Source organism: Glycine soja, chromosome 13 (assembly GCF_004193775.1).
Source record: "Glycine soja cultivar W05 chromosome 13, ASM419377v2, whole genome shotgun sequence".
NCBI classification, from domain to species: Eukaryota; Viridiplantae; Streptophyta; class Magnoliopsida; order Fabales; family Fabaceae; genus Glycine; species Glycine soja.
This window is the reverse complement of record NC_041014.1, coordinates 17007504-17151682: the sequence shown is the minus strand read 5'-3', so window position 1 is coordinate 17151682 and position 144179 is coordinate 17007504. Positions and strand designations below refer to the sequence as shown.

At 32.7% G+C, this 144179-nt stretch overlaps 10 protein-coding genes, 1 long non-coding RNA gene and 1 pseudogene across 20 annotated transcripts; 7 read left to right on the top strand and 5 right to left on the bottom strand.

The window, feature by feature from the left end:
* Positions 1–18271: 18271 nt before the first annotated feature.
* LOC114382554 (RING-H2 finger protein ATL46-like) lies at positions 18272–20271 on the bottom strand. Its single transcript, XM_028342060.1, has one exon. It carries the CDS (start codon positions 19735–19737, stop codon positions 18505–18507), a length of 1233 nt encoding a protein of 410 aa, XP_028197861.1. The 5' UTR covers positions 19738–20271; the 3' UTR covers positions 18272–18504.
* A 7810-nt stretch (positions 20272–28081) lies between these two features.
* Positions 28082–29087, top strand: LOC114382036 (17.6 kDa class I heat shock protein-like). Its single transcript, XM_028341268.1, has one exon. The coding sequence runs from the start codon at positions 28331–28333 to the stop codon at positions 28925–28927; it is 597 nt and encodes a 198-aa protein (XP_028197069.1). The 5' UTR covers positions 28082–28330; the 3' UTR covers positions 28928–29087.
* A 5454-nt stretch (positions 29088–34541) lies between these two features.
* LOC114381251 (WAT1-related protein At3g28050-like) lies at positions 34542–39060 on the top strand. Of its 3 annotated transcripts, XM_028340466.1 has the most exons (7): positions 34542–34785; positions 34871–34936; positions 35015–35128; positions 36046–36292; positions 36875–37033; positions 37130–37281; positions 37941–39060. In XM_028340466.1, the coding sequence occupies exons 1-7, from the start codon at positions 34592–34594 to the stop codon at positions 38128–38130; spliced, it is 1122 nt and encodes a 373-aa protein (XP_028196267.1). In that variant the 5' UTR covers positions 34542–34591; the 3' UTR covers positions 38131–39060. The 3 variants fall into 3 exon arrangements, with proteins under 3 accessions (XP_028196267.1, XP_028196269.1, XP_028196270.1); XM_028340468.1 differs by lacking the exon at positions 34871–34936; XM_028340469.1 differs by lacking the exon at positions 34871–34936 and having other exon boundaries at positions 34570–34785; positions 35997–36292.
* A 4070-nt stretch (positions 39061–43130) lies between these two features.
* LOC114381649 lies at positions 43131–55570 on the top strand (annotated as a pseudogene).
* A 12095-nt stretch (positions 55571–67665) lies between these two features.
* LOC114381454 (alpha-dioxygenase 1-like) lies at positions 67666–74986 on the top strand. The gene is made up of 10 exons (XM_028340718.1): positions 67666–67843; positions 68168–68431; positions 69161–69310; positions 69866–69999; positions 71761–71974; positions 72290–72435; positions 73016–73243; positions 73393–73595; positions 73848–74091; positions 74513–74986. Exons 1-10 carry the CDS (start codon positions 67721–67723, stop codon positions 74736–74738), a joined length of 1932 nt encoding a protein of 643 aa, XP_028196519.1. The 5' UTR covers positions 67666–67720; the 3' UTR covers positions 74739–74986.
* Positions 74987–76469: 1483 nt separating this feature from the next.
* On the bottom strand, positions 76470–77596 carry LOC114381355. Its single transcript, XM_028340594.1, has one exon. The coding sequence runs from the start codon at positions 77330–77332 to the stop codon at positions 76784–76786; it is 549 nt and encodes a 182-aa protein (XP_028196395.1). The 5' UTR covers positions 77333–77596; the 3' UTR covers positions 76470–76783.
* Positions 77597–78733: 1137 nt separating this feature from the next.
* On the bottom strand, positions 78734–83475 carry LOC114382064 (protein ALTERED XYLOGLUCAN 4-like). 2 transcript variants are annotated; one of them, XM_028341296.1, is made up of 3 exons: positions 83115–83475; positions 82539–82828; positions 78734–79631 (listed from the first exon to the last, which is right to left on the bottom strand). In XM_028341296.1, the coding sequence occupies exons 1-3, from the start codon at positions 83404–83406 to the stop codon at positions 78840–78842; spliced, it is 1374 nt and encodes a 457-aa protein (XP_028197097.1). In that variant the 5' UTR covers positions 83407–83475; the 3' UTR covers positions 78734–78839. The 2 variants fall into 2 exon arrangements, with proteins under 2 accessions (XP_028197097.1, XP_028197098.1); XM_028341297.1 differs by having other exon boundaries at positions 82539–82823.
* Positions 83476–86948: 3473 nt separating this feature from the next.
* On the top strand, positions 86949–89735 carry LOC114381648 (18S rRNA (guanine-N(7))-methyltransferase RID2-like). Its single transcript, XM_028340895.1, has 10 exons — positions 86949–87024; positions 87104–87205; positions 87294–87365; positions 87446–87529; positions 87624–87675; positions 87917–87977; positions 88112–88161; positions 88376–88524; positions 89409–89545; positions 89682–89735. Exons 1-10 carry the CDS (start codon positions 86949–86951, stop codon positions 89733–89735), a joined length of 837 nt encoding a protein of 278 aa, XP_028196696.1.
* Positions 89736–94560: 4825 nt separating this feature from the next.
* LOC114382613 lies at positions 94561–101934 on the bottom strand. 3 transcript variants are annotated; one of them, XR_003660269.1, is made up of 5 exons: positions 101347–101933; positions 99904–100275; positions 95526–99820; positions 95012–95156; positions 94561–94937 (listed from the first exon to the last, which is right to left on the bottom strand). XR_003660269.1 is itself a non-coding variant. In XM_028342156.1 (4 exons), the coding sequence occupies exons 1-3, from the start codon at positions 101455–101457 to the stop codon at positions 95558–95560; spliced, it is 4737 nt and encodes a 1578-aa protein (XP_028197957.1). In that variant the 5' UTR covers positions 101458–101934; the 3' UTR covers positions 94561–95156; positions 95526–95557. The 3 variants fall into 3 exon arrangements, 2 of the variants coding, with proteins under 2 accessions (XP_028197957.1, XP_028197956.1); XM_028342156.1 differs by having other exon boundaries at positions 94561–95156; positions 95526–99811; positions 101347–101934; XM_028342155.1 differs by having other exon boundaries at positions 94561–95156.
* A 14649-nt stretch (positions 101935–116583) lies between these two features.
* On the top strand, positions 116584–118766 carry LOC114381116. The gene is made up of 2 exons (XR_003659943.1): positions 116584–116767; positions 118366–118766. It is a non-coding gene; the product is annotated as an uncharacterized LOC114381116 (long non-coding RNA).
* A 3506-nt stretch (positions 118767–122272) lies between these two features.
* LOC114381310 lies at positions 122273–127774 on the bottom strand. 5 transcript variants are annotated; one of them, XM_028340529.1, is made up of 7 exons: positions 127624–127758; positions 124216–124303; positions 123379–123468; positions 123207–123295; positions 122937–123085; positions 122692–122773; positions 122273–122559 (listed from the first exon to the last, which is right to left on the bottom strand). In XM_028340529.1, exons 3-7 carry the CDS (start codon positions 123413–123415, stop codon positions 122446–122448), a joined length of 471 nt encoding a protein of 156 aa, XP_028196330.1. In that variant the 5' UTR covers positions 123416–123468; positions 124216–124303; positions 127624–127758; the 3' UTR covers positions 122273–122445. The 5 variants fall into 5 exon arrangements, with proteins under 5 accessions (XP_028196330.1, XP_028196327.1, XP_028196328.1 ...); XM_028340526.1 differs by lacking the exon at positions 124216–124303 and having other exon boundaries at positions 127624–127774; XM_028340527.1 differs by lacking the exons at positions 124216–124303; positions 127624–127758 and adding an exon at positions 126532–126632.
* Positions 127775–129931: 2157 nt separating this feature from the next.
* Positions 129932–131590, top strand: LOC114381647 (uridine kinase-like protein 1, chloroplastic). The gene is made up of 5 exons (XM_028340894.1): positions 129932–129979; positions 130932–131016; positions 131114–131205; positions 131290–131357; positions 131431–131590. Exons 1-5 carry the CDS (start codon positions 129932–129934, stop codon positions 131537–131539), a joined length of 402 nt encoding a protein of 133 aa, XP_028196695.1. The 3' UTR covers positions 131540–131590.
* Positions 131591–144179: the final 12589 nt, after the last annotated feature.

Sequence of the window (144179 nt, the reverse complement as noted above, 5' to 3'; positions counted from 1 at the left end):
GAACGAAAACGCAATTCATGGGGCTCGGGAAAAAAGGGCGAACATGCTTTTTGCAAAGAAAAATAAATCATTCGCGAGAGCACCATATCTTAGAGAAACAATATAATTGTGCCAAGGGTAATCTTCCTTGTGACCGAAAATGAAAGGGCAGGATGTCAACATTTAGCTTCTAAATGAACATGCGGGGGAAACATCGGGCTAAGCTGAAAATAAATCACTCATAGTGTATAAAACTCACACAGGCAAGTGTTTCACCCTATTCCCAAATCATAACTGCACCATGACTTTATTTTGCACACGATTTCCTATCGAATCAAAGATCAAACGTACGATCACGGACCAATAGGATTTTCTCGAGGGTAGTGTTTTTTTGGAGAGGAAGCTGGGTGTTTCGGTCTTTTCCTCTTTGTTCATGTGAGGTGGGATATCGCTAGTCGAGAATGACTTTGAATGGCAATTCGAAAGGAAAAGACACCAAAAATGGGTTTTCCTTTGCCGACAGTCACTTATCTTGCCGAAAATTTATCTGGTCTGAAGATTTTCCATTCCCTTTCTTTCATTGATCGAGAATTACTCTATTTTCCTCCGATCTTTTCCATTTTCACTTTCTTTCGATCTTCGATCGGGAATCCTTCTTTTTCTTTCTTTTTTATTGTTCTTTTTCTTTCTTTTCTTTTCACTTCTTCCTTTCCTTTCTTTGGGAAATCGGGTTTTAGCATTCTATTTGCTCTCCCTTGAGGAGATTCCGCTGTCCTTTGCTTCGGGGGAAAGGATGAGGATTCTTTTGATAGGCCAAGGTTCAAAAAAGTCTAAGGTTGTGTTTCAATGGGATCTTTTATCGTGGGAACCCAATCTTGATATCTGGGGCAAAACAAATTTGGGTGTCAAGGTGTCGGTCTCGGGCCGAACTCCCATATTACTCCACAAGGCACGCGTGACAATGATGATTTGAAAACAACGTGCAAAATTAGTCATGGCTACAGCCAGGTGGGCACTCAAGCATCCTGTTTATGGCATTGTGATACTATGGTTGCGAATTTACACAAACAGACCCAACGTTTCCAAGTTATGTTCTTTCATCAGTTCAATGAATTCATCCATTCTTATCTCGGTTATTCCGGAAAATAAAATCTTAGCGTCTGTCCCTTGTTTCCAAAAGATACGTTTGCTCTTTACGAATGATTTATACTTCTTAACTATAACATGTCGACCTTCGCAGTCTTTCTCTATTTTTCCTTTTTGTTTCATTTTTATATATTCACAAAATTATACACCTATGGTCCTCTATGAAGAAATTTTTCTTTGTATATCTACACTCTTCTACATGACAAACGTTTTCTGTATACACATTGGAACTCTCTCTCTCTTTACGTCACATGGTCAAACCCTATTTACATTCAAAGATCTTTTACGTTTTTCTCCAACGCACACCTATGGTTCATACAAAAGTTTCTTTATATACACTCGTTGTTCACACACACAAGAATTTCTCTACACATATTTTTTTTTAAAAAAAAAAAAACCCTTCTATGACATTTTCCTTTTTCTTTATATACGCAGACATTTTATTCACAACACTTCTTTCTTTTTTATCATGATTTTGGTTCATTTTATTTTTAGGACGACGTTCCTAAATGAAAAATTCTACGTGATTCCGGAATTTCAACAGGCACTATTGACAACAACGAAACAAGTACTAACGTAACGACTCAAACGATATGTATGTACAAAACAAAAGTCAATCAAAACGAAACAAACGTTAGTCCCTTAGTTAAACAAAAATAAAATGATACGTAACAGGAAAAAATGGAAACATAACATAAAAAGAAATACGGATCTAGGGATCTCCCAATCATGTGGCTCCGCTCCCTCCCAAGAAATCAAGCAAATCGATCATCTCCTCATTCTCGCGGGCCTCATCTGCCTCGTCGGGAGCCTCTGCTGGTGCCTCCGGCCAATCTCCGGGCCAAGCGACCTCTGCCCTGAACTGATCCGAAGTAGGGCATGGAAAAGAAGTAAAACCCTGGCTCTGTAGGTTGAGGCTTAGCTGGTAAAGACAGTCATGAGTCTGCATGTACGCCCGATGGTTGGCCGCCTGCTGGCGAACCACATGTCGTAAATACTGCTCTGAATCAAATGGCCCATCTGGGCCAGCCTGATGAGGTGGCGGCATGTCCGTGGCCTGTGGTGCATCACCTTGGACCTGTCTCTGCGTGCAATACTTCTCAATAAAAGCCCGGGTCATGGGTGGCCGAATCACCTTGCTAGGTGCAACGGGGACTCCGAACGACTGGCAGAGTCCTGTGATCAGCGCGGGAAATCCCAAGGCCCTGTTGGACTTATCCGGGTCCAAAGGGTGCCGGGTAGGCGCCATACCTGCAAATAGATAGATGGCATCAGGAATCAACTGAGCCACGTGAATGCTCATCCGTGTCAGGATGGCGTACACCAGCTGACACTTCGGCAGGGGGAGGTCGGAATTATGGTTGCTGGGCTGGATGTTGCTGAGTAGCAAAGTCATTGGTGAGTATCAGAGCACCCCCAGAAAAAGCTTTTTTCACCACGAAAGGTCCTTTGTAATTCGGGGCCCACTTGCCTCGATTATCCTTAACAGCGTGGGACATCTTCTTCAGCACAAGTTCCCCCTCGTTGAACTTGTGCGGGCGTACCTTCTTGTCAAACGCGTTCTTTATCCTTCGTTGATATAGGCGTCCATGGCTCATGGCCGTCAAACACTTACCTTCAATAAGGTTGAGTTGGTCGTAGCGTGCTTGAGCCCATTCTAACTCTTCTAGGTCTGACTTTGCTATTATCCTCTGAGAAGGAACCTCTACCTCAAACGGGAGTACTGCTTCCATCCCATAAACCAAGGAATATGGTGTTTCCCCAGTAGAAGTTCGTACCGAGGTTCTATATCCGTGCAGGGCGAAAGGCAACATCTCATGCCAATATTTGTATGACACTGTCATCTTCTGAACAATCTTCTTAATATTTTTATTTGCAGCCTCTACAGCCCCATTCATCTTTGGCCGATAAGGGGTAGAGTTATGATGTTGGATTTTGAAATCCTCGCACATTCCCTGCATCATCTTGTTGTTCAGATTGGTGCCATTGTCAGTGATGATCTTCCTAGGGAGTCCGTATCGACAAATCAGCTCCTTCTTTATGAATCTGACTACCACACTTCTCGTGACATTAGTATAAGAAGCCGCTTCGACCCATTTGGTGAAGTAATCTATCACCACAAGAATGAAGCGGTGACCATTCGACGCTTTGGGTTCGATGGCCCCAATGACATCTATTCCCCACATGGAAAAAGGCCAAGGGGCGGACATAACATTCAGAGGATGTGGCGAAACATTGACATTGTCCGCGTATGCCTGACATTTATGACACTTCCTTACATGAGCGCAGCAATCGCTTTCCATAGTGAACCAGTAATAACCGGCCCTAAGGATCTTTCTGGCCATAGCATGCCCATTGGCATGTGTCCCAAATGAACCCTCGTGGATCTCCTCAATCATGAAGTTCGCCTCTTTGGCATCTACGCATTGTAGGAGGGTCATGTCGTGGTTTCGTTTGTACAGGATGGTACCACTTACAAAGAAACCAGTAGTCAATCTCCTCAACGTCCTTTTGTCATTGTCAGAAATCCTGGGTGGGTATTCTTTGTTCTCGACATATTGTTTGATGTCGAAGTACCACGGTTTCCCATCCCGCTCTTCCTCTATTGCATAACAATATGCCAGCCTGCCCTGAGATCTGAATTCGATGTACGGCAGATCCCCGTGTGGGGCAAGTTGAAACATGGATGTCAGGGTGGCTAATGTATCAGCCATTTGATTCTCTTCCCGAGGTATGTGGTGGAAAGAAATGTCGTCAAAGTACTTGGCTAACCTCAAGATGTGAGTTTGATAAGGTATCAACTTCGGATCCCTAGTTTCCCATTCTCCTTTCAACTGGCGTATCACCAAAGTTGAGTCTCCATACACTTTGAGTAGTTTTACATCAAAATCAATGGCCGCCTGAACCCTGAGGGCGTATGCTTCGTACTCGGCCATATTGTTGGTACAATCAAAACCTAACCTAGCCGTGAAAGGAATACACTGATCATCCGGGGATACAAGGACTGCCCCTACTCCATGGCCCAAAGCATTAGATGCCACATCTAAGCAAACAATACCTGCAACCTAGCGATTCGTCCCGTGAGGGCCAGTTTCTCAAAGATGTATTTCACGGGATCCATTTTGGAAATAAGCCACGTGGTATGGCTGAGCATGTACTGCCTAAGCCGATGTGATGCCCATACCAGAGCACAACACGTCCTTTCCAGCATTGAGTAATTCATCTCACATGCGGTAAACTTCTTGCTTAGATAGTAGATGGCTTGCTCCTTTTTCCCAGAATCATTGTGCTGACCCAACACGCACCCCATAAACTCGTCCAACACGGTCATGTACAGGAAAAGAGGTCTTCCTGTTACAGGTGGCATGAGCACCGGGGGGTTTGCGAGACTCTGTTTGATCTTCTCGAAGGCCTCTTGGCAGTCACTGTTCCACAGGACCGCCTGGTTCTTACGTAATAGCTTGAAAATGGGCTCACAGGTAGGGGTGAGTTGCGAGATAAATCTCGCGATATAATTCAACCTGCCCAAGAACCCCCAAACCTGCTTCTCCGTGCGTGGTTTCGGCATTTCAAGGATGACCTTCACTTTCTCGGGATCTATCTCTATCCCTTTCTGACTTACGATAAATCCCAGCAACTTCCCCGACTTTACCCCAAAGGTACATTTGGTTGGGTTTAGCTTCAGTTGGTATTTCTGCAACCTTCCGAACAGCTTACATAGATTGACGAGGTGTTCGCCCTCAGTCCGAGATTTGGCAATCATGTCATCTATGTAGACCTCTATTTCCTTATGCATCATGTCATGGAACAATGTCACCATGGCATGCTGATAGGTTGCCCCAGCATTCTTGAGCCCGAAGGCCATCACTTTATAGCAGAACGTCCCCCATAGGGTGACGAAAGTGCTCTTCTCTACATCTTCGGGTGCCATCTTTATTTGATTATATCCCGAGAACCCGTCCATAAACGAGAAAAGGGCGAACTTAGCTGTATTATCTACCAATACATCAATGTGTGGCAGAGGAAAATTGTCTTTAGGACTGGCTCAGTTTAAGTCTCGATAGTCTACACACATTCGCACCTTACCGTCCTTTTTCGGGACCGGGACAATGTTGGCCACCCACTCCGGGTATCACGCCACAGCTAAGAAACCTGCATCGAATTGCTTTCTTACTTCTTCTTTGATCTTCAAAGACATATCAGGTCTCATCCTTCTTAGCTTTTGTTTAACTGGGGAGGACCCAGGATTCAACGGCAACTTATGCTGCACAATGTCGGAGTCCAGACCGGGCATGTCTTGGTATGACCACGCAAAGACGTCTTGATATTCTTCAAGAAGGGTTATCAAGCCTTGGCGGATAGGTGCGGTCATACTGGTTCCCACTTTTACCTCTTTCTTCATTTCACATTCTTCCTGAGCGATCAACCTCTCCAACTCTGGTGAAAGGACGTCCTCCTCCTTTTCCTCGTTTATCGTTTGGCTTACATCTCGATCGAAATCGATCGTCAAACCCTCGTATCTATACCAAACAAAACAAGGAACGGACTTGGTTCCACAGAGGCGCAGCTCACCACCTCGAAGGATTGGAAAGCCGTTTCTAATGATTCTTCCACTGCTTCTACCTATGGTGCGAAGGAGGGGCAGCTCACCTACATATCCTCTTCACCCGATACTATCACCAAAAGTCCACCCACTGCGAACTTCAATTTCTGGTGAAGCGTTGAAGGGACCACTCCCAGCGCATGAATCCAAGGTCTCCCCAAGAGACAGTTATAGGCGGGATTTATGTCCATCACTTGAAACACCACATTGCAAGTAAGGGGGCCTATCTGAATGGGAATGTCGATTTCCCCCATCACTTCTCGCCAAGTACCATCAAAGGCTCGTACCACCATCGAGCTCGGTTTTAAACGTGATACACTAAAAGGAAGTTTTTCCAAAGTGGTCTTCGGCATCACATTCAAACTTGATCCATTGTCAATAAGTACCTTTGCGACAACATGGTCCATACATCTCACCAACACATGTAGAGCCTTGTTGTGTCCTCTCCCCTCAACGGGAATCTCTTTTTCCGCAAACGCGATATAATTATTGGTGGTTATATGATTAACGATGCCTTCGAAACCCTCCACTGAGATATCGTGGACTACATGGGCATCGTTGAGGACTTTTATCAACAGCGCACGATGAGGCTCGGAGTTTATGAGCAGTTCAAGCAACGAGATTCTTGCTGGAGTTTTACTTAGTTGCTCGACTACCTTAAACTCGCTTTGTTGGATGAGGCGGAGGAACTCATAGGCCTCTTCCAAAGTCACTGTTTTTCCTTGAAGACCCTCTTTCTTTTCAGCCCCTCTTACTACCGGAGGATCTACTTCTTTCGAGGGGGTAGCTACATCTGTGGGCTCTTGCACTATGGGCGCTTCCCCCTTGGAGGGCAACTCCACCGAGCGAGGGGAAGTGAACACCCGGCCACTGCGGGTCACGCCACTAAGGCCGGTGATGTTGGTCACCTTAATTGACAGGGAGTCAACTTCGGTTGCAACTCTTTCGCCGAACGCGGGAGGGGTATACTTCCACGAAACGACCTTATTGCTTTGATATGAAAAAGGCGTCGGCTTGGGCGCTGTCCGGGGGTATATGGGTGTGGAGCCGGTCTCTTTCCTAGTGAAACATATTACTAGGGCCTTGGGGGTTAGAGGAACCTTCTTTTCTTCTGACTGCATGCAAATCTGGGGTTCCTCCCTCCCTCCTTTGGACACTTCAAGCTGCCCCCAATCCATGAGCCGCTGAAGCAATTCTCCTACCGCGGGATAGGTTTCCATGTCGTGTGACTCCCCGAGGTGAAACAAACACTTGTCCCTTTCGCCTCCGCCACGGGAGACCATACACGCCGCTTGCAGCGATTGGTAGATGAAGCGTCTGGAAGTAGCTACCTCTCCTAAACTCTTTGCCCGCGATGGCCCATCCTCTTCGATGGCGTTCACGCTAGCCCCTCCATTACTAGCTAGCGGTTTAGTTTTAACATTTGGGCCTTCCTCTTGAAACGATAGCCAGCCGGCACTAATCAGGTGCTGTACCTTATACTTGAATGGGATGTAGGAGTAAATGTAATGTCCGGGAGCTCCACTATGGTACACACACTTGGCACCCGGGTCGTACCACTTGGGGTAGGGTGGCTGGAAGACCCTTCCAGGTATGGCCACCACCAAATGATTCTCCAATAATGAAGGTCATAACTCGGAGTATGCCATGGGAATAGGAGAGAAGTTATCTTTCGGGGGTGAGTGTTGTGCATATTTATAGCTTGCGCCGGGGGCCGTATTATTGACTGGCTGGGGAGCGGCTGGAGCTGTGCGTGTTGGCACTCTTTCTGCTGCGGGTGGTCCTTTTACTTGAGTCGGGAGGGAATTCCCGGCTCGGATTGAAAAGTTCGGGGGGTTAGGCTGGTATGAGCTTTGCATATTTTGGGGTGCTTTCATCCATGTTGCGGCGGTGGTGACCGCGTGGGTATCTCCTTCCTTTTCTCGCGTGCCCAGCACTGGGGCTCTTCTATTGTTATTCGGGGCCGTGTTGGAGGCATATTCGAACTTGCCTTTTCTCAGTCCTGATTCAATTTTTTCTCCGGCGAAGACGAGATCCGCAAAGTTAGCTGGCATGTAGCCTATCAGCTTTTCATAGTAGAACGTAGGCAACGTATCTACCATGATTGTGATCATCTCCCTCTCCGTCATGGGCGGGACGACTTGGGTTGCAAGATTTCTCCATCTTTGGGCATATTCCTTAATGGATTCATGCTCTCGCTTAGTCATACTCTGAAGCTGGTTCCGATCGGGAGTCATATCCGTATTGTATTGGTACTGCCTAATAAAGGCAGTTGCCAAGTCTTTCCATGATCGGATCTGGGAAGCTTCCAGATTGGTATACCATGCTACAGCCGCTCCGGCCAAGCTGTCTTGAAAGAAATGGACCAACAGTTTTTCGTCCGCAGAATACGCCCCCATCTTTCGGCAATACATCCAAAGATGCCCTTTCGGACATGTCGTCCCTTTGTACTTATCAAAGTCTGGTACTTTGAACTTGGGAGGGATGACGATGTTGGGCACGAGACATAGGTCCGCTAGATCCGAGAATGGGTAATTGCCGAGGCCCTCTACCGCTCTCAGCCTCTCCTCAAGCGCATCAATCTTTCCCTTATCCTCTGCGAAGGGAATGGATTCGATTACGGGTGCGGGTGAAGATGGGACGTGGCGGACTATGTTTGGTTGGGGTAGTTCATGGGGGGATGGATCTTTGAGGTGGAGCAGGGGGCCGAGATGGGTATCTCCTTCCTCATCGTCTTGCACGGGATAGTCGGCATAAGGTGGGAGTTGCCCCTCGAAGGTAGGGGCTTGGCTCAAATCTTCCGGGGCGGCACGGGGAGTGAAGTCCAGAGGCAAGCCATAGGGGTAAGCTTGCGGACTATACCTCCGACCAAACACTGTCGTGTTTCTGTCTCGGCCCAGATTTAAGGCGGGTTGTAGCACTGGCTCCGCTTTCCTAGCTGTATTGGAGGCGGTTGACGTGGCTTTATCCTCTATAGTTTTCTGGAGTTTTAGCATGACCTCCGAGATGGAAGCCATTTGATCTTTTAAGGCCGATAGATCGGCTTTCATCTGTTCCTGCACGCCCTTTTCATTATCCATTTTTCTGGATCGAGTGTTATAGGGGTGTCTTTGTGCTTTCTTAGTTATGATGAAATTCCTAAAGAAATAAACAACAGTGAGTATGCCACCAAAACTGAATATGCAAATGAATGATCGAAGCACTTGGATCCACCCCAAGGTTTTTTAGATAATGTGATGAGTTCAGAACTTCTCATTTTATAAAAAGAACAAAGATTTCATCTAGCCAAGATTATACAAAGGTGTTACAAGAGAACCCAACGGTTTCTAATTATATGGGCCATCAAATCTATCATGTGTTGCCAGTAATTGATTAGCCCATGAATCTCCTCGGGGGCCGTACACACTTCGGCCATGGCTTTTGCTTTGGCTAATAGACGCGGGAGGTCTTGACTTCCATTCAAGGTTAAGGCAAACCTATCCATCCACATAGTCGTTTCTTGATGCAATGCATCAATCACCCTCCCTCTTGCTTCTTTTTCGGCGTACACTTGTGCAAAATCCTCCACTAGCTTTTGTTCATGGGTCACAGACTGGTTCAACTCTTCCTTGTACTGCCCTATGATAGCTAGCATGCCTTGCTCTGTGGCTTCCAAGTGTTGAGCCAAACTCCTCTTGGACCTTGCGCAAGCAGCTAACTCTTCTTTTAAGATCATGCCATGCACCCGTGACCGGTCTCTTTCCTCTCTTTGGAGCTTGAGCTCATTATTGCTACCCCACAATGCTCCTCGGAATTTCTCTCGGCCATGTTCCTCCTTGCGGGCCCTTTTGGTTTCTTGTTCAAGGGCTCTTGCAGTGGCCGCGTTTTCCTCTTGTAACTCGGTGCACTCTTTCCGGATGTGTGTAGCAGCTGATTTGAATTTCTCCTTGGCGAGTCTTGCCTTCCCTAGCTCTAATTTTAGAGCTCGGACTTCTTCATCTTCCTCTGGAGCTTCGAAGTTCTCCTCATCGATAACTTTCAACTTGGAGAGCCAATCTAACCCTCGCGTGTGAACTCTTAGCCATCCATGATAACCACCGATGACGCCATTACGGATGCCCCTAAGCTCCTTGTCTTTCCTTAACGGACTTCTCCATGCCTTGTGGACTCTTTGTATAACCTTGAGACTTTGTGCGCCTAGATCCCTCACAAGGAGAGGCGAGAGACTCTCCTCTGTTGGCGCTCCCCTCATGGGGTACCCTAACTGTCTTATGGCGAGTGCGGGATTATAGTTAATGCAACCCCTTGCCCCTAACAACGGAATGTTAGGGTAGCCCCCACATGAGAAAAGTACTCCCTCCTTGCCTTCCTTCCATCGAGGAAACCAATTGATTGTGCTGCCCCCTATCCCAGCCAAATGTTGGTCCCAATCGACTCTTCCTTTTTCGGCGCATGAGTGATAACTTTGAAGCGGACACGGGTGTCTTGTGTCTTGTTGGAATAGGTGTGAAACCAACCACACACAGAGAGCGGGTAAACAACAGACAATCCGTGCACTGTTTTTCTCACACCTCTGGTCAAAGGTGTCAAACAAATCCGCCAAGATAGCCACCACTGGACTCTCCTTGCTATGGTGATATGCGAGGAAAGCATCAATCACGGCTAAGTCCACCAAACCGTCCACGTTCGGAAAGAGGACAAACCCAAAAATCAAAAAAGCTAGTATATCCGCAAACAGGCCCCACTTCTCTTGGCTCGCCATATCCCTTGCCTTGCCTTCCAAGTATTTCCGTGGCAGGCCTACTACGCCGTTGCGAGTTTGCTTCATGCGATCCAACTCTTTTGCCGAATCCCCGACCATAGCTGCAATCTTGCTCAAGGAGGGAAGAAACCCGGAGAAAAGATACGGTTTTCTTCCCCCAATAGGGCATCCTAGTATTTCCTCAAACTCTTCAATAGTCGGTACCATTTGGAAGTCCCCAAACATGAAGCACCTCAACAGCTGGTCATAGTATTGGGCGAGGGATACGATAGCTTCCGTAAACACCTCCGCTGCGGTCAAATCTAGAATCTTTCCGTACACTTTGCGGAAGGCTTGCCTTTGGAGAGGTCCCATCAATCGTCCCAATTCCTTGCGGCTGGTGACATCTAGGCTCTTAACCTTGACTTGATAAAACCTTTTGCCGTTTTGATTTGTCCCCATCATTTACCTAAAAAGGGGTGGATCAAGACTCCGACATGAATGATGCAATGCGTATACATGAAACGGAAAGAAAACAAAACAAAGGGGTAATTCACACATACGAGACCGCAGAGATCCAATTTTAATGCTATGTTTTGGGCATGATGGCGCCTCAACGTAGTATTAAAAAAGTTACGTATTACTCTAAAGAAACCAAACATCACTAGCAAAACTATAAACTAGTGCTATTTACCAAAAAATGCATGAGAACGAATGGCACGGAGCGTGTTTGCTCTTTGCCCCTATTTGGGAACCTATAGGACAATATCTAAGGGTCTCTAATAACTACTCCCCAACAATTCATAACTCACACGGCTGTTTTCTAGAGGTATCATCACTCAAGATAATAATATTGTGGCGGTATGGAATATCAGCGACAACACATTATAAAGAGAGAAAGCTCTAGACGAGGTTTCACTATTATCAAGCAAGTCAGAGACCTAGCATGATGATATATTCACCTCCACTCCTTAAATTCCCATGAACCCGGGTGTAGGGCCCCTTTTTTTACTCAAACCCGTGGGTGCTTAGTGTAAAAATGTGGAAAAGACAGCAGTTATTACATTTTACCCAGTTTAATAAATGCACACACAAGGTTTCATAATTCCACAATTCCTTTAGAATAGGCCTAACTCACAAAAAGGTCCCCAGTGAAGTCGCCAACTGTCGCAACATGCCCTTTTTGAAAGGGATTAATCTTTCAAAAATATCGTTAAATTACGTACATCAAAATAAATAGAAAGACATTATTGAAAATCACGGTTAGGATATATTGAAAATTACTGTGGGAATACATCAATATATTTTCTAATTATAAGATAAAATAATCTTAATTTTTTTTGCAGAACACTCGTAATTTTTAACCAGTATCTTAAGCTACCAATTAGACTTATCCTAAATTTAAACTGGAAAAGATGCATTCTAATATTGACATAGGAAAGATAACAACTCACTATAATAGTTAACTTAAAAATTTATATCTATGTTCATTGTGTTAAATTTATGTTTACTTTGGACTATTTTTAAAGAAATAATCTTTTAGCATAAATTTTTTTATCTTTTATATTTACGACTTTATTTCATTCTAATCTTTTTTTAAAAAAAAAGATTTAATTTTGATTTTTAGAAATTTTATTTTTTTCAATAATATCTATCATTACTTAATGAAAATGTTCTATATGTTTAATCATGTTATATTAATGATTATTGAATTTAACTAGAATACATTTATAATATAACTTTTTATACTATTATTTAATCACATTATTATTTGATTAATTTGTCAGATTTTATAATAATTATAGGAAAATTTATATTTAGATGGTTTTTATTAGTTCATATTGTAACAATTACATTACGTGAAAATTTAACTTATCAACATTTTTTATTTTAAAAATGTCCTACAATATAAATGAGGTATCATTTGTTGTTCTAAGCTTTAGAGCCAACCCATCTGGCTTCAATAATGATTACAAATTTTTTTATCCCAACGAATGAAGGGCCTAAAAGTCCCTAACCCACACAACCCAATTTAATAAGGGGCTAGGCCATGAAATAAGGGGTCATCTCACACCTTATGATTATTTTAGAAATGTTTTTTTTTATTACTTGTAAAAATATTTTCAATTCATTTTAGATTATAGTAGTTTCACCTCGATCTCAATTAGAGTATTTTTCACTTGATCTTGGCCAGAATATCTTTACCTCAGCCTCAATCAAAGTAGTTTCAACTTAGCCTTGAATAGAGTAATTTAAATTTGACCATGGATAAAGGATCTTCAACTCAGTCTTGATTATAATATTTTCAACTAAATTTCAGCAATAACCAAAGTAGTTTCACCCTTGTTAGAACATCTTCACCTCAACCTCAACCAGGACTTCTTCAGCTCAACTTTAGATAGGACATTCAAGTCAATCTCAACCAAAGAATCTTTAGCTTGATTTTGACTAGGACATTTTTAGCTTGGCCTTGAATAAGGCATGTTGGTTTAACCCTTAACCTTATTCGGAACATCTTCAGATTGACCTTGGCCAAAGTCATTTCAACTTGCCCTCAGCCAAAGCAATTTCACCTAAGCCTTGACCAAAACATCTTCAACTCAATCTTAACTAGAACATCTTCAGCTTGACCTCAGCCATAACAACTTCAACTTGGCCTCAACCAAACCATTTTTACCTTGGCTTCGACCAAAGCATCTCCAGCTTAGTCTCACCTAGAGTATCTTTGTTAAGTCAAAAGATATTTGTATCTTAATATAGATCAAAATCCTTAATTATTTTGATTAGATGCAAAAAAATACAAAAGGTTATAAAAGCTGCATCTTTTGCAATATCAGACTGCGCCTCATACATCTACATATATATCATCAAACGATGGAAGAGATGTGTCGTGATCTGATACAACATTAAAACGATGACATTTAAGACTTTATTTATTGCTTTGTATCTTGGATTCATTTTGTAGAGATGTTTTCATAAGATCTGTCGAATCCTATGAAGAATAAATGAAACTCAAGATCTGGAAGTTGCCAAATACCATCAAAAGACACACACTGATGTAACAAACCTGCTCTGACTTAAAGCAAGTGATTTTCTGCTATAGTGATCAACATGAAAGCTCACAAGAGAGGTTTTTCAATATGAAGAAGTACGTGCATTTAGGATTAAATGCTCCAACGAACACAATCTTCATAAGCAAGATTAAGTGAAGAAATCATTCGTTTAGAAACAACAGACACTTGTTGAAGAAGACCTATATATAGCAAAAGCTTTGGAGACATGGACACGAACCTACGTGTTTTCATTCAAATTCTTTTTGTATTTTTTTTTCTGTAAATTGTTGTATAATTCAAAAAAGCTTTCAAAACACCCTAAACACCTTGAGAGAAAAGACTAAGTGCTAATATTGTATATTCATATGCAAGATGATTAATAGTTAGTTATTGTACAAACAAATGACAATCTGTTTGATTTATATGGAGCCAATAGTGACTTGGTAGGATAAAGAATACTGGATTATAACAAACTTAGTGTAGAGCTTGAGTTGTAAAAGTCAAAAGTGACAGTAATTAATACTTGTAACTTGTTGAAGTTAATGAAATTTGATAATTAATAAAAAACTAGACATAGTCTCAATGGTCGATACAAATTAATATAAATCTATGTGACTTATATGCTTTTATTTCTGTTATGTTTTAAGATGATTTGGGGTTTGAATTTGATTTTATGTTTAAAACTCTCGCAGCGTTACAAAATCTATTTTCATTGTTTGGAAGTGTGTTTATAAAACTTTGTCATTTATCTTTCAGAGTTTCTCTTCATATGATAATTTTATTTTTTTTTAAAAAACTTTAAAAGTTTTTAAAATCACAATTGAATCTCCTTTTTGTAATATTTACCTTTATAATCTTCAACTCACTCGACTTTGAATACAATATTTTCAATAGGACCTTGATCAACACATTTTTAGCTTAACCTCAAGTCAAATTCTTAAATTTAAAACCTGGGGATGACCCAAACCACAAGATCCTACGAAAACATTTTTACGTGAGCCTTTTAGTTTTGTGGGCGTTTTTAGTCTTAGCCCAAGAAGGGTGGCGTGACCCATTTTAATTGCTCCAAATAAATGCTTGTTATGTAAAAAAAAACAAAAATGTTATCTTATAAATTTATAATAAAACTAATAAAAAAAATTTAAAACATCAAAATTGAATAAAATATTATTTATAGAAACTAAAATATAATATTTCATTCTAAATTCTTTTATACACCTATTTGCTCCTTAGAAGTTGATACGGATAGTGTTATAATTACGCGCAAGAAGAGCGTGAACTTGATTTTGTCACCGTGGCTCGTTGACAACATCCAACGACAGCATGCACAGTTGTACTCTGACCGCAGAATCTTGGAGCGAACCAACAAATGGTACCCCACCATCACAGCTTAACTCAATTCCTGAAAGAGAAATTTATATACACAACAAATTTTATAATAATTTTATAAAATACGAAAAGAAAAATGTTATTGTATAAAATATAAAATACTAACCACTAAACACTTTAATCAATTGAAGTAAGATTGTTTAATACAAAAGTGTCAAATTAAAATTTTCTGTATGTAATTATGTTAAATTAATAATTTCTTTTTATTATTTATAATAATTTATTTGATCTAAATAAAATTATTTTTAGTGTTGAGAGTTTCACATCAAATGGTTAATGAACATGATAATTATTTATATAACTAGGTAAATTATCTCTTTATGAACAGATTTTTAAGAACATCTTTTTGTTTTACTTTAATATGGTATTAGAGGTTGGTTTGATCCGGTGGAAGCTGCCCCTTATGAACCCGCCGTATGACCTATACAAAAAATACTAACATATACTAGCATCATTTCTGAATGCATTGGATGATGCATTGTATATTAGTATATACTGTTGTTGGTGAGCGTGTGTAGACCAAGTATTTCTTTCCTGCGTTCTTTCTTTGTATTTTTTTTTCGGTTGGAGGGTTGTTTTTCTATTTGATTAATGCATTGAGATTGAAGACGTTTCATTTCACATGAGAGAGGACACTCTTTTGGAAGTTGACGTCCTAACAATTCTTTCCGACCCTCATTACTACAAGTTAAAATTTTAAGCTACAATAACAAGAAAGATGTCACCCACCACAAGCAATCTAGATATAAAAAAAGGACACTAACCAATTGTGATTAAAATTGATGAGTTTCCTCTTAATTTAGCCAATTTGGTTTTGTGCCTCTTCGATTGGCATTCTACGTTCATTTCACCCTTTTTCTTTATAACGTATTTTTTTCCACTTTATGCTAGTACCTTTTTCTTTTCAAAGTTTGATAGTGTAATATTCTTTAATATTTCCATTTTATTCTTGTTTCCCACTTTTTTCTACCATGATGATCGCTGGATTATCAGTATATCAAGCTAAAGTATTGTTAACCTTAGGCTTTGGGATACAGGTAATAAAAAGAAATGAAAAACGTTATCCCCTACATTAAGACATGCATCATTTTTGTATATCACACTAATTTCTTCGTACCTTATCTTTCTTCCTTTAACCTTGCTTTTAAAAAAACACAGCTCAGTACATTAATTCGGTTTTGATGTGTCATAGTTTCACCTAGGTATTCTTAAAATGAAATTGAGACACCCATACGTATACTCCAAACAAAGAACACGACTACCTTGTGTGGTATAGGATGGATGCTATTCTATCAAATCATTAATACTAACACTGTGTTTAGTACATATGAATCATGAGAAAGAGAAAGAGAAAATGAAAAGAAAGAAATTGATAAGATGAAGAGAATCTTCCTTATTTGACTCAACTGAGCAACTAACGAGAAAGAAAAATACGACATGTGTCTCACTAGATTTTCGATTTTCCCTTTTGTGAGAGCTGAGGACTTTTGACGGTAATGAATAATGATACATGGATACTACTCTATTGTGAACATTTTATTAATAATACTCATTATTATTTTTTTAAACTCTCATAATATCGTATTATTTAGACTTAATATATTTTTAATCCTGTAAATTTAAAGTTCTATTTTTTTAGTTCTACAAATTAAAATGTGTATTTTTCAATTCCTAAAATTTGCAAAATGTTTTTCTTAATTCTATAATAAAAATCGTTTAAATTATACATCCAAATTTTCAAAATTCAGTTAGAAGAGACTAAGAAGAAACATTTGGTCAATTTAAAGGATTTAAAAATACAAATTTTAATTTAAAGTAAACTTGAAACTTATGAAAAAAAAATTATATTTAAGTCTATTATTTATTCTAATCACATTTATCTCTTTTATATTTCTCTATATGTCAAATAACATATGTGTCTATCCATCATTTTCCAATTTATTAGCATCCCACTTCCCTTTGGATGGAACGAAGGGGATAACCGACATCTTTCGCTATTTTAGGTGCTCTGTTTTTGTTATTTTTTTGGTATTTGCCTCCAATAGAAAGTAAAACACTAGCCACAGAAGAAAGTCTCTTAACATTAGTATAGGCATACGGTGTGATAAAAAAACGCACAGCATTTACGTGAATCAATAAACATTTATTTTATCTGATTAAATAATATTCATTTTAATTGTTTAAAAATAATGTCCATTATTTATTCAAATATGTTAAAAATAATAACATAAAAATAAAGAGTAATGTTAACATTGATTTTAGAAAAATCATATTTTTAAGGATAAAATCATCTATTCAAGAAAAAAAATTATTTTCTCTCTTTTGACTTTATCTTCAATCAAAATGAAAAATTGTCTCAACTCCAACATGATTACCTTAGAGAAAGTGTAGTCTCATACAAATAAAAGAACGGCTAATTTTTTTTCATTATCTTTCTATTTTCTCTTTACATAAATTCTCTTATTTCACTTTTTCTATTTATTTTCTTTCCAAAGCAAAGTGTAATCATTTGGGACTAGTAGTTAATTGAGCAAATCCATTATCATTTTCTTTTTTACCTAACATGGTCTAATTGATTGTCATTATGATTGATATAATCTAAATCTATCTTTAATTGCAAAATGTACACATGGGAGGGGGTGTAAAATGGCCCCACACGGTTCATCCACAGCAATTTTTTTGAATCAAGAAGACTCCTCACAAGGAAAAAAAGAGATTCTATGACGCCAGCTTTTATGGATCCCACTATCAGTAACTGCCTAGCCAAAAAGATATTAGAAGAAAGAAAAAGAAAAAGTTTTGCATTCACATTTCACCCTCTCTCAAAAAAGTAAGTGCAATGGGAAATAATAAAGAAAAAGAGAGACTAGACAAAACCAAAACCCTTAAAAAGAAAAGAAAGCAAGTGCACTTGCCACTCCTCATGATCAAAGTATACACACACTGATGGCAAGAGAACAATGACAAAGAAAGAGACAAGTCTGGCTTTGAAACAGGCTACACTCCACAACCATATTCAATCAGCTACTGTAGATCTGTCTGTTGTACATTATTATGAGAAAATAAATGATACAAAATTGTTGGACTAGGGAGTTAATGAATCTAGCAAGGATATCTTGATATGTCTAATTGTTTGCACTTTGCATAACCAAATAACCTGAGATCAACATTTATTATAACAAATCTAATGTTTTAATTTGCGGTTATAATAGTGATTTGGTCATGTTCTTTGATATTATATGAAATTGAAGATAAGTTGTAGACAAATTGCAGTCAGAATTATGGTTGCAGATACCTCAAAATCCTTAATGTTGTGTCAGAAATCGTGTATTTAAAACCTTGGACAAATCTAATTCCATCTAACCAATGAGTCCTGAGATCTGTTTGATGAAAGAGAAAGAGATGCAGTATTTCTTATATCTTCATGAAGTACAATCATAATACATCAATAGTATGGCACAATCAGTCATCACAATGTCAAAATTAGCACACCAATTTTTTTTTGGAATTGTAAGGCAAGTGGGGGAAGCCAGCTTTAATCAATGGATTGAAACGAATTCAAGTGAAATAAGAAAAAGAAAAAAAAAAAGTAAAAACATGTGGATGGATACCTTTCATGCCCCTTCTGGTTCCCTCATCCTTGGAAAATCTGTGTTTAGATAAGAAGGCATTGGCCTGCCAAATTGACCATCCAAAGAAGTAGGCAATTTCCCCTTCTTTGGCCACAACCAGATTTTGGACACAGAAAAGCTGTCACCTTTACTGACACTACTAATCTTCTTTGCTTCCACATCCCCCTCCTCCACTGAAACCTTCCCATCATCAAGTTCCATTCCTTTGGTGAGCCTTGTGACTTGACCTTTACCAATTTCATCATGGTTCAAAGTCACCCTTAGGTCTGAATTCCCAACCACATATTGGTAAGACCCCATTGAGTAACACCTTCTTGCATCCAAATTACTACTACTTGTCTCTCCCACTTCACTCTCCCCACCCCCCTTCACACTCAGCTTCTTGAATTTCCCAAGCCTCACAGGGAAAACACCTTTCTCTTTCTCCACACTTTCTTCAACCACAACTGTTTTCTGCCTAGTATTGAATCCATTCTCCCCATTACAAGGGCACCCTTCATCCTCCCTCAGATCATCAAAGTCAAATATAGGGTTCTCAATGGAAAACCCTTGAGTGAGAAGTGTTCCTCTACAAAGAGGGCATGTGGAGTTTGACAAAAGCCATGTGTCTATACAACTGATGTGAAAGGCATGGCTGCACATAGGCAACAACCTGAGCTTATCCTTCTCAGAAAACTCACACAAGCAGACAGCACAGTCAAAGGGCTCCTTCAACCCCACAATCTCCTTGTACTGGAAAACAGGAAGAGCATCAATGAAAGCCTGATCCAAGCCAGAGTCATGGAGGTGGAAGAGCTGCTGAAGCTGCCTCTGGAGTGCATCAGATGTGGAAAGTTCTTGGTGTCTGTTGGATTGAGCAGATGCAGAAGAAGGGTGTTTTATGAGAAATCTAATAAGCAGGTGGAGGAGGCCAGAGATGAAAAACAAAACAGCAAGAACCACTATGATGAAAAGAACAGCAGGACTAATTCTGGTGCCAGATGGTGGTGGTGGTGGTGTTGAAGAAGGCAATGATGATTCCTTGTGGAAAGTAGCACCAAGAGGGTAAGGGGGTGAAGAAGAAGAAGAAGAAGAAGAAGAAGAAGAAGAAGAAGACAAAAGGGGTGGTGAGTAGCTCAAGTAACCATCTTTTTGCTGGATTTGATGCTTAACCCATGCCATCTTCGAATGGGTATGGTCAAAAAACAACAACCTAGGATACATGTTTTCTGACATCTCATCTCATTTCATCTCACGGATCACAAAGGCAACAACACAACCATGAAACCATGTTCCTTCACCCAACACAATCATAGTCACATCTTGGCACCTTAATCACTTCAAAATGTTTTAGATTACACTCAAACTAGGGACACATACAAAGAAGTGAAGAAGTACATACATCAAGATGGGCACTTTATCACATACAAATTACAAAATAGTAATTTTCTCCCTTTATGTTTTTTTCACACGATGTGTTGAACTGAGCTCACCTAACTCGTATAGGGGGATGTTGCTTCTTGTGATGTTTTGAAGGTAGCAGAAGAAAGAAAATCCTATCTATCTTGTGTGAGAAGAGAAAGAAAAGTGAAATGCGAAGGTCTTTCTAAACGGCTGTATCTGAGTGTGTGATCCAAATTGGACAAATTGCTTTGTGGTTTGAGAAGGAAAGAATCCAAAGGGTGAAAGTGGCAGCAGTTCCCGAAGTGCGAGGTAAAGGATGACAGAAAGATACAAGCAAAATTCTAATCCCACTACCAATACATGGCGCGTGCCGCTCATCTTAGCCCTTGTATTGTAGTAGTATCATGTACCAATTCAAAATAAATGATAAATTAATTAGTACTTGGTAGGTTCCCAAATTATTTGAAAGCTTTTAACTAAGCTTATAAATTAAAAAATTACTGTATGATGAAGTTCTTGATTTTGCAACCTTTTGTGATTGGTTTTTTAAAACTGTCCAGAAAAAAATGATAATTTGCGGTAATTTTAAAATTTTAAGTACTTAAGTTAAAAAGAAAAATAAGAGATTTAATCATACTTTTTTTTAGCTTAAAAACTTAATTAATAATTAATAAATAATCCAGGTATTTATTTATTAATTTTACAAAATATCAATACCCACAAAACAAAAAGGATTGGCGCAGAGCGTAAGACCTGTCGCGTTTGGAAATTTCATTGTGGCTAAAATTTTTGTGAATAAACTATAATCACATACTACAAGCAAAATTAATGTCTAATACAATAAAATCACTAAAATCTTTTACCCCGGAAAAAAAAACATGACACTAATTAATTTCAATTTATATACATGTATTTAATGGTTAAAGATGATTATATAATTTGTATATAATTATGTTCTTACTATAATAATTTGTGAGATAAAATTAACCATCATTAGACTTTTTAAAAAGGTCAAATTGTAAATTTGTTTTCCTTATTTATTTCTAATTTCGATTTTTCTTCCCTTTAAAATTATTCACACATTTAATCCTTCTTTTATATTCAATCACACAATTTTGATCTCTAAATCCAAATTTAGATGTTGAGCGTTACATGCTTACATTGACTAATACATGTCAACGGTTTAATGGGTCGACATTCCTTTCCATTCAATCTCTCTTCCCATCTTGCATCAATCTCTGACTCACCCTTCCATTGAACCGAGTAATCATTCCTTATATTCTTCTAGCTCTAACCCATGATCCTGTGATCCAATATGTTCTAAACCTCTTTGTCAAACTCTTTTCTAAGGACAAGAGGGACATGCTTGTCTTTTTTAGTTTTTATAAAATATCATCATCTATATGCAATGCTGCAACATAAAGGGTGGAGGGTGGTTGGGTGGGGTGTAGTTAGGCATGATTTTTTTGAGCCTATTAGCTATGGCTTTTTTTTTCACCTTGTATGCCACGTTACACAGGCTAATGGGTCTAAAGTGGCCAAAAGTTTGTAATCGTCACCTGTAGGTGAGATTAGATTAGGGTTAGCGAGGTTTGGATCTGGGGAAATTATATGCAAGTCTAGGAAAATGGATGGTGAGTTAGTTACGAGTTACCTCAGGAGACGAAGAGAGGCTGGGAGTGGTGGAAATGGACACCATGGACGGGGTCGTCGTGCTCGTCAAACTTGTCGATAAGGGTTCCAATGCGGTAGTCCCAGAGTTGGATGACACCGTTGTGGAGACTCGCCAGGATCCATGGCTGCTTCGGATGGAAACTCAGGCCCTTCACTCTGTTACTCTTTGTCTCAAATTTCATCAATATCTTCTTCTGATGTGGTTAGGGTTAGGTTTAAAATGAGATTAGAGAAGAAGGACAAAGGGAAGAAAGATCCATGGCCGTTGTGATGACAAAGTTTTTTTCACCTTGTATGCCTATTAGTTAGGCATGATTTTTTTTTAGCCTATTAGCTATGATTTTTTTTCCACCATTAATGGATGAATCAGTAGTTGACACGTGTCAATTAACGTAAATTTATAATAATCAACGTTTAAATTTGAATTGAGAAACTAAAATTTCGTGATTGAATATAAAAGAAAGATTAAATGTGTGAATAATTTTAAAGGTGAATCAAAATCGAAATTAGAAACAATTAGGAGGATCAAATTTATAATTTTCTTTCAAAAATCATATCATTCACTGTTCCTCTCAAAAAAAAATTATTAGACTTTTCAATATTTTTAAGATTTTATTAATCACATCATTGAATATAATTACGTTTGTTTATTTTTGTCACTAATATATTTACACGTACAGTTATCGAGTATACGACAAGTGTATACCAAATCCTTACAAATAACAATAAAATGATAAGTAAATATTGTTAAATATTGTTCTTAAGGATCAAAACTTAATACTGTAAAACAATTTATCAAAAGTTAATTAAAAATGTACAAATACAATTTCTAATAGAAAGGTAACCTAATGTCCATCGTATATATTAAGTTCATTAGGTTTTATACACTAAATCAACACACTTATTTTATTGGGTTTAACTCAATAAACATATAAACACATGGTATTTTTTTAAAGTCCAAATTAAACAATTTAATAAAATAGAGCTCACAAGGATAAATATATTAAGTTATACATTTAACTCATATTTTAATAAAATAAAATGCACTAATCAATAGAAGACTAAATAAAGAAAATTCTAATAGTGAAAACTCCAATTTTCTATTTTGGTATCTACTCTTAATCATTTATTTCTTTATTGTTTAAAATCCAAACATGAAAAATAAGTTTAAAATGAGAGAGATTCCTACTAGAACTAGAATAATTTTAATCAAATAATATTTTCTTTCTCAATACCATACGACACTTTCTTGAGGGCAATTTAAGTAAAACATATAATTCAAATGAGTGATCCAAATTCTCAAAAAATCAATTGTGGAAAATCTACAATTTTCTTCAATGTGAAACTAAACATGTAAAAATATATATCTAAAATTAGTTATAAATCAAGAATCAATTTTCCAAAGCCAAATAAAACACACACTAAGTCTCTTTTTATTCTTTTGGAATTCAAATAATCATTGTATTGTTGAGAAACTTTAAGTTTTTCTTGAAGCATTTGGATATATACTAGCTTATTACTATATTTTATAAATAATTTTGATATATATGCTTAATGACTAATGCGACTCGTATGAGCGTTGAATCAACTTACTAATTACTGTAGTTTTTAGGACATGCTTGTTAGTTACAATAGTCTAGGGATTTCTTAGTGGAGAAGGGATCGGATCATATAACTCTTCTTAATTATATAATCTTTAATACTTCTATATTTACAAAATAGTCCTTCTTTTGGTTTAACAATTACGTCCATTAATTAGTTTCCCACGTTAAATTTGATAGGTAGGAATAATCTCACATTATGTTGAATTATGTTATTAACAATTGACTTTAAAAAAAGAAAATCTCAAAAGTGACAATGTGGTTAACTCCACCCAACTAATACATCGAATTTGTCAACCAAAAGGCTTTGAATAATTGATTCATATTAATGATCCTTTTCATTAGGTTACATGTTAGTATCACTGTAATTCGAAATTAAGGATTGCGACATCTCATTATTAATCTTGTGTACATTAAGATGCCACCCTAATTATTTACTTATTAGTCAAAAGAGGGGGGAAAACAAAAGGAAACGGGGATGCCTTTTAAGTCGTCTTTAATTACTCATTATGTATATCTTCTGTAGTGTGGTAGAAACTAGGAAATGTGTTTGTTTATTTTTTTCCTCTCAAACTTTGGCTTAAAATCAACATATTTATTAGATTTTTTGAACGCTTCTATTTAGGATGTTGCTTACAAGAAACGGTTATTTGGATATGCCAAGAGGACAGGATCGTGCTTCTTAATTCTTAAAAAGTTGGGTGAAGACTTTTCAAGGCAATTACAATATAGATATTGGATCATTATCATTGAATAGGAGGAAAATTCTTAGTGTGTAGAACAAGGATTTAATGCAACATGGTCCACCAATGCCTTAGGTTTCTCTCCACTAAATGATCATATCGTGTTAGCTAAATTCCTCAAGCAAGTAAACTAACCACCGTTGGGGTCACTATCTATGTTTCTTGGACAATGGAAATAAGCAGAAAGCAATGCTTTAAAAGTTTAATTTCTTCTATTCATTGATTTCAGGATAGCCGCTTTGCTCATTGAATCATACACAGTTGTTGCTTTCATACCATGCACGTGTCTGGTGAAGATAGAGAAGGATCAAGAGGGTTGTGGTGAAAAATATCTTTGAGTACTGTTACACATATAAATCATTCAAGTTTCTTCACTTAATAATAATTTAAAAATTTGGAATATGTCCTTAATAAAAGTGTATGTGTACAGCTAAAAGCAGTAATTACTTAACAAAAGAAGCTAAAAGCAGTCCCAACTCGCAAGAGTCTTTGACCATTGAGAAGCGATAATTAACCTGCAGTTTGATTATTTTACTTGAGATTAAGCGAATTCACCCTGAATTCAATGCAGTTTAAGTTTCTAGGTGGAAAAGATATTCAACATATGGAAACTTAACAGATAATAATTCTAGGAATGTAGAAATCAGATGGTTTCAGGAAGCAAACACAGTTAATTATGCAATCACTACCAACAACAAAAGCCATATCAATTAAGATTGGTTGAAGACCAAATTCTAAGAGATACTACTATTCATTGTGATGAGATTCCTCTTAACAATTTTCTCCAATGTCCTTATTGGTTTCTACAACAACACATGTCTCATTCACTCAAAAATTAAAAGACAGAATAATGTGCAACAAAAATATTCCGGTGCTTACTTGTATCACGATGACCGCACACGACGCATGGAGGTGTGCCACGAGGGAGACACTTTCGACGGTTGGTGAGTTACAAATGGAGTGAGGCTGGAGACCTAGGTAAGTAGATGAGCAGAGTGAGGGAGGCCAGAGAGTGGTTGACAGAGGACAAGTTGCAGACTAGATGAGCTCGAGGGAAAGTATGTTCGAGAGGGGGGGGGGGGGGCGGGGGAATGAGGTAGGGATTTCAGCCCTAATTATTTTGGGAATGAAAATCAAGACGATTTTATGTAAAACCATCGTGGTTTTCATTTCCCCTAATTACAAGATTATCACCAAGTGACATTTTAAGACGGTTTCTCATAACCGTCTTAGAATGTGCGCCGTAAAAAATATTTTTTATTTTTTTAATTATAAAATTGTCACTGCGTCATATTCTAAAACAATTCTGTAAAATCGTCCTAGAATCAACGTCATAAAACAATGATTTTCTAGTAGTGGATGCACTACAAATTTTTTAATATTTTTTTTATCCTTCTTCTTCCAAGCAAAAGCCTAACTTCTTATCTCCCACCACTTCCTCCCTGAACCTTCACCAAGCCACATCTCCCATATGTGTGTGCACACCACCCAACCAAGACACCATCAATTGTGTGTTGTTGCAATCATCTCTACACCACCTAGATTTGCTCACGCGACTGCTACCACCTCCCTCCACGACACATGCAAGCTCCCTGCACACCAGATCCGCTCGCTACTTCACCTCATCACTTACGCGATATAGTTATAGAATGAGCATATTCGGATGTTGACTTGATAATTCAAGTTTATCTTTTAGTTTGTTGTCACTTAAATTCAAACTTAATTTAAGTTATAAATAATTTAATAGATAACTTAGGGTTTTGTTATTCTTTTGTACTTTATATATACACCTCTTGAACACATACTAAACAATTGAATAAAATCCTATTTTATCTTCCCTATATGATATTAGAGTAATTCCAAGATGTATTAGCCTCAAATTTTTTTGTAAAAGGCCTTGGCACACCCACTCATTTTTTGGGTGTTGATCCCACATCACATGAACTATTTCTCAGTCAACATCACTATATTTGTGATCTTCTCCAAACCCACAACATGTGTGATGCTCGACCAATCAACACCTTTTATTGACCACATGCAATCTCGCATCAATTGATGTCTCTTACGATGGAACTGTCTATCGCCAACTTGTTAGCTCACTCTAATACCTCTCTCTCACATGCCTTGATATAACATTCCCTGTCAACAAGCTTTCTCAATATATGAAGGCCCCTACTAAAATTCACATGCAAGCAGCCAAGTGAGTTTTTAGGTATCTCAAAGAAATAATAAATTTTGGACTTCAACTGTGATCGTCTTTAGATCAACATCTTCGTGCCTTTTATGATGTTGACTGTAACACCCCATTTTTCGTAAAATAAATTAAAAAGTGTTTTTTAAATAAATAGAGTTTTAGAAAAATAATGAAATTTTTGTAATTAAATAAATAAGGAAAAATAGTTTATTAATTAAAATAATGATTTTAAGGTAAATCATGAATGTGTTTTTAGAAAATAAAAAGAATGTTATATTTGTTTATTTGATAGAGAGAAAATAGAATTCTTTTTTATAAAACAATAAAATAAAGAAAAATAGAGTAAATAATAGACTCAGAATACCCTAATTATAAATAGAGACATATTATGTTAGTTTTTACATTAAAATATGTTTCTATGTTCTCCCTTACATATTAGGTTCTCTCTTTTTTCTTTCCCAATTTTTTTTTCCTATATACACTCAAATCTATCCTAGTAAAACTATGATTTCGGACTAGTTAACCGTTGGATTGTCCTAAACTATCCTTATTTAATAAGTTTTTAATTTGATAATTAACGTGATGTGAACCTTTTACTCACATAATTTTTTCTATTTATTAAATAAAATCTCTTTAATTAATTTCATATTTTTTATATATAATATTATATAAATATATATGTTAAGATAAAGAGTGTCACACATGCTATCATGGAACAACAAGATACACACTGCTGTAAGGATCAAAAGTCACAACTTGGTTTCAGTATCCGCCATCTAATTGTTGTTAAAGGACAAAAATTGTTAGATAATCTAGAATTATGATATGTTTATGACTTTGACTAACTTCTTTGTCACACATATGTATATTTAACTTAATAAAAAGATTTTAAATAGTTCATTGGACACAATTCAATGACACTCGATAGTATTTGCAACATCATATTAGAACGTAGTAATACTGATAAAAAAAAAATAGATTCTTAAAAATAAAAGTAATGATTTTAGGTTTTGGACAAATAAAAGTAAAAAAAATTATATAATCTAAAACTAAAATTTCCTTTATAAAAACTAAAAAAAATATTTCAGATTTTACAAGAATAGAAATAAAAAAAAACTAGTTCATTTTATAACATTAGAAAAACACATTTAAACCAAAATATATTAATGTAAAATACTATGCGATATCTAGCTTTACTAGATTATATCGTAGATTACAGATGACTTGTCTTATATCTGGGTAGAAATTTTTAGTTTCCCGATAATCTCAGGATGAGAATCTTAGATTATGTCTGGTTTTATTATTTTTAAAGAAAAATATAAAATAAAAGTAAAAATATGTTTGCTTATCATTTAAAAAAAATATTTTTTTGAAAATATTTTTAAAAATATAAAAAACTGAGAACAACGTTTTCATCTTCTTCTAAAGTCGTGAAAATATGGTGACATCTTATAATTTTTTTTTCGGTATATGTTTTCTAAATCTTAAAAATTTGAAAAAAACATTTTTTTTATAAAATAAAAATAAAAAATAAACACAAAAATTAAGGGTCACTTTAATTTTTTATGTTTGGTATTTATTTTAAAAAATTAACATTTTTGGAACAGATGTTTTTTTGAAATATTTTTTAACCAATTTCTTAAGGAAATTTTTCAAAAATTTTACTTTTTCAAGTTTATATTTTTTATTCTAATAAAATTATCATATTATTCTTATTATATTAATACAAATGATAAAAATATCAAATAACTCTTTTGATTAAAAAGTATTAGCTAAATATTATTCAAATAAATTTTATTTATTTTCAAGAAAAAAAAAATCTCTTGACAGTCGGTTATAGCTTTGCTTTGATTGCGCCTTTGAAGTTGTGTATTGCCAGGTGTTTACTCTTGCTTTGTCTTTTTCTTTCTTTGTGTTTCCTAAAATAAAACAAAGACGGAAAGACCTTCCTTGGCGAACATTCGAAATTGACGCTCTCCCTCTGCCACCCGCTTAATTTTCTAGACTCTCCTACACATCTCTCAATTTCTCTGCTCGCAAAAAAAATAACAATGAGCCCAAAAACTACTCCACCCTCTCCTATATATACACACCCCAACCCTACACACCTTTCAGACCATAGAAGCAAGTTATCTACACACTCTTCATAAAGTGTCCACAACAACACAACCTTTGCGCAGGTCACCAAAAATCTTAATAGCAAAACGTTCGAAATGGGTCGCACACTCACAACTGCAGCAACGTGTCTTCTTCTCTCATTATTATTAGTGTCCCTCTGTGTGACCACCACCACCAACGCCCTAATGCCATACACACGTAGCAGCACCCTCTGGGACACGATGCTCTCATCAGAGGACCCGTTCAGAATCCTGGAACACACCCCATTCAGCGACATTCCCACCACCACCAGAGGAGTGGACACTCTCGCCCTGGCACGTGCGGACTGGAAGGAGACCCCTACCGCTCACGTGATAGCGCTGGACCTTCCCGGCATGAAGAAGGAGGACGTGAAGATCGAGGTGGAGGAGAATCGCGTGCTGCGAATCAGCGGCGAGAGGAAGGGAGAAGAAGAAGAGGTTGAGGGAGAGAAGTGGCACAGGGCGGAGAGGACTAACGGAAAGTTCTGGAGACAGTTCCGGTTGCCGCTGAATGCGGATTTGGAGAAGGTTACGGCGAGGCTTGAAGATGGGGTGCTGAGGATCACGGTGGCCAAGTTGGGTGAGGATAAGAAGAGGCAGCCTAAGGTTATTGACATTGCTCAGAGGGATTCTGCTGCTGAAGATGTTAAGGCTACCAAGGCTGATATGTAATGTGATATGGCATCAACTAGTTAAAATGTTGTTGCTTAATGCTTATGTTTATTTTCCTTTTCTTTTTATTGTTTGTGTTTATACTATGAGTGTTGGAAATGGAAATGAAAATTGTGTGATGTTGTTTGAAATAAAATCTTGATATAGTTAAGTAAATAAATACATAATATAGTATAAAAACTGTTTTTTTTTTAATGAAATTTTATTTATTAAAAATTATGTTTAGGCATTTTTCATTTTTGTTAGTATGGTAACCATCGCAGACGTATCAGTTTTATATTGCTTGAGGGTGTGTTTGAACACTCGTTTGTTATCTTAAAACTTATTTTTAGAGCTCCAAACTCATGATGACGTCATGTTTGAGTTCTTAAAAATTAACTCTACGATTTAGGTTTGGATCCGAAGTACTTTTGATTTTTATATTTTCAATAAAAATATAAAGTAAAAGTTACTATGGATTGATATCATCCAAATAAATTTATTTGAATAATATCAGCATATTTTTGAACAAAAATTGTCTAAACTTAAATCATGCTATGGTAAATTATTTTTTTATTATCAAAATTTAAGTTTATAACATATTTTTATTCAAACTTATGTTTTTAAATTTTAATTTAAACATACACTAAATGATTATAGAAAAAATTTAGTATTAAATAGTGGATGGGATCTTTTTCTGATCACATTTATGTAGAATTATTATAATATCCCGAAACAATATATAATGAACATAACATGACTCTAGATAATATATTTAAAAAAAACTTGGGATAATAAAAATTTCTTTTACTGAAAAGGGATAATATAAATTTTATAGTAACGGCATCAGCTTGTATGTGTGGCAATTATGTGTGGCAAATAATAAACAAACATATAAAAATATATTTGTCTGAGCACTTACCCTTGAATGATTTTATTAATTGTCATGTTTTGTTTTACATATCTCTTTGCAGGTCAAGAATGGTTCCACCACTCAGTTTCTCCATTATATCCAAAATCTTTCTTCTTGGGGTGATAGGGTAAAGGCACTTGCTTCGCTTGCTTTTAAAATCACACTTGTCAAAGACCTTTTATTATAAGAATGGCTGTTAATCAATTCTGGTCCTAGGAATCTTATGATAATTTGTGGTTCTTGTTTTGTATTTTGATGGCCATGTGTTGCAGCAAGTTTTATAGCGGAAAAAATATAATAAACAAAGAAGGAGAGATAATACATACACGGATAAAATAAAATGATTTTATTCTAAATCAAATTATTCTAAACAGCAATACAATAAATAATAAATTAAAAGTAAAACAAAAATTAATCACATAATAAGATTTTAGCAAAATAGAAAATTAAAATTGACTTATTCATGAAGTATAAGAATAATTTATTGACTAAGCTAATCCATAACTGAAACAAAGAAAAACAAACAAAATATATCGCTATAAAAGTAATTTAAACAAATTTAAATACTCCTCCTTATTTTAGGAACTACAAATTCCAATTTTTTGTCTTAAGAGTTCAAATTTATTGACAAACAATAACTTATAAGTATTATAAAAAAAGAAGACAGTTATGGTATTATCAAAAAATAAATTCCATATGTATTATCACAATATTCGGTTTATAAGTATACTTTGAGCGTGGTAGTCTCAATTCTGTGTTTTCTTGATGCAAAAAAATCAAAGAGATAGACAAAAAAATCAAAAGTCAAAACAAGAAGGAATTAATTATTTAAAATTTCAAATGGGTTACTCAATTTAGTTTTGCTAAGGGTGGACCAGACTTGAAAATGTTTTTTTAGTAGTACTTCCATGTTTACCAATAAAATAAAATCACATACCAATTCCATTATTAGTTCTAAAGATTTGAAAAGATAGATTGAGACTTCCTATTTAAATTACATTTTTCTATTCTAATATGTCCCTACCAAGTTGCAATCTAAGCAATTCTGTCACCATGTCCAAAATGATGTCACCTACTTTAATTCGGGTATCTATATCTCGTGCCTAATCTGTTGTTGCCAACACACAGAAACTAGTTCTTATCAAAAGATTACTTATCTAGTGATTTAAGAATTTCAAAAGAATTCGTTTTTTTTTCCAACCCTTTTAGTTAGATTGGGTGGTATATTGAGTAAAAGTTGAAGTAGAAAATCCATATCAATTCAATAGACAAAACTTGAAGCTAAAATTGTAGGCAAAACCTATGAAGAAAATTTGTAGAACACATAGTGTAAACATCAAGGACGATTGTTTGGTAAGAAGAAAAGAAATAAGGTGGATGAAAATAGAAAATATAAATAAAAACAGGTAAAAAATAAAATAGAAATAAAAATATTTAACTTAAGAAAAAATAAGAAAAGAAATAAGTAGGCGAATGAAAAAATAAGTGAGAAATAAAAAAATAATTGGGCTATTTCTCTTTCACCAAACAAATTCCTAGGATAAACATCAACCAGAATTTAATAATTGCACAAAAGATTCCGTTCACATTGCATTACTTTTTTCTAAAGAAAAATAGCTTTTGTTTATCATTTTCTCCTTTTCTCTAGTAGAAAGAATATATATAATATGTTTTGTTCCTACTAAAAAAAGTATAATGCTGAAAATAGCAAGCAATCATACAGAAAATTGGCAAATTTTTTACTTTTCAAAATAACACTGTTCTCACTTTTATATCAACAATGCAATTTTTTTTCTTTTTTTTTTATCCCGTAAACTATTTTTCCGCATTTCTTTCTCTTCCTTTTCAATATTTCTCTTTGTTGTAGAAATTATTGTGAGAGTGTGAAGTGGGGATAACATTATAAATTTTCAACTCTTTTAAAGTATCCATCGAATAATAGAAATAATTATAAATGTCGTTATCATAAAAAAAATTATAAATGTCATTGATAGTTTGTCTTGTGTTATTGATGTCATTAACGTTTGTACAAATTGTAAATATTTCATTGTTTTTGTTAGTTTCATGCATAGAAATATGAATTTGATAGGAAATATGAATTTGATAATAATAACACCCACGGTATAACACTCCACTTCTTTACTTAAAAAAATATAAGGTTTTTATAATTAAATAAATAAGGAAAAATAATATTATTAATTAAAATAATCGTTTGAAGAAAAATAAAAAAGATATTTTATTTATTCATTTGATAAGAAATAAAATAAAGTTATTTTTTATAAAATAAATAAAGAAAGAAAAATAGAATACATAAAAGGCCTAGGGTACTCTAACTATAAGTCACTTATTACCTTTTACGACGTTTATACGCTCTCTTACTCTCAAATTACTTTTTCCTTCTTCCTTTCTCAAAATCTTTCTTTTTCTCGCATACACTTAAACATGTCTCAATAAAACGACGATCCTGGACTCGATAACCGTTGGATCGTCATGAAATTTGAAAGCGTGGTTTGGAACTTATTTTCACACACCCATCGTTGGGATTTTCAAGATAACGTTTGTGGTGGAAGAAATGTTCCTCACATTGAGCTTTCTCTTTTTTCGTAGACACCCAAATTTATCCCAGTAAAACTACGATCCCAGACTCGTCAACCATTGGATCGTCGTGAAATTTCGACACCATCTTTGGATCCCATTTTCTCACATTCTCACCATTGGGATTTGAGAAATAATGTTTTTGCATATAGAAATTAGTCTCATACGTTGACAGTAAAATAGAGGCTACAATCTTTTTCCCTTCTCTCTAACGCTTGGAAACCCTAACAAAACAAATAGAAAAAAGCTTGAGAAATTTTAGGGAACTGCTAGAGACATCACTATCACTACTGGACTACACACGTGAGCCCGCTTAGAGGTAAAAGATGAGTTTATCGCAATTGTGGTTAGAATGAACATATGTAGGGATCCTTAGGAAATCAAATTGTGGTTTATTTTGGGATGTTTATCGTATTGTAATTCTTCATGTATGATTATAATTATGAGATTGCAATATTGAGATCAAGAAATTGTGATTAAAATTGTGTGTAAGTGATAAATTGAATATGTGATGAATTGTGAGATAACATGTTGCTTTGATATCATAACATTGTTATTGGGATTGAGTATAAGTGCAAAGTTGAACATGAGTTGATTTGTGAGATACACATAAACATGTGATGGTGGATTGTGACGTTGTGATATGTTAAAGTTGTGGACATGAAATTTGATTGTGATAAGTGTGTGGTTAACACTTAATGTGTTAATACTTGTGTTGTGAGATGTGAATTATACAATAATCTAGATGGTGTTTACCTTGATAAAAGTGTTTATGCGTAATGTTAAAGGAAAAGTGTAGGATTCCTAGTTAGGAACCTAAAATGTTAAATTGTAGTGCAATGTGTTAAAGCTGTTTGAAACACGAATGAGAGATTGTGTGTATTGTATAATTTATGAGCAGTATTTGCGTGCAAAAGTTGTTTTAGGAGTTGGACCTGAATCAGGAAGGTGAGACTCTAATAGATTCTTTGGAGTCTAGGCTTTAGGGGTAAAGACACTTGGTTTGAGTGCCCCTTTAAGCCTATGTTGATTCCATATGGTTGGAGCATTCTCACAGAACAGAGTGACCCTGACTGGTCACCTTATGATTTTACTTAGTGAGAATGACCTGACATACTCATTCTGTGATGTGTCTTGTTATGTACTCCTAAGTGTCCCAATGTGATTTTTCACTAACATGATACCACATTGCATGTAAGCTTGAGTCTTAGTATAACCATTGCATAACGTCTATTAATTGTTTATTATAAAATTGATGAGTGTTGTTACATCTTGATCCGAGTGTGTAATTCACATGTAATGTGATTGGTGATTGAAAAATGAATTTTCAATGATAAAATGGTGAAGTGACGTGGATTGTATTGAGTTGAGTTATGTTATAAATACTTCTATAATATATTTTGATCATGTCTTTGTTTATTTGTATTTTTTTAAAATGTGATAACTCATTCTATGATGATCTTGAATTTTGTGTTCGTGGGAGTAGATGACCAGGTGGATGACTTTAAAGAACCTCATGTTAGAGGACGTTGGGATACAATACTCTGATAGGATGTGACATTGGGGATGAATTTTTACTTTAATTGCATGATGTTATTTTAGTTTATTTTATCTCACTGATTTAACAAAATTTCTTTTGTAAACTTTGATGGTTGTTCTGAACCGGATATATTTTTAATAAGTTTTATTTTGTAATATTAAAACGAATGTGACCATTTCAATCACATGAGTTCCTTTATGTTAATTGAATAAAAATATTTTTGTTAATTCCGCATTTTTATATATTTTATTTATTTATATGTATGTCGGGTAAAGGATATCACACATGATACTGCATTTAAGTTGTATCCTTTAAAAATTTAACACACATAATTAAAACTTAAATTTGAGATAACTACAAAAAGGATCTAAATTAATTAGTTGAACATGATGGATGAGTGATTGTGAACTCTATGTTATTTGTCTTAAATTCGTATTAAATAAATTCGACACAAATGATTAAATTAAACTGAAACAATATATATATATATATATATATATATATATATATATATATATATATATATATATATATATATATATATATATATATATATATATATAAACTAGTCAAGTGTGTTTACTAGATTGGTGTGTCTCAAAAACTGAAGGCAAAACAGAGAAAGCTCTAGCTCTGAATGATGGATAGAAGGCACTGTTACAAGGATTTGCTGCCTTTGGTGGTGCTTGTTGCCAACGAATGCAACAACACAGGCTTGTTCACTCTCTTCAAAGCAGCCACACTGCAAGGGATGAGCAACTATGTCTTTGTCACCTATGCCTATTCTGTTGCCCTTCTTGTACTCCTTCCTGTCACTTTTTTCTACAGAAGGTTTGCTCCAAGTCTTAAACTAATAAACATGTTTCTGAGTTCTAACTTTGAGTAATTGATGTTTGTTTATCATGTCTCTTTGAAGATCAAGAGTGGTTCCTCCACTCAGTTTTTCCATCTTATCCAAAATTGCTCTTCTTGGAGTGATAGGGTAAGTAAGGACTCACAGTTTCTAAAGCCTTTTAGAATTGTTTCTCTTTTTTGTGTTGACTTTTGGATTTTGATGCAGGAGTTCATCTCAGATCTTGGGCTATGCTGGCATCCGTTATAGTTCTCCCACACTTTCCTCTGCAATCAGCAACCTCACTCCTGCATTCACCTTCATGCTTGCTGTCATTTGCAGGTTCGCTACCCTATCTTGAATTATACTATTTGACATTCTATTTTTGTTTTTTTTTTTTGCTTTTATGTTTAGTTTTCATTTTTCTATTTGACTAGTTGACTTGAGGACAATATATGCATCATACATAAGAGTTTTTTTTTTGTTTTTTTTATAGTATCAACTATCAACAAATCGGAATTCATATTAGGCATTACTTTTAAGGTAAATACTCTAAAAGTCAACTAATTTACTGATTGGATGACACTCTAAACTTTAGTAAAATAGACAATTTACACTTAAAATAATGTATCAAGCTTACTTCATATCTTTAAAGAAAAGGAAAAAATAAAATTTTTATATTAGTATATGGCAGAAGTACAACTCCTGGCCGAGCTGTTTCATTATTGAGAATGTGAACCCCACATTGACTTTACCCTTTTGGTGATTGGTATATAATTTCAAAAAAACAGAGGAAAGTATATAGTGTTTGATATACTTTTTCTATCATACTTCGTTATTGAGTAAAGTGGTTTTCATTAGAGAGTGGAACCAGTATTTCTTTCTAAATGAAACTGACACTAAGTTCATCCAATAATAGTGTACTAAAGAAAAGGGATTTGATTTCAGTAGAAAGTGCGTAAAGGAAGAAAGTAACAATGTGCATCTAATCAATTTAAACTAGAATACCTCATAGATTTAACTCAAGTCAAGGATGAATGCACTTTTATTTTCCTTACTTTAAAGAATGCATGGAGTATGTATAAGAATATGAGTTCAATTAGAAAGCACTGACAGTCTACAAATTTTTACTTTTGACATTCAATCATAGATTGTAAACTGTTGATTATAATAACTACTTATTAGTAATCAATTTTAATTTTACTAACAGGCACATTCTTATTTTGTTTTTTCTTTCCCTATTACCACCACAAATTAAGGATGGAAAAGATAGCTGTAAAACGTAGAACAACCCAAGCTAAGATATTGGGCAGCATAATATCAATATTAGGTGCATTTGTTGTGACTTTCTACAAAGGCCAATCGATCATCATAGCAGATAATTCCCCTTCCATTCAACTTCCACAATCAAATGGCATTCTTACTTCAGTGGATAGAAATTGGGTCATTGGTGGCCTTCTGCTCACAGCTTGCAATATACTACTTACTGTATGGTTCGTTTACCAGGTATATATTTGTTGTTGTTGTGTATGGGAATGAGTAAACCACTGATCCTTAAAGAGTTATCTTCTCTCCTAAATGGTCTTTAAAGTAAAGCAAATTACATAAATAGTCTCAAAGTATTAGAAATCATGCTAAAACAAATTTTGGTCTTGAATATTAAAAAAAAAAACTTTCAAATACGTTTCATTTCATGTTAGAGAAGAAATTCTGAGCTAAAACAACTTTTGGTAGCTTTTACGTTGGATCAAAAGTTTTATACTGAGTTTTACTCCTAACCGATTTTTATAATAAAAACATTCAAACATAAATTACACCACTTCAAAATCAATTTTAATCAAAACCAATTTTACAAAATCAATTCCATTCAAAATCAATTTTGTCAATGCTGATTCAAACACGTACTTAGGGATGGGATTAAATTCATGAATATTCAATATTTTGGGGATTACTTTAAGTAGTTTTATTATTTGGAGACTATTTGGAAGAGAAGGTAATAGTTGAGGACGAAATTTATAGTTTATTCGTATGGAAATAGTCAATAAGGTGGTACTCAAATAATTTTAAATTCTGATATTCATTTTACAGGTTGAAATCTTGAAGGAGTTCCCGGATGAACTAACTATGGTCTTCTTTTACAACTTGTGTGCAGCCATTGTAGCCTCAATTATAGGCTTATTAGGGGAGAAAAACTCAAGTGCTTGGAAAATAAGACCAGATATATCACTGATCTCTATTGTTTGCACTGTAAGATACCCCTGAAATTTTTTGCTGTACTTCACCTAAAAAATACACTTAGGTTAATACAATTTGGTGATGAATGATGATACATTTTGTGATTAGGGAATATTTAACAAGTTCCTGAGTAGTGCAATATATGCATGGGGAATACACTTAAAGGGCCCTGTATATGTAGCAATGTTCAAGCCTCTCTCAATTGTTATTGCGGTTGCCATGGGTGTTATGTTCCTTGGTGATTCTCTATATGTTGGAAGGTTAGTATTTCTTCTTTCACATTTGGTTCTTCTTTAGATCATGGTGAAGTAATTAGGAAAATTTAGATAAATAAAACAATTGTCAGTCCCCTATCTTGTACCTGTTATGCATGATTATCCAGTGTTAAACCAAACAAAAATGGATTCGAAAAAATCTAAACTTAAGTTTGGCCGGTGGTAAATTGGTTAGTCATTAAAAAAGTGAACAATGCTCCCTTAATTCATTGTCAACTAGACAATGTGGAAGTGCTAGTCCCCATATTTCCCTAACCAAAAATTTATAACTACCAATGAAGCTAAGCTAAGTCTTTTTATACAGAATCGCTACATCTATAGAAACAGTTAAAACAGCTAATATCAGCCATGTGACCTCTTTATCTTATTCATCAATCATTCTCCAACTGGAGCTAGCCACTTTTGGTAATTTGAATACTCGTTTGTTATTTTCCATGTTCTGCAGTCTGCACGGATCAAAATGCTGTTCTAATTAGCACTTAATTAATGTCATTAAAACCCTTTGAATGTTCCAAACAGTCATGCAATCACTTTGAATTCCTACTGCTTCTGATGCATATCTGATATAGAAAAGAAGATAAGCAATTTCAATGATACAGTATTTGGCCTTATCATTTGCATAACATTCTTCCTGCATTCTGCAGTATAATTGGAGCCACAATAATATCAATTGGGTTTTATACTGTGATGTGGGGCAAAGCAACTGAACAGAAGGAAGAGGAGGAGGAGGAGGAAAATGTTGGTAGCCAGGAATCGTCAATTACTGAGAACATTCCTCTTTTGCAAAGCTATATAACTGTAAATTCTACGAAGAAAATAGATGGAAATGTATAGACCACCAACTACAGAGAAATGAGAATTTTCCTCTTCTGCAAAGCTACAAAATTGTAAATTCTGAATAGAAGACAGGTGGAGGTGTATAGAAGACAAATATAAACTGTTTGCACCTCTTTAGTCTTGGCATTGTAGAAAATCTTAGAGACCATTTTTTATCACAGAACAGCATATTGTTGTGAAGGTCCTTTGGTTTCATTGTTCCCTGAGTGGCCTAGTTGTTACCCCTTTGCAAGACAGTGTATGGAAGATTTTCAGCAGTGGTTCACTAGATTTATGGCAATGAATGGGAATGCATTTAGTAAAATTTCTTTGTTCTATGCCTTCATCAAGAAGCAAGGTTTTTGATAAATAGCCAGCTGTTAAAGTAAAGAAAACAATGAAACTATGCCTTATTTCCTTACCCCTCCTCTTTGCCAACCCAATTTCCACTTCTCTCAAGTGTGCATCTTCTACTTCTGCGATCTGCTATGGAACTGTGAGGCAGCTAGAAGAAATATATATGCCACTGTGTTTCATGTTTTCAAGTCATCAGATCAGACATTGCTAAAGTTATTGAATGTGCTGCAGAAATATCTGAAGTTGCTGCTGGGGTAGTGCAGGACATATATGAAGAAAGGGGTATTTAAAATTTCACATGCAGTACTTGTCTAAGCTTCATAAAGGAGCTGAAGAACAGGAAAATAATTAGAAAATCACAGTAGTTGTTCATCTATTTCATTTCATTTCCCAAATGTCTCCAGAACTTTCTAGAAATTATAGATAGGCAGTGTGTATGTGTGTGTAAAATCTGATTTGTATTATAGTATTTGAGTAACATTGGTAAGTTAATTTATAGAAGGCTGATGATGATGTAATTAAGATGTCACCAATTTTATTAAGATTAAAATAGTAATTGTACAGAATTAACTCTTACTAAATACATATCCAAATTCTAAATATCTCTCAGTAAATACATATCCAAATGTCTCAAGGATTTTATATTGGTGAGATAAGGTTGTTATTTTTGTTGTTGTTGTCTGTTGATAAACAAAAAGGAAAAAAAGTGAAGGCTTAATGGAAGGAACCCTGATACAACAGTAAGGAAACTGTATTATAACCTGATTGTTGTTGTTTTTTGTTTTTTTTTTTTTGACAAAAGAGGTTGTGGCAGAAACTAATGGTTGATGCAATCTCGACTAGGTTGGCACCACAGCAACCACCAGCAAAGCTCTGCACAGACCGAATGCATTAATCAAAAGATAGAAGAAAAGACCATACAAGGAACCAGGGGGGTTAAAGAACCAAACCCTTGGAAGAAAGGCGAAGCTCTAACTAAACCAGTAATAAGGGAGAGCCTGTCTATCCTATACAAAAAAACTTTGTAATAAAAGCGGGTATAAAATCCCACCAGCAAAAAGTGTCTATAGAAGTCCTGTGAGAAGCTAACCTATCTGCACAAGTGTTTCCCTCACGGTAAATATGTCCCGCAATAAAAGTCATCGATTTTGTTAGTTGCACAGCATTTATCCACCTGTTTTTGATCTGCCAAGGAACAATTCTGTGATTTTGGAAGGCTTGCACCACAAGGCTGGAGTTATATTCCAGCCACAACTTTGACCACCCTTTGTCATAGGCAATCTCTATTGCTGTAATAGCTGCCATGATTTCTGCAAACAAGGCATGCTTGATGCCTTATATTAAAAGCAAAACAACCCATCATCCCACAGCCTGCCATGCCCGGGGATCCTCTGGCCACTCCATCCGTGTTACACTTAACCATTCCTTGAAAGGAGGGTACCAAGTGACCTGCATAATTTGCACTTTTCTAGGGTGGCAGATCACACCTAACTCTTTCAACTTGTTAAACTCATCAATTGATGAGAACATGGAGCTCTTTGAAAGGTCACCAGCAAGCTCTGATTGTTGTTGGTTCTGTAGGAATGCAAGAATCTTTCAAAATGAGATGTCCTCAGTGCAATCTATTTGTCATGAAATTAAGAACCATGTTGCTGATATAGTTCATTATAGCAAAGATCTTTAGCCTTATAAGAATAATTCTTATTGTTGGAAATCCTTGGGTTGGAAACCTCCTAATTCTTATTGGATCAAGGCTAATGCTGATGGCTCTGTTAAGAATGATGGTTATATGGCAGCATGTAGGGGTGTTTTGAGAAATAGTCAAGACTTTTGGGTTGCTGGATTTGTTAGAAATCTTGGGGCATGTAGTGTTCTAATGGCCGAGCTTCATGGTATTGCTATTATTCTTCAAATAGCTTGGGATAATAATATAAGGAAGATATGTGTTGGAATCTGATTATGAAGCTAGTGTTGCTCTTCTTAATCAACCCTTAATTCAAACTCATCATTATGCAGTTATTCTTAGGAAGATTCATCAGTTCCTGCAGTTTGAGTGGGAGGTGTCTATCTCCCATACTTACAGAGAAGCAAACAGAGTTGCTGATGGTTTAGCTAACTTGAGTCACTCTTTCAATCCTGACACTTATCTTTTCCATGGCCCTCCTCCCAATTTAGTTTATGTTTCTAGCTTGAACCTCCTTCTAATAAGAAAAAAAAAGAAGAAAAAAGTTATCAATTAAAATTGTATGAATATTTATATTATCCATAATTAATATAAGACCCGAGTATATCATATTTTTCACTATATAACACAAAAATATGATATTTTCAATAATTTAAATAAACGGAAAATGTTTATTATATATAAATTCTTTTAAAATAAGCATAAGATTATTAAGCATTTATACTACTACATTTACACACATTGTATCATATTATTTTTCAATAAAATATATAGTTTTACTTAAAATATTTTATTTTAAAATGTAACTTTAATTTATATTATGCTAGTTTCAACATACTTACAACATATAATATCATTAAAAATTCTTAATGGAAAATTGATTTAAATATTGTGAAAAATTCCACTCTTTTAAGAATTTATTATAACTACCGTAAAAAAATATTATAACTAATATACTTTTCTATGAGTAGCTAATATTGCGTGATTATATTAAAGAGAAAAAAAAATACTTACATTATTAGCTCATTTTTCGTCTCAACTATAAACAATACTAAATAACTATAACAACTCATGTTACACAAGCGCTAATAAAATTAAATTATCTATTAAAAATTATATAATAATTACTTTATTTTAAGTAATATTTTATTTCAATAGTTTTCATCTAATTTAATTAACTTTTATATTTTAAATTACTCAAAATATTATTTATAAATTTTAAATATTATAAAATAAATATTTTTTATTTACAATATAAATATAACATTTCAAATTCCAAAATTACGAAAATATTTGAATAGTCTAATTACACATTTAGTTCTTATAGTTTCAAACTTATCCCTGTAAATTTTACATTTTAATTCCAAAAAGATCATTGCCATTAAGTTTTTTTTAACTCTCTTAATTAAAGAATTTGAACAACAGAAACTTTTTGGAAATTAAAAAATGAACTTTAGGAACTAAATAATTCATTTATTAACTATAGTAACTAAAAATAATAAGTTTGGAATATATAAGAATTAAATGGATAATTAAACCTATTTGAATTTAACATAACTTAAATTAACATAAATTTCTCATGTAACTTCATAAATATTTTAAATACATAATAATCAATTTGATTCCTAAATTATTTTAAAATATTCAATTTATTTCTCAAGTTCTTAAAAGATTAAATTTAATCCTCAAATTTTAAAAAATAAACCAATTTAATCCTTTTCATCCAATTAAACTACCCAGCTAGGATTGCCAATTCCATTGGATATTACAAATTCTTTTCACAAATATATCTATAAAATTTTATATTAATCTAAAATTATTTGATATCTCATTCAATAATTAAAACTAAACACTCATATAATTTTAAAATATATAAAAATATGAATGATTTAATTTTTTATTATTCAATTTAAAAAAAATTAATACAAATAATTAATATAGTATATAATTATAATTCAATAGTTATATTAATAAAATCAACATTAGATAATTGATGGTGTAATTTTTTGTGTAAGTTACATTACAGTAATTTGTTTCCTCTATTATATATATATATATACATAAACAGAAAGAAGAATAATAATATATTCTCTAACATAGTCTATACTATTAATTAAAGATTGTCAAAATTATAAAATCATAAAGGAAACTTAAAATAAAAAAAAGTAAAACTTTCAAAATTATATAATTTTTAATAAATTAACTTCAACTAATAATAATATAAAAAAATGTTGCTAACAAGATAGGACCAAGATATAGATAACTGAATAATGCTGTAGTCATTCTCAAAATTTTAAGCCTCATTTAAATTGCTTATATGAAAGTATTTTTTTGACGGGCAATGGAAAAGAAAAAGAATGAGAGAGGTTTTTGCCTCCGCCGCTGGATGCTATGATAAACTGTTTGATACTAGTTTGCATTCATGTATTTTTTTTTATCTATGAAACAGGGTTACTTGGGCATAAAATAAGACAAAAGTGAGGATATTGCTGGATGTAGACGACTCTCCATAGCAATTTAGAAATCTGCAGTTTAAAGACCCGAACTTGTTGACCTATTTTCACCTATAATTGTCAGGAATTTATTTAGGAATACTTCAATGATTTTTACTAATTTTAGTTCATTTTAAAGGCTGGATTATAATGGTTCACTAAAATTTATGTCACTTGGAGTTTAGGAGCTGGCATGGACCAAGAGATATGATATGATTTAACGTCTGAACTTATAATTGTTCACTAAAAAGTAAGCAAACTATTAGGTGTAGTAGGTTCCAATGAACAAACGGAGATTACAAAAACGGAGGTGTAGTATGATTTAACTTTCTCTGTTTCTCTCTCCCTACTTTCTTAATACCTGTTTCCCTGGGCTTGAATTAATCCAGCCTTTTCTATTGCTCTTTCGCTATGCTTGGATCATCACATGACACAGGGCTCTATATTAGCTAAAGCAAAAAAATTGAATGATCTGTGAGTTGAAAATTGAAATCACCTGTATGCAGGGTCCAGAAGGTAAAATCCCATTTGAGACTTTACCTAATCATGTTAATGCCAATAGAGAGCAGATGGCAATTACACTAAGTATGATCCGCTCTCATAGTGTTTCTGGTGACCTGCATGGTGTGCAGCCTGATCCAATAGCAGCTGACATTCTGAGGAAAGAGCCAGAGCATGAAACTTTCACAAGATTGAGAATAACTCCTCTTGGTATGAACTCTGACATGTTACTCTTCCTCATTCTCTTGAGTGCAAAGAAATTGCTTTGAATGGGTTTTTTCATGGGATGTATAGAATCCCCCTCCTTCAAACACTTGTTTGATTACAATATTTGCATATCTGGAAAATTTATAGTAAACTATAATTGTTATATTTTTTGTTTAGAGGCTCCGTCACCTGATGAAGTTGAAGCTTATGTGGTTCTGCAAGAATGCCTTGAAATGAGAAAAAGATATGTTTTTAGAGAAGTTGTTGCTCCGTGGGATAAAGAAGTTATATCCTGTAAGAATTAATGTCTCATGTGAGAGGCATGTGACTTATGTAGGGACTAATAAGTAAATAATTAATGATTAAGGGCTAAATTGTAATTGGGCTTAATAGGAAAAGTTTCTAGAACTAACTGCTACTTGATGGGAGTAGTGGTTATAAAAGGGACTTAATACCCACTAACGTGGAATAAGGTCCCCTTCCTGACCAGAAAAGTGTTCTCTCTTACCCATAGCCATCACGAACGGAGAGAGACAGAAAAGAAAGGTCAAAGGAAGTGAAATCTTATTTCTCTCCTCTTTCAAGGAAATCAAAGTACACCGGAGAGAAGTTCCTATGGAGAAAGATACAAGTCTTCCTAATGGAGAAATGTACACATCATTATCTATTGTTGTTGTTTAGTGATTGTTTGTGGGAATCATAGGTTTCAAGATCCTGTTGTTTCCTATAATTGAAAGTCTAGGAAACCCCTTAAGAATTTTTACATGTGGTATCAGAGCATGTGTTATGAAATTTAAGATTCTCCAAGAATGATTTAATTTCTCTCAATTATACATGAACCCTAATTATGAAATTTAGGGATAATTTAATTTCTTTCAATTATGTATGAACCCTAATTATGAAATTTAGGGATAATTTAATTTCTCTCAATTATGCATAAATCCTAATTATGAAATTTAGGAATTTTATTTTCCGCTGCATACATTGTTTTATTGGCAATATTTTATTATTGTTGAATACCAATTTTTGGAGAAAGATTATTTGAAAACTTATGATTATCGGAGAGAAAGCTGCACAACATGTATATATTAAATTTGGAGAAAGTTATTACTTCTAACGGTGAAAGAAAGGAAGCGTGCCTAAACGTAAATATTCAATTTCAATTTTGAAAAACTGCGCAGGTATGAAATTGCTATTTGCAACCTTATGTTTGCTATTTCCAATCCCACTTGATCCTTTTTTTTCGAAAAATTATTGTTGAACGTGATTAAAGGATTGAAAGTTTATATCCTGTAACTAAATTAACGTGAATGCTTTGAAATTATTGGTAGCAGTAAATATATGTATATGTTACATATTTGCTTGAACGTATTTGAATGCAAAAACATAAATAAATACAAATATTATTTTATGGCCTGGAACAAAATTAATAGAATGGCTATGAATTGTTAATAGCAATAAGTATGTACAGGCCATATATATTTGATTGGAATTAAATGTATGTTAAATTTGTTAGTCACCAAAGTGGCCAAATTTGTAAGGTTATTTAATTTCAAATTAATGATTATTTCAATAATATTTGGTTGGAATTAAATGTATGTTGAATTTGTTAGTCACCAAAGTGGCCAAATTTGTAAGGTTATTTAATTCCAACTTAATGATTATTTCAATTACTCATAGAATAATGGATGCTAAATTATATGATTATTGGTTTATGGGTAATTGAAATTCATTGTTATAAGGCATTTATGGATCGCCCAAAGGTTGATTAGTTGTTCTTATAATTAATGAATATAATTGTAGGCAATTTGTGTGTATCATTAGTTTTATTTATATGCCCAAAGGAAATAGATACTACAAATTGGTGCATATTTAATTGCCAAATAATGTTAAAATTTTATTAGTATCATTATGTTTGTATGTTGTATGTTGGTGTATCACCCAAAAGAGAACATCAATATACATTGTCCGTTATCTGAATGAATCATATGTATGACATGTATTTTATGTCTCAAAACACATATGTGAATTTTATTATGTAATACATGTTTTGAATTAATTTGATTCTTATGTATCATCTGTGCCAATTTTAATGGGCTTAACTTCTTTGACTGAAATGAGCAAGTCCAATTTCACCTCGGTGTTTTGGATCATGATCTTGCTATGTTGGAATAGAAGTTTGTTATTATTATTGATGCTAGTAACAATGAAGAGAAAGTCCATTATAAAACTTGGGAAAGATCTAACAGACTCAGCCTAATGTTGATGAGAATGACTGTTAAAAACAGTATTAAGACAACTCTCCCTAAAATTGAAAGTGCTAAAAAGTTTATGTGATTAGTGGGAGAGTGCTCTCAAACAACTGATAAGTCTATTGTTGGGACATTAATGAGTACATTGATCACCATGAAGTTTGATGGTTCACGTACTATGTATGAACATGTCATTGAGATGACAAACATTGCAGCAAGACTTAAGACCTTGGGAATATAATGATTGTGAATGAGAACTTTCTTGTTCAGTTTATTCTAAACTCATTACCGTCTGAGTTTGGCCTGTTCTAAATGAACTATAATACCATGAAAGATAAATGGAATGTGCATGAATTGCACAGTATGTTAGTTCAGGAAGAAATGAGGCTTAAGGATCAAGGAAGTCACTTAGTCCATTATGTTAGCCACCAAGGGAATCAAGGAGCTTGAAAAGAAATTTATGAAGAAGCATGATAAAGGCAAAGGATCATTAAAGAACAATGACGACTTTTTGCAAATCCAGAAGAAAGTTATCAAAGGACAATAATTGTCAATTTTGTGAAATTAAGACATTTCCAAAAGGATTGCCTAAAGTGTAAGTTTTGGTTCGAAAAGAATGGTGATCTTAATGCTCATGTATGTTTTGAATCAAACTTAACTGTAGTTTCCCATGATACATGATGGATTAATTCTGGATGTATGACTCATGTTTCTAACATTATGCAGAGATTCCTTACAATCTAAACCATAAGCCCAAATGAGAAGTTCATTTTCATGGGGAATGAAGTGAAAGCTCCAGTGGAAATAGTTGAAACTTATTGTTTAAAACGCAACACTGGACCTCGTTTAGATTTACTGGAAACTCCTTATATACCTAGTTTATCTAGGAATTTAGTTTCATTATCTAAACTTGATGTTACTGCATACTCTTTTAATTTTGGTAATGGATGTTTCAATTTATTTAAGCATAATCATCTCATTGGTATTGGTATTCTTGTGATGGTTTATATAAATTGGAAATAGACAGTTTGTATGCTGAAACTGTTTTAACTTTGCATCATAATGTTGGCACTAAACATAGTTTACTGAATGAACGATCTGCTTTCTTGTGGCATAAACGTTTAGGTCACATTTCTAGAGAAAGGATGGAAAGATTAATAAAGAATGAAATTCTTCCTTATCTAGATTTTACGGATCTAAATATTTGTGTGGGTTGTATTAAGGGAAAACAAGCAAAACATACAAAGAAAGAAGCTACAAGAAGCACTCATCTTCTTGAAATTGTGCATACTGATATTTGTGGACCTTTTGATGTTAGTTCTTTCGGAAAGGAAAGATACTTTATCACCATTATTGATGATTATTCACGTTACGGTTATGTCTACTTACTGCCCGAGATTTCTTAGGCAATGGATGCCTTAGAAATTTACTACAATGAAATAAAAGGGCAATTAGACATAAATGTGAAAATTATTAGATATGATAGAGGTGATGAGTATTACGGAAGATATGATGAAACTGGGCAACACCCAGGTCCATTTGCTAAGCTTGTTCAGAAACGTGCATTTGTGTGCAATACACAATTCCCGGTACACCACAACAAAATGGTGTATCAGAAAGGCGTAATAGAACTTTAATGGATATGGTTAGGAGTATGTTAATCAATTAGACTTTACCCGTATCTTTGTGGATGTATGCCTTGAAAACTGCCATGTATTTGTTGAACAGGGTTCCTAGTAAGGCAGTTCCAAAGACACCTTTTGAACTGTGGACAAATAGGATACCTAGTATAAGGCACCTGCATGTTTAGGGTTGCCAGGCAGAAATAAGGATTTATAATTCGCAAGAAAGAAAATTGGATGCAAGAACAATCAGTGGATATTTCATTGGTTATCAAGAAAAGTTAAAAGGGTATATATTTTATTGTTCTAATCATAGTATGAGAATTGTCGAAACTAGAAATGCAAGGTTCATTGGAAATGATGAAATCAGTGGGAGTATTGTTCCACGAGAAGTGAAAATTAAAGAAGTTAGAGTGCAAGTCCTTTTAGCTTGGGCCTCTAGCAGTAATGTGATTGCTCCTTTTAGTTGTTGTTACAAAATTAATGAAGAGGAGCAACACAATAATGAACCCATGATGCATAATGAACCTATTATGGAAGAACTACAAGAAGTAGCATTAAGGAGGTCTCAAAGAGAAAGGAGACCAGCTATTTCAATGATTATGTGGTATACCTACATGAAACAGAAACAAACTTAAGCATTAATGATAATGATCCATTTTTGTTTTCACAAGTTGTAAGTTGTGATAGTTCTGAGAAGTGGTTAAATGCCATGAAAGAAGAGATAGATTCCATGGAACATAATGGTGTTTGGGACCTTGTAGAATTATCAAAGGGTTGTAAGAGAGTTAATTGTAAGTGGGTCTTCAAGACTAAACGTGACTCTCATGACAACCTTGAATGTTATAAGGCTAGACTTGTTGCTAAGGAATTTACTCAGAAAGATGACATTGATTATAAAGAGACATTTTACTGGTCTCACGAAAGGATTCCTTCAGTATTATCATGGCATTAGTAGTCCATTATGACTTGGAGCTACATCAGATGGATGTGAAAACTGCCTTTCTTAATGGAGATTTAGAGAAGAATGTTTGTATGGACCAACCAATGGGTTTCTCAGCTGAAGGAAATGAACACATGGTGTGCATACTAAAGAAATCAATATACAGTCTTAAAGTAAGCTTCCTGCCAATGGTATTTGAGGTTTAATGATACCATTATTTCCTTTAGATTTAAGGAAAATACTGTTTATCGGTGTATGTATCTGAAGGTCAGTGGGAGTAAGGTTATTTTCTAATTCTGTATATTGATGATATCTTGCTTGCAGCTAACGATCTTGGTCTTCTTCATGAGACTAAGAAATTTCTCTCTAGAAACTTTGAAGTGAAAGATATGGGTGAGGTAAGCTATGTGATAGGGATATAAATATTCCATAATAGATCACAAGGATTGTTAGGCTTATCTCAGAAAGTATATATATCGATAAAGTGCTAGAGAGATTCAAGATGAAAAGGTGTTTAACATCGCCTATTCTAATTTAGAAATGAGACAGAGTTAGTCTCACACAATGTCCTAGAAATGATATGAAACGAAAACAAATGAAAGTAATTTTGTATGCATCAGTTGTTGTTGCATCTTAGAGCTGAATTTGTAGTATGTTTTGAGGCTACAATTCAGGCTAATTGGCTGCGGAACTTTATTTCAGGGCTTGGAATTGTCGACAGTATTGCTAGGCCGCTGAAAATGTATTGTGATAATTCCGTAGCAATATTTTTTGTAAGAACGACAAGTACTCTAAGGGTGCTAAGCATATGAAATTGAGGTACTTTGTCGTGAAGGAAGAAGTTCAGAAACAAAGAGTGTCAATAGAACATATTAGCACAAACCTTATGATAGTTGACCCTTTGAATAAGGTATTATTGCCCAAGACATTATAGAACATGTTGAAAGTATGGGCATTATTGTTATTGATGATCATTAAGTGTAATTTACCTTGTGTAATTTTGCTGACACTCTGAGCTCAATTATGATATGTTTCTGATTACCTGTTCTCTATGTTTGCATGCATGTTTGTGTTAGAGTAATGTTAACAGGTTTTGTCTTGAATGAAGACATTATGTTGGACCAATTATGTACTCCTAACTAATGGTCATATTAAGGAAAAAATTAATTTGTAGTACATGGAAGGGACTATGTCGATTAGATGATGTACAACCGCCATGACTTGAATTGGTTCCTATTCTTAATCATGAAATTATGATGTACCCAATGTATAAAAAAATTTAGTCAATTTTTAATGCACATTATGTTAGTTAATCTATTTATTTATTTAGTCCATAATGTTTATTAATGTCACATGAGCCAAGTGGGAGAATGTAAGAATTAATGTCTCATGTGAGAGGCATGTGACTTATGTAGGGACTAATAAGTAAATAATTAATGATTAAGGACTAAATTGTAATTGGGCTTAATAGGAAAAGTTTCTAGAACTAACTGCTACTTGATGGGAGTAGTGGTTATAAAAGGGACTTAATATCCACTAACGTGGAATAAGGTCCCTTCCTGACCAGAAAAGTGTTATCTCTCACCCATAGCCATCACGAACGGAGAGAGACATAAAAGAAAGGTTAAAGGAAGTGAAATCTTATTTCTCTCCTCTTTCAAGAAAATCAAAGTATACCGGAGAGAAGTTCCTATGGAGAAAGATACAAGTCTTCCTAATGAAGAAAAGTACACATCATTATCTATTGTTGTTGTTTATTGATTGTTTGTGAGAATCATAGGTTTCAAGATCCTGTTGTTTCCTATAATTGAAAATCTAGGAAACCCCTTAAGAATTTTTACATATCCGACCCCAGCACACCCAAGCCTAACCCAGATCCATTTTTATACATTCCTGAAGGAAAGTCTGATGTGAGTTTTTTTCTCCCACCACTGAAAACTTGGATCTCCCTATGTTATATGCTGTGATTAAATTAGTTGTATTTCTCTTGTGCTACAGCATTATTTTGAAATGCAAGATGGGGTTATTCGTGTATATCCAGATAGAGATGGTAAGTAACAGGAATTTGTTATTGATAAACTTGGTAATTTTATCACCACTCAAGGTGGGATCTTATGCATGCTTGCCTATTACTTGCAGCAAAAGAAGAGCTTTTTCCTGTAGCTGATGCAACTACATTTTTCACTGATCTTCATCACTTACTTCGAGTCATAGCAGCAGGGAATATAAGAACTTTATGCCATCATAGGCTCAATCTTCTAGAATAAGTACATCTCTAATTTACTGAAACAAACTGCAGCCTATGCTTGTATTTTAATTACATACAAGAATCAATTGTTGTTTGACAATTTCTGTATTTTTCAGAAATTCAATCTTCATTTGATGCTAAATGCGGATAGAGAATTTCTTTCTCAGAAGAGTGCTCCACATCGAGACTTCTATAATGTTAGAAAAGTTGATACTCATGTCCACCACTCAGCATGCATGAATCAGAAACATCTTTTAAGGTTCATAAAGTCAAAGCTGAGAAAAGAGCCTGATGAGGTGATATTCTGGATCTTGCTGTGATGTAACATACTCTGCAGTAGCCCCCTTTTTTCCCCTCTCAGATGAACTGTATGACAAAAGTGATAGAGCACAAATTGGATTTTTTTAAGAGTGTAAATATAAATTTGTGCATTTTCTTGTGAGTATTTAATGTAATAATATATTAATATAATTTAGTGTATCTATTAGCTTGATGGATTATGAAATGTTATTGATATGCCTGAAATGATTGGCTTATTGTCATCCCTTGCAGAAGTATGTAGCATGATGAATTATGTTATTTTTTAATCTCTGATACATGTGAATTATATATTTTACGAAGCTGATGTGCACTGTATATACTTTTAACATTCTCAGGTTGTAATATTTCGAGATTGGACATATCTAACATTGGAAGAGGTTTTCAAGAGTTTAGATTTGTCTGGGTAATGAGCTTTTGTAATTATTATAGTTATAATTGACTAGCTGTATGTTTTAGGAATTAATCCTGTGCTGTCCTTTTTTAACAGATATGACCTCAATGTTGACCTTTTGGACGTTCACGCAGACAAGAGTACTTTTCATCGCTTTGATAAGTTCAATCTTAAATACAATCCTTGCGGTCAAAGTAGGCTCAGGGAGATATTTCTTAAGCAGGATAATCTCATTCAAGGTAACATTTTTTTTTGGGTATAACAGTCCTATCACCTGTGTTTACTTTAATCAAATTCAAAGTGGCTGAAATATCCCATGGTTTTGTGCAGTATTTTTACTTAATAAAATCTACTTAAAAGTTTCAAATGAGGTTTTTCTATCACAGATTAACATCATCCAAACTATGGATCATGTGCAGAAACTCAGCGTGCTTTTAAACCTATCAATATGACTCCCTAAACACCTGAAAGCACTCATATTCAATGTAGGGAAGTTTTCTGCACATGCCCGAGTGGGTCAATATACACTGGTTTGTGCATTTTGGTAGTGCAGAAGTTGTGTTGGTGTAGTTGGGTATTTTTGCATATGACCCAAAGTTGGAGGGCTTTCTTGAAGCCTATATCAATATTGTAGAATCCTGTATTGGACTAATTTCTTGAAGCCTATATCTTTTAGGTGGATGCATCTCAATGCTTGTTATGCAATATTATATCATCAATTTATTTAGGAAATGCAGTCCAGTATAATGTTCATAAGTATGAGGACCTATGTTGGCCAATGTGTTTGGACTTATTGACAATAATTTACCATTTCTTGACTGTAGTTTATATATGCTCATCCCCATCTAGATGTTAACTTATTTCTGTGCCTTATTTATTCACAGATGGCTGAATATAGAATATCAATATATGGTAGGAAGCAAAGTGAGTGGGACCAACTAGCCAGTTGGATAGTGAATAATGATTTGTACAGCGAGAATGTCGTTTGGTTGATTCAGGTATTCTTTAATTATTTGTTTAGAGCACAGATTGGTTTTATTTCTCATAATGATATGGCAACAATTTATTATTTCTCCCAATCTACAAATTATTTTGGACTGCTAAATAATAAGAATTTGGGGAGCTTTTCCTGCTTTTCATTTATTGCCTTAATTTGCTCAGCCAATTATATAGTGTTAGCAATTGATGGTAGTTCTTATAAATGTCTTGCTGCTTCCACGGTTGTACAATGTGTACAAAGAAATGGGAAATGTGACATCATTCCAGAACATGCTCAACAATATTTTCATTCCACTTTTTGAGGTCACTGTCAACCCAGATTCACATCCTCAGCTGCATGTTTTCCTGAAACAGGTGTGTTATTCATCTACGTGACCTTTTAGAGTAAACAGCCAAAGATGAAGTGTCTTTAGATTTGTCCTCCAAAGATGGTAGTTCTCCAAAGATGAAGTGTCTTTAGATTTGTCCTCATCATAATGTTTGGTTCAGCTTAATCCTAGATTTGTACTGACAGTGTAAAAATAAAAATATTGTAATAAAAAAATATATGTTGAATACGTATATGTTTTCATTTATGTACTTTAAGTAAAACTTGATTTTAATCTTCGGATTTTAACTTTAATTATTTTGATTCCAGCTGGCTTTTTTCAAAAAGAAGTATTTTTTTTATCCTTACTTACAGTAAAAACTGTATGTGATGAAAGAATCACTATTTTTCCAAAATTCGGGGTCAAATTAATCAAAGTAAAAATATGAGAACTAATGCCAATTTTTAACCAAGTCAAAGTGACTAAACATATTTTACCCAAGAAATAATGTATGTACTCTAAAAGTATATATTTTTTATATTATCACTATATCACAAACTATCATAAATTTATTAACTTTTTATAATGAATCATTTTATTTAAACTTAAATAAAATAACTTAAAAAATGATTTTCTAAAAAAATGAATTTTTAACAATCGTGAATAATAAATTTGTTAACTTTTATAATTAGTGATTTTTTTTAAATCTAAAAAAATAATTTAAAAATACTTTTCTAAGAAAAGTAATTTTTTAAGAAACATACATGATTTGCTTCTTAAAATTATAAAAAAAAAACTGTTATTTTAAGATAAAATAATTTAGATCAATACATAAAAAATATTTTTTATCAGAAACATTTTTTTAAAATATAAGCTTAAACATATGGATCCAATAACTATCTTATAACTCATATTAAAGATCATTTAATTGATAACAGTTAAATTTATTAAAAATCATAAAATGAGGGATAGAAAAACTCGTTAATTGATAACTAAATGTGTTTTAAAAAGTGAGTCAATAGTACGTACGTTACGTTACTAGCATTTCTCTAAACTCAAATATCTTTATAACTTTATATAATTTTTTTTGTAGGAAGTGGCATATGTCACTGAGAAATAGAAATAAAATTAAACAAAAGAGTAAATTGCATTTCACTACCTTAAGATTTATCTAAATGACATTATGCAAACTTACTCAAATATTACACTTCACTCCATTTATATATATATATATATATATATATATATATATAAAGTTGGGTACAGTATGTTTTAGACTTTTCTAAAATGATTAATGTTCAAATTTAATTCCTCTAGAAAATTTCATATTATTTTTTCGTCTATCTAATTTTAAAACGTAATTTTTTATCCTTACGAAAAAAAATACATCCTACACAATTGTCGCACCAATGTCATGAGAACTTTATTTTATTTTTACTGTTATTCTATTATTCACCGGTTCTTCTTATGACATACTATGATCACTGTTTTATTATACAACATACTATGTCTCCTTTGAGCAATAACTCCCTATTCTTAGACTACCATCGGAATCCTTTTCCAATGTTCTTCTTACGGGGTCTGAATGTGTCACTTTCTACTGATGATCCTCTCCAAATTCACTTAACAAAGGAACCATTGGTTGAAGAATATAGCATAGCTGCTTCTGTGAGCTCTCTGTCTCTCTCTCTCCCCCCCTCAATCTGTGCGTGGCATATGAACAAGCAATGCTCACAGCCAGGACATAATTCTTACTTTACAGGTGTGGAAGTTGAGCTCATGTAATTTATGTGAGATTGCCCATAATGCAGTTTATCAATCAGGTTTCTCACATGCTTTAAAGGTACATTTCTTGTCCTGATTCTCTTGTGAATGAAATCCTCTACCATTCAATGCAATTTTTTAAATTCTTATCCTGACATGTATCCAAGGGCACCCAGAGTTGTGATAGACCATAGATCACCATGACCCAATATGCAATATCAACATTTAATACGATTATCTTAATGTACTACACTCCATTATCTTTTAGTATTTTTTAGTTCGAGTTGATTATAGTTATTTTGGTGAAAATAAAATAAAATTCTACAGCCTGTTATAAATTTTTATTTAAATCTACGATAGAATATGGGGCACTGAACAGCAATACAGCATATTAGCTGTGAATATGTTGACTACAAATAGCTCTATTTTTTAATAGAGAAGACTCCAATTTGTGCCCTTTGACTTAGGTTCAATACCACTTGGTCTTCAAGCTTAAAATTACAAGATACCTTAACATTGTATTTATCCTTCTGTAGAGTTGTCTGTCAAACATCAATGGAAATTGCGGTGCTAAAAGCATGTCACCATTTGTTGATCTAATTTCTTCTTCAAAATAATTTAATTTATACTTCTCCAACATATTCTCTATGCTTAAATCTAGAGCACTTTGGTCCAGAAACTTAAAAAAATGTGTCAAGGATTATTGTGCATTCTTCAGAAAGCTGAGAGATTCATGTGTTTGAAGTTGGAGTGGGTAAACTGGACTTCTCGGAGAATCACACCACAAAAGCTACTTCTTATAGTTGGAGAGCCCAAGGCCGTGTAAACCCCACGTAGAATCCCACACCTTGTAATTGAATTCTAACATCCTACCATCACGCTCTGCAACCCTGGCACTTTGTGGGATGACTATGAACTAGCCATTGACTTGTCCTTGGCAAACATTGGAATGTTAGCATCACCACCTGTTTTAGGTGAGAAACAGTGGAAAGCTTTGATAGAGTGATGCCATTGATACCTTGGAAGACCCACACCTCAAAAACTAATTATTGTAGTCGGAGTGGCCAAGACCTTTTAAATCCCACATTAGAATCATTTGAGGGACTCAAGTCTCATACCTTACAATTGATTGGCTGAATCCTAACATTTTTCTTTCATGATGAAAGTGAAATGATAGTCTGAATCCAAATTAGGTTATTACATGAAACATACATACCTGTTACTAAATCATAGTGTTTTAAAACTAATCTGTTTCTTGTTTTAGTCACATTGGATTGGTAAGGAGTACTACAAGAGTGGGTCACGCGGAAATGACATCCAGAGAACAAACATTCCTCACATCCGGTTGGAATTCCGTGATAAGGTATGAACTTATTTATGGTTAAATTATTTATTTAACTTCTTATAGCTGTTAATTTTTCACATGATTTTAATTAAATTACACTATTCATGTATGGTTGAATTATAAGGATCTTGGGAATGGAAACAAAATTTATTATTTATTAAATTATGTTAATTACTTGAAGGAGAAAATTGAACTGCTTCTAGTTTCAATTTTCTATCTCTGATTTACATGGTTCTAAGGGCATTACCATCTTAACAAGACCTTTTTCTTGGTGTGTATATTTAAATATGGTGCAAAATAAATCATGTGGTCCTGTAAATTTTTGCAAAATCTATTGTAAATGGTAGACTTTCATTTATTATGTAAATTCTTGTATTATGTAATTGAATAATTTTATAATTGTTGAAAATGATGATGATAGTTTTGGTTCAAATCAATGTATAGTGTCTTAGTTAAAGATACCATAAAGCAACAAAAAAAATAAAAAAGCACAAAAAAAAAACAAATTTTAAGATGATTATTCACATAACCGTTTTAGAAACTTGGACATAAATCGTCTTAGTATGTCGTTAGTGTACTTAGGAATCTACGACAGTTATGAGACTAATCATCTTAGAATAGGATACATATTGAGATGATTATCAATATAACCGTCGTAGAAAGACAACAACACCAAAGACATATTAAGACGATTGTTCTACAACTGTCTTAGTATCCCTAACCTTCTAAGATGGTTATGCTAATAATTGTCTTAGATTCTCATCTAAACAAACGAGATACTAAGACGGTTATCTCAATAACCGTCTTAGATTTTAAAGACATATTAAGACGATTATTGAAATAACCGTCTAAGAAAGTCACGTATACTAAGACGGTTATCAGAACCGTCGTTATATTTTTTCGCCATTTTACGACACCACTTTTTACGATGGTTTAAAATCGTTGTAAAATGTCCAATTTAACCGACTTAAAAAATATTATTTCTTGTAGTGTGGATGCGCTATGCGTGAGAAGAGACAACATCCTCACTGGGTGGACTGGCTGCGCGCTAAGCGCGCTACTCTTTGACTTATCCTCTTTTAGGGTTTTGCATTCACTAAGCGAGCTGACAGTCTCGCTAAGCGAATGAGGCTCGCTTAGCCAATTTGTCTCGCTGAGGGAGTTCATCAGCATCATTTGACATCTTCTATTCTTTAACCTACAAATTGAGTTAAATTCAACATTAGTTCACAAAAATGAAGTTTCTATTTTATAAATTCATAAAAGAATAAAAATATTTACAATTTCCACAAAAAAGAACCATTAATTAGAAGCACATTGTTATTTTTTTTACTTATTTTTAATCCACTAAAAGCTCATGAATAGCAATTAACAATCTCTAATTTCTCTTTTTCCTTAATTGTGTGTAGCTTAGCTAGGCAAAATGAGCACAAGGCGTTGGCTGAGACATGTAACTGTAAGAGGAAGGAAGAGAAGGGCAAAAGTGTGTTTGGCCAATAATAATGTTGTGAAAGTGAAATCTTCCTTGCAAAAGAAGCTTAGGGAGCTTAGAAAGTTTTATTAAATTTTATAGTGCAGCCAAGGCATCCGAAAGATCCCCTTAAAAACCGGTTCATAAGGGGGTGGTCTACCCAGCTATATAAGCACTTATTATGTTCATGAATTACCCGATGTGAGACTATTCTTAACACGCCCCCTCGAGCCAGCGCTCGTCACCACAAAGCGAGGGCTGGCGGCACCCACCAGACAGAAGCAGAATATGGCTCTGATATCATATTAAATTTTATAGTGCAATCAAGACATCCGAAAGGTCCCCTTAAAAACCGGTTCATAAGAGGGTGGTCTATCCAGCTATATAAGCACTTATTATGTTCATGAATTACCTGATGTGGAACTATTCTTAACAAGTTTTCTAGATCGTGGTCATTCAAAGGAATTTGGACTCATGAGTCAAAATTTAGCATTCAAACATAACTATTAGAATGATAGTTCCAATAAAATTGAAACGTAATCATAAACTACAGCTACATGTTGTATTGTTGTTCTTCAGTACAATAATTATTGGTTCTATTGAGGTAATAGATCATTCTAATTAGAGCTACATTACTAGCAAATTAAAACAGGTTAAAAACACAACAAAACTCTGTTGAATTGCAACCAAAAAGTGAAATTGGAAATAAAACTACCAATCACTTGGAGGCTAATGTTTATATCTCAAAAAGGACTCTGGTTCCTTTCGGATCTGTCTGGTACAGGTACTTGGGCTATATGTAAACAAACATATATGCACCTTAATAAGAAAAATTACATGCAACAAAATCGAACGTGTATGTGTACTAAAGCTTAAAAGTAGAAGAAAAATTATTTTCTAGTTTAGTAGTTAGTATACTCATACGCATTAAAAGCATTTCAAAGTTACCATAATAATAGCAATAAAACATATAGCTCAAGTACAGTATAACTGCAGTGCTGGAAGTTTATATATATTATTTTGAACATTTTCATTAACATTAACATTGAATGCCAAAGCTTAGTGTGCGTACTATTGATCATATACACGTGATACTAGGACAAATGAGTGGTCCCTCACCGATACAATTCTAATTAAAAGATATCTCTCTAGCCCCATATCTTGCTGATGTCATGGTCATAACTTCCTTTTTGACCACTTCTTAACAAAAGGACAATAGTGTTTGCTTAGTGGAATTTGGGTGAAACGAATGCAACATGTGCTGTGTACGAGTTTTGAAAGAAATGGGACATACTTGCTTATTTTCTAAGTAGGAATAGGACATGGTTTTGCAAAATGATATAATCTTCAACGAGAGACTCGAGCGGTTGCGCTAACGCAAGCCACGCTATAGCAGTCACAAACAACGAATCACAGAACACGAGGGACTCGAGGGTAATGTCCATACCTGGTTCTGTGAGGAGAGATGCAAGGGATTTTAAATCTAAGTTCAACAGCATGCACGTTTCAGCGCGTTCGTTCTTGACCCTGATATGACCTGCTTTTTGTTTGTACTAAGTAATTTGTTTTTTGTATTGTTGCTTTCTAAACCACTATTGTATCTCCCATTAATTTTCTTTTTACTCAACGGCTCCAACTCTTGTGTGTTACCAAGTAGAGAATTATTAACAGCAGCCCCTAGTGGCAGTAAACAACAGTTAATCAGTGAATAATTACAGTGTCTTTGGATTAATAAGTTCAATGCACCACAAAATTTAGAATATTCTTTATGTACGGCTTAAAATAAAATTACGTACTACAACGAAAAGCAGTATCAAATATATGACCAAATCTGATGCTAAGGAATTGTTGGGTTGAAAAGAAAAATCAGTGTTCAAGAAGAAATTTTCAAAAAATAGCGTGCTTTTCACATTTTTTTCTAATTTAATTTAAATATTTATTCTTATTTTTTTCCATTTTTTTTCTTCCACAAAACCAATCAACTCCTAAAACTTTGACAAAGGGGATATCAAGTCATAGTGTATTTTGATATGGTCTAATAAAATGCAGAGTTTTTTCCGTATAAAAAATAAAATAAAAATGTATTAAATGTAGAGGGTTAAATTTTAATTCAACCAGTTTTTAACAATGAATTTTATTTTAGTCCTCATACATGGTGTCTAATGAATGAAAAAAAGAAAGAGATAAAAAATAAAAAAAGAAATTCAGAGATATAATAAAGGACGTGATAATAAAATGAACAGAGATGTAGAAGAAGAAAAAGAGAGGAAATGAAAAAAATGCAAGGGAGAGATAAATATGGAAAAATCAAAATCCTTTTCTTAATATATAATGATATTTTAAAGATATTCAACAAAAAAAAATAAAACTTTTTTTTGGTGAATGAAAATCAAAAAAGAGTAGCGTTCATTTTCGATGACGCACGTAGATTGAACTTAAGACTTGAAGATAGGGAGATGCTAGGTGCACCCAGCAATATTGCTGGTGCACCCAGCAACTTTTATGAATGGACAATTTTGCCCTTTAATAAAAAATTATAAAAAGTCCCCCCTTTCCGGAAGAAACTTTTCTGTTGCTGCTCATTCCTTCCGCGAACTGCTTCTTCTTCTCCGGCAAGGCAAGCGCGAACGTCGTCTTCTTCTTCTCCGCGAACGAGGTTAGTCTCCCTAACTCCCCTTTGATACAACATTGTTATAGCTTGTAGCAGTGGAACCTTAGGATAGTTACCTTAGGATAGTAACTTTAGGGTAGAAAACGAGAGGAGAGGACGGTAGAAAACGAGAGGAGAGGACGCCGGAAAAAATGGGGAAATGGCCGACGGCGGAGTCTTCCGGAAGACCCGTTAGGGGTTCTTCCGGAAGTTCCGGAAGAACCTTTTCCGGAAAGTTTCCGGAAGAAGTGTTCTTCCGGAAGTAACCAAACGTCTTCCGGAAGAACACTTCTTCCGGAAGACTTCCGGAAAACGTCTTCCGGGAACTTTCCGGAAGAAGTGGTTCTTCCGGAAGAATTCCGGAAGACGCGCACTTCCGGAAGAACTTCCAAAGTTCCGGAAGACCTTTCCGGAAGAACCCCTTCTTCCGGAATGTTTCCGGAAGAACCACTTCTTCCGGAAGTGGTTTTTTTGTTTTTTTTTTGTGTTTTTTTTTTTTAAATTTTTTTTAAACAGAAATTGTTTTGTTTTTTTAAAATGAATTATTTTATTTATTTTGGTTATTTTGTTTTTTAGATTTTATGAAAAATGAAGTTTAGGTTTTTGATGTCATATTTTTTTTATAATTTAAATTGTGTATTTTTACTAAATATTAATTTGTAAATTAATTTTTTTTTATAAAAGTAGTTGTGTTTGTTTTTGTTTATTGTTTTTTTTAAATTAGTGTTTTTTTTTTTTAAAAATGAAGTTGTCTATTTTTATAATTAAAGTTGTGTGTTTTGGAAGTTTTATAAAAATACTAATTTTTTATAATTAATTAGTTTATTTTATTATAAATGAAGTATTTTATTTACTAAAAAAATTGTGGATGTTTACTAAATAATTTTTTTTTTACATTAGTTGTTTAATTTTTTTAAAAAAAATTAACTTGTGGATGTTTACTAATTAATTTTTTTTACATTAGTTGTGTTTTTTTTTATAAATGAAGTTGTTTATTTTTTTAAAAAAATTAAGTTGTGGATGTTTAGTAATGAATTATTTTTATATTAGTTGTGTTTTTTTTTTTTATAAATGAAGTTGTTTAATTTTTTTTAAAAAAAATTAAGTTGTGCATGTTTATTAATAATTTTATTTTACATTAGTTGTTTTTTTTTATATAAATGAAGTTGTTTAATTTTTTTTTTAAAATTAGGTCGTGTATGTGTGAAAATAATTTGATTTAAGTTAGTCTTATTTGTTTATAAATAAAGTTGATTTTTTATAAAGAAAATTGTGTATATTTTGACCGAAAAAAATACGTGTTCGACATGATTTACAGATCATGGCCAGAACACGAGGTTTAGGTCGTGCCATAGGTAGAGTTGTAGGCAGAGATAGAGCTGCTGACGAGGATGCTGGCGATGTTCCCGAGAGGCGTAGGCCTACTGCCTCAGCCCGTAGGCTACGCGTTCATCAGATGACTACGGAGGGACGTGATATGGCTGAGGACGTCGCTGACATGACTGATGATGTCCCTGAGCAGCCTACGGAGGCACCTGAGATGCGTGCGGACGCACAGGGTGCTGATAGTGGTGAGGGGTCAGATGGTGATGATGCTGCAAAGGGATTCCCTGGTGGTCCACGTGACCCGTCAGTGCTCACATCATTTGCCGAGCATGTTGCACATGCCGTGTGGAGTGGACAGGTATTTTAATTTGTTAATTATTTGTCATTGTTTATTTATTTGTTTATGATTAATTTTTTTTAATAATTGTATAATTTGTACTTCAAATCAGGAACGTCCTGATTTGAAGTTAGTGTCACATGGGAGGAAGCTGACACTGATTGGGAGGCCAGTGCCTGAGATTGAAGGCCTGGTGGCTGCCACAGGATTAAGTCCACTGATAGATTGTTCAGTTATTACTGGCGATCCTGGACTTATATCCGCATTTGTGGAGAGGTGGCACAGTGAGACTAGCACCTTCCACCTTCCAGTAGGAGAGCTGATGATCACATTGGATGATGTGTCGTCCATTCTACATTTGCCCATCACTAGCGCCTTGCACAGTTTCCACGCTCTTTCTACGGAGGAGGCCAGATTCTTGCTCACGGAGTTGCTGGAAGTGTCTGCGGAGGAGGCCAGAGCCGAGACAGCACTCACACGTGGAGCATATGTACGATTAGGATGGGTTCGTGACATTTATGAGACCAGATGTCAGGCCCGGCGGTGGATTGTCGCAGCTCGCGCTTATTTGCTGCACCTTGTCGGTTGCACTCTTTTTGCTAATAAGAGTGCAACATACGTGCATGTGGTCCACCTTGACGCTTTCCGGGACCTCGCTCATAGTGGTGGTTACGCTTGGGGGGTTGCCGCGCTGGTTCATATGTACGACCAGTTAGATGAGGCTTGTAGGACCACCACCCGACAGCTTGCGGGGTACTTGACGCTATTTCAGGTAAATTTTGTGTTTATTAATATGTTAGGTTCGATTATGATTTAAACATGTTTTTATGTTATGTTAACCTCAATTATTGTGTAGTGCTGGATCTATGAGCACTTCCCTAGTGTGCATCAGTGCGTGACTGACGACACATACTAGGAGACGTCCCCACGTGCTTCCCGGTGGTTGACGTCGAAGGCGCACATGAAGGGCATCACAGGAGCACCCTACAGGGCACGTTGTGATGGTTTGACCGTCACAGATGTGTCCTGGTTGCCGTACACGGAGCATTGGGGTGTTAGGGCATTTAAGGAGATTTCATCGTTCCAGGGTCAGCTCAGATGGGGTCCTATGATCGTCGCAGTTCGACCGGAGAGGGTGGTACGCCAGTTCGGTTACATCCAGAGCATCCCTCCGCCGCCTGTTAGTGCACGATTGTCACAGGAGCAGATAGATGACAGGTGGATGGAGTTTGCGGATCACTTACTACCTGCGGGTCAGCCTTGTTTAGTGCCTGGGCAGGTATCTGCGGATTACATTGAGTGGTTTTTCCGCATATCTCACCCTTTCATGACACCGACCCAGGCAGCTGACCAGCAGATGGTTGTGACCGAGCCTTTGTTTAACTTTGTTTACAAAAAAATAGACACGCGTAAATGTGTAGTCAAGTCAGTCAATGTGTTGTCGCTAATGTGTAGTCAAGTCAACCAATGTGTTGTTGAGCGACTGCTAGTTTCAAAATGTGTACTGAAGTCAACCAATGTGTTGTCACGCTCAAACTGTAACACGCATGCATGTCATTATGTGTTGTCAATTATGACAATGATGTATGCTGTACGCGTAAATGATTTTTGTTGGACCAACAATTTCCTTGCTTAACCAAACGAGTAGTTGATAATATTAATTGGTTAGTGACGGGTTACAACGAATTATATCGCATAATGAATACAAATAAATAAACAATGAATGTTTAGTCTTCATTTAGGTCTACATAGTGTGTTTTGAATGACATTAAGCTTGTGTATTCCTGCATTCTACTAATATATGGAATTGCCCATTGCTTTGCCTGAGAATAACAATTGGTTGACCACAACAGCGCTGGGGGCGGCAACGGACAATGGTCTTTCAAATAAACCTGTTGTACATGAACAAACATTACATCATGCGCTGACCGTGCCAAACGAACAAGCGAAGTCATTGCATAATTGTTACACTAACTATATTCAATGTACCTGAACAAAATGATTTCCAAACACGTGACCGACACATATGATGCGGTGGCCAGAAGAGTCAGGTGGTGGTTGACTTCTAAGAGGGAAAAATGTCATGCTTTGTTGTTGGGACAACGATACAAGGATTACGTTATACCGTGAAGCAATCACATATCCCATGTCTGTTATATTCATCCACTTGTCCACACTAACCTGAATGAACCAAACATACACATGTAAGTAATTTAAACATTGTTATTAAAAAAAATTAACCTAAAAACATACCTTTGAAAATCCATCAACAAGTAGGGACAACTTTAATTGTTCAAATCTCTCTGTGCCACCGAAGAGGTTCATGTACTCATGCGACCACCTGCCAAGTTCTTTAAGCAATTCATTACGCACTAACGGCCACGAATCTTCCCCCATACCTAATAAAGCGCCAATGGACCGATATCCACAGTTACCGTCCGCTTTCACATCCACAACGTCACGAATGAAACCTTGAAAGAATGACGCAAATTGATCCAACATCGGGATGATCCTTGTTGGCTGACGCGGTTGAGAACATGATGCACTTCGTTTCACTGGAGAGTTGCTGCTTTGAACAGAATGAAAAGCATCAACATACTCCCAGTAAGACGGATCACGCTTTGTGGATGTTTGACTTCTTTTCATCGGTTTCTTCGGTGCACCTTTAGTGTTCACCTTTGATGGAGGAGGGCACATAGAGTTATGATCAGGGTATGCGATTTCTCGAAGTTTACTCTTCAGATTTACTTTGCCAGCCACATCAAGTTCATCAAACCTTTTAGATATGACCTCTATTTCTTTCTTGATGGTGACTTCCGTCTCACATAACCCTTGGTCTGAAAAGCAAAGTCTCCTCCAAAAAAGATGGACTGACTCCAATGGGATGCTGCTAGCAGTATACCTAGAAAGCTCACATGCACAAGGAAGCCCGTGCGTGCTTCTCATCACACAACCACAAGAAGAGAGATTGTTGCCGAGATAACGTAGACGGTCAATCTCAGAAGCAATCTGATTTAAAGCATCCCTCGAAACCATCCCAAGAAGCCTCTTGTATAAGGTTTTTTTATATACATGGCCAACCACATGCGTACTGGTTTCAAAGGATGCTTTAATTTCGACGTGTTGCAGCGTGATCATGTTGTTCATGGCATCCCAAACACTACATAGGTCTCCAACGCTATTTTGTAGTACTCTTTTGAGAGCCCAATGAGCTGATTCAACCCTACATTTAAAATACACAACAAACATGAAAATATACAACAATTAAATACCATTTAATATTAATCGTTACTAACAAATAAAATCAGTTGTTAATACCTGTTTGTTGTTGTGTTGCCTAGGTGCATGACCTTATTCGTCCATGCTGTAATAAATTTTTCCTTGTGGGGGATAATCCATGTGTCGTTAACATAGTCAACGAACATCGGCCAAGGCGAACAAGCAACTTGAAACTTCTGATATGACTCATGGAACTCGTATTCGGACGGACAATCAACCAAAGTACCCCAGTTATCCATTACATAGTCCCACGCATTTTTTTCCCCGATTAAAGATTTGCACTTCGCCTTCACATTCTTATCGATATGAAACCTGCACAACAAATTAGTAGACTCGGGAAACACAGTTTTCACTGCATTCATCAGTGCTAGGTCTCTGTCAGTGACAATAACAAGAGGGAGGCGATCGTGTCTTAAAAATAGGCCTCGAAATCGTTCCAAAGCCCATACAATATTATTAACACGCTCAGCCTCCAGATATGCAAACCCAGCAGAGAATGTCATCGCCGTTGGTGTCACTCCAACAAAGTCAAGTAGTGGGAGTCTGTACCTGTTTGTTTTGTAGGTACTGTCTATAAAAAACACTAGATGACATGCATTGCATAACTTTACTGCATCTGGGTGACACCAAAACAGATCACGCACCACAACTTCATCCTTCAATCTATGCCAATGAATGTATTGATCACGTTCGAGAAGCTTCATCAGATGCTGCATTTCGGTATCAGCTCCTCTTATTGAAGAACGATATGCACTTCTTGCATTGTAAATTTGCTTTATCGTGGTGTAACTGTCGGCATTGTGTTCCTTCAACGTTAGCAAGATGTTTTTCGATTTCACCATCGACTTTGTCATATCAGCAATAATTTTCTTTTCTTCCTTAGTCAATCGCCCGGCGTATGGATGTCCAACTAAGGACTTCGCCAATTCATGATTATGAATCCCACAGATCAACTTCACCATCCAACCTTCCCCTCCACGCACTGGTTTCCCACGAAGCCTGAAGGGACAACCACATTTCCTACTCCCGATGTCTTTTCTAACGAATTCTTTATTTCTACACTTGTACGTACCACTCCTTTCACACCCAATTAACACAAATGAACTTCTTCCTCTGCTACCGGTCTCTGTGTCAGATCTCATAATCACTGCAACAAATCCATTTTCATGGGCAACTGTTCGAGCCCATTGCAAAACATCATCTCGAGTAGCGAATACCTACAACGCAACCCTAACACATTAATTTTCGTACAAACCATCAATTCAACCAATGACTCAAATTATCTATGATTACCTGAGATGTATTAAAAGCATTTGAACAATCGACATGTCGTTCATTCACTCCACATTCTTCTTGATTATCATAATCATAATCCATATGAACTTCTTGTGACATCGCAAAGTCATACCTCCATTGATCTTCGTCCATCTTAAGGACATATGCATCATACACAAGTACATTCAAATTATCATATAACCACATCCAAAAATTTACTACACCTTAAATAACAAACATATTAATAGGACATATGCATCATACACGACTATATTAAAATTATCACTATATTCTAAATTTATAACTACATTATTTACTTAAACTAAACTTATCACTATAATAAACAACTAATAAAACATTTTTGTACCATTATACATTTAAGTTACCTAAATCATTTAATATTATACCATTATACCTAATTAAATCAATAATCCACAACATATATAAACCAGAAATAAAAAAAAAATTATAAAACAGAAATATATATATATATATATATACCATTATAAAACAAAAAAATTATAATCCACAATATATATCATTATACCTAATTAAACCAATAATTCATTATTAACTAACAGAAATATATATAAAACAGAAATTAAAAAAATTATAAAACAGAAATTAAAATAAATTAGTAATAATTTAACATTCCGGAAGAAGGTCTTCCGGAAGTTACGAAGGCCAATTCCGGAAGAAGTGCTTCCGGAAACTATTTCCGGAAGACCTTCTTCCGGAATTGGGCTTCTTAACTTCCGGAAGAAGGTCTTCCGGAAGTTACGAAGCCCAATTCCGGAAGAAGTGCTTCCGGAAACTATTTCCGGAAGAAGGTCTTCTGGAAATAGTTTCCGGAAGCACTTCTTCTGGAATTGGCCTTCGTAACTTCCGGAAGACCTTCATCCGGAAGTGGTCATTCCGGACCTTCCTCCTTCTGTGCCTAAAATTTCTTCCGGATACATTTTTTACTGTTTTTCTTCTCTAAAAGCTAACCGGAAAACGAAATAAACGCGTACCTCCGACAAAATAGGAACAACAGCCACTAATAAAACTTCAAATACGGAACACGGGACCACCAAATCTTCAAATACTTCACTTCACGGGACCACCAACAGACTGCTGAAGGGACCACCACCGAAACAACAGCAAACGGAAGAAACAAACAAAGCAAACGGAAGAAGAAACAAAGCAAACGGAAGAAGAAACAAAGCAAACGGAAGAAGAAACAAAGCAAACGGAAGAAAAAACAAAGAAAGCGCAGTAAAACACAGCCTGAAGACGTTAATTTAAAGAAATTTACACAAGGGCAAAATCGTCATTACATACGCATTAAAAAAAAAAACTAACTTCCGGAAGAAGCTTCTTCCGGAAGACTTCCGGAAGAAGCTTCTTCCGGAAGACAATGGAATTCTTCCGGAAGAAGCTTCTTCCGGAAACATTCCGGATGACGTTCTTCCGGAAATTGTCTGTGAGTATTTCCGGAAGACACAAATTAATCTTCCGGAAGAAGATTCTTCCGGAAACTTTCCGGAAAAATTAGTTCCGGAAACTTTCCGGAAGAACCTTCTTCCGAAAGAATAATTGCTGAAGGGCAGTTTCGCCACTTCACTGTTTGCTGGGTGCCCCAGCAATAATGCTGGGTGCACGTAGCAACTCCCTTGAAGATATGGTCAAGCCCTAGTAGCGACGAGGCCCAATTGCAAGTACAAAACTTCTAATACCCAAGTGCCTATAAATACAATTGCAACCTTAGCACGATACACACATTCATATTTAGTATTTACATTTCATCAAACTTAGCCAATTGTTGTTTCATCTAAAGATCAGTAGCTAGCAACCATGTGGTCTGCGGTAACAGATCCCATTAGAACTTTTTTTGCAAATTTTGTCCCCCATTTCATCCACAAAGACTTCCATGAAGCAGTGGCCAGAATGACCATAATTGACGCTTTCCTCTTCATTGTACAATATTACCCTCTCCATCTTATTGCTATACTTGTTACCTTATTAATATAGTAATATGATATATGTTCATCACCTAGTTGATTTTTAATGCATTTATCAAGGTTTTATGTTGTGATCACAGTTACAGTAATAATTTTGTTGCAATTCTTGATATTACAAGAAATTATAGATAATATAAATACATCTGATGAGACCACAAAGTCTAAAAAAACCTTGACGTTTCAACTGAAAACGTGATCACATACTGTTTTTTAAAACCTTGACAATTTATATATGCTCATCATTTATAATGGTTTTTTTTTCCTTGCATGGCTTACACAGATTGTGCACTCCGTTGATAAGTTGGGGATATGGCCACGCTTGCCTGTTTTCTTAGGGCTATTGTACCTAGCGTTTCGCCGCCACCTTCATCAGGAATACAACCTCTTCAACGTTGGAACAACGCCGGTGGGGGTTAGGTTCAACCATTCTGATTTTCCATACAGAACAGCTGATGGAAAATATAATGACCCCTTCAACGAAGTTTCTGGCAGCCACGGAACTTTCTTTGGCAGAAACATTCTCCCTGTGGATCAGAAAAAAAAGGTCCACAATAACTAATTAATATCTCAGCCTATATATTTTATAAATTTCTTTTAATATCAGTCCTAAAATATAGCTGATTATTCAACTAACTAAAAGTGAAATAATTTAATTAGAAATTATTATACTATTATTACATGGGAAGTATAATATATATATATATATATAAGTTTTTAATATATAAAAGATTTTTTATATTCTAAATGCTAATTTTGATTTTTTTATGCTACAATTAATTGGTTTGAGACTAGATATTTCAGACAAGAAAATAAATGATAAGAAAGAAAAATATTACTACACTAGTATTTTTCTTAGGATATGCATTTGCTTATCTGATTGTAAATGTTAAGATTCGGTACTTGTATTTTCTAGCTTCGGACGGTATATATCTTTATGTAAATCTTATAGACATTTGATTTGTTTAAGTCTCATGATGTGTGGGGAAGGGATACGTGTTGCATTGTAGACAATTCTGTTACTAGCGGTGGAGGATTTCAATTAATTAGTGCATGTGTTTGGTTGCGCACGTATCTTGTGCATATTCAATGAATATCTGTTGCTTATAAAAAAGAAAAAAAAAACTCATGTTTTTCTTATTCATAAAATATTACTACTAGTTGAACTTAATTTCAATTGTTTTCAGTTGATGAGCCTATTGGTTTTTTTTTATTTTTATTTTGGCTATCATTCTCAAGGTGGGGAATCTGAAAGTATAATCTTTTTTGTGTGCAGCTATTGAAGCCAGATCCAATGGTTGTAGCCACAAAACTACTAGCTAGCAGGACATACAAGGACACTGGGAAGCAATTTAATGTGATAGCAGCTTCTTGGATTCAATTTATGATTCATGATTGGATCGATCATCTAGAAGATACCAATCAGGTCCTTATATTATACCTACGTATATACTTATGATCTCATATATATATATATATATATATATATATATATATATCCTTTTTCTATTATACAAATCTCACCTAGTCAAACGTACACGTCACACACAAGTGAATTATGTTACATTTGAAGAATTATATAATTAGTCTGTCAAGTCAACTTTGCAATCGCCAACCATTACATTTTTGTTTTCGAATCACTCGCAAAAAAACTGAAAAATCACTCACATTTGGAAAAAGAATAAGAATTTTTTGTATGAATTTAATTAGAATTAACTGAAAAGTGTATAATTTAGGGAAAAAGCATTAAGATGCAATGAAAGTATACATATTTTTTATACTCATCCAAACATAGATTATTAAGCATGAAAAGATTATTAAAAGTCATGTAAAGTGATTTTCAATTGCATGATAGTGTAAATTTTTTTACACTAAAATCACTGCACATAAAATCATGCCTTTTTATTTACTCAACACGTTGTGATAAACTGATAATCAAGAAGATATTTAACTTGTGGAATTGTCGTGCATGTTTATATAGATTGAACTCATCGCACCAAGAGAAGTTGCAAGCCAATGCCCACTAAGATCTTTCAAGTTCTACAAGACAAAGGAAATTCCCACTGGCTTCTTTGAGATCAAATCCGGATCCTCAAACATCCGCACACCTTGGTGGTAAGATTTTATATATATATATATATATATATATATATATATATATATATATATATATATATATATATATATATATATATATATATGGCCCCGTACGTGCCTCAGTCTATCAAAGGATATAAAGAAACTCACACTACCAATAAAACATAGTAACTTCTTCTGCCGGATGTGTTTTACTTTCCATTATTATTGCAGGTTATTTAAAACGATTACATCAAAGAGAAATCTTTAGATAAGAACCATTATAGTAAATAATCAAGCAATACGTTTTGTTTAGGGTAAAATTAACAGCTTCGTATGATTTTTCTTTTAATTCTACATCAATAATCACTTAAGTAGTTATTGTTTATGTATGCAAATAAATGAATTTGTGCGTGTTGTGTGTGAGTGTGTGTGAATATATGAAAAACAATAAAAACTTGGATGAACAAAAGTAGTTCAAATTAAAATGCCACTTGTGTAGCGGTTTTTGTTTGTTTAGGTGCGTGCATGTTTAATATGCTCATATAATATGAGGGGTCGAGCACATTAATTACGGGTACTTGGAACAAAAAATAAATATTAATAAGATTTGGAGGCTTAAAAAAGGTTTATTTTTTTGGGGTGGCCGAAAGTAATGTTGGTTAGAGTTTGTTTATCCTCCACTACATATCCTTATTGTTTTATTGGGTTGGATACGATTGTTTTCTAGTATCATGATTGATCTGATACTTATCTTCGTCACAAATTATTAATTGTGATTCAAGGGTACTTTTTAAGTTTAATACTACATATCTAAACTTGTGACATGTTTGAAGATATTAACGTCGTACGTGGAGCGAGTAGAACGTCACAAAAAGATATATACTACATGGGTTGAAAAGTATTATTGGCGGCAGAAGGAATTTGAAAAGAAAAAAAAAACATGGAAACTGAGGAATTCCACATGGGTTTTCATTAGAAAGGATAGGAAGAAGATGACGACCCTTATGAAAAATGGAAAAGGGATCGAATGGGAGCAATGATAGTAATCATCCATATATTAGTTCTTAACAAATTACTTGAATCAAGAAAATTAAGAAATTCTGATAATTGTTAATAATTAATCCATATGAAGTTTATATAAGATGCTGATTAAACTATATTGCCAAGATAAATTAAAATATACCATGGCCAATAACGTGGAAAACAAACAAATATATATATATATATATATATATATATATATATATATATATATATATATATATATATATATATATAAATGGTTAGTTGTTAAACTTGTTTAATTTGTTGATGTATAATTTGTCCAATAAAAACAAAACTATCAATATAAATATAATAACCCAATGCTAATGATGTAATGTCTTATTTTTTATTTTATCTAATCAATTATTATATCAATTACCATACCAAATCAAACAACTAACCATTAATAAATACATTTTTTTAGTGCCCAATATAATTTTTGTAACTTTTCATTAAAAAAATATAATTTTTTAACCATGCTAGCATTCCTTCAAAAAAAAAAAAAACTTTGCTTGCACCTTGTATTTTATTTCATCATCTGGAATCACTTTGTATGTATGACAATCACAACATAATACATGTGAATATAAAACGTGTAACTGTAAATTTATGTGTATAGATTCATTATAACCTTTGAAGAGCTGATTTATGTATATAGTTCCGTTAATTAAAATATGAGCAGTTATTAATTAAGCTTGTAGTTTCTGAATAAGACTTTTAATTACTTGCATGGATTTTGTTGTAAAAAAAAAGGGATGCAAGCGTAGTATATGGAAGCAACGGAGAAGTTTTACAGAGAGTGAGAACTTTCAAAGATGGGAAGATAAAGATATCAAAAGATGGTCATCTTCTCCATAACGAAAATGGAACAGCAATTGCAGGTGACATCCGCAATAGTTGGGCTGGTGTTTCAACCTTGCAATCCCTTTTCATTCAAGAACACAATGCAGTCTGTGATACTCTTAAGGTATATATATTGACGCATGCGCATTTAATTAACACCTAAGGTGAAGAGGAACTAATTAAGGTTACATTTGGCCAATTCTTTTATTTATTTAAACAATAATTCAAAGGATCCACACATTCATAGTTTATTTTTATCGTGTGTAAAATTTTCTTGCAACAAACATACGTCACGAACAAATTTAAAATTTGGTTTAGTAGATTGAAGGACACTCACGTGGCTGATCCAATATAAAATTAAAGTCATAACTATATATATACGCATGAAAAGAAAACACTAACTGTGTACATCTGTCTCTATTTTAATGCACTCATTCAGAAACATTATCCTCACTTGGGAGATGAAGAACTTTATCGCCATGCTAGATTGGTGACCTCAGCTGTGATTGCAAAGGTTCATACGATTGATTGGACTGTAGAGCTCCTTAGAACTGATACTTTACTTGCAGGCATGCGTGCTAATTGGTAAGACACTCTGAATGCCACAAGTTTCACATGTACAGCCACACTCATTATCGTTATTAATTTAGTATCATTTAAAAAAATTTATGTGTTGTAATTATATTTGAATTTGGTATACTATAAAAATAATAATACATAAATAAATAAGTTTAAAACTCATAAAAGAAAAAATACAAGCTAGCTTTTCACAGAAAAGACTTAAAAGATGAAATAACAACCTAAGAATTATAAATATATCCTATTTATAGAAGTATATAATAAACTTGTGAATTATATCTTCTTCATAATAATTTTTAAGTTTTTATTTTATTTTATTTTATTTTATATGAGCAACTTAATTTTGTAAAGGAAAAATCATAAGATTGCGTATATTTAAATTTTTTTATCATAATATATGCAGAACAGAAGTATTTAACAATGCCTTTTTTTGTTTTGAAAATACTTGGTGATTTCAATCCACAATTAGTAGAAATAAAAAGTGAGGCAAATTAATGTATTACTTTGACAAAAATTAAGATAATGAAAATAGCATATAGTTTATTTCTATTTTTTTTTTGTCTAACATATAGTTTTTTTTTTTCAGGTATGGATTATTGGGGAAGCCATTTAAGGATACATTTGGGCATGTTGGTGGAGTCATCTTGGGAGGATTAGTGGGTCTTAAGAGACCAGAAAATCACGGTGTCACATACTCTCTAACAGAGGAATTTGCGACTGTTTATAGAATGCACTCACTCCTACCTGATAACCTACAACTGAGAGACATATCTGCTACTCCAGGGCCCAACAAATCTCTACCATTAATCAAAGAGTATGATGATAACATTTTATATAGTATCACAATTTTTCCCCTTATATATTACAATATTATTTCATATGAGCACCACTCTATTAAAAAAGTAGTCATTTTAATTCCTCTGAATGCTTAATAAGAAAAATCTTTCTTATTTGGTAATGTAGAATTCCTATGAAGAATTTGATTGGACTGCAAGGAGAAAAAACATTATCTGAAATAGGACTTGCAAGGCAACTTGTGTCAATGGGTCACCAAGCTTGTGGGGCACTAGAGCTTTGGAACTACCCAGAGTGGCTCAGAGACCTCGTACCACAGGAAATAGATGGCACAGATAGGCCTGATCATGTGGATCTAGCTGCTCTTGAAAGTATGTTAACTTTATTCTAGCCTAATCTTAACCACTCTTTATTAAACTATGTGCACAAGGGACCAAGAAGTTGGGACTAACCCAATAATATGATATAATTTTTTTTTTTATCAGCAAAGCAAATGTTAATTGTTAGTATTGTTAGTTTTTTTTAACAGAGGAGATCAAATTAATGACTTTTTCCCTCTTTTCTTCTTTCTTAACTGTGCAACCCACCTTATATCTTCCAATAATATGATATAAACGATGCAGTTTATAGAGATAGAGAGAGGAGTGTGGCTAGATACAACCAATTCAGGAGGGCATTGCTGTTGATACCTATCTCCAAGTGGGAAGATTTAACAGATGACAAGGAAGCAATTCAAGTATTGGAAGAGGTATACGGTGATGATGTTGAAGAGCTTGATGTGCTGGTAGGCCTTATGGCGGAGAAGAAAATAAAGGGTTTTGCAATCAGTGAGACAGCTTTTGTAATATTCCTACTCATGGCAACCAGGTAAAAGCAATTAAAACTTAAAAGCACCCTTTTTTCTAACTTACGTTTATACACCTGCCAAAGTTGAATGCTTCCCACAAATCATATCACTTCTATGTTGTAAGTTTTACTAGTAATAGAAATGTTGAAGACATAATTAGCAGTGGAGCTTAATTGAACAGGGTATAAAAGGATCAGTGGGAAAAAATGTGAAAATTCTTATTTTATAGTATTTCATGGTGTGCTAAACAAAATAATATACAGTAGGTTATAAATTGTTTCTTTAATACAAAAAAAAAATTAAAAAAAATAGATCTTCCATTTTAGCTCTTAATTCTGAATGATACATTGGGTGTGATATAGCCTAAGATCTTTGAGCTTTTGTGAAGTGATTTTGTAAGGCAAATTATAGTAATGAATAAGAACTTTTGCACATTTGCAGGAGGTTAAAAGCTGACAGGTTCTTCACAAGCAACTTTAACGAAGAGACATATACCAAGAAGGGACTGGAATGGGTGAACACAACTGAGAGTCTGAAAGATGTTATTGATCGTCACTACCCTGAAATGACACACAAGTGGTTAAACTCTTCAAGTGCTTTCTCTGTTTGGGACTCACCACCAAATACTCACAATCATATACCTCTCTATCTTCGTGTTCCCCACTAATTTGTTTGCCCTCACAATATCACTTTATTATTAGTTTCTTTTAGTAACTGGGTCTATTTGTGTGTTTGTATTTGGATTTCTATCCTTTGTTGTATTTGAGTAACGTGTATACTTATCGTGCTTGTATTTAGTCTTCTTAAACAATGTTTCGATGCATTTCAGTTTATGGATGAATGCTAGTTTGTTTGTATCTTGATGTATTCAACAACAAAACAAAATTGTATTTAGTTGTTTTTTTAGTATGTTTATATATGTTACATAAAAGTTAAATTTTAGGCTTTTTTTTTATCACGATAATGGAATTTTCTTGAAACTCTAAACAATTTTGTATTTCATTTTCTTCGAGCGTAAAATTTTCTTGAACTAACAGTATTCACACATTAAGAGTATGATTAATATATGATTCAATGAATTGGAAAACACCAAAAGTGTCTAACTCATGACAAAAAAAAAATATCTTAGGTGTGATTTCCAGAAAATGTGGGCTTTACTTATAGATATTGGAATTTTGAAGATTTAAAGATTGTGGTATATATAATACTTTTCCGTTAATTAAAATTAACAATTATTAAGCTTGTAGTAGTCTCTGAATAAGACCATTAATTAACTTGCACGGATTTGGTAATAAAAGGGATGGAAGCAATGGAGAAGTTTTACAGAAAGTGAGGACTTTCAAAGATGGGAAGATAAAGATATCAAAGGAACCAATACCAAATTTAAAGCTAAAATAGGAACTTCGATCCTCTCCAGGCAAGACTTATCATAAACGAGAACACATTTAACATTTCCACGGTAATGTAGCTGAAGCGATGTAAATCAATGTCAATATTACTTATAGCTGAAACATATTAATAGATATGGAACCACAAATCCCCCAATAATTAACTGACTATATTAAGGTGGTTTGCATTTCAAAATCCACAAAGGCTGAAATTCTATATGCTACTACATGTGAATTTACATATAGACATACTTCAGATCCACAAAGGCTGAATAACTATCTGTGAATCTGAAGATAGTTATCATGTCTAAAAACGCCACATACCAATTTAGACATGTAAAGAATTGCACAACATCAAACTTTCAAGTTATTATTTACATAAATTAAGCACAAAGTAAACACCACTTTGCACACGAAAGTATTTCACAGGAATACGAATACCATTTTAGATAGGTTATGAAGTGTAGGATAAATAAAAACAGCAACAGTATATACATGGGTCACGATAATAGACTCTTGTTTCATAATAATCATTTTCTTCATGTAATATTCCACTGGCAAATCAAACTCCAGTATTCTAATATCTGGCAAGCACAAAACAGAATAAACATGAACATGCACTAAACACAATTACTTTACATGATAAAAGTGTCAAATGCCTAAAGAGAACTTACATTATTAATATAGAGAACAACATACTGACATAGTGACATGAACTAATCAAAACACTCTGTATTACCATAATAGCTCAAATGATAACATTAGACATCTTCAACGGCAAGAAAAGATCAACAGTGAAAATAACCAACTTCCCAAGGAACACAGGCAATTAATAAGAAAGAATTTCAGTTACTCCAACCAGATGTATAAAAGGCAAATAAATCTCCACACAAACATCCACCAAACTTTCCAAGACTAACCAAGAATTATTCCTCCAAATATGGAAAACTTCATCTGATTTTCTTCTCCTAGAAATACTTACGGAAAAGTTTATCCGAACAGACCTTAAACCAACATTCGTTCTTGATAGTTGATACACATATACAAGGGAGCAAGAGCAACTAATACTAGTAAGATAAATAAAGCAAGTTCCATAATCTATCAAATTCGGTGTAACACGACACCATCAATCATTACAACAAGAGAATTTCAGGAGGAACCAAAACCCTCCCTCCCAAACCATTCTCCAACCAACAACAATCAAATTATCTAATCTCATACTACTAACTTAACATTACAAAATTAAAAAAAAAAAAAAAACAAAAAAGGAAAAAGAAATTAGCAACTATGGAGTTCTGTAGAGAGTAATAAGAAAAACCGTCGGTCACGAGTCTACGTTGTTGCCGAGCACAAACGAGAAGATTTCCCGAACCGGAGAGAACTGTACGAGCGCAACATCCATAGCGTAACCGGAAACCGGAAGCTTCAGTTCCCTCAAGAGTGAGAAAGCCTCAGGCATTCTGTTTTGGGGGACATGGTGCGCAACGGAGCAATAAGGGATCCACGAATTGAAAGCAAATTCATGAGCGATTTCGATGCCTTCTTTTCTGATAGCGTCACAGAGCTGTGACTGAAAGTGGAGGAGGGAGAGGGAAGGGGTTGGGGCGAGGAAGAGGAGGTTGTTGGGGAAAGTGGCGAGGGATGAGAAAGTGAGAGGGAGAGGGTCGTGCTTGGAGGCGAACACTTTTAGGAGAGAATCGAGCTTGGAAGGTTCTAGAAATGGTGCCGAGAATAGGGTTATGTGTGGCCGAGACTCCATTTCTATCAGCTCTGTGCTGATTTGTCTCCGCGCCAGAACGTTCCATGCTTTCAGAACCTGATTCTCCAGCGCTGGCTCTAAGTATAGCTCGATCGCGAACCCTTGCTGCGACATTGCGATTCGATTCAGCGGATTCAAAATTAACCTAACCTAGCTTAAATCTCTGTGTGTGTGTGAGACTGACACACACAAACGATATTTGTTTGAAGAAAGAGTGGATGGTTCTGAACTCTGAAGTGAAAGCTGTTACCAAGTTGGGGCCTGACTTTGCTTTGGTGAAATCGTTGGGCTGCGTATTGCGTATTGCGTTTGCGATAGGACAAATGTTTTCTAAAACTCCCAAACTCCCAGTGTTCATCATGCCTTAAATTGGAAAATAATTAGTTATCACGCTAAAGAGAGCTATAAACGTCAACAAGTTTTTTTTTCTTTGATCACAAGTATTTTTAACCAGATTGAGCAATCTCATACTATTTAATCTATACATTATATAATCATTGTTTTTGGTTACTTACGAAGAAGATACATAAATAAAAAGAAGGAAAATATTATATATAATATATAGATGATTGAATTATGACCACATGAGTTGACAAGATTTCGATGTCTAAAACTTACTAACATAATATAATTGATAAATAATTTTATATTTAAGTTAGCACTTAATCACAAATTAGATTCCTAGTTCCTATGTATGAAAATACATAGTTCTTATGTATGAAAATACATCATTCATGCGTTAGAAGTTGGAAGAGATCAATCCTTGAATAGATCTTAATACTTCGGGGATTAATAATTAGGTTTCAGTCGAATATATCTTATTTAAAAAAAATCTTATATTATTAAATTGACTTTGTAAATTAATATTTTGAATTGTGTAACATTTTCATAGATAATTTCAGTTATTATTATTACTATTATTTTAATGTTTTAAACAATATTAATTGTATAAATAAAAATATATGCAAATAAAATAATTTCACACCAAAATATTAGAGGCTAGGGCTATGTTGAATTAATTATTGTCTGAAATCATGTATTAAATAATCTCGAACTAGAAATCCTGTATTTCAGACAATAATTTGTTTAACGTGTATTCAAGTTTTTTTTAGTTTAAAAAAATATATTGACACTTAATTATGTGTTAATTATATGAAGATTAATTGAATCATTATAATTTTAGAATCATTTCTCGTAATTTATGTTGTGTTTTGTTCACAACATCGATAACTAATTAATTCCAGCATCCACATTCACAATTGCAACATATTCGACATATTCGACAGCACAATTTAAAATAAAATAAAAATACATAAATATTTTATTTTTAAATATTCTACTAATATTTTTTATTTTATTTTTATCTTTTTCTTCTTATCATATTATAAATCTTATTATACTAATATATTTTTTTCTTTCTAGGTGTTGAATGGATCATTGGGGTGTTCATGTAAATTTTTTCTTTAAAATAAGTGATAATCGAGGACAATATTATGTACCATGGAAAAGAATGTATATTCAATTATGACTGTTAATTTTTTATTGGTTCTAACTACACATAAATGTATCTATTTATTTATCTTTCATGTAACAAATCATGTTTGAGCCTAATTAATAAAATTCAAAACTCATTCACCCTCTTGAGAACAGCAAGCAGCAACTCACTCCACACATCAATAGGACCAGGCAAGCACCAATGAGTGCAATCATTGTATCCCCTCATCCACTTATTCCCCCAATGCTCCCCAGGGTGGCCATCTGGCCTCATCAACATAGCCCTAGCAACGTCCACCACCTCAAACCTATTATGAAGCCCTAATTTTCCCATAATAATGCCCTCACTCCTTGCTCTCTCAAACTCCTCCATCTGAATGCCCCTCACTTCCCAATCAAACCTCCCAAAATCAACCTCACTCTCACTCACAGGACTTGTCCTATTGCAATACCCTCCAGTGTTCCAATCCCCATTCTCAAAGTGTGCCGGTGCAAATGTCCTCAACACTGTCACCATTTTTTTTCTTCCACACTCCTTGCATGCATTGATGTGTTTGAAGGCTGTTCTGAATGCTTTTCTTATTGTGATATCTGGGTTGTAGCTTGTGATATTTGGTTGGTTGCAATAGACACAACCTACTTGTTTTCCTGCTTCGTGGAGGTGCATCACTCGGAAAAACCAATGGCCGGCTGAGATTATTGCGTAGTCTAGGTTGGGAAGTTCGTTGGCCCAATCGTTGTCGACCTTGTCGAGCTGCATGTCGAAAATGCTTGTGCCTACTGTGCCGTTTACCATTCTCTCCTCGCCTACTATGAGGAACCTGCTCCATACCATCGTGAGGGTGAAGTCGTGGATGGGGAAATACCATTTGCGGAACCTGTCTTCTGAGTCCTTGTGTATGTCCTTTGGAATTTCATCCTGCAATTTTTTCAAGAAACTTGTTACTTATACCCTTGTGAAAAGCTGAAAAACGTTCATACATAGATACTCATGTCTTATTAGATACCTAGAAAGAAAGAAAAAAAAAACTTATAAATATTTTCTAATGTAACAAACAAAATGGAGATATATAAAAATATATTATATTATTTAGGTGCAGAGATATTCATGTATTGTTAATTACTCCTACGTGAATTCAATACCATCAATGGAATTGTTTATTATATACAATCATTTAGTGTCAGATTGAAGCCCCAGATTACGATCGTGTGACATGAAATGCAAGATTATTCATTTATATTCACAAAGTAATGGTGATAATAATTTGTGGGATAAAAAAGAAAATAATGGATGGACATATGCACCTTAGCCTTGAAGACACTCTCAACAAGATAAGAAAAGCAGATGGATAAATATTTGATGTAATAAGTAGAGAAAAATGACGAATACGAATTATGTCTTTATTTTATACGATAAGATTATGTTGAAGCTGGTAATTGAAAATTAAAAAATTAATTTATTAAAATTATGTTTTTAACTGAAAGTTGAAAGTTAAAAAGAAAACTTATTAAATTACAAGTATTTAGTAAAATTAGTTATTAAAATAGTTAAAAAAAAATATTAAATGACAAAAAAATAATAAAATTATGATTTATTTAAAAAGAATAATAAAAAAATAGATAAATTTATTGATGGCAAAAATGAAAAAAAAATTAGAAGTTAAAAGCTAAAATTTTTAAAAATATTACTTCAAACAAAGTTTCAAGAATACTCTACTAAGCAGCTACTAAAATATTTAATATATTGAAAATTTCAAAAGCACCTAATACTGTTTTATTAAAATAATAGTATTTGCTAACAAGTTTATAAAGATAGTGGTACGTAATTAAGTAATTACATAGAAATAAAGTATTTATTATTTGAAGAATTCAAAAAAATTGATTACTTTTTAATTTCAAATTAATTAAAACATTTTAATGCCAGGTACTTATCAAATAGAAAACAAAAATAATCGAGAAATTTATTATGATATAATTGATTAAGGATTGGAATTAGTCTACTTATATACTATGATTGCTCTAAAAATAGATTATTGGCGACTAAAAAAAATTATTGGAGTCAATTGAACGTGGTACATAATCAGCGGGCATTTTGACAACTACTACTACTATTAATCCTTTAAAAATGGTATTCAAGTCTTCCCACCACCATCAAGAAAGAAAGTAAATTTGACATTAATTAAATTTTGAAACGTGTGGCCACTGAATCGATCACTTTACTCACACATGCCAACATTGCATATTAATTATCAAAACGTCCCCTAAGAGGAGAGTTCTTAATTTTGGGATATTTAACAAAACTAGCAAATAAATTGATTGGAAATTAGAAAGTTAATTAGCTGTTGAAAAATTAAGGAAACTGGAAGCCAATAAGCTAAGTTAACTAATTGAATTAAAATGCTGAGAAAAAAAAAACTAATTGAATTAAAATGTATGAATAAAACTAACTATTTAAACTGACAAAAGTTAGTTTTGTTAGTTATTATTAACTTTGTGATGTACAACTCTATGTAAGTTAGAGTGCTTATCTGAAATAAACAGAATGAATGAATAAACATTCTACAAGCTTTTATTGTTCTCCCTTTCTTCTTCTAGACAATTATTTTGTTTTTTGAGTGCAATCCCCAACAAACTAGTATTAGAGCTTATTAAGAGTGAGTAGACCTCGTTCTTCGCTGCTGCAACCATAGTTGGAAATGGAGGATTTCCTGAAAATCTACCTGTTCTTGATGGCAAGAATTGGGGAAGATTGTTCAACTGAAAGTCATGTTTCTTTCAAGATGTGCTTGAAATTGTGCAATTTGATTATCAAGAACTGGGTGAAAATCCCACTGATGCATAAGTTGCCTACAAAGATGCAGTGAAGAAAGACAGCAAAGCATTGTTCCTGATAAATCAGAGTGTGGATGCAAGCATTTTTGACAAAATCTCAAAATCATCCACAGCCAAGGAGTCTTGGGACATATTAGAAAGATGCTTTATTGGTGGAGAAAAGATCAAAAAGGTACGTCTCCAAGACAATATGAATTACTACAAATGGAAGATGTGAAGAGGGTGATTGATTACTTTAGCAGGGTGTTGAGTCTCACAAATCTCATGAAAGGTTGTAATAAGCATATCACAGATGAGATGATCATTGATAAGATCATGCACACTCTGACCCAAAATTTTGATCACATTGTGGTTGCTATAGAAGAACCCAAACCCTAATCTAACTACTATTGCGGCACAAAAAATTACTCTCAATTATGTTAGTCAAAGACGAAAGAGACAAAATAAAAGGAGTAGTGATAAGAGACATTTATATGTGGCATCACATTCAAGGATATTTTCCCTTTTTATTCCTTTCCGTCTTCCCTTCGATTTTGTTGACAGGAATCACATTCCCCTTTCTATGCAAGCAAAGAATTTCGCCTCCATCAAAAGCCAAAACTGTGTGTTACGCAAGTGTGCAACGTGTAAAGAATCGATGCACTTGAAAATATGGCTGGGTATGGGGGAAAATTTTATTACATACATCACTTATTCATTGTCTCAATCTATTTTTACACGATATACAATTGAGATTTTTAATTTACTTAATTATGCGTCACATAGACATTAGTCAAAATCATAGTAGCCCTGAAGTATGTAATAATTTCTTGTATGAAACGTAGAAAATTTTTTAGCCCTCAAAGAGTTGCAATTGGTACAGTTATTTGTTGATAGTTAAAAAGTTTGGACACACTAAAAGAGGGAGATATAAAGAACTTCTCAATAGCAATGCCAAACCTCTTAAATTTCTAAAAGTGGCATAGAATTGTTCTGATTACTATTAGACACTAACCTGTGACAAGAGGCAGAGGAGGGAATCCACATGGTTTCTGGCCACAGAGTCACCAATGAAAGCCATTTTCTTGCCACGAACCATGTGGAGGAAGGTTCTGGGGTCGAACCTTGGAAGATCACATTGCTCAGGCTTCCATTTCCAATTGAGAAAATCAGTGTCCACTCTCCCTTGCTTGAAACAGTTTTTGCTATCAGGGATTGTAGTGCAGCTTGAATTGGTGTAATAGGTTGATGACCCTCTCAAAACTGGTACCCAGTTACCCTTAGAAAGGTCACATGTTTTCTGTTCTGCCCCAAAAAAAAAGTACACAACTTGTAAGTAAGGGAAATTGAGAACAACAAAATCAAATTAGCCTACATAAAGGGGAATCATGACCATGATCAAGGTTTTAAATTGCAGTCGTGATCGCAATTTCATCCCAGTCCTTGATTTTGTGAGAAATTGAACATATGCGTAGCCAGAATTGCAGTCATGTTGCGGTCACCAATACTCAAAATCTTAACATTACGTTCGCGGACCATTATTTTTTAAATCTAATCATGATCATTAGTGTGTGATAATTTTGTGACATACCCTTTTGTGGTTTGGATGGTGAAACCTTTGTTGTTGTGATGGGATGTTCTTCTTGCTTTGGATCAGAGGGATTTTCAAACATGTCATGGCCTTGATGGGGTGTGAGGGTTAAAGGGTTTGGATTATAGAGGAAGAACAAACTGAAAATTGAAGCCATTAAGAGAGAGGTCAAGACAAAAGGCACACCCTTCCCTAAGGTCAGACTCAGACATCTCTCCTTTTTGCCACTGCTATGATTATGATGCCTGTCCTGAAACATCGTACTAGATGTCTTCATGGTCTTCTCCAACATCCCTCTGACACTAGAGAGAGAGGGGCGAGAAAATGGTGGGGTTCTGTTTAATAATGTGAGAGAAGAGAACCATGAGAATCCAAAATCATAATCTGAGGAAATTTTGGTCTTAAGAAGGTTAAGTATTTTGTAACTGCCATTGTGAAACACTGAAACTTTGGGAATATGTTACTGCTAAAAGGGAAATAATATTTGGACACGAATAATTTTATGCTATACCATTTGTACACAATGTTGATATGGAAAAACCAAGATAGAAAAGACAGCAAAAAATGTTTTTCTTGTTCTATTTTCTAGCAACAAATACTAATTTTCTTGTTTATTTACATTCTTGTTATGTTATTTTTTTTAATTTATGTTTTCAATCCAATATATATCCCTTCAAAGATAATTAGTAAAAAAACAATTTTATTAAAATGTATTAATAGTATAAAAGATTTTTATATTGATTGTCATGTATGATGAGATGTTTAAATTTTATAATAATTATTTTAAGATTGTTTCTAATTGATCTTGAAAGTGTTTTAAAATATGAAAAATCATTGAATAATATATTAAAAATCATTAATGACCAATTAAATACCATTTTTGTTTCTTTGTGACCCTTTTCGATGTATATATATGGATATGTGTGTTTTATAGTATTAATAAGGACAAAATAATTTATGTGGGTACAACTATTAGAATTCATTAAATATAACAATTAGTGTATTTTGAAAACAGATCAGGAATGCGATTTTTCACATCGAAATGAACATTATTAGTTCTAATTTTTGTATCAAATAATGAATACATGACAGTTCATGGTAACCCTTGAATAGAGATGGGTCCTCTAGAAGCAACCCTTTTTATTGTTGTTTTGTTAGTATTTGAGAAACTATTGTTTGTGAAAGAGCAGAATACTTGTGAGAAAGAGAAAGGCAAAAGAAATGAGGCAGTGAAGTACTTTTTTGGTCAGAAGTGACACATGTCAAGGTACAATTAAGCAGTGCATGTGATCTTGTTGGGTGTGTGGTCCAGTCTCATACATACAAATACCCTCATTTCACGGCGCAATCCCTACGCTTTTGCAGTGTTAATGGTGAATGAATATGGTTATGGATGGTCACACCAAGTAACGTGCTTGTGGAGCAATTCTCACTGTAGGTGCGTAAGGACGGTTACTACCGAGACAACAATTGTATCCTCAGGCAAAACAAAAAATATATATTATAATGTTATTAATTTGTGAACGTTGGAGCACTGCTCTTTTGCAATGTATTTTTAAAATAAAAATCTCTGTTCTAGCCGTTACAATTTTTGTAATATAAATAGAGTACAATGTAAAAAAAAATTTACACAACGAAACTTTTAAAATTTATCTCATTTTATTTTAAAAAAATTCACAACTTTTACTTTAATTTATTTTCATTCCATGGATATAAACCAAAATTCTCGTAGCATGAATTCGTTGTATAATTTCAGGTCAAATTCTCAACATCCCACAAATCTAAATTTACAAAATAATCTACACTCACATTTCATTCATATCAATTTTCTATACACCAATCATCACCCATTAATCCCGTACATGAATGAAGGGTCTTCAACGAATACTAGTAGCAGACAAAGTAATGAAAAAGAATATGACAATGTAATGATGTGTTGACAACTAACATCATCATCTAATCCTTGAATCATACTTAGGAGTAAAAAGTTCATGATTCACGAGGACGTCATCACCAACTTCAAGCGAATCTTCAGAAACATATTTGAGAATATTTTTCAACAAAATTAATTATTATTTAATTATGTAAATTTTATTATTTTAATTATTCTCTTTTATATTGTGCTATTTGTGTGATATTATTTTAAGTAAAATATAATTTTATTATGTTTATATTTATATTTATATTTGATTTTAAATTTTAAATTTTTTTAACATCCGCCAAAAATATTTAAAAGTTCAATTAATTTATAAATAATATAATTATAAATTAATAAAGAAGTTATTAATAAAATATTATAATAAAAGCTTTTTGGCTGAACATTTTAAAGTAACTATTGAGTGTTGTTTCTTTGTAGAGATTTTTTGTAGAGTTGCTTGCATGTGTTGAGAAAAGTAAAAATAAATAATGTGTATATGAGAGTTCCATTATAAGCAATTATTTAAGTTGTTACAGCATAGATGCTGTAAGGGTGGATCAAAAAGACCAACGAGCAATCTACAATTATGCACACTTTTTTTTCTATCAGTACAGCTATACACGCTTTGACCCTTCTTTTATGCTACACTAGCATAACACACATGCACGGGTTACATTAATTTTATTTTTATTCCAAAATTATATGTGTATTTATAACTAAAACAATCTATTATTATATTATTATATGTGTTTTAAAATGTGGTTGGAGGAGAATCATACTAAAAGTGGTTCATTAGATTCTTCGACAAAGATTAATTATCGACAAAATTAATAAATATTTCATACTAATAACATGATAAAAAATATGTTTTAAAATGACATGTTTTTCAATTTAAAAAATTAATCTAAATATAATCCAAAAACTAAATAGTATTAATGTAAAATATTAGACACGACTGATGTAAACAAATTTAAGTAAAAAATAATATTAATGCAATAACTAACTCATCTTAAGTAATTGATTATAAATGTAACAACAAATGATTTGTCAATTATTTTTATCAAAATATTATTAGAAAATTCAAACTCATGACATCAACGTTGATTTAACGTCACTTGAAAAAAAACCATCGTGAAATAAAATGCAATGATTTTGTAAATAAATACAATCATTTTATAATAGTTTTTTAAAAATCGTCTTAGAAATTACTGTTTCATGAAGGTTTCACGAAAATCGTCTTAGAATGATTGTCATTTCATGACAGTTTCCAAGAAATCATCTTAGAACACTGGCATTTTAAGACGGTTTTGTCATTCTACTAATTTTCTATCTCTCCCTCTAGTCTCTCGTGCTCTTGTTTCCCACTTTATCCTTTTCCCTCTCCAAACCCTCTTCATTCTTTTCCACAAATCCAAAACACTCCTAATGACTCCCACTGTCACTCTCTCTCCTTCGCGCCAACATCAAAACCCATCTCCAACCCATTTTCTACAATGACGACGACTACGATAAGTCGAACGAGGAATGCGACGTGGTGAACATATACAGTGACCTTGAGGTCTTGCGCCTCTACTACCTTGCCCTCCAACACCGCAGCTAAGAAGGTGCCAAAATTGTCACCGTCAACAACAACGTCCTCCAATCCATCACCGGCATGGGCCTCATCTCTAAAGTCTTCAACCAATCAAAACTCAACCAGCTTCATGACAACCTCTCCATCAGCCATGTTCGCTACTCCATTGTTGCCCAGTCCATGCAAAAAAACATCACGTCCTTCGTCATCAACTATAAGACCCTCTGAACCAACCTAGAGGACAACAACTCCATCTTCACCACCACCTCCGACACTGAGGTTGTTCTCTACCTCATCGAAACCTCTAAACAAAAACCCTTCATTTTGCGAATCATTAACGCCTATGAAAAGCTCAAAGGGGCTTACTCTTTTGTCTTCATCACCGAGGACAAGCTTGTCACCGTTCGCAACCCTTTTGGGTTTAGGCCTTTGGTTATGGGAAAGAGAAGCAACGGTGTTATTGTTTTCGCTTCTAAAACTTGCTTAACCTAATTGAAGCGATTTATGAGAGGGAGGTGGTTGTGCCGCCTGAGATTTTCTACGACGACGTCGAAGCTCGCAAGTACACCTCTTTTTCTCATATTGTTCAAATTCAGGTTTTTCCCTTTTTATTCTTCTCATTCCCTATTCAATTTTCTTTCGTTGTGAAATTCATTCATTCATTAATTTCTCTATGCCAAATAAGTGGCACTATCAAAGAGAGCTCTCGAACTACTTGCTTTGCCTGATGACCACGTTCCTAAATTACTCCTTGATATCAGTAATTTTAATTTAATTCAATTTAATTAATATCTCTCTCACTTTCATCAAATTTTAATGGCTTATGAGTGATCGACGTAGGTTGTGGATCGAGACTTAGTGGAAAGACACTCTCCGAGAATGGACACCATTGGATTGAGATTGGCATTTCAGCATCAATGCTTAGTATGTTTATGTTCTGAAATGTTGTTTGTTATTCCTATCTATTTTGCATTTTTATATTTTTTGCTAACTTTATTTATTTTTGTTAAACTGGTAGATGTTGCGATGGAGCGAGAGGTTGAGGTTGACCTTTTACTTGGTGACATGGGTTAGGTATATATACTATTCACTTGATTTTTGCTTAATCACTATCATTGCTATTGCTATTCCAGTTCAATGTTATTGTGTTATAATTTCTAAAGACTTTCAATTTGCTTTTTATGTTATAATACTCTTCTGTGTGTGTTTTTTGGTCATGATGTTTGTGTGCAACGAACGAGTTATTCTTAAAAAATAACATTTATGCTATGCATCTTGCCTTACCATTTTTCTTTCACTTTGTCTTTGGTTTCGAGGTCTAGGAATTCGTCCTCGAGTTATTGATGGGGCCATCAGTATATCTGCTGTTCAAGTGTGTTTTCAACGTAAATGGCTATTTTATGTGAATAATTATTCCTTCACCAAGTTTGATAGGGAGCATCTCATTTTCATTATTAATTTTGTGGACATGTATATGACGAGGCAAACTTTTATATGACAATGCAGTGGTTATGCAATGCTGATAATTCCTCTCACAACCCTCGATTAAGATTGAAGTATGTTCCTTTACTTGTTTATTGTATTGCTTTTTATTTTATTTTTTCCAAATTTTATGTTTTGGGTCTCTTTAACTCTAACTGTGTGGGAACTTGCATAGTTATGTGTTCTTTGCATCTCACTATCTATAGTGAGTTTCAATAATTTTGGAACTAGAACCTATCTCCTTTTCTCTGTTTCTTTAATAACATATAATCTCAATTTTTGGTGTAGGGCCTTTTTTACGTCTTTATACAAATGCTTATCTAATGGAGCTAGAGCAGTATTTCAAGTGTATCCTGAAAATATAGACCAATGTGAATTGATTTTAAATGCTTCAATGCATGTTGGATTTGTTGGTAGTATAGTGGTGGATTTTCCACACTGAGTATATAAATCTTATAATACTACTATGGCTCATTTTTTTAATAGAAATAATGCGTTGGAAACAAATATAGTATGTATTTTTTTAGTGTTTTTTTCTATGAGTCAGTACAATTGTTTTTTAATTTTTTCTTCTAGTTTTTGGTCAATAGGGTCATGTACTAGCAATCTCAATTTGGTAAAAAAAATATTCATGTATTATCTTTACCTTTTACTAAGATAACATAAAAGAAACTCAACTTTTGTCTATCGTGAAACTCAAATTTTGTCTATAATCCTCTCCTTTGTTCTTGTGTCACTATATGTTTTGCTTAGCAATATTCACGAAAACTCGCTAAAATTTAATGAATATCTCAAATGAATCTTAAGTTGTGTACTTTCTTCAGAAAAATATCCACCACCACTAGCTGAGGGGGAACCATAAAATATTTATCAAGGTAGCTAAATTATAAGATTAATGCAAGTCCAAAAGAATCAAGAGATAGCAATATTAAAGGCAAGTCTAAATTTGATGGCTTTTAACATTTTGAAAAACAAAAAAGGCAAGTAAACTCAAAATGATAGACAAAAATGTCCAAATGTTCTATCATATAAATTTTGGGGTAGCTGGTTACGATTATCTTAGCTACTCATGCTTAAAAATGTTTCCCCTAGAATGTGTAATATATCTAGACACTGATGCATTATTGATTCACTCCTCACTTCCTTATAGTTATTGATTTATCACCAATTATGTACACTACTAAAGAAAAATTATATTTGACAATAGGGGTGTAGTATTTTATTTGATGTGGTTTCTAGCTATGATTTATTTCGAAAAGCATCATTTTTCCTAGCCTTCTTGAGCATGGTGTTTCACTAACTGGAGAACAATTGTCTTATTATAGTTCTAAGAGGAGGAAGGAGTTCCTTGTTCTCACTTGTGGCCAACACTCAATAAATGTGTCCATTTCTAAAGGTAAAAATGAAGATGGGGACAGTTACTCTGACAAGGATAATGAAGATGAAGAAAATCAGACAGTGAGTCTTGCCACATTTACGAATTCAATTTATACGATAAGTTCTTTAAATAATAATCTTCCTAAAAATATGGCTTTCTCTACCGAGCACCTGGTGTTAATTTTTTCTTTATTTGATTAGTTGATTGTATTCATAGATTACTACCGATATTCCAGATTTTGGAAATGCAGGATATGGACAAGTTATGTAAATGTTATTTTTACTTGTAATTGCTCACAAGCTTATGACTAGTTTACTTATCAGACAATAAAAATATTGTAGGTATGCATATAGGCATATGCTGTGGAAGAAACAAAAGTCAATAGGTATGCTATTTATTTCCTTATTTATCGTTTTGTTCATATTTATTTCAAAATTATTTTTACCTCAATTAATTCCACTAGTATATTACATGGATACAAGGGAAACAGTTATCAGGCTCGAAATGTGGTAGGGATTTTGCTATTTGGATTCGAAATCCAACTGCAGTATCTCCAAAACATATGTTATTTGTTTCAAAGATTTTGCCAGTATGTAGAGCTTAAAATGATTGTTAGTCTTTTTTCGTATATGGATACATTTTTCCTCACTTGTGATTTCTTCTTTCTGAGTTGTGTTATTTTTTCAGGTTTGACTTTTGGTCTATTGAATTGAAGTCACTCACAATCAAAGGTAAACCATATTCTTAGAAAAGTGAATTCTTCAAAGCTTGAATATTTCATATTTAAGACCTAGAGAGAGATATAGCCATATAGGTACTAAAATTTGTAGAAAACATGATCCATGGTGAGAACTGACCAATCTAACTAACCAATAAATAACAAGTAGTAAGGAAAACTAACTTAACCTTATTTACTTCATAATGGTTCATATTTGCTTTCTTCATCAATTTTTGTTCCTAAATGCTCTTGTTTTGAATATCCTTCCCATTTTCACATAGGTATTTAAAGAGTTTCATATGAGTAACTTTCTCTTTCCTTGTTGGTGTTTCACAGGTTATTCAAATTGGTTCTGTTGGAAAAGGTCTCTATCAAGGTGTTAAACTTTTTTTTACTCATACAGAAGGGGTGGGTCTTCATTGATCTGTCATTGAAGTTCTTTATTTACAATGTAGGAAGTATTAATGGATGGACCACCTATATTCATGTGAAACACATTCATATATATATATATATATATATATGAACAATTCTATGAGCGATTCTATGAGCGAGCATGTATCTCTGGTTTATGTTCTCTAAATTAGATGGACCACCAGTGAGAAAAATATCCTTTGCATGGTGTGTCTGATATATAAAATGTGTCAATTTAATTTAAAGGGTTGGGCACAATTATTTCATCACATGTTATAGCTACAATATCTCATTTACATATTCCTGTTTTCTGACTAAATTATTTTCAATACTATTTTTATAACAATTTTTAAAAATTAACAAATTTTAATTATGTGGTAAATAGTAAAAAAAAATCAATAAACAATTTATTGGTATAAAATTTTAATTAAATTATATTTTCATTTTTAAAAATAATTATTATAAAAATTAAAAAAAATTAATTACGTGATAAATAAACATTAAAAAAAAGAAAAATAAATAAAACAACATTGGTTTCAAAAAACGGTCTTCAAATGTATACATTCTAAGAAAAATCATATTAGAAATAGTACATTCTAAGATGGTTCTAAGATGTTTGTTCTGAAAATCATCTTAGAAATTTTTTTTAAAATAATAAGAATTTCTACGTACATTGATATAAAAATCAAATATCTAAGACGGTTTTAAAATCGTTGTGAAAAGTCAATATTTTTCATGACGTCGATTTCAAAGACGATTAAAAACCATTATGAAAATTATCAAATAACTTATGTAGAAAACCTTTTGTGCAGTAGTGTTCTTTCCAATTACCAAGTCAATCTTATAACTCATTGATAAATGATATTACATGTAAATTATGTTTAATTATTTATAAAAAAAATACATAGGTTATTTTCCCACTAAAAGTATATATAAATTTTAAATGATAAAAATTAGATGCCACTGAATTTAAAATTATTCTTAAAAAAATATTTTTAATAAAATATTATATCCTAATTATTTCATTACATTATTAGTTAAGAATAATTATTACAGTGAAAGTGAATCATGGTTTTAGATAATATTACTTTTAATATAACCCGTTGATGAATTTTTATTCTAGGTTTTAAGAAAAAGAATATATTTAATGATATGAAAAAAAAAATTTAATAGTTGTATAAGTCAGAAAATTCTTTTGATCTGTATAAGAAAGAATATATTTATTGGTAAGAAAAAAATATATTTCAAAATAATACATAATAACAAATATCATATATAAATTAAATTATAAATAATAAAATGTTTTTATTAAATTATTTATAATATTGATCACATAGAAATAAATATTGACTGTTATATTAAAAATTATTTTTTATAATATTATATATTATTTATAATATTTGTCTAATAATAATATTATAATGGTAATAAAAAGAAGTTTAAATATAAAGAAAGAAAGAGAGAAAAAAAGAAAAAGAAAGAAAGAACTTAAAAAATGTAAGAAGAAAAAAAATAAAAAAAAATGTAAAAAGAAAAGGAAAAAGAGAAAAATGTAAAACAAAATATTGAAAAGAAAGAAAGAGAAAAAAATGAAAAAAAGAAGAAGAAAGAGATATTTGAGAGGGGAAAAACTTGCCAAAAATTGACATGCGATTGGAAATTTGTTACTTGCTTTACACTTTTGGTTATTGAATGTTATTGAGATGGGTTTCTATTTGATCAGGCAGTTATGTATATTGAAACTCAAATCAGGCTTACTGTTAAAGCTGGCAGATCTAAGAAGGAATACAAATTGTATGTTGTCTGACAATACAATGGAGAAGGTTAGTAATCTGATCCTAGCTATGGAAAGGTGTTCCATTCTTAGTCTCTTGCTTTGTTGCTTTTTTATATTTTGCGAATGTTAGATGCTCTGCTCACTCATTATGCTTTTGAATTTTTATATTAATATGCCTCATAACAAGATTGACAACACTTTGAAATTTATTGTGATGATGCAGCCACAATGATGCTCTTCGTTGCCTAATTGGGCCAATGGGTGCTCATGGAAGAAGAAACAGACCAATTTAAATTGTACTAAAACAGTTTTTGGCTCTGCATGTAGTCATTGGAAAATTGCACTTTGTTCATTTCAAAGTTGTCTCTGCATAAAGTTTTAGTTTTTGGCTCTTCAGACCAATTAGAAATTATGATGATAGGTATTACTTTTTAGATAGTTATTGTAAAAGTTGATTAACTTATTAGGGTAATTATTATAAAAGTCAATAATTTGATGAGATGACATTGTAGTAACTTCCTTGACTGTTTCATTTAATTTTTAGTTGATTTTTTATGGACCATTGTAGAAATAATTTTTGTTGAACTAATTAGAAATAATCAGTAGTTATTATAAACTTACGATATGGCAATGTGTAATTGGGTGATGCTGGATAAAACTTTTACACTAAAAGTGTGTTATCATTAAATTCTCTTTACTTCTAGTTTTACTATTATTTGTGATTTTCTTTTTTCTAATAGTGTAAGTATAACTATCTGTGTTTGAGATATATGAATCTGCTTGACTATGATTGTTAATATATTTGTTTGTGATATACTTGAATGTTTTTGCTAGTCTTATAGTCTAGATGTACAACTTGATATGGGTGTATGTGATAAAGGACTTTGATAATATCTGTGTGTTTACTCTCTCACCTTATAGTACTTTACTACAAAATCTCACTCCTTTTTCTATGTGTTCTGGTTTATCTCATGACGAACAGTAGATAGAGGTGGCAACTACCAGGGGGCGCAGCCAGGTGAAGTAGGAGAATGCTAGACATAGAGGCAGTTATACTACCTTGGGGATTTCCCGTGTTTCTCTACTTGTTTTGATTGCATCAGGTTCAGTGTATATACTACTTTGTAGGGATTTATATTTTGGTGATAACACTTACATGGCCATGTCACCATGTGACTTCTGAACTACTTTATTTTAAGGCTAAATATTTACTAGGATTTTTTAATGGTATATGCCTTTACTTGGATCTTTAATCTTAGACCTTTAAGTACAACTACTCAATAGGTACCTGAGGGTCACATAGGCTGAAGCCTTGTGCACGTTTTATTTACACTACTGGTTTACTTGATTTCTAAACAATTTATATACCATTGCTTAACAGGTACCTGTTGGTAGCTTATCCACTTTCAAACTTCCCACTCAGTTATCCATTTGATTTTATTTTAACATTACGATATTTCAAACCTTTCACGAGAAATGTTAATTAAGCCTTAAATAACAAACATCCTTATTTACAATACCAAAAAAAAGAATCCTACTATTTCCCTAAACTCTTCCTCTAAGTTGTTCAAATCCAAATCCGGAAGAACAAAAAAATCTGCCCCTCTCGCGTATGCTTTCTATAGGCCATTGATTGAATTGAATTGAACTGGCTTCAGACGTGGAAGAGGTTTTGTATGATGGTTGGCCTAAGGGGCGAGTAACTGGTATCATCATATAAATAAAGTACAACCCTCTGAAAGATCTGCTTGAGGTCCCAAAAAAAAAAAGGAACATCTCACCAATATGGTGAACTCTCCTTCCACCGCTCTAATTCAAGAGTTTATTGTAAACTCTTAAAAGAGATGGAAGCTGAGAACAAAAGTGCTGAGCAAACGCAGTGTAGGAACGAATAGTAAGAACAGATAAGTAACAATTCCGTTCCCAACTCCAAGCACGCCACTAATATGCATGCATATATTGTTCGTGTTTTATACTCCCTCCAAGTGACAATAATCTTCCACTTTTTTAAGTGACTAGGCAACGAGGATCAATGAACTTTATACTTAGCAAAAGAGGAAGTATTGCTTGGAAGGAGAGTGCATCATGTCTATTGTACGCATGCATATGCTCACTTAGTAGTTAGTACAACTCATTATTTACGATATAATGAGTGTAAACGAATCACGAATGTATACTGTTAGAAATATGAAGAATTCAAAGGAATTTTACAAACCAAATCCAGTTGTGATACCAAAAAGAAAATGTTGCAAGTGCAAGGCGATAACAATAAGAGAGAGAAGTGACACATTGGCCATGGAGGCTAACCTGTGCATATATCAATAGCCAGAATGTGATAAGTGACAAAATTCCAAAGTCAAGACTACAGCAATAACTATATATGTAACAAAAGTTGAAAAAAAATGATTTAAAGAAGACAAACTAGCCTCAAGCTTAGCCAGTTCATACATCCAATCCTCTCCTTCCAAATGCTCGAGAGCGGATTGGGCTCGGTGCTGTTGCAGAACAGTCACAGTCAAACACTTGATGCCAATTTCTCTGATTCTAGGCGGCATTATCACACCTGCTGTTTTCAGTTAGATATCTACACAGGAAAAACATTTATCTGCAAGCGACAATCTGGGAGCAGATTCATACAAAACAACTGCATCAGAGGCCCTGATCGCTTTATCAAGTCAGAACTGAAGAGGCACATCAGCAACAAGGGTAGCATCTTTGCTTGTTGTCCATGGCTCAACACTCAAAATAATATCCCCAATTTTTCTGACATTTTCCAAAATAGCTGCACCAGAACAGATGCAATTTCAATACATTATAAGTTTTAAACTTTAAATTGAATAAGGATAATGCATACAACCAAATAAGGAAAATGCATGGCAGAAATACACCAGTATAACCAAATTGAACCCATACAGACAGAAATTTGAAGCATGTGTACAGAACGGTTGGTTTTATCAGAGTAGTGAGAATCTTCCAATATACAAGATACATGATTATTGCCCATTTACAAATGCCAGGTACATCAAAACTCATAGAGCAAAACAACTAGTAGGGCACATGGAACATGAAATAACATCAAGTACTGCAAACTAAATGACTGCTCAAAAATAATCAAAAGGGTTGAGAGTGTCAGGGCATAAACGTGGCTCACCTCTTGAATATTTGCGTTGAAGAGCCATGGCACTACTGCCATGAAGTTTGTTTGTAACCGAATCTCTCGGCTCCCTCCCAACCACCATCAGGTTCTTTTCTTTTCAATGCACCAGCCATCTGAAACATCTTCAAGTGGTCCTCCATCGAGGCTTGTGAATTGGGGACAGACATTTGCCTCAATCCTGAAGGCAATCTATCATCTCTCCGTTCTGTATCCATACCACCAGGGCCCGAATTAAGATCCAGACTTTGACTTGCCCATTTTCTGCTGTCAGGAATCACATTACTTGTACCACCTGGAAGACTCATAACATATGGACGGGGATATGTGGATGAAACAACACCACCAGGCCCAACTGGCTGTGAGGGCATGGTAGGAAAGCATAATCCACCCACAGTAGATGAATCCATAAATGCCGTTGAACAACCAGAAAAGGAGTTTGAAGATAATGGAAAATTGGTTTCAAATGGAAATCCTGGATAGGGAAAAGGTGTAGTAGGTGGATAAGCAACGGCTGGAGAGGATGAAAGCACTGGTCCTCTGTAGATTTCAGGACCAAAAGGAGCACTACCTGTAGGACCCATTATCCGTTGTGCCCCAGCACCAGCAACATAACTCTGCTCCCCTCTACCAGACAGAAGTGGTGGGACAGTAATTGCAGAATAAGAATTGCCTGGAGGAAACCATGCAGAATAATTCCCAAATTCAGCATTGTTTGTTCGTGTGCTATGGACAGCAGTTGGGAATGGTACAGTACTTTTCATCTGCTGACTACGTGCAGGGACTTCACTGCCAACTTCATCAAGGCCTGGCCCGTTATTTAAGTCAAAGTCTCTTGAGACACTTCCACCATTAGATAACCCACTGGACAACGAAGGCTTACTAGGTAAAGAAGGAATTTCCAGTTTGCTTAGCGAGAAAGTGCCAATTTCAGGAGTCTCGTCAACTTTATTTAAATCAAGATCAAATCCCCCAGTGCTACGATCAAGTGGTCCAGCTTCTAAAGAACCACGCAAACCAACATCCTCAAAACATCTTTCATCTGCCACATTTAAGTCAAAATCTAAGGGAGGGCGACCTTGTTTGATAGAAGTGCCGTCAACAGAAGCAATATCATTAGTAGTGGATGCTGTCTCAGCATTTTTCCTAGGTTCAGCTGGCCGAAATGCACTGGTAGCGGCTGACCCTTTCCAACCAAGCTCCCCCTTAATCCGCAATGGGTTTTCAGGTGGAACAACAGGCCCCTTTGCAGCAGATGCCACTGTAATTGAAGCATGGAAGCCCCCAGAGATGGACGAAATAGGAAAAGGCAATAGGCAAGGAACATGAACTGCAGATGATGTGATAGGATCTTCCTGCCTAGCAATCTCCCCTTGGCTTACATCATCAACAGGAAAGCCTTCATTTAAATCAAAGTCGAGTTTTACAGCAGTATCAGACCCAGCAGCAGAACCTGCATGCCTCTCTCCTGCAACCTCAGATTGATTTGCATCCAACTTTCGCTCACATGCTTTAAACACATCATTCTCTTTCCTAGGCATTGTTGGTAAATCTGGCTGAACTGATGAGCCAGAACACTGACCTATAGCCTCATTTCTGCCCATAGTATCTTCAGCACATTCATTAACATCATCTGAAACTGATAAATCCTGCTCCATTCTTCGTTCATCAGGCTCAATCACAACTGACTTCATGTCATCAGCATTTTCATCCCTAGATACCATTACAGCATTACCAGAAGTAGGTGACTCCTTTTTTAAATATAAGGACTCACAGTTTTCTGCAATTGGAGAGGCCTTTTGCACTAGTATACCAGTACCTGTTGCTTTTTCTGAACAAATCTGGTTCTCATTATCCACGCCTGAGGATAACTCAGCTTGCTTTTCACCTGATTCATTTTCAGACTTAACACTTGCAACAGCTTTTGGAACCAACAATTCCTCATTCTCAATGGTTCCCTCATTCATGTGATCAACCTTCTGATCATCATCAATAGAGGAAGTGCATGACTTTAATTTAGAGTCAGAACCTCCGAGGTCTACATTAGTCTCCTTTTTATCTGGCAATATAGTTTCAGAAGTATCCTCTTTGATTTCAGGCCGTAAGCATGGACCTTCAGCATTTTGTAAGAAATCTGTAGGGGAGCTATTTATCTGAGATCTACCATCACCACTTTTCTCTACACAACTCGATGAAATGGCTTCACCATCTCCTGAAGTCGTAGCAGGATGCCTCAAATCATTTTTTATCTGCAATGAATCAACTGTATTCAAAGGATGCTCTGCAATAGCCCCACCATCCAACTGTGAAACAGTGCAACCAGCTGCTTCAACAGAATGTTTTAACTTGAAATCATTGGCTGAGCTCAATTCATCTGCAGGAAGAGACTTTCTCTCAGGGGATGACATGGGTGAGGCATTTTCAGATCTTGATATTTCCCCTGCAGCCACAGTAGCTAGTAGGTTCATTCCATCATCTCCATGGGACGCAGATGCACTTGCTTCAGAAATCTTCACACAGCTTTCAACTAATGCATTCATGGAGCTTAAATCATAAGTCTGCCCTGATCTGGAAACAAATCCAGATGACAAACTAGTTGGTTTTGATGTTTCTTCTACCTTATCACCATCTTCATTAGCCCTGCATCGCTCATCGAACATTGGAGGGCCCTTACCTTCGTCAACACCAAGCAAAGCTTCACTAGCATCGCATGCTTCATTCATCATATTTGACACATGGGTCAGCAAACACTCGGTTTTAGTTTTCACTCTTCTGTCCTGGTTCTCATTCCTGTCGGCAGGAGGCGAAGCTTTGCTGCACATGATACCTGGTTCTTCAAATGAGCCACCGCTAGCTCCCCTTGAAGGACTACGACCAGTGTTTGGCAACCTGAGAATTAATCGCTGATTATTCCCTTGATCAGTAAGGGGCTGGTCGGCTGATTTTTCATGGGAGACTCGAGTTGGTGAAACTTTTTCAGCAGGTGAATTCTTAGCTGAATTTTTTGCAGAGCTGTGCTCCTTCGGACCTACTGCAACACCAGCCCCATGTAGACCATTGCTTGATTTGCGAGTTCGAGACACACCACCAGGAATTTTGCCCACACTCGTTGACACTGCAGTGGAGCTCTTCGCATCTTCCCTGCAAGAACCAATAGCTTTAGCATGTTCACTAGAACAAGAGACACTGTTATTTTGAGATTGACTAGAACTGCTGCTCCTCTCCTCCTTGATAGGTGTCAGAGGCAGATCTGACGCTGCGGCTCCAACCAAGACTTTACTGTTTTGATCTTTTGAGTTACCACTCGCTGAGGTAGTCATTGACTTAGTTGAGCCAGGAGATGAAGAGGACTTGGACAATGCTTCTCCAGAACTTAACTTAGATTGGGAATTTTTAGATATTGAGGGTTGAATTGAAGAGCTCTTTGCAACATTATCAGAGGATCCTCCTCCTGTTTTCCTATTTCCAACATGAGGAGACTCAGAATTTGCTGGCTTTGCTGGCCAAGACATGGCACGGTTTGAACCAGACTTCGAATCATTCATATTCATTTCAGCTTCCACACGTCTCTTCCATGTATCCACTAGACTCCTAGCTTTCCTCTGAATTTCATAATTTTTGTGGGTGCGTAAATGATTAACAGACTTTCCAACATTACAGGTTTGCAGTGCATGAAGGTTCACAGGAAGCTTATCCAACGCACGAAGTAAAGCTAACAAAAATTCGTCAATGGACTTATCACTTTCTTTAGGCATATTTCCATCACTGATTTTGCCCTTGTGGACCTCCTGCAGCCATTCATCCAACACAGGCAAACCCCTGTGCTGTACAAACCCGCATAGACACTCATACCGGTCCGTAAGTGCAATTACATCGACAAGCATCATCCGCCCTGCCAAATCTATTTTTTTATCACCACTATCAGGTTGCATAAGTTGTACCAGTCTGTCAACTGCCTCAAAGTCCACAAGCCCACCTTTATTATCAGTTATTTTAGCAATCTCAGACTTTAACATGCTCTCCGGTCTGAATTGACCAGAATCTCCATCTTCTACCTTAAATAACCGCTCCTTTTTAGATGAATCAGAACCCTGATCACCCCGCTCTCTTTTTTTCCCCTTACCCTGTGCACCAAAGGAAGAACTATTTTGAACGTTATCGGAACCAGATTTCAATGACTGCGTTGATGTTGGACCATTCAAGGGCTTCGGAGAACGGCCTCCTGACTGCACAGCCCCATGCATTTCTAGTTTTGTCTTGTCTAATAGCTGGTTAACTTCTTCCTGTCGTTCCTGAATTCATCAACCGATCAATATGTATAAATAAAATAATTATACACAATTATTCGACAAAAAAAAGAGAGAAGAAAACTAACATTAAGGTAATCCTTATCGGTTAGCCACCATAAACAATTGTTCTCAATGTCATATACTCGTCGACAGACAAATGCGGATATCCCTGAAGGAAGTTCAACACCCTTACGAAGAAATGCGACTTTACACGGATGGAGTAAGGATGCAGCAGGTGTTTCATCCTTGTGAAAGGAGTAAAAAACTTCGTTTGGAGCAGCTTCCAGTACAATCCCTTTAGCAAGCTTCAAATCAGCAGGTCGGTATAGCCAATTTACTTCTAAACTCGGACTTTCTTCTTTGTCAAATGTTAACTTGCGAATTATTCCAATGAAAGGAGGGGAGTCCCTAGGTGGCTTGAAAAGTGCACAATCACCAGCACGAATCTTGCGTCCATCCTACAATGGACAATAACAGTGATTAAATAAAATAAATCTACAAATATTCAAGGGTTTTAAAGTAATCTATTCTGAATGTGGTTGAAGCAAATTAATTAAGAGAAAATTAAAGTAAATAAGCAGAAAAATATCAGATAACACAATAAGTAATGAGTTATCAAATGCAGATAGCAACTATTGCAAGCCAAAAAATACTTCATAAACGGGAAACAAATTATACATTATACATGAATAGAAATTTAGAATCGGATACCAGGAACACACTTCACAAACAGGATTTACATACATGTTAAAATAAATTTTAAGTGAGAACAAGGAATTCTAATTCAATTTCAGCCACTCCTATGTTATTAATTCATTCAATTCTTTCAATAGCACAGTAGAGCTGTGAATCTGATAAAGACAGAGCCATCCTCTAGATTTCACCCAAAACCCGATTTTCTAAATGAAGCCCAGTCAAAAACGTAGCACACAATCAATCCAATCCAATCCAACCATTAAAACACATGTACAACACAGAGCTCAAAAAAATGAAAAAACAAATCAGTAAGAAAAAAATAGAAGTTCCCCCAAATCAAACAATAAATCGCATAACAAGTCAACAAGGGAACCTACAACGACTGTCCCTCACGTTGCTGAGATTTCCATCATCCACACAAACACAAACAAAACCCAAACAAGACAACATCTCAAGCACAAAACAACCCCAGTAATGCCAACCCCAATATCCGTACAATCAAAACAAAAAAAAGTATATTCCCCCAAAAAAAAACACATAAATTAACTAAAAACCACATATCATCCAGATTAAGATCGAGGAAAACGAACACCCAAACCGATAACAACCTTTATCATCACAGCAAAAATAAAAAAATTAGGTCAAAACGAACAGAAAAACACGAACATCAGAAACAGCAGAGATTTCCAAATTATTTTTAACAAAAAGAAAAAAATCACATAATCGAGAAGCGAGAACAAAAAGCGCGTGGAAAATCCATCGAGAAATTCATCGGAAACGCAGCGAAAGGGTTAATAAAAACGGTTTAGATTTATATGTGTATGTATATATACTTTGCATTTAAATTGAGACGGTGAAGAATCGATGGCTACAGTGGTCGGGTTGGCAGGTACAGGCCACATGTGCCGATTGTGTTTCGACTGGTCACCACAGCACCCATGCATAATCCGCCATCTTCCGAGTCGATCCGAGCTTCGTCCCTGAAAAGAAACATCAATTCGAAATCGAATTTGGCACGCCTCCTCCTCAAAACCCTAGATTTGAAAACCCTAGATCAAGCGCGGCGTCGCAGATCTCCTCCTCGAATCCGCCATCGGGGAAGAAGTGAGAGGGGTTTTTGCTTTTTCAGGGCTCAGTTTCGGTGTGTGTTCCCCAATTATCAAGGGAGGGTTCTTGTTCGTCGCGCTCCAGATCGAGCGATCGAGGTGGAAATAGCGGAAATCCAGCGATTATGTGCGAAGGAACCGCGACCGATGAGAGAGAAAGTCGAAGAGAGAGAAACAGATTTGGTTGGGGGAAAGAGAAGAGGAAGCGAAACGGCGAGATTTTGTTGAGAGGAAAATATGGGAGAAAATTTTGGGGATTTTTTTTTTTTCGAGTCTGGTTGGGAGTGAGAGAAGAAGAATGAAAGAATAAGGGAAAGAAAGAAACATAGCAAGAAAAAATATGAAAATGAAATTACTATTATTATTGATTGATCGCCACGATTCCACACCCTAAAAACGATGTGGGCCTGCTAAACGACACCGTTTGCTGCTTCCGTTACGGACTCACATATCTTCTGCCTTGTGCGTCTACTTTACTCCCTCCTATCTATGGGACCTTTTTCGTTTTTGTAACATCATCTAATATAATCTAATTACTCCCTGTCTATAGTTATTAATGTGGCTTAAATATGGTAATATTTTTTTAACTAATATTTAACTTGTTTAGTGTACATAATGGATAAGGAGAAGTAAAATTTATTTTCGTGATTTGTATGTTTTAAGAGTTAATTTCATGATTTTTTAATGTGAGAATACTTTATTTCAGGTAAATAAAATAAAATATAAATATAAATATTTGTTTTATATAGTTAAAATTTAAAATAAATAAATATTTATAAATATATAAATTATCAAAATGGATCAAATTATATAACTATTATATTATTTTTATAACTTGATATAGATTAGTTTTTTATCAATTCAACTATTAAACTATATTTATATATTATAACAATTATTTATATCAATTTTTGTTAAAATTGAATAACAACTGAAAGATAATCAAATAATTTATATTTTAGTATATTTTGAAATATTTATATTAAGTTGATTTTAATTTATATAAAAAGTAATAAATAATATTTATTAATATAAAATTTTGTATATATGATCTATATGAAAAGAACTTTTAATTTAATAGTGAGTTTTAAGAAAATATTATTCAATTTAAAGTTATAAAATTATGTAATAATTATGAAATTTTATATATATAATCGATATGAAAGAAACTTTTAATCTGACACATTTTTTATTTATGGAAATTTGTTGTGTGTTGTCTTTATTTTTATAAATAAGAGATCAAATATGAAAAAATTTCTATGAAAAATAAAGAATGCGTCTAACATATTTCTATAAACGAGTGGGAAAAAATTGTTTCTTGGAGGCAAAAATATTTTTTTTCTACTTATAGGAATTAAAAACACATATATTGTTAGACTTGAAAATAATATTTGTCTAGTAATATATGTTTCCTTTTAGTTTTTATAAAAAAAATCAAGCGATCTTTATGGAAATTCTTCTTTTTGTTTTAGGTTGTATAGTATAAATTTAGGAATAGATGTGATTATGCTTATTATCCAAGCTTTCCATTCGACCAAAGTAAAGTCTTGGAGACTTAAAAATAATTGATTAAATTATATAAATCTAACTCATTCTATGTCTTTCTTTATTTCTCACATTTATTATTATGAAGATAATTTTTGTACAGATAGCTCATGGTATTATTGCTAATTATTTAATTTGGTGAGATTTTCTTTCATCTTTTATTCAAAAAGATTTTTTTAAGAATAGATATGTTATTCCTTATTTCATATTCACTTGATTGTACATGAGTTTTGGTTGTTTGTCCTCCATTGATGTTTATTTTATCTTTGATCTTTAACATAGTGGAATGTGTTGTTTTGGTTGCTAAAAAGTTCTGTGTCAATATAATTGGAATTGTTCTCCTTAATTTGTGGTAACATAACTCTAGATTTTGATTAAAAATAGTATATTTTCTTTCCTTAAATATGCGATAAATTTGCTTTTAGTCTCTATTACTACTTTTTGTGGGGACTAATTCAAAATCAACTAAATATTATGAGAGGTAAAACAAAAATATGAATAGAGAACAGAAATCAACATTGCAGCTACTTTGGGCTTTCAGTCCCTTTACTTCAGCCTCAGAAAAACATTGCAGCTTCTCATTTGTATTATGTCTTTGTTTGATGTATATGGTAGCAAATGATCGCTCTCCTTAATTATCTTGGGGGTTATTCCATTTTTCAATTACCCCCGTTACTATAATTACTTTCCCATTAATCTTTTCTGGTACATACTTTTCCGTAATATAGTGTGGGAGTTTGATATAGTTTTATGGCCAACAATTCCACGTAAATGACAATTTCATCTACTATGATCAAGTGGGCTCAAAATCAATAAAATAAAAAAAAAGAAGAAGAAAGTGGGCTTAAGAGGGGGGAAAAACTATGATCAAGAGGTATTTATATTATTTTTTCGTCTTTGACGACAATTTATTTTTAGGTGGAATGGAACAAGCTTACTTTCTCGCAATCAAATAATTCTTAGTAGTAAGAATAAAATGGAAAACAAAAAAAACTTAGCAATGTAGTAAAATTATGTTGCTCACCGTGAAAAATACTGGAATGAAATTACAATGTGTTCTACAAGTGTGTGTGTGTGTGTTTTAATGAAAGCACGGTATAACGACTAATTTTACTTTTTAGGCACAAAGAAATTAAAAAAAAAAAAAGATTGTATCTTATTTTTATCCCACCCTGTTTGACTTTAGGTAAAATCATTGAAGATCACAAAGTTTTTTCACCAAAACTTAATACAAAAACATTTGAAAATTTAAAATGAAAATATACTTCTAAATTATTATTATTATTATTATATAAATTAGAATCTTTTTTTTATATACTTTATCAGTAGAAAGGTGAATTCAGATGCTCATTTCCTTGCTAATATTGAGGTTCACCAACCTCAAACATTTTGTATTCATTTCCTTTCTTCTCTTGCCCTTGATATTATCCTGCTTAGTGATACTCTAGGGTAGTTTTTTATGTTTATTTCTCTGCAGAATAAAAGAAAAGTATAAAAATTTTATACGATTAAGTATAATTATAGGCATAGCATACAATATCAATAAATCAATTATAAAGTTATATACCGTTTATTTTTTAAAATATTTTTCCCTTCAAGAATTTAACAATTTTTTTATTTGATTTTTTAACTCATATATTCACATGATAATATTAAATATAGTAATTAAGGTCATTATATTATAATAGGTATATTTTCTAATTAAATTAATCAAATAAACCATTAAATTTTAAATATATTTTGATTTTATATTATACGATAGTATTATTAAATTTTATGAAATATCTTTTATAGTTATATGTTTTTTATAATTATTGAATTTCTTAAATAATCATGATAATTTTAAAATAATTATGCTAAATCTATATTATAATCACAACACCAACAATAATAATTAGTTATATTACCTTAATACTATTATATCGAATCAATCACTATTCAGTTATATATTTTATTTTATGGTGATAAAAAAATATATTTTACTTTATATATTATAAAATAAGATTTTGTCGCGGAAATAGATGTTACGTGACATCACCATTTAGATTCTTTTCTTGGTTAAATTTCATCATTTTTTGTTTTTATTCATAAAATATATTATTATATTATATTATAGTAACTAATGTGTTTATAATAAGTCAATTAAACTAATTAAAAAGTCAATTAAATCATTAAATTTTGATTTTCTATAATAAGATAATAATATATAAAAAATTATTTTTTTTAATTATAGAAACTTTAATTTATTATCTCAGTTGCAAAATAACTTACTGTAAACACTAATATTATCGTAAAAAATAACAATTGATACTGCCTTAAATACTAATTGATTGCATGTCAATAAATAAAAACTAATTTATTCAAAAAGAAAAACTAATCATTCTACTATTCATCTATATTCATAAAAAAAATTATTTCATTAATGATTGTAGGGGGTATGGGGTATCAATTATTTTCAAGCCAGTTAATACCAATTTAAGTTTATGATCATAAAAAAAGTTTGTAAATACATGTTAATTAATAAAATACCCAATAATGTAAGTTGTTCACTATATATTTTAAGATAATATTTAGTTATAATGTGTGTATATATTTTAAGTGTGAATATTGTGTATTGAACATAGTTATCATACTCGATTGAAATTGATCAGACACTCAACCAATCATCATATGCATATGATCCAATATTGAATAAAAATTGCATATAACTTGGTGTAATTTGGTGCTCTAATATATATTTGGTCGTCATATTTTATATAAGGATATTTTATATAAGGATGAATTAAATTACACTTATATAACTTAGATAATCACTACATTTAATAATTAGATCTAGAATGAGATTTTCATCGATATAACTATTAAATTATATTTACATATTTCCATGATTATTTATGTTAAATTTTGACAGAATTAAATAATAATAAGAAGCTAATTAAATGATCCATATTTTAATATATTTTAAAAAGTTTATATTATGTCAATTTTAACATGAATGAATGAAATAACAACTGATTTTTTATTAATATGAATTTTTGTATACATGATTTATGTGAAAGAAACTTTCAATTTAATGGTGGATTTTAATAAAACATTATCCAAATGAAAGTTATTAAATGGTGTAACAATTGGTCAAAGTTACACCAATATAATTTAATCTCTCTATATATTAAAATCGATGTAATATAAAGTTTTTAAAATACACTAAAATACATATCATTTAATTGTCTTCTTATTGATGTTTTATTTTGACAAAATTTAACACAAACAATCTTGATAATATGTATATATAATTCTAGTTGGATTGATAAAAAAATCACATTCTCTATTTTATATTAAGTTATTAAATGGTGTAATATACTTATTTAAGTTACATAGTGTAATTTGATCTCCTCTTTATCTATCTATCTATCCATCTATCTATCTATCTATCTATCTATCTATCTATCTATATATATATATATATATATATATATATATATATATATATATATATATATATATATATATATATATATATATTATGTCATACAGGATACAACAACTTAGATTCTAACTTAAGGTTGGGTATATGAATTCTCAAAAAATATGTTGCATGTTCAAAATTATAAACATGTTCATAATTACGCTTCTAAATATGATAAATTTTGTTAGTTTAAATCTTAGGTATACAAGTTTACGGGTTATAAAATTATTTATATTTTTAAATATAAATTAGGTCATGCGGATTAACTAATGACTTACTAGATCAATTCATGATTCAATATCTCAATTAAGTTGATGATTGGTTGAATCTTGATGCCAATGGTATTGGAAAAGTAATCCACTAAAAAAATGCAGTTTTTAGTTAAAAAAATACTCTCTTAAACAATAAAACCAAATTTATTTAATATTATAGTCATAGTTATTATTGAATTATATCATATGTTACAAAGTTATAATTTACATAATAAATATTTTGTGTATTATATTTACATTTATAAATATTTATGATATGTGGAAAATTATAATTTAAAAAACATTGGAGGAAAAATATTTTATTCTTAATAAAGTATTATAAATTAAATATGTATGTGTTTTTTTGTTTTAATTTTATTATTATTTATAGTGATATATAAATATTTATTATAAATGACGTTGATTGAAGAAATTTAAATATTAAGTAAAATAATAAAAAGGTCAAATATTTTTTATATTTACTAAACTACTTATATGAAAATTTGTTTTGATATAAGATTTTATAAAATATGTTATAACATAAAATAAGATTAAAATGGTTATATAACCACAAGAAATATAGAGTATAAAGAAAATTTTCATTCTTGAAAATAAAAAAATTAATTTTATAATATAAAAATTGAAATTATTTTAGAGTCAATTTTTTTCGTCGAAGTCATATTTTACCTAAATTAGATGGAAACAGCAACAATGTATATAAAGAATGGATTAGATGTGGTGAGTTCTATAACATTTATCATAGGATGTACATGTTATGAAAATAGATACTAAAGAAATTTATAGTGGTCAAACTCAAGAACAAAACTCATTATTTTAAGATTAATAAAGAATAGAGAGGAGAAAGTGTGGGAGAATGTGGAAATACACTAGTATTTATTAGCTTATGAAAGAATCAATTACAAGTCTTACGTAAAAACTTCACAATTAAGATTAACTCCTAACTATCCTTTTGGTATAGTATGTTACAGAGGATATAACATAATTAACCGACTCCTAAACAAGTCCAAAAACCATAAATTCTTAACAATTCTGTACCTTGCCTCGACTTTATGTTATACAATCTATAAAACCCTCATACAATATTTGAACTTAAACTTGGATAGTGCCCTAATGCATTAGCTGTCATACTTACTAATCTGTTCTAAATATACCTCTATCACTTCCCTCACAAAATGGAGTTTGATATCTATGTACTTAGTTCTTTCATAGTATTATTAAAAAGAATAACATCTATCTTCATGTTTGATCAATCTAATTGAAAAGTTAGCTAAAAATTAAAAAGATAGTTGGTAGTTAAAAATTAAAAAATTAAGTTATTAAATCATAAATGTCTGATAAAATTATCGAGTAAATTAGTTGAAAAATATTAAATGATAAAAATGAACACATTTATGTGATATTTTTATATACATTTCAATTTTATTTTATTAATAAAATAAATTATGGGTATTTATTGATAAATTATTTTAATTATATTTTTACTTTCGATTATTATATTATTAAAAATAAAATGACCCTTTTCTAACAATATTATTATCTTGAAGTATAAGTTAGAATAATAAAATAAATATTGTAAATAGTACAATTGTTGAAATAAATAGTGTTGAAAATAACCAAATAATAACAATAAAATAAAACAAAATAAACTTATTACATATCATTATAAATATCTTTTAATAAAATAATAAAAATTTAAAAACCCTATCTTATGTAGAAAAAGAAAAGAAAAAAGAGATAAAAATAATTAAATCCTACCTTACAAGTGGAAGGAGAGGGAAAAAAGATCTTACCTTATATAGAAATGATTAAAAATAAAATCTAAAAAATATTCAAGGACAAAAAAATAATAAATATAAAAATTTAGAAATTAGCCTAACGTTTCAAAAAATAATAAAAACTACTAAAATAACTAGAAAAAGTTTAAAAACTAATTAAATTGTCTTGTCAAACATAAACTAAAATAATTTGCTCATAATTAATTCAATTAATATTAAAAAGGTAACTTATATCGTGATTAATTTAATTTCAATTAAAAAGTAACTTTAAAAAAAAATTAACTTGCATCTGTAATTAAATACACAACATAAATAAGTTTTTGTTGTATATTTCATGTGAAATACTCAATGGAAATATGTTTCCATTAGGGGTGTTTGGGGATTGAATGAGATTGATTTTGAAGGAAAAATCATACATTTTAATGTGGGTATGGATTGAATTAGATCAGTTTTAAAAATTAAATCTAAAATTTGATCCAATCTAATATAAAATTTTGGCTTTTCAAAATTTTGATCTATTCGGTTTTCAAATTTTTGGATCGTTTTTTTTTTCATTGGATTGGGTCGGTTCATAAACGTCCTTAGTTTCCATCATGTTAATATTTTTCCTAAACAATTAATATATACAATGAAAACAAGTTTTGTTGTGTTAAATTTTGATGAAAAATTAACTCAAGGAAAACATGTTTTCATTGTGTAATGCAAAGTCACACCCCTATACACACAACAAAAACACCTTTATATCAAAGGTAATTTTATTAAAAAAAATGAAAGTTAGGGTGAACTTAGCAAAAAATGGGTGAGAATAACAATGCCCTTCATTTAATTTCGGTATTTGTTTTTTTTATAAAATAATGATAGTAATCATAAATAAAAATGAAATGATTATAATGGTTGGGAGTTGTCTTTTTATAGAGTAATTTTAGGGTTTAAAGATAAAAAAAATTGTATCAAATTTGATTACAATAAGATTTGTGGACTTTTCCATTGATCCATGTGCTGCAGTTTCATGCCTTATGGTCAGGAGACTATATTATATTTTTATTTTACTTTTTTATAATTATTAAATTGTAAAAATAATTTTTAATATTTAATTAGGGGAAAATTAGATTTAATTAATTTTTGAAATATTTTTACCATAATTTTTCATATATTTTTATGAGTCTTTAGAATTTTTACATTTATAGATTAATTATAGTAATTATTTCTCATAAAATAACTAATTAATTAGCTATTAAATCAAATTTTTGTAACAGTTTTATCTTTAAAATAGCATGTTTTAAATTAAAATAAGTTAATTATAAATTTTAAAAGAATTTTTCCCTAAAACTTACTATTCAGTTGTCTGTTGCATTTTAGGAGTACATAACTTATATCACAAAAACTGTGTCCACAAAAAAATATTAAAGAATTTTCTTAATTATTATATTTTTTAACATACATTATTTTAAGGGATCAAATCTCAGTTAGAAGTAATAAATAATCTTTCTAAGAGATCATGAACACATATAAAATAAATATTTTCTTGATTTATTTCATACTACCTAAATGTCAATGAGAATTTCAGTCATAAAATACTTGATTAAGTCGTTATCATTTATGTCATTTATTGTTGATACTTAATTATTATTAATTATTTAGAAAGAATTGATGATTTAAAAGGAGTTTTCTTTTCCGTTGTTACCCTATTATAAGCAGTTGCTACCTGTACGTCAGTCTTATAAAAAACTAACGATCAAAACTAGGTCGGGACTTTCTAATAGGAATGCAACTGTTAAAATCAAGTTTTAATATCCTCATTTGGTTCACCTGAACAACACAAATAAATTAAGTTAATAATCTATGTGTTATAGTAAGCACACTAAGTTAAGAAACTAAAAGAAAAAATTATTTATTACACAAATTATAAGAAAATATAAAAAATTATAAATAACACAATTTTATACCCTTCAATAAAAATATTTCTATTTTAAGTTATTTAACTAAAAATATGGTTAACATTCATAATTTATCTCTAAAAGTGGTGGTGTTACATAATAACTTAGAATTGATTTTTTTTTTTCTTCTTGTTGTGGTACTTTGGTACTTCTTTTAATAAGTTGACTTGTTCTTCTCTTTAACTTGTCATAGCTGATATTAGAGCTATATTTGTTACCTTTTTCACAATAAATGCTTCAAACATTTGAAAAGACAAAGAAAGATATAAACGTTAGAAAATTGGTCGATTTTTGAGAAAACATTTTGAGGTTTCAACACATAGGATAAATTTGTCCAAGTTATATATAAGCAATGGAACGTATAAGAGGTTCTTCATAAAATCATTTATGATATAAAAGATATGAACATTTTATTAAAATCATATACCTATATAGAAAAGCATTGGACGACTTATGTTAAACAAATATTGGACCCTCACATACATAGAACAAATAATTCTAATTAATCACAAAGCGATATGTTTTATGGACGCTTATGGTCCTAAAACACTTATGTCCTGCAATCTTGTTAGAACTTTACAAATTTTAATACTCTTTTGTTATAAGCAAAACATTTTTAAGGATTAGACATTTCATACGTCTTTAATTAGTTCCAACATTCCCCTCCAAACACTTGTCATTTTGTCACTTTTTGATGATCGATGTATGACTCTAGTATTGATGATATATAATAACAAATTATCACTGCCTTAGCTTCATGAAGTTAAAGAGAAATATAACCACATGCAGGAGCCATTTTATATTGATAAAGGTAATATAAGGACTATAACTAGGATTTTTTTCATACAAGGATTAGTTCATAAAGTAATATCACCTATATATAGGGACTAATTCATAAAGTTGTATCATCTATAAGGACCCAATCATGGATTTCTAGTCATCTTATCGCCAGATGTTTGTACCATATGCATCAATTGTCACATTAGTGCTATATGTTTGCCATGTCAACACCATTAACCACATAATCAATAATGTTAATGTTAGGGACCAAAACTTACAAATATTTTTCGTATAAAGACTAGAACTTAGAATTGTGTCAAGTATAAGGATGAAATGAATAGTTAAACAGGAATGAAACTAGGTATATCATTTGAGGGACATTTGCCCCCTTAAAAAAAACAAAAAGTTTCATAGTATCTAGATTTACCTTTTAGTAGTGTCTACTTAAAAGAAAATCCCCCCTCCTCTACAAATTGGCCCCGAGTAATTAAGTCTTCCACAACCAACTAATTGAAGGGATTAATCATGTTAACTATTTATCTTTATTTTAACTTCTTTTTTTCATTTTAACATTTACTTTTACTTTGTATCCCTCTAACTATAGTATATGTTAAATTTTTGTCCTCCTAATAATTTGTTTTTATTCATTCATTTCACCGACGATGACTTAAATTTATAACCTTTTTAATTTAGGATCATATATATCCTCTACTAGATATATTCTTATTTGAGTTTAAAACATGCATAAATGATAGAATTTTGAGTTGATTTTTTATAAAAGTAGAGCCAAACAGATGTTACTTAGGAATTAGGATCAACCAAAAGAATATTTATTTTCACATTTTTTTCAAATATGAGATCTTATTTTTTTAAAAAAATTAGGCATATATCGTTGGAGCCAACTATATATTGCTACTCAAATTTATATTAAGTGTCAAACCATCTACAATGTAAGTTACTTAATGAGTTATTTAAAAAAAATATTATTTTAGTATCACACATGAATTTGAATTGTTTAAAATTAGAGAGAATTATTTACACAAATAATTATTGTTAATGGGTTACTTAAATATAAGAAAAAGAAATAAAATATTTATAAATTAAATAATTTGTTAATAATAATACTCATTGAAAAGAAAGATTGAAATGACATAAATTAAATTATTTATTTAAACACCGAAGCTCAGTTTGTATTTTGGGTGTCAATAAATGAAACAATTAAATATGACATAACTCCTCGACGGTTCTAAGATTCTTCTCTGCTGCTTCCATACACAAAATAAGTAAACCTGCATTTCGCTTTTGGGCAAACAAAAAGCCTTGAAGGGGAACAGTGAATTTTTTTTGTATTGTAACTCTGCAAGTGCAGAGAGCAGTTTATGGTTAGGAACATGCCTTTTAACACACAAACCAAAACAACCATATTGTAGTACAATGAAAATCCAATAAATGTCACAAGCAGTAGGTCCACCACAGCATTTGGAATGCCCTTATATATATATATCATCATGCAAGGTACTGATAGTGATAACACGCACACGCATCAGGAACATGCACCATGCAGCCAGCTAGGTACCCCCGAATTAATTGAGAGGGCTATGTATGAAATTTCAATTTTCAAATTTAACATCACCCTGCAAATAAAAAATGGTTTGTAAATATGGGTTTCTGATATATTTTTCTTTTCTTTTTTGTGTCCAAAATATATTTTCAATTGAGAGTAAAAAACTAATTTCTCAATTTCTGTTTATTAAGTAATATGCATGAGCTATTTTAAATTTTTTGAAACGGTAATGCAAGTCTTTAAATTAAAAAGAAGACACTTTTTTTAATAGATACTCAAGTATACATATGAACCTAAAGATCTAATTTGTGACGACATATTTAAGGGATGTAGATATCTCCTAAATATTCCACATACACTTATGTGTTTTATGTGATTTTGATGATGTATGATGGGTCACACTCCACCTACTTTAGAAATGGTATAGCACACAAGAGAGTCAAGGTCCTCACATGCTTTGTCTTTTCCTTCTTTGTTGTTTATGATATGGTTGACAGGCTTGTTTGTGCTTTGAGGCTTTTGAGAAACCCCATAAGGAAGAGAAACCGTCCAAACCCCACGGGTCTTCGATGTTGATGGAGGAAAGTGATTGATTATGTTGTTGTTTTCTTTGGAGGTGTTTAAATGTGTTTTTCCAAAACTGACTCTGAAAGCAACGTTTGGGAGCATATCAAAAGTACTGTTCTCTCTCTCTTCTTTGTTTTGATTAAGACATAATTGTTTTGTTTTAATAAACCCCCCATCCAAACTCACATATTATAATATTATCTTATATTATGTAATATGTATGTATCATATAACGTATAGAGATAGATGAAAATGTTGGATGGTAGTTAGAAAGAGGAGTGGACAAGCATTAACAGTTCTTCATGAAGGATGATGGCCACATCTACATGTGGGTTACCTGTTATGATTGTGACTCATGTTAATGATGATTGTGACTCTTGTTAATGATGGTCCATTCATTTAAGATGGAAAACAATTCATGTCATTCTATTTGATAAGGAATATATTAGTAACAGGCTTTGGTACCATATGGAAAAAAATATTGTTAATTGACATTAACTGTGTTTTAATATTTTATGAAATAGATTAATCAATCTTTTCTGTTTCGTTTTTTCAAAAAGGCAAAATTCTTTTTTACTGTAGCATCATTTGTTTGATTAATTAATTTTCTAATCTACCTTTTCTTTTTATATTTTTATTATTTTTGGGGCCATTGGTTGCAAATTAAAAAAAAAGATCCTGATATGAAATAATTAATCGTTACTTTTAGAGATTAAAAAAAGCAAGCTAATTTTTGTATGTTTACAAACATCACTATTTTTAAAAAGAAAAAGCATATGATTTTATGTGAAAGTTATTTAAAATACTTTCTAATTTTAATAAATTGCAATTCCTTAAACTTCTGATTATTTTTAAAAGCGCGTATAGAATTTTTTTTCAAGTAATTATTTTTTAAAAATTAATTTTTATATAGCAAACGGGTCCATAAAAAGTTAAAACATGTTGCAAACCAGTATGTCTGCCAAGGCTCATAAATTGTAATTACTGAGCAGTAATAAGTTATGAATGACCAACTAAAATTTTATGAGAAAGATCAGCTAATTATAACTCGTGGTATATTATGTTTAAAAAGATAAAAAAAAATGTAAACATTTTATCTCAAAATGTTTATGAAGTAATTAAACGCAACACAAATGTCACTTTTAAAAAAAAAAAAGAAAATTGTTTCCGCGTGTGTGTTTGTTTCCATTTTCTTTTCCAAATCTTTTCAAGATAAATAGATAATATCATTTTATTTGGATTTTGATATTCAACCAAATGAAAGATCAAAATCTTTTGGGCAGAAAGCGTTCCATTTTTAATTTTTATTAATTAGGGGTTGGAGTCTTTACTCTATTTTTTTTAATGTAACACTGAAAACTTACGTTAAAAATCCTTAATTAACATTAACCAACACCCTTCCCTTTTGCATTTTTTTTTATAAAATTTTTCTAATATGTGTAAGTCGATTTAAGGTGCATGTCAAATTGTCAATCGTCATTATCACTAGTCTTTTTCCTTGTAATAAACTTCTGGTATAATGCAACCTTTCGGTCACAATCTGCTAGTAGCATATGATGCATCATCGCCAACATTTTCAAATTCCAAAGTCTGATTATTAGATTAATTAACAATCCAAGAAGACAAAAAAATGGAGAGAGGAAATCCGGCATGATTTCAAATTATATTATACGTCTCTTTCTTTCTATTTTTAGTATTCTTTTTTATGAGAAAATGGTCATTCCCAATACGTATAGCCGCACAAATTTCTTGAATCTATCTTATGCTAAACAAAAACGTGAACATCACAAATTTTATTATATCCTTGAATAGGTGATTGGGCCAAATCAATAACTTAAGTAGTCAAATAAATTTACATAAAATTTAGCTGTAGCTGGCCAAGTCAGGTAATGACTATCTACCAATGTAAAAATCAACTTGACCCAAAATAACATGGAAAAATCTTGTTTCATAATTGATAAAACGTTTCCTTAGGGATTAAGAGTCAAAGCATTAAGACAAGGGCTACAAGAGTCATGCAACAAAATTTTGTAGTATTATTACTTCTTGCAGACTTAAGTATAGGGGACATTTTAAACACAATTAATGAATTATTCCTTGACTTCTATCAATTGCCAATGTAAACATCAATTCTAATATTTTTATTTAATAGGCTACTAAGTCGTTTGTATTGTATCAATGTGAAAGTGTTGATTAAGATGAGATGACCTCAGGGTACAAAATTTGAAGTTGGAGGGAGGGGGTGCGTGTTTGAGTTTACAAAGAATGGAGGAAAGGGGGGGTGGTGGTGGAGATTGAAAACGAAAGAATTTGACCAGTTATGGCAAATGACAAAAAAATTATAATAACATAGAAAAATTGTAGACACGGAACTGCTTTTGATGCCTTCATCATTTAACTATATGCATATATTGATGCATGTCTCTTTCAACAACTTGTTTTTCGTTTTAGGGATGTTCCTAAAGTCAGTTCTTGCCCCCTTGAATAGCGGTGCCTGATGGCTTTGGACCCTATTTGGTGGGCCACCATAAAGGAGTTCATTTGCCACTTGTCTTTGTTTTTTTTTTCTTGGAAAGCCCACTGGACCAACAAGGTTGATAGTCTTCTTCCACTCCTTTTTTTTTTTATTACTTTTTCTTTTGCCTTTTTCTTACCATTCCTAACACTTGTGATGCACATATATTAGACATTGCGCAATCATGATAATGTGGACCAACAAGGTTGATTACGGTTGGTAGATAACTGAGTGATGTAAACATGTTGTTAGAAATTCGATTTCTGATCATATATATATATATATATATATATATATATATGAAAAAAAACTTTATTAAATGAGAAAAAATCTAATTCAGTGATCTATACTTCGAAAGAAAATATTCTTTGGTTGGAGATAATCTGGTGGAAATAAAAATCATGATAATGTGGTTTTGTCACTTTTTGGAATGTGTCCTATTCAATAGTGTTTTTCATTTAGCATCTTCTGTATTGGATGCTGGTTGTGGGGCCCAAAAAGTGAGTAAAGGTTGGAGAGTGACTGAAACCAATCTAACCATAGCATAATAATAATAATCATAATAATGCCCATCTTGCTAGGGAACTTGATGGTGTTGATAAGATAAGATACACGAATGTGTGCCACTGCCACTATGGCTCAATGATTATATATGAACACAGGAAGAAGCAGTGAAAAACTTTCCTTTGGGTGATGAACACCTTTTAAGGGACTCTTAACATTGAAGGTCAGTGTCAATATCTGTTTTTTTATGCCAAAAGTTATTCATTTTCCAGTCTCGCTGTAGACTTGTTTCCTCATGAATCTGTGTGTTTAAGTGTTAAACTATTCTGGTGGTGATGGTAAAGCAAAATAGAGTTTGTTCACTTTGATATACACACTAATATCAATCAGGGACAAGGTAGTACTTATCAGCTGGTATTCTGGGCTTGTGTAAGGTATGGTGTTTCATTTGACAGGTTTGGTTTTGTTGCTCATTGGCTGTTTTAGTACAATTCTTTAAGAGAATGAATTGAAAAGTGACATTCAACACTAGTTGGGTGCCCACTATATCTTCTAGCCAAGAGCAAGAGACTAATTCCTCAAAGTATGGAGATCCAATCAAGGGCCTGATCTTTCAACAAATATTTTTTCATACAAAAACCTGAGAATCAAACTTCTGAGATGCTTGAGATATGATTATGTATCAACCATAACCCACCACGTTGGCTCACTGGTTAGGTGTATAAATTATGTTCTTTGAAAACTTTGATTTGCTGAGTAGACAATGTCAGATGTTTTCCAATACTCCAAAGTCTGCTAGATTATGTTGTGTTGTGTTGTGCCTCTTCAGTCTTTTGTATTGTTGTTGAGGTTAGGTTTTTGATTTTTTGAATATGTACTTACGGTTGTCATAGGTACGTCAACATGACTTTATATTTATTTAATTATTTCTCATTTTATTTGGCAAATCAGTCTAAGATATAAATTTCCACAGTCTATATATCCTTCCATATTCACATGTCTACTTAATCGAAATCGTGGAACAAGGCACCAGTAATAATTAATTGCTTTCCAAAAGTCCAAGTTCAAATTCAGCAAAGTCTTATTCAATGTTCACATTACTTTATTCTTTGAACATTTCAAAATCTCTCCAAACACGATCAACCTAGTACATAATTTGTTTTGACTGTCCATGATATTTTCTGGTGCATTTGAAAGAACACTGCAATGAACTTAGACCATAGAGTCAAGTCAGAAGCCATCATGCAGCCCTATTGCTCTGGCTATGTCTTGAATTTTTTTATTTTGGCTTTGGTGATTTTACTTTGGCTATTTATGAGCCAATAATTTAGTGTTCATATTTCAGCACAGTATTTATTTCTTGGGCATAGCAATGATTATAAATAATTTAATAGGCACGCATGCAGTTCAATATTTCACCTAATGGTATGGTTATGGCCAGCTTTATATTAAACTCTTCAAAATGAATAAAAAATGATGAATTCAGATTTTCTTTAATCACTGTCAGCTATGCTAATAATAAGTTATTCTCCAAATACTTTGGACTTTGAATGTTATGTTTTCTCGCAGTGTACCTATCACTAATTGAGCTTAGCTTCAGATCAGGCCATTCCAAGATTGTAAATGCTTTTACAAGAGTAAGGAGTAATAAGAAGGGATAATATAAATAAAAAAGCATTAATATTTTCATCTGTTGTTAATTCTCATATATCATAGCATAATTAAAAACAAAGGGTATGCACTTATACTAGGTGTAGTGTATTTATATTAAGGAAGAATTGCATTTGCAGCTATTATAGAGGATCAATGATCTACATGCAGTTTTTGTAGGCACTTGCTCAGAATCACGCAAAAAGGTCTGCAAGGGTCTCTTTCACTGTTGAGATGTAAGAAATGTAGCTTCCAATGTTTAACAAGTATCACAAGGGGATGGGCCAGATTCAGTTATAGTGCTTATCCTCATAAGAAAAGGGTGTAATACTGATACTGAGTGATTAACAAAGGGAAGACATGCTTGATCAAAATTTCTGCTATCATGTTAATAATGGTCACATAATTGCTGAAGTACAAGTGAATAGAGATGGACATGTTGAATAACATATAAGTAACAAAGACTCACATATTTAATTACAGTGTATTCGATTTCGCGTTTAAACGTGATTTGATGTTTATTTGTGTTTAGACACGTACCAAACACACAATTTAATGCTGCATTGCATTTAGAGGTGGTTTGGTGTGGTTTACTTGCCTTTAATTAGACACATAACCGAAACACACATTTTAATGCTTTAAAATTTTAGGATAGATGTGATGTTGACTATGTTTGTGTGTTTCACTTCTTAATTGGAATTCTCCCTAGTGTTTTACAAATAGTGAACCTGGCTGCCATTTGAATTCAGTGCTCAAGTTAGTCTCTGTTTAAAAAATGTCTTCTGGTTGCTGTCAAGGCTCAAGGGAAGACCAGTGACAATGGAACACATGAATGAGAACTGTTGTTATGGTTATGAGATAAACACTCAACTATGATTTCTTTAGGTTTCATAGTTTTTTATTTTAAAAGTTTAAATATGTTTTTGAATCCTAATAAATATTTGTTTCATTTGCTTTCTAATAAATTTTTGTTTTATATTGAATCTCTAATAAAACAACATTTTTATTTTTTGACTTTGATACTTATTTTTAATCCTTAATAAACTAGTAAATTTTGTGATTATTTTCTGATAATTTTTTTTTTCATTTGTTATTAATTGGGACTAAAATAATATTCATTAATTTATTAAAAAATAAATATAAAATTTATTAATTTATCATAAATAATAATAAAATATCAAAGATAAAAAATAAAAATATTATTTTTTTTGGAACTCCACACAATTAAAAAATTTATTAAAAAATAAATATAAAATCAAATATTTATTAAACATTAAAATATATTTAAACCTATTTTAAAAGTAGAATTAAGGATTCATGTATACACGGAATCAGACATCATATTCATATCACAGTTATCCAACTCCAACACTTCTTTATTCTTTGATCTCTCTTAATCACACCGTCAATTTTATCTTAGTTTTACTTCTCTTTTGTCTCTTCCTATCTCTCTTTAGAGTTTCTCATTTTGGAATCACTGATGGTGATATAAAGAAACTTGTTTTATTTTCTTTTCTTATAAATGTTTATGAAAAAATTTATCCAAATTACTGTAGTAAGATAATAAAAGAGTCTATGCAAGAACAGTTTTTTCAATGGATGATGCAATTACAGTTGTACACTTATACTGTATTTTCAGTTCTGTCAGGTTCAGAACTCTTGGATGTAGCTTCGACCTGGGGAACATTTACCGAAACAGTATAGAACAGTAACAACATATGGGAAATATCTTCCTAAACTTAAGATGAAGATGCATTTTTGTCTCTGATTAAACCTTAATTCAGTGTGCCACATTGATGAATGAAGTAAACCATTGGAGCATGATTAGAACCTCAAGGGAAAAAGGAACAGATGTTCTCTGCAGAGATATTGCCTAATAACTAAATCCTCAAAAAAATTTATTTTATGCAGTCCAATAATCCAAAATAATATTAAAATTCTTGTAAGGTCTGCATCAATTTCACTATAAATAGAATAATATGATTTATCTAAATGAGGATATTATTCGTTGAAGTGTTTCAGTGAAATAATTATAAATGAGGATATTACTGAGAAAAGATAATTAACGTTTTCTTAATTTTCTAAACTGATTAAAATGTTTTTAGACAAATTAAATACTTGAAGAGAGATATATAACATGAGAAATTTAGAGGCTACACTCTAAAACTACATATTTTTACTTGCCTTTGTCCCTTGGTATTTTTCAAAGCTCTGAGCATAGTTACTAACATCTTAATCTTTTGCGATTGATTTGTGTACGACAACAACCACAAAATATTTCAATCCCGTGTGGTGTTTAAGTGCATGTTTGGCTTCATGTAAAGTTAAGAGACATGCTCAAAATATGTGAATTATACAGACAACAAAGAATAGTTTCTCTGTTGGAGGTGAGTGTGACGTTCTAGATTGGATTCCAAACACATACCGCATGAGTTAAACAGCATATAGGTCATTTGAACCAAATCATTGTTTCAGTGATTTCATAATCATAATTTATAAGTTAAAATATGTCTTCAATTTTTAATAAATATTTAAATTTTATGTTTGTTTTTTAATATGTTTTTTCCTCATTTTTGATTTATGTTTTTATTTTTGATCTTTAAATTTTTTTTAGTTCTTATAATTTAACAAATTTTGTATTTACTTTTGGATAATTTTTTTTATTAACAGGAAACAAACAATTTTTTTTTAAATTATTAAGGATTAAAAAATTGTTAAAAAACAAAAATAAAATTATTTTTTTATTAAGAATTCAATGCAAATATTTTTTTAATAAAAAAAATATAAAATTTGAATATTTATTAAAAATAAAAAAATATATATTTTAATCTGATTTATATTAAGCAGGAAATATGTGAATTATAGAAGTAAAAAGAGTAGTTTCTCGATCTCTTAGATTGAATTCCAAACACACTACTGCATTAATTAAACAAAGTTGATTCATATAGGTCATTTGAGCTAAATCATTGTTTTATTGATTTCATAATCATAATTTATATTAAGCAGAAAATATAATGGTACTTTGGAATTCACAAACAGTCAAGGGAATAGAACCTAACTAGTAATTAAGCAGTGGTGGTGGGAGGCAGGTAACCTTATTATTACGACAATTTTGAAGCGTCAGAATTTCTAATCACATTACCGACCATAAAGACCAGGAAAGGTGAGTTTCAATTAGTGTTAAATCCCAAGGTTGATATTGCAGAAAGAGATCGAGAACGTATTTGATCCTTTAACTTCAAAATCAATTTCAGATAAATTTTCACATATTTAATTTTATTGTTTATAAATATTTCAGAACTAATTTGGAGTCTAAAATTGATTCTAAACTAAAGTAACCTTAAATAGATAAAAAAAAATATTTAACTTAAAATACTTAAACATAAATCACATTATTTTAAAATTAACTTTACAAAATCAATTTCATCAATACTCATTCAAACACACTATAGAGGATATTTAAGGAAGTCACCCTAATAATTTTTATTTTATTTTTTTATTAACTATAAATATCCTCCACAAGAAACGATTCGAATAAAACTATTACTAGCAACCAAATTTTTCCTTCAAGTATTTATCCTAATTACATTCCTAGGACTCATTCAAAATTATTAGTTAAACTGAAATAATCTTACACTAATTGAATCATGCTTTCAATAGTCAATTTGATAAACCTGATTAACGGTGAAATTGTGAAAAACACTGACTGTTACCTAAGGATGTTCATAGCCTCTAAACAAATGTAAAACGACTAAAATCCAACAATTCATCATTCAATCCGCAAAGCTATGACCCTCGCAACAGAAGATGTGTTCTGTCCAAAATTTAATCGATTTGTGTTGGCAATACGAATTTATCAGTCCCGTCATAAAAGTATATTGGTCTTGAAAAGTCGCCATGTACACACACACACACTAATTGATACCTATATTTGTATACTCGCTATACACACACACACAAAAAATAGTTATTTTCTGCTTTCATTAATTATCTATAATTGATTTATAGTTGACTATTGTTATACTGAAATATCCAGTTGCCTTCCATGTAATTAACAAGATTCTATGCTATGCAACCATTTCCTTCACTGAGTTGCAAATCAACGGCTTCAATAAAAGGTTCTTAAATAGCTTTATCCTTTCCAGTTCAAAATTCAAGTCATGATTTACACCTATATGAGGATAGAGCTAAACAAATTACAAGCATCAGAAATCAACTGCTTACACATGGTGACATAGGCACACCACACGGTTATGGTCTTTTCCGAAGAGCTAAAGCCAATAGATAGCTGAGAGCCGAATCAACAGATGATAATGCAACAATAAGCATTGCAACAAGTATAAGAGTCAGAATCGCAGTCCTCAGCTGCAAAGGATTCATAAAAACATGCAATCATTCAATACATTTTCATAAATTAAAAAAATGAAATAAAAACATATGATGGATGTAGTGGGAAGCACTATGGTGAAACTATAAATAATGAACTAATTGGCATACCGTACTACTAAAGCTTGGCCACTCTATGTATTTAAACTGGCCAGGTTGCTCAACCAAAAATACAAATATATATCTTAGCCCCCTGAAAAAGAACAGATGGTTTACTAGCAATGATTGTATTTTTCTATAAAATTCATAAGTGAATTCTGCTAGTCTTTAATTAAAATAAAAATAGTTTCAGTTCACACAGCTAGTGTCTCATTACACTAATGCAATTTGATGACAAGTTGAAGTTTTGTAAATACCATATGACATCCTTGATCAATGTTAGCAAAAAGGGCTCCTGAGGTAAATCATCATCGTAGCTTAGATGATGATCATTCCTTGCAGCAGATGTCACAAATTTGGTGCAACTATGGTTTGCATGTTTTTCTCTTATTTTTATTCTAAAAATCTGCAAATCACAAAGCATGTAGTATCAAATGATATATTGCCACAAGAAACACATGCACAGACGCATAAATTGAAGGAGAGTGAAATAAGAATATAAGATGAGGGAGATAAGCAATAATTACCGTTTGTGATGTCAGAGAAACATCTCTGTGATAATCAACTCTTGCTGGAAACTTTGATGGTAGAAAAGGAGTACCTTGACAAAGGAAAGCTACAGTATATCAAGAAATATAAAGTTAAAGAGGGAGCAAAATAAGCATGCCTATGAAGAAACCAATGTAGTCAGAAAAAAACCTGAATAGTTCAGTGGCAACGAGCAAAGAATCACCATTTTGAGACTCAAATATTTGTTAAACAATCATGACCAATTCAATGCATGGAAACCTGCATAACCCAACTTAGTTATTAAAGGTTTATGCATCATCGATTCATCATTCATCTCAAAATCAAAACCTTTTTTCCTCATCTTTTCTGTGTTATAAGCAAGAACCTTAACAATTGAAAAAAAAGTAGCCATTGTGTACAAAAAATAAATAAATAAGCAGTAGACATATATCAAGCATATCAGAAAAGAAAAGAAAACAAAGGCTTTAATCTGTTGAATATATTGATAGCTTGTGAGATTGATTCAACAGTCAAAGTGTCTTACAAATTACACCTTAAATTTCTTGAGACTTCATATAAAAAAAAAAAAACAAAGATATTAAGATTCCACTAAACCAAGAATTATAACTGTCAATTCTTGCTTATGATGCTATAAACACGAGCATATAAGGCTTCTGGAAAGCTGTCAGCAAGTATGAAGAAAGATCACATACTCGTCAAATGTATCACTGTATTCTTTTTTTTATTAATATTTTTTTATAAAACATTTTTCCATGAAAACTCAGCCAAAAATCATGAGCAATCAATGTACAGACTGGGTAAAATAATACCAAACCAAGTCATCATCCATCCTTCGATTGTTATTTCAAGCTCCTAAATTATTCTGTGTAAAATTAACTAATTTGAAAGGGGTTGGGGACAACTAAAGTATACTGAAAATAGGAAAAGCATTAACATCTAAAAGATCAGAGAATAGAAAATAGATCCATATTGAAAGAGTTTCTTGAAATAAATATATATGCAAACCATCATCATGCGGTCTCAACTAAAAGATTTTAGGAAATATCTGTCACTAATCATCTGCATTTGTAGCTGCTCTTATCTAGGAGTGTTTCTGTTAACCAAATAGATTTGAAATTCAAATAAGTTTGTGATTGTAAGCATTACATGAATGACATCAAAAGACTCTACAAGTCTATACAAAACTCTAAGCCATAAGAAACCAACCAAGATCTGTCAATGTACAACAGTCATTGCAAACATCATCACCCAAGCCCAGTCAATTACACTGAAGGATAAAATAAGACAATGAACCAAAGCATTCAATATCAATTAACTGTTTCAAAGTCTAATGGATAAAATCATTCAGAATTTCCTTCTTATCACTAATTCACTTTTTCTCTTGTCCACTAAAATGAAATATTTCAGGATACTGTCTAAAAGATTAGTGGCATCCTATTCTTTATATTTTGTATTATTGAATGAAATTTCATGTCGGCCCCACTAAATTACTTGGACTCACTTTTTTATTACTAAAGACAGCATAATCCAATAATAAATAAGATATTAAAAAGAGGTGTCAAAGAATGTATTATTAACATTTCTCTTGCTCCCAATTTTGTAGACTTGCACTACACACACACACAGCCTTTTGTCTAAAAGGTTTAGAAAGGAATGAAAATGATGAAACTTAACATATATTCCAATATTCCATAGCTACCTATTTCCACATACACCAATGAGCATCAGACATGAGACAACATGCCTAATTTTTATTAACATTCAACTTAACACATCTATTAATACAAAATATCTTGCTTGAATAATGAAAAGGTCCTTCAAGTTAGTTTCTGTTTCTCTTTGCACTCTATCATGTGGCCTTAGCAACTTGGACTTGGTCCTGTAATACCATCTAATTAGCTGCTATCTTTGAAAAAAAGGTGGTGTCAGATACCCAGAACTATAAGATGTTTGAACTTTGAAGTTGCATAAAACTAGGAGAAAGAAGATCTTGGCGGCTTATTGTTCAATGCACCAGCAGTTGGATTCAACCTACAAGCACCTAAACAACAAAACAAAGTCTAAAAACAGGAAGAAAAGAGAAAGGGAGGTCTTCACATTTTTTCCTGCTTTTGTTATTTACATATGGTTTCTTTTCGGCCTTACTTCCTTTTAGAATGATGATTAGAACAAAAGTCCCACTTTCTCTATCTTATCTCTTCTCATCATTTTATCAACCCATTAATGGTTCCCAATACAATATAAGAAAATTTAAATCAATAAAATAGGAAGAAAGAGAACAGAGAGAGCGGGGGAAGAGACAAAGATAAGTGACCTTCTTGGCTGCTTCAGTAAATTATTGGTAATCCTGTAGTACAGTTATTATATCTTGCACTGAATTATTTTAGTGGATAGAACTTGTATATGTAAAATTTGTTGTGGAAAATGAACATGCTTTCTTGGAGTAGCAGGACCATAGACGTTGTGCGCTGCATATCTCTTTAGCCTTTACTACATTTCTTACATATTTATTTCCCGCCATTGTTGAAATTTTGACTGGAACAACTACAATTCAAAACTTTCATATCAGATGTGAATAACAATATCCTAGGGGAGATCGAGGACTGACTATGGGGAAGTAGCTAGACAAGAGTACTTGTTGCTGATGATGAGATGGTCAGGACAGAAATGAAAAAAAAAAAGATCAAGTATAGACATATGTTTGAGAAGAGAAGGCTACCAACCTACACTACCTTAGCCTCCCTTTGTAACTTCCAACTTCTTCCTCCTGTCACTATCCTTACTATTTTTTCTTTCTACCCCTATTCACTTAAACAATTGGACCCATAGTCAACAACTTAACATTGATGGATGATGATGGATACCTTTTCAGCTGAGCATTCTTAGATGACACACAAATGTGTATATGCCATTATATTTACCATTTGGGCAGGACATTGAACAACTGTGTTAAAAAATCTCAAGCCGCCGCCTTTATTTTATTTATTCTTCAGAATTCTAATTAACAGGTTTTCATCAAATTTAACAGCATGCATAATTCTCAAAGCTACCTAAATGGCTTCTCCCCTTGATACTCAAAACAACTACAACAACAAATGTGAATGCAGCAAAGGAAAAATGCACATGTTATTTGAATTCTGGTTTGTGAACGAAGTAACAGAGAACAACTTCAAAGGAAGAACAAAACACATATAAAAGAACCAAGCAAGCACTCTGATTGAAGAACTGAAGCAGTGAATCAAGAACCAATAAATCCCATAAGACTTTTATACCAGATAGGTACTCAGCCTATGCCGAAAACCCATTATACCCCAGTAATACCTTTGGAACACTAAAGCATGTTCCATGATAGGTCTCGGCATTCAGACCTGCCAAATACCAAACACCAGGTACCTGTTCCAAGGCCGAGTACCTAGTACCATCTATAGTAACAAGTACCTGGCCTAGTCAAGTACTGTCGTCCCCCATGGTATCAGACACCTGGTTTGGCCGAATGCCTAACACCCCTTGTGACATCAGGCACCTGGATTGGCCAAATACCTAACACCCCTTGTGGTATTAGGTACCTGGCTTGGCTGAATGCCTAACACCCCTTGTGGTATTAGGTGCCTAGTTTGGCTGAATGCCTAACACCCCTTGTGGTATCAGGCATCAGGCTTGGCCGAATGCCTAACACCCCTCGTAGTATCAGGCACTCAGCCAAGTCGAATACCTGATACCCCTGCTAAGTATTTGATCTGGCTGGATGTATCCTCATCCAATCTTTGGTAAAAGTTTAAAAGAGATTACCTGGATTAACTGGTAAAGAATCATTAAGGGAGAGATCAATTCCTTGATGATAATTATAAGGACATTATCTAAAGAGGCAACCTTGAGAAAAGGCCCATAGGTCTAAGGTTCACCAAGGTATATATAAATAGATGTGTGAATATCGAGATAAGAACACAGTTGATTCTCATTTATTACCCTTGCTTATCGCTCTCAACCAAGACCTGACTTGAGCGTTGAAGTGTCTTTTGGAGGTACCCACCCCTGATTGGTTAAGTGCTACTTGAAGAAGGAGGAAGAATACCCAGAGGAGAGGAAGTCAGCAAGGAAGAAAATTACCTGTCTATCCCTATGGAGATACAACTTTCACATTTTCACAGCATAAACAATCAGCACCCCCACCCCATCAATTTGTTTACAAACAGAGCCTATGTGAGACTCATTACTCAAGGCATCATATGTCACTAAAACGCAGAGAACAGGTGACTCAAAAGTTTCAAACACTTTGAGAACCATCATCCAGCATGCATATTCATAATCACTACAAGTCTACCTTCTGGCCTTTTATAAAGCAAGTTATGAGCAGAAAAAAAATGGAGATAAAGACAAATCCAAAGCTACTGAAACAATGGTGGCGGAAAATACCTGACGGTGTCGGAAATGGCTGAGAGGATGCTAGGAACGCCTACGGCGAACAACCACAACGGTTAAACTTGTTCTACCGAGGCGACAACTACACTCGCGTTTCGTTCCGGGTGAGGAAAGGAAATGATTAGGAATGTTAAAATTGGTTTAGATATGTTTTTGTGCTTTTTTTTCATCTTTATAATTTTTTTAAAAATAATTATTGTAAATTTTATTACTTTGCTTTAGTGTTTTTAATATTTTTTATTTCTTATAATATTTTTTTGATTTTGAATTGGTCCATTTGAGAAATATTTGATAAGAGATAAATATAATTAATTTATATATTCCAAGAATAAAAACAAAAACATGAATATATATTACAAGAATTAAAATAAATAACAAGAATCAAAATAAAAAATATGAGAATCATTTAAAAAATAACGGGGTAAAATATGTTTAAAATTCTTGTAAAATTTTAAAATATTAATTTGGTTTTTATAATTTTTTTTATTAATTTGATCCGTGTACAAATTAAATATATTTTTTATGGTCTCAAAAAATCTAAAGTGATTGAGAAATTTAATACAAATGAATTAAATAATTTGTAATAGTTAAAAATTTAAAATGAAGTAAATAATTTTTTGCATCTAAAAACTCCAAAAAATTGTAATTTTACATCACTTTCTAGTAAGATTTGGGAAAATATATAGCAACAATGAAAAATGGTGTCTCCAGGGTGTGCTCTAGAAGATAAAGAGAATGTAATTAAGTCTATTAATCATGTAAGAGAATCATATAAGAGAATTATTATAGAGGATCATAAAAATATGTTTGATTTTTATTGGGATCAAATTAATGAGAAAAATTTTATAAGGACTAAATTAATACTTTTTCAAATTTTATAGGAACCTTAAACATATTTTATCCAAAAATAATTTTATAAGAAAAAAAACTAATTAGAAGAACACAAAATATATTTTAAACCTTTAAAATTTTAAAGGGTTGTATTTGTCCATAAAATTTATCAAGAGATTTCCAAGGATATAGCTCATATAAATGTAGCAAGTATGATAGATCTTCTTTATTTAATTAGTATCATTTTGTCTTTTAAAAAAATAATCGCATTAGTTTGAAGGTTAAATTCACCAAAAAAAGAAGTTTGAATGTTGAAATCGCAAATCTGATAAAATCAAATTGGTATCAAATTTGGACACATAAATCCACAAACCTTATAATAATATTTTGTGAGAAGTTTATTATCATTTATAAAATCCTCCATGCCCCTATTATATAACACAGGGAATGTAAACTCAACCGATGATGGTTTGAATCAACTCAAAATTTCTATTTAACTTTTTTGCTTTTTCATAAGCAAAAATTTCATTTATTGAAAGGATACCTTAGCATAGGTTAGGATAAGAGAAATACTATGAACATATTTTTTAACATACTCTTTTGAATATATTTTATTTAAATGGTTAAAATTTATTATAAATTACAATATTTTGTGAATTTCACATCATATTTAATGCTATTTTTTTAAATTTTGTAATTTTAAAAAAAAAATTAACCAATAAAATAAAATATAATATAAAAGTGTGATAAAAAATATATTACTAATATTTCTCGTAGTTATGAGATGATAAAGTATGGTAATTAAGACGGTTATATAAGTAGAAAGGCTATAAGTCGAAAGGGTAAAGACATGTTGGAACAAATCAACCACTTAAAAGATAAAACGCATCAACATGTCCTCTCATAATCTTGATCAACAAGGCCCACACACAAAATTCTAATATAATTCTTAGACAGACACACTGCAGAATGCTTTTTGAATTTATACATGGTAACGGTTCAATTGAGCTGCTACTGAAGAATTTCTCTGCATTCTGTGCCTTATCCTTAGCAACATAATGTGGCACGTGGACTCTTCACTAAGGATGCTCAAGCTGGTCAAGTATCACCTCTCCTAGACAAACATGGGGAGGGTGTTGTCAGGTGATTAGGGGGCATACATGTTTGAAGTTTAATAGTATTTTGCTACCTTACTTGCATTTGGCACGTAGCATGTTACCCTTGTCGAACATATCTTATGCCACTATGGACTAGTTGGTTAATGACACATGTGGGTTATGTTTGCACCAAGAGAAGTGGTTCCTTTTGGACGCTTGATTCAACATGTTTCCTAACTATGATAGGACGGATTGAGTAAATAAGGATTCAGAAGCACTATTCCTAATTTGAGTTTAGAGTTTGGGTCCGTTTGTTTTATTTTAATTGGAAGTATACTCAAATTAATTTAATTCATAGATTTACATTGAAGCGTATGCATAATAAGAAAGAGTTGATTTTGCGTGTAAAACAAAAAACCAAGGTGAGTTTAATTCACCGCTAACCCAAACTTACACTAATCAAACTACTTAAATAAGTTTTATATGTTCATGAATAAAAAATATAAGAATTTAAAAATCAAGTTAATATTTAAGATTTTTTATGAATGATTAATTTTATTTATAAATTATATGAATTTTCAGATGTGGAAATTCTATCTAAACAAAAAATTGTGGAAATTCTAAATACATTCACTACTAAAAAAGTAATTTTTTATGATGCGCTTTTTAAAACGGTTCCCAAAAAACCGTCTTAATATATAAAGCGGTGACATTTTTGTAAATAATAAAATACATACGAGGATGGTCTTATCAAAACTATGTTAAAAATGACTTGAAATTAGTGTCACTCTCCCACATGAGCCTTATCCTCGTTGTCACACTCGGTCTTCAAGTGTTCAAAGACTATTCACATTCACTACTTCTCCTTCCACAAGACCTTCTCCTTCACTTCGTTACCATCTTCATTCTTCTCCACCACCTCACTTTTTGTTTTCCTCCTCGTCGTTTAGGTTACACTCCATCAGAGCCTCCTCCCAAAACAACCTCGCGTTTCACACCCCCTCTACTCCAAACCCTAACCTCGTTCATCGTCGCCATTGCCTTTTTCTTCATTTGCTTCCACAACACACCCCCTCGTTCTTCACCTCGCACCGGAACGCGTGGCTGGCGGAAGAGAAGTGCCTTCGACACCAGATTGATGCCACGACGGAGGAGATCGCGCACCTGGTGGAGCTCGATGACAGAGGAAAAGCATTTTTGGGAACAATAATGGCTTTGATTCAGAGTCTGCAACACCCAAATGAAACGACAATGACCAAAACAAAAAAAGACATTACCGAGAGAGCGATGATGCTGGAAGAAACGACGTTGATTGACTACATAATGGAGGCAGCATCTAGGTCTCACTTCTCTAGCCTGAGACTCGATGGCTAGGTCCCATCCTCCGCCACCGTCGCGTCCTCCACTCCCGATTCAACCCTAACCCTCAATTCCCTTCCCAATCAACCCTTCGTCATAGGTCACTACTCTTCTTTTTTTTTTTCTTCACACTTTTCTTTCCTTCAATGTTCCAATTCCAAAATTAAAACGAAAATGTGATTCACACGTGTATGTAGGAGTTTTTGGAGGTACTGCCTCGAGCAAAACCACCGTCTGCGATATGATCATTCAACAACTCCATGATCACCGCGTTGTCCTCGTAAATCAGGTATCTTTTTTTTTCTTCTTTCAATTTAAATTAATTAATTAATTTATAGTAAATTTTGTTTGAATTTATATTTTATAATTATAGGACTCGTTTTATCACGGGTTGAATCCTGAAGAGTTAGAACGTGTTCACGAGTACAATTTCGACCACCCCGATAATTTTCAATTGTACTCACTTTATGTGTGTGTGGTTGAGTTTAGGATGAATAAAGTTTCATTTCTTTGTAGATGCTTTTGACACGGAGCAGTTGTTAGAGTGCACAAGGAAGCTCATCAGTGGCCAGGGCGTGCATGTTCCCATTTATGACTTCAAGAAGCACCAATGCTCTTTCTGATAGTTTTCGCCAGGTTTTCGATTGAGCACTTCACTGCATGCTTTGATTGAATATTAGGTATAGACGGTTACAATAATGTGGATAGTTACAATAATTTATACTGCGAATAATGTGGATAGTTACAATAATTTAAAATATTTTTAATTTTTTTTAAAAAAACACATTCTAAGACAGTTCTTCGAAAAATCATCTTAGAAAGAAAACCGTCTTAGAATCCTCTATATATTTTTATTTTTTTTATAAAAAAATGCATTCTAAGACGGTTATCTTAAAAATAATCTTAGAAAGTGTACCATTCTAAGACGATTTTTAGCTAAAAACCGTCTTAGAATGATATCTTTTTTTAAGACGGTTGTCTATTGAACCATCGTAGAAGGTGCAAGTTTTCTACTAGGTCTCTTACAACGATGGCTAATAATCAACGTAGAAAGCCTTTTTTGTAGTAGTGATTTTACTTAAATGACTAGGAACACATGGCCTTGAAAGTACGAAAGTGATTGCAAATGACAAGAACTTTATTTTTCTTTTCAATCCTACGGTGTTGGGAAAGCAAGTGGTAAACATAAACAGTATGAGGATTGGAAACCTTAACTCATTAAAAAAGATAATGATATGTAGGACGAGTTCTAGCGTGTGAAGGATGAACTGAGTTTGGCAGGTGCTAAATAATAATATTGTGCAATGTGATAGGTTAGATATAATCAATGGTTCAGATAAGTGAGGATTATGGTGGACATGCTTACACCAGAATAAATTAAGAAAAAATAGAATCTATCGTTGTCCTCTACCATTTTTCTTCTCTGTTGTTGGTGACGTCGACACCGTTCATGGTCAGGTGCGGTATCTCGCAAGGTTTTTCCTCTTCTCAACAACAAACGCAAACGCATCGATGTAGATCTTCTCCTTTTGTTTCTTTTTTTGCATCTCGTACTCTCGTCAACGGAAAAGATCAAACATCACAACGACATCTGCATCAGCATCGATTTTTCCTGTTTGTGAAATGTTACTAGACATTGGAGTTTTCTGAAAAGGGATTTTTGTTTGAGGGTTTGGCTTTTGTGAAACAACCAGATTGACAATAGGGAGGTAGAGTAGGAGAACTGTGGCGTTGGAAGAACCAGGTCAAGTGAGCACAACGTCATTTCATTGTCACAACACACACCCCGAAGCTTGTGCCCCTAATCGAAGCACCTGCTAGAGAATGATATGGAAAACCGCAAATGTGAAAAGGCAATGACTCTCTTCACACCTCTAGTTAAAAAAATTTTATTTTCATCCAAACAAATATTTTAAAAATTTAAGAACACACTGACGTCGAGTGTGGAGGACGCTGACGATGAAGCTGTAGGAGTTGGTGAGGTGAAGGGGACAACAACAAAGGCAGAAAGGAAAAAAATTGTTTTAGATTTAATTTGATGTAGATACTTTTATTATAATTTTTCACTTATCTTAACTGTTAATTCTAGAACCCATCAAATCAGACGACCAGTTTAGGTTTCGCACCTATCAAACTCAATTTTTCTTTAGCACAATAGAACTCATCTATATGTAGAACCTTTAGTGTATATAGACACTTTTACACACCATACATTACATTCTATCTCTCTTTCATTTTTTTTTATCATAACTTAACACTTTTTTCCACTCTGAATGTTATAAAAAAATTGGTGTTCATCGATCTTTTCTGGGTTAAAATTAGAATTGACTCGATTCATCGTCTAGTTCGCAACACTATTAATTACATGCCAAATTAAAATCAAATGGATGATGTTGACAATGCCAAAGTCTAGAGGTAGAGTCCAGCTCTCAGGGCAACAGCCGGCGAAGAAGCCAATTAGTTACACAAGAAAAGCAAGACTGAAATTAAAATCAATGTCCAAATAATCAAATAAAAATGAAATAAAGAAAATACTGAAATTTTCATATATTTTTTTGTGTGTGCACCAAAGTCGATAATATTAATTTTTTTGTAAGATATTTTTTAGAAATTTATTTGGGTTTTTATAAGATATTTTTTTAATTCATAAATGCATTAATTATTTTTTTCCTATGTATTTTTATTTAATTATTATTTTTCCAAACATTAATGAAAAATAATTAAGTGAATACAGATAAAAAATGATAATTTTAAAATTATGGTATAAATCATTCACATATTTAATATAATTAACTATTTTTCTTAAGACACGTGAATTAATTAAAATGACCTTATAGTTAGGGATAGAAAAAGTATGTTGAAAGATAATACCTAATTTGTGGGGATTCACAATTCCCAACCAATAATATTAGTCATTAGTACTTTTGATGATGAATACTTTGTATCAATATCTTTATGAAAAAAAGGTCTATCACCAGTAAATTGTTTAAAAGCAAAAAGCTTGAATACATTTTTTTGTCATTGTAATTTAGCGCATTTTTTCCTTTTCTTCCATGCAATTTTTTTTCTTAGTTTTAGTTATTATCAAATGTTTTTGTTTTATTTTTCGTCCTTAAATTTATTTAGATAATGTTTTGAACAATAAAAAAGTGTTTTGAATAGTGAAAAAATACTAATAAAGTGTTTTAAAGACAAAAGACAATAAAAAAACACATTTTACAAGAATTAAAATGAAAAAATAAAAATTATAAAAACAAAAATGAGAAAAACACAAAATTACAAGAAGGAAAAATGCATTTAAATTATGTAAAAAAATTGCATGCACGCATCCAACAAGCGAAACTATCAAAAGGGGACAATTATTTTTTGAAATTTACCAAATGAGGATAAATTTTAAATTAATACCTACAAAGGAATAAGTCGTAGGATATCCTACAACTTTTAAAGCCAAAGTCATAAATTAATTGAAAACTTTTGTTTTTTTTTTTTTACCGAAATCATAAAAAAATAACTATTGATTTTTTTTAATTACAACTTTAAAGTCATAAATTTTTTAATATTTTAAAAAAAAATATTTAGAAGTGGTAATGTTTACAACTTCAAAGTCATAAATTTTTTAATATTTTAAAAAAATAATATTTAGAAGTCGTAATGTTTACAACTTCAAAGTCATATTTTTAAAAAAAATTAATTATTAACGAATTTAAATTAGTTTTAATTTTTAATTTATAGTTCAATGTTTTTAATATTTTTGTTACCAATATTTATAAATAATATTAACTTAAAATTTATCAAATAATATTAAATTGTTTTCAAATCTTTTTAATTAATTTTTATAGTTATCATTAAGTAAATTAATAATTTCACACAATATTATTAATGAAAAGTAGTTGTTAAAATAAAAACAACATAATACATTAATATAAAATGAACAATACAAATTAAACACAAGTATAAAGTTAAAAAGTAAAAATAATATTAGCCGTCAACTTACTTATATGGATAATTACTACAATTATGTTTTTCAATTCTACACAATGAGTATTTCTTAGACCTATTTAAAATTAATTCGTTCATCTCATCATGCATACGACTAATGATTGACCTTCTTGTGGTATTTCATCGTTTCGAAGGATCAGACATAAAATATGAATCAAATATTAAGATCATTTATCTTTACTTTCATTTTAATATTTTTATTTAAATTTAACTCTTTTATTTACATTATTTTTTTATTTTATAAAGCAAATAATAATACTTAACATTAGTAAAAAAATATAAAATAAAATAATATAAAAAAATAAAAAATATTAAATAAAATAATATAAAAATATATAAAATATTAAATAAAATTATAAATTAAAACTAATTTAAATTCATTAATAATTAATTTAAAAAAGTATGACTGAAATGGTAAATATTTTTATGACTTCTAAATACTATTTTAAAAAATAAAATGTTTACAGCTTATTAATTAAATATACGTACAGTTACCAATAAACTATAAACAAAAACTGAAAAATCTAATTCCTAAAGATGAGATTTCAGTCTTAATTTCCTTCTTTTCCTTGACAAGTTATTTTCCTATCGTGTCTTCTTATAAGAAAACAATGACATTTGGAGCATTAAAGACGAGGAAATAGACTTCTGGCTTTTTCAAAGAGATCTGCTCGCCGTGAAATGATACTATATATCACTCATGTCATATCTATAAATAATTTGTAATTATTTAAAAACAATATATTTGTGGTTAGTTATATGCTTAATACAGTTGGTATAATTATTAGTATTATAGATCTACAAAATATATCTATTCTAATAAGTTAATATGTTAAATAATTGCCATATTATATTGATGAAAATAATACTAACACTTGATATTTTTTCTGTAAGAATAACATTTTTTTAATAAAATTTGTATAACTATAGTTAGACGTCAACCCTAATAACATAGTATATATAAAGGTAAATAGGTAAATTTATCTTTAAAAAGTGTAATGCGATTATAAATTGATTCATAAAAGATGAAAAATATAAATTTAATTTTTAAATTTACAAAAAATGTGAAACTATTTTTCCGCCTTTAAATTTATGAGATCATTTTATTAATGAGTTATAATATTCAAGGATCAACTTTGTAATAAGTTGTATTTTTTATTATCAATTTCATATTAAGTTGTAAAGTTTAGGAGATAATTTATTATTAAATTATTTGCAAGATTAATTTATCACATTTTTACACATTTAAAAATAAATTTAAATTTTTTATGAAACCAATTTATCGACATATCATAATTTTATTCACAAATTTAATTATTTATTTTTTATATAAATATATAATTAACTGAAACCTAAGATATTCAGTTTTCACTATACACTAACTGGGACTTAACACATACTAGCATACTACTTGGATCTTGGGAATGTGTTATTAATTGGAGTTAGATTCATTAGACCACATGCATAATTATAAACTGCGATTTTATTCCGCAACATAAATCAATTCAAATAAGGAGAAAAAAAGGTTATTTTATTAGGTGTGAGAATAAAATCAAAACATTGTAGATCATTATGAAAATTAAATTGAAGTATCTGGAGTCTGTCAATGAAAGAGACGAATTAAATTATACACTAGATTGATGTGGACAGCCATAACCAGGGTAGCTCATCACATGGGGCTCCTTTTGTAAGGATTCTAGCCTCACATGACTGTGTTCAACTCAACCACCTAGACAACAAATCTCGTTGAAATGTACATAATGTATGTGCCCATATTCTGTGCTTCTTTTGAAACCCTAGTTCTTGTGGGGTTTGCTGGATAAAGATGTGGTTGCTGCGTTACAAAACCACCGAACCAAATAAACACTTGCATGCCCCAGGTGTATTCTTTCTTTCAGTGAGGAAAAAAAATTCAAAACATTGAGTAGCTAGCTAGTGTCTCTCTCTCTCTCTGTATATATATATATAATAATAATAATAATAATAATAATAATAATAATAATAATAATAAAGGTTTTTGTTCTTCTATGTCTCCTTAAACGAATGGAGTTGTGCCCACGTAACACCATCAAAATCTCAATTCGGATAAGGAAAAAAACCATCATCGATCATCTTTTTTTTTTTTTTAATTTATTTTTGGGTTTCATTTTTGTTCTAGTTGTTGTTGCTGAGTTTCTTTAGCTATTCATTTGGATATCGATCCACCTTGATCTTTTGGACATTAATGGTATTAATTAAAGTGATAAAAGTTTTGTTTGGAAAACCTTTTAATAATTACTTACAAGAAAAAAATTAAGAAGATAAAATATGAATTAAAATTTTTTCACAAGTTAAAATTATCTTATGAATAAGTTGAAAATCAACTTTTGAAAAAGATAAATGAAAGAATTCATATAAATTAATTTATACATAAATTAATTTTAAATTATTTTTGGGTGTGTTTCTACATTTTTGTTGTTAACAAAGTAGTTTCACATGATGATAGTGTAAATGTAAATCATGCATATATCCCTTCATTATTTTTATGGACACGCATCAAGCTACACTTTTAATTTTTTTTTTGTTACCTACACTTTTACATTCATTATATTGCATCAGCTGAGTAAGGTCGCATGAGGCATGATCACCAAAATTTAATCAATTACACTATCTTTCCTTTTTGGTTAATTTATACATATATATATAATTTCATTTTTCTTTTCCTGAAATCAGACAAAAAGTATTTTTTTACACACAAGTTATACTGTTATAGTATTCAATTTAGTAGCTTAACATATATATTCAATTAAAATACTTGTAGGTTTGCGTAAGAAGATTTATTTTGCATCTGTGTTTAATTACTCTACTGTGTAATGTCTGGTGACTTATGTGAACAAAGTTCTAAGTTTGGAAAGTTAATAATTACCAAAAATACTTAATTAAAGTATGTAAATTTAGATAATTATCTCATGTTTTCTTTTATTTAGAACCTTATTTGTGTCTTTTAATTATATAGATTGTGAATGTTTAGTCTTAGACTTTAGTTCATTATTTTGATAAGATATGCTTGCTTATTGATGAATCATTTTGTAGGAATGGAGATTGGATTGAAAGGCAACTTAGAATAAGAAATGAGAAAGCTTAAAGTGAGCCACAGAGGAGGAATTTGTTTAAGCCCAAAGAATTTTAGCTTAAACTGAAACAAAATGAATGTGGAGTTGCAGAGCATCAAAATTTTCTTAATCCCAATTTTTTTTAGCTTAGGCAAATTTTTATTAAAGTGCAGATTTTTAAGGATGTGCGCCCTTTTGTGGAGGTCATGCTTGTGTGTGCGCCCTTTTGTGGAGGTCATGCTTTGCTGTGTAAAAATCCTTCCTTTATGCAAGAAAGTTCTCTCCTTATTCTTTTCTTTTCGTTCATTTTTTTTCTTCCATCTTACTTTTGGATAATATTCATGGAGATGGGTATAGTTAAATCCTCAATTATTGGGGTTAGATTGCAACCAATTCTTATACTCTCATGTATTTATTTTCAAATTTAGTTATATATTTATATTGCTCTTCAAAGTTAGCTTTTTATTTTTATGTTTTATGTTTGTTATGGATTGGTCACTTGTAGCTTGATTTTTAGATAAGATTGTTATTAAAAAATGTTTTCTTTATCTTGAACTATGAAAAATGACCATTAAACCTTGAAGCTAAGAATAAGATGTGGGTTATTGGTTATCTTTGTGCCATTAAACTTAAAACAAACTCCTTTATTAAATATGCTAGAGATTGACATTTAATAGAAAAACTTAGACTCTTTTCACTTAAGGAATTAAGGATTAGAATATTATTTTTAAATAATGATTGATATTAACATTGAATCTCAAGTTAGGTATCATGTTTTAGTGTAAAGAGAATTTGGTTCGGTGAAATCTAATCCTTATAATTTTCTTCATTTGATTTTTATATATTTTTATTGTGTATTTATCTAACCCCCAAAATTATTTTAACTTTTGGCTTTATATATATATATATATATATATTATCTTTAGTCTCCGAATTCTATAATTAATACTAATTTTTATCTTTGTATTTATGAAAATACTCAAACTTTAGTCTGTAAAACTAATATTTTTCTCCTTATAAAGGCCTATTTGTTTTTATTTTTCTTAAAACTATTAATAAAAATATGAAACTACCTATATGATTTAAAATACTACTTATATATGAAGTAATTAGAAATTTGATTTGTACATAAATTTTGCAGAAGAAAATATATAAAAAATATAGAAATAAAAGACAAACACAAATAAATAATAAAAAGTATTATTAGAATAGTATAACTTAAACTAATTGTTTGTTTTGTGTGAAATTTCTTGATAAGTCTTTTTTTGCAAATTAAAAAGAATTTAATATATATTAGAGTAAATGATGGTATTATATATATAAAAAATAATCAGATGGCCTTAACCCAGCTTATTGGCTTGAAAATGGTAGCCTCTCCTCACAAATTAACTCCACTATCATATCTCTTATTCCCAAAACAAACAACCCCAAGACCATGCATATTTTTCTTTGTAATATCTTTTACAAAATCCTTTCCAAAGCACTTGCAAACCGCTTAAAGCCTCTTATCAAGAAATGCATTTCAAAGGAGCAATCAACTTTTGTAGAAGGGCATTCCATTCTTGATAATGTCCTTATTGCCTCAAAGGTACGTAATTCACCATATGATATACAAGACCAAGGATAAAAATGGTGAAATGACTTTGAAAATTGACATCAATAAAGCCTTTGATAGAGTGGAATGGAGTTACCTTTTCTGTGTTATGTCCAAGATGGGATTTCACAATAAGTGGATTAGCTTGGATAAAGCTTTGTTTTGAATCAGTGAATTATTCAGTTAGGGTTAATGGAGATTCTGTAGGACCTATTTCTCCCATGAGAGGACTCATGCAGGGTGACTAAGTGTCACCTTACTTTTTCATTTTATGTACCGTGGGTCTTTCATCACTTCTAAAAACAATTGGGAGTAGAGGTGATATTCACAATATCAAGGTGTGTAGGTGGGTTCCTTCCTTCTCGCATCTCTTATTTGTTGATAATTATTTTCTGTTTGCAAGGTTGACAAGATAGAATCCAATATTTTAAATGTTTTGGACATTTACAAAAAAGCCTAATCAACTCATAATTTTCAGAAATTAGAAATCTTCTTTAACACTAACACCCCACATTCTCATAGACATCATATCTTCTCTTGTTTGGGTGTTATTGATTAGATGGACAAGAGCAAATATCTTGGTCTTCCTTCAATTATAGTAAGAAGCAAGAAATCAATCTTTGGGTTCTCGAAGGAAAGACTTTGGAAGTGCATCAACCATTGGGTCATTAAGAGTGTGTTTGGTTTGCATTTTTATTTTTTGTTTTTATTTTCTGAAAATTATTTTCATTTTCAAAAGATTAGAATTCTGAAAACACATTTAGTTTGACTTCTTGTTTTCTACTTTCAAGAAATAAAAACACTGAAAATGCGTTTTCAAAAGAAAATATATTTTTATATTTGCTTAAAATTACATTCCTTGTCACCACGTTTTTATTTTACCCAAAATGAGATTCCTGATTTCAACTAAAAACACTGAAAATGAGATTTTATTGTTTCTAGTTTTTGGTTCGTTTGGAAAAATATTTCTACTGAAAATAAAAACAGAAATCCAACCAAACACATTTTTATCACTATTTTTTATTTTCAGTGAAAATGAAAACATAAAACAATCAAACCAAACATCCCTTAGGTATCTATCTAAAGCTGTAAAGAAATTCTTAACAAATCTTATGCTCAAGTTATTTCCTCTTATTGCATGAATGTTTTCTTGTTACCAGCTTCCTTAGAAGACCAACTCTTGTAGAAGATGATGAATTTCTTTTGGTGGGATAACAAAAATGGTTCATCTAGATGAAATAATTGGCTTAACCGGGAGAAATTGACAATGAAAAACATTTTGGTGGCTTAGGTTTCTATCATCTCCATGGATTCAATCTTAAAATGCTATGGAAGCAAGTGTGAAAATTTTCCACAAATGAATATGCTATTGTTACTAAGATGTTCAAAGTTAAATATTTCTCACAATGGAAGTTTCTTGGATGCCCCTCTAGGGAATAATCCAAGTTATGTATGGTATAGCATTCATGCTTCACAAGTATAGATCAAGAGCGGTTTGAAATGAAGAATAGGAAACAATCACTTGATAAATGTGTGGAATCAACCTTCGCTCAAACATGACAACAACCTTCATGTCACGACCCCAACACCAAGTGGTCTTGAGAATCATACAGTTGCATCCCTTATTCATCATGATAGTTCATCTTGGTCACTGGACTTGTTGCGACAAATTTTCAATGCCAATTATTCTCTTGCCATCCAATCCATTCCTTTATTATATGTTGCTTCTGATGATAGTTTAACTTGGAGTTTCACCAGGAATGATGAATATTTAGTTTGCACAGCATATCGCCATCTCATGGAGTCTATGCTGCAGAATGATCATCTCAAAGTCGAAGGAAAATGGCAACTTCTTTGCCAGCTTCATGTCCCTCCCAAGGTTAAGCACTTTATTTGGCATTTACGATGGGATTTCTTACCACCCAGACAACGATTAAAAACCAAAGGAGTCCCTTGCACCAACCTTTGCTCTTACTGCAGCACAAATTTCGAAAATGCATGGCACGTTATGTTCGGATGCAACCAAGTTGAACATGTTTGGGAAGCTTCAGGCTTGGTGGAGTTTGTCTCTGATCATGTTTTTGGTGCTGAAAGTCTCAACCAACTAGTTTTCAGTTTGTTGGAGTCGCTTAACACAAATCAACAACAGATTTTTTGCATGACTTTATGGTGTATTCGGTACCATCGAAATCAATGGATATGGGAGACGTGGATACACAACCAACAACTTCAGTTCATCTCGCTTTGCATTGTCACTATGAATGGTCCAATGCTCATGCCTTCAACAGACCAGATCGTGATCTTAGACAACAACAACCCCCTCCTTCTTGGTCAAAATCTCCCTCGGGATTTCTCAAGATCAATATCAACACTGCGATCAACAAATTTGCCAATTCACTACATTTTGAAGGGTATCCTAAACCTAGAGAGGCAGAGGCAGTGGGTCTTTTGCATGGTTTAATTTGGTCTCATCAATTTGGCCGCCAACAGATTGTGTTTTGAGCTTGATTGCAAGACGGTTGTGGATGGAATCTTAAGAAGTTCCTCTAGAATTATAGACTTCAATGTTCTTTTATCAAAATGTAGAATTTTACTTTTTAATTTTTCAAACTCTTTGGTGAATTTCATTAGGAGACCAACAAATATTGTTGTCCATTCTTTAGCAAGGATATTAATATTTTATGCTTGTATCCAAGTTTTTGATCATATTCTCAGTTGTATCTTTCATCATATTATTAATAGTTAGTCTTCTTCCTTTAAAAAAATATATAGAATAAATATAAATAATATTATATATAGAATGATACATACCAAGTTCTTAACGCTTTACTATTCGTTGTGTTACCTAATTAATCAGGTGATTTTGAACACCGCGTGATAACCTAATCCCACCGACACAGTTTTGATGCCAAAGCATGTCCAAAAGATACCTTGTGGGTCTACATATAGCATTGTAAAATTACGGAAAAAACATGTTCCTATGATGGTTTTATTAGAAACTTGTTAATAATACAATTCTCAAATATGCTATATATATTCCTTCCGGACTGCACTGAGATCCAAAACTAGAAGCATCACGCTGGTGCATGCTAGCTCCTAGTAGTGCAATTAAATTATGTCATTATTTACATTTGAGTGAAAGGGTCAAACAGATATGGCTAATTGGTAACATTTTTATTCGTGAATCCATCTTATCAGATCCACCATATTTGGCTCTACTGTCCTCTGTCTAAATTTAATTTGCATGAAAAGCCTAAACAAAGTCAATGCCATTTGCCACCTTGGTTAGTACTACAGAAAATATTTGCATCAAACTAAACAAAGCTAGCTGCACCCAAAAGAAACAAAAAATCTATTAATATTTGATCTCTCTAATTTTCTTTTGTTGGTGTGAGTCGATCTCGTTAAAATAGGAGTTGAACACACGATTTTGTCAACTTGCTCTTGGCTGTTTTGACTACATATCAAATCAAATTAAACCCCTAAACACGGCATCAATGATGGCACAAATTTTCCCTTATTCAATTTGTCATATTCATACATGGCTACTATGAGATGATCTGGCTTGACTTTTTGTCTTAACAAAATTTAGATAATTTTATAGATTATTGCACACAAACTACATAGGACATATAATATATACACGATACTTCGTTCAAATACATACACAAAAATAAGAAAATCTCTGTACAGCGGACTCATGTAAAATTCACTTAATAATAATAATTTTAACAAGTTTAATGATTGATAATTAAACAATCATAAATTCAATGCACCGATTGAGTGTAATCATCCAATACCTACCTGAAACCATTGAAAAAGGTTAATAAACTCTTTCTGCACGTACCAACACAGGAAAAGAAAAAATAAATATTTTATACAGAAACATATAAATTATTGATTTAATAAACAAACAGTCAATATTATACTTTTTATACTGTTATTACAATGTCAAACAATCACACCTACTCTTTTTACATGTACCAACAAAGAAAAAATAAAAGACAAACATTTTTGTTCACAAATATATATCTTATGAGTTTAGCAATAAATTATTTATTTGAGTGAAACCGAATTTGGTATTTTTAAGAGATCTTGGGTTTGAATTTTATGAATTAAAAAATATAATTAAAAAGAATATTCCACCAAAAGTGAATAATTAAATTTTCTAATAGAAATTAATTTTTTTTGTGAATGACAAAAATTAATTATTGACAAAAATAATAATAATAATATTGTAAAAAGAATATAAATTATGAGTTTAATAAACACATCTTATTAATGTAAAAATTAATAAATTTAATATATATATATATATATATATATATATATATATATATATATATATATATATATGATTAGGATGTAAGTGAACAGTGAATATATTATTTAATTATTCATAAATGATTATTATTATTGTTGTGAGAGAGGAGAGGAAGAGGGAGGGAGATTTCTGTGGGGATTCGTTTACACGCGCACACAGTGCAAATCTGTGCATCCAGCAAACAAATAGCAATTCCCCCTGTGGGGTGATCTGCACTTTAGCTGTATCTTATTGTCACCCTACAGAGAGAAAGT

Bases quoted from the DNA above. Each gene is read 5' to 3' on its own strand.
- LOC114381647 (XM_028340894.1), top strand. From the start codon at position 129,932: ATGCATAATAAGAAAGAGTTGATTTTGCGTGTAAAACAAAAAACCAAG. The intron at 129,980-130,931 runs GTGAGTTTAATT...CTCGATGGCTAG, and splicing joins GTGTAAAACAAAAAACCAAG to GTCCCATCCTCCGCCACCGT. The intron at 131,206-131,289 runs GTATCTTTTTTT...TTATAATTATAG, and splicing joins GCGTTGTCCTCGTAAATCAG to GACTCGTTTTATCACGGGTT.
- LOC114382554 (XM_028342060.1), bottom strand. From the start codon at position 19,737: ATGTCAGAAAACATGTATCCTAGGTTGTTGTTTTTTGACCATACCCAT.
- LOC114382613 (XM_028342155.1), bottom strand. From the start codon at position 101,457: ATGCATGGGTGCTGTGGTGACCAGTCGAAACACAATCGGCACATGTGG. The intron at 100,276-101,346 runs GTATATATACAT...TGTCCATTGTAG, and splicing joins CGTCTCAATTTAAATGCAAA to GATGGACGCAAGATTCGTGC. The intron at 99,821-99,903 runs GTTAGTTTTCTT...TGATGAATTCAG, and splicing joins CCGATAAGGATTACCTTAAT to GAACGACAGGAAGAAGTTAA.
- LOC114381310 (XM_028340526.1), bottom strand. From the start codon at position 123,415: ATGGTGATTCTTTGCTCGTTGCCACTGAACTATTCAG. The intron at 122,774-122,936 runs GTATTTACAAAA...GTTCTTTTTCAG, and splicing joins TTGATCAAGGATGTCATATG to GGGGCTAAGATATATATTTG. The intron at 122,560-122,691 runs GTATGCCAATTA...AATCCTTTGCAG, and splicing joins GGCCAAGCTTTAGTAGTACG to CTGAGGACTGCGATTCTGAC.
- LOC114381648 (XM_028340895.1), top strand. From the start codon at position 86,949: ATGAAAAGCTCAAAGGGGCTTACTCTTTTGTCTTCATCACCGAGGACA. The intron at 87,025-87,103 runs GTTTAGGCCTTT...ACCTAATTGAAG, and splicing joins ACCGTTCGCAACCCTTTTGG to CGATTTATGAGAGGGAGGTG. The intron at 87,530-87,623 runs GTATGTTTATGT...TTAAACTGGTAG, and splicing joins CATTTCAGCATCAATGCTTA to ATGTTGCGATGGAGCGAGAG.
- LOC114382036 (XM_028341268.1), top strand. From the start codon at position 28,331: ATGGGTCGCACACTCACAACTGCAGCAACGTGTCTTCTTCTCTCATTA.
- LOC114381454 (XM_028340718.1), top strand. From the start codon at position 67,721: ATGTGGTCTGCGGTAACAGATCCCATTAGAACTTTTTTTGCAAATTTT. The intron at 68,432-69,160 runs GTCCACAATAAC...TTTTGTGTGCAG, and splicing joins CTGTGGATCAGAAAAAAAAG to CTATTGAAGCCAGATCCAAT. The intron at 74,092-74,512 runs GTAAAAGCAATT...GCACATTTGCAG, and splicing joins TTCCTACTCATGGCAACCAG to GAGGTTAAAAGCTGACAGGT.
- LOC114381355 (XM_028340594.1), bottom strand. From the start codon at position 77,332: ATGTCGCAGCAAGGGTTCGCGATCGAGCTATACTTAGAGCCAGCGCTG.
- LOC114382064 (XM_028341296.1), bottom strand. From the start codon at position 83,406: ATGTTGGAGAAGACCATGAAGACATCTAGTACGATGTTTCAGGACAGG. The intron at 82,829-83,114 runs GTATGTCACAAA...TTTTTGGGGCAG, and splicing joins ACCATCCAAACCACAAAAGG to AACAGAAAACATGTGACCTT. The intron at 79,632-82,538 runs GTTAGTGTCTAA...AAAAAATTGCAG, and splicing joins TCCTCTGCCTCTTGTCACAG to GATGAAATTCCAAAGGACAT.
- LOC114381251 (XM_028340466.1), top strand. From the start codon at position 34,592: ATGATGGATAGAAGGCACTGTTACAAGGATTTGCTGCCTTTGGTGGTG. The intron at 34,937-35,014 runs GTAAGTAAGGAC...ATTTTGATGCAG, and splicing joins GCTCTTCTTGGAGTGATAGG to GAGTTCATCTCAGATCTTGG. The intron at 35,129-36,045 runs GTTCGCTACCCT...CCACAAATTAAG, and splicing joins ATGCTTGCTGTCATTTGCAG to GATGGAAAAGATAGCTGTAA.